The sequence below is a fragment of the Xiphias gladius genome, chromosome 5 (assembly GCF_016859285.1).
Source record: "Xiphias gladius isolate SHS-SW01 ecotype Sanya breed wild chromosome 5, ASM1685928v1, whole genome shotgun sequence".
Lineage (NCBI taxonomy): Eukaryota > Metazoa > Chordata > Actinopteri > Istiophoriformes > Xiphiidae > Xiphias > Xiphias gladius.
In genome coordinates, this window is record NC_053404.1 from 23387353 (window position 1) to 23496287 (window position 108935).

The 108935-nt window shown below is 42.5% G+C and overlaps 8 protein-coding genes across 15 annotated transcripts; 5 read left to right on the top strand and 3 right to left on the bottom strand.

Annotated features, from left to right (window-relative positions):
- Positions 1–4656: 4656 nt before the first annotated feature.
- Positions 4657–12631, bottom strand: gcm2 (glial cells missing transcription factor 2). The gene is made up of 8 exons (XM_040126280.1): positions 12539–12631; positions 7387–7450; positions 7058–7246; positions 6867–6979; positions 6461–6586; positions 6116–6372; positions 5495–5732; positions 4657–4971 (listed from the first exon to the last, which is right to left on the bottom strand). The coding sequence occupies exons 1-8, from the start codon at positions 12629–12631 to the stop codon at positions 4657–4659; spliced, it is 1395 nt and encodes a 464-aa protein (XP_039982214.1).
- A 3908-nt stretch (positions 12632–16539) lies between these two features.
- Positions 16540–29869, top strand: sycp2l (synaptonemal complex protein 2-like). Of its 8 annotated transcripts, XM_040127555.1 has the most exons (26): positions 16582–16640; positions 16742–16760; positions 17856–17975; positions 18078–18191; positions 18625–18729; positions 20757–20781; positions 20888–20967; positions 21095–21183; positions 21425–21459; positions 21839–21981; positions 22107–22159; positions 22248–22293; positions 22363–22455; positions 22600–22672; positions 22812–22954; positions 23411–23534; positions 24847–24896; positions 25007–25076; positions 25715–25794; positions 25872–25914; positions 27090–27182; positions 27282–27466; positions 27547–27641; positions 28329–28428; positions 29177–29235; positions 29676–29869. In XM_040127555.1, exons 3-26 carry the CDS (start codon positions 17868–17870, stop codon positions 29722–29724), a joined length of 2055 nt encoding a protein of 684 aa, XP_039983489.1. In that variant the 5' UTR covers positions 16582–16640; positions 16742–16760; positions 17856–17867; the 3' UTR covers positions 29725–29869. The 8 variants fall into 8 exon arrangements, with proteins under 8 accessions (XP_039983491.1, XP_039983485.1, XP_039983492.1 ...); XM_040127557.1 differs by lacking the exon at positions 16742–16760 and having other exon boundaries at positions 16540–16640; positions 29654–29869; XM_040127551.1 differs by lacking the exon at positions 16742–16760 and having other exon boundaries at positions 16540–16640.
- Positions 29870–34588: 4719 nt separating this feature from the next.
- On the top strand, positions 34589–45389 carry LOC120790220 (guanine nucleotide-binding protein G(olf) subunit alpha-like). Its single transcript, XM_040127579.1, has 12 exons — positions 34589–34833; positions 35953–36093; positions 36169–36241; positions 38395–38488; positions 40340–40437; positions 40932–40986; positions 41079–41152; positions 42430–42488; positions 42579–42699; positions 42802–42932; positions 43837–43904; positions 44551–45389. The coding sequence occupies exons 2-12, from the start codon at positions 35958–35960 to the stop codon at positions 44695–44697; spliced, it is 1056 nt and encodes a 351-aa protein (XP_039983513.1). The 5' UTR covers positions 34589–34833; positions 35953–35957; the 3' UTR covers positions 44698–45389.
- A 1607-nt stretch (positions 45390–46996) lies between these two features.
- zbtb14 (zinc finger and BTB domain containing 14) lies at positions 46997–53840 on the top strand. Its single transcript, XM_040126950.1, has 10 exons — positions 46997–47227; positions 49710–49898; positions 50175–50345; positions 50611–50706; positions 51427–51570; positions 51773–52017; positions 52148–52233; positions 52405–52544; positions 52629–52724; positions 52824–53840. The coding sequence occupies exons 2-10, from the start codon at positions 49710–49712 to the stop codon at positions 52962–52964; spliced, it is 1308 nt and encodes a 435-aa protein (XP_039982884.1). The 5' UTR covers positions 46997–47227; the 3' UTR covers positions 52965–53840.
- A 520-nt stretch (positions 53841–54360) lies between these two features.
- arhgap28 (Rho GTPase activating protein 28) lies at positions 54361–63074 on the bottom strand. The gene is made up of 14 exons (XM_040127343.1): positions 62888–63074; positions 62598–62815; positions 61912–62023; positions 60456–60724; positions 59670–59832; positions 58903–58994; positions 58093–58170; positions 57820–57973; positions 57280–57362; positions 56469–56684; positions 56256–56384; positions 55247–55374; positions 54945–54982; positions 54361–54852 (listed from the first exon to the last, which is right to left on the bottom strand). The coding sequence occupies exons 1-14, from the start codon at positions 63072–63074 to the stop codon at positions 54770–54772; spliced, it is 1950 nt and encodes a 649-aa protein (XP_039983277.1). The 3' UTR covers positions 54361–54769.
- A 3659-nt stretch (positions 63075–66733) lies between these two features.
- On the top strand, positions 66734–94850 carry LOC120789935 (lethal(3)malignant brain tumor-like protein 4). Its single transcript, XM_040127149.1, has 18 exons — positions 66734–66814; positions 70012–70055; positions 75392–75477; positions 77145–77249; positions 77375–77510; positions 77593–77684; positions 77779–77921; positions 78874–78950; positions 79036–79121; positions 79312–79422; positions 79504–79618; positions 81439–81538; positions 81740–81856; positions 82322–82402; positions 85243–85316; positions 90510–90679; positions 91683–91773; positions 91973–94850. Exons 2-18 carry the CDS (start codon positions 70028–70030, stop codon positions 92404–92406), a joined length of 2046 nt encoding a protein of 681 aa, XP_039983083.1. The 5' UTR covers positions 66734–66814; positions 70012–70027; the 3' UTR covers positions 92407–94850.
- Positions 94851–99203: 4353 nt separating this feature from the next.
- On the top strand, positions 99204–103544 carry tmem200ca (transmembrane protein 200C, genome duplicate a). The gene is made up of 5 exons (XM_040127580.1): positions 99204–99310; positions 99678–99897; positions 100493–100701; positions 101836–102637; positions 102725–103544. Exons 1-5 carry the CDS (start codon positions 99204–99206, stop codon positions 102926–102928), a joined length of 1542 nt encoding a protein of 513 aa, XP_039983514.1. The 3' UTR covers positions 102929–103544.
- Positions 103545–105499: 1955 nt separating this feature from the next.
- Positions 105500–108117, bottom strand: LOC120789841 (piezo-type mechanosensitive ion channel component 1-like). Its single transcript, XM_040126907.1, has 3 exons — positions 108094–108117; positions 107609–107750; positions 105500–107526 (listed from the first exon to the last, which is right to left on the bottom strand). The coding sequence occupies exons 2-3, from the start codon at positions 107744–107746 to the stop codon at positions 107425–107427; spliced, it is 240 nt and encodes a 79-aa protein (XP_039982841.1). The 5' UTR covers positions 107747–107750; positions 108094–108117; the 3' UTR covers positions 105500–107424.
- Positions 108118–108935: the final 818 nt, after the last annotated feature.

The following is a 108935-nucleotide window of genomic DNA, read 5'->3' on the forward strand; positions in this document are numbered from 1 at the left end:
TTCACCAATTTGAATTTTTGCTCGATATACTTTTGACTCCATATCTTACATCTTTCAAACTCGGAACATACAATGTTTAGACGACCCCGAAAACCGCCCACATGCTTGATTCGAAATATATCAGGTATACATTTTTGGTGACTGGCTAACAAACTTTTGTGGGTGTGGTCAAATCAATTCAACCTGCTATTAGACTTGAGTGCTGCATCCATATGCAACAAAATGTGGCTCAAAGGTACAGACGGAGACCACAAATAAGACTAGTGAGTTTCATGCAGTTTTGCCACAGGGGGTGCTATAGTAAGAAAATTAAAGTTGCTCAATACAAATTGATACTACTTCCAGAGAGTGATGGCTAGAAACATGGTTCCACTTTTAAAACGTCAAGCATAACTAGGCCATATTATTTTGTATACGGCTCGTTGATATCTCTTATAATTAATGAGTTATTAATTGTTTAATGAATGCTTCACATACTGAAAAATTGTTGTGATAACGCCACCGTGTGGCCAGTTATTGATGTTTTATTTGAATAATAGTTTCACACCTATATTTTTCTGTTCACGTCCCTCGCTTTGACTACGTTAACATCCTCTTTTACTCGTCACTCGCTGGAAGCAACGGCAGTGGATGCAGCAATCGCACATCATCTAGTTATACATAAGATCAAATACCCTACACTTCAACTCAAGAATAATACAGTTATTGTAAGACGGTACAGTTTAGAATCATTTAACATTTTAGTAATACTATCCAGGGGTGTGCTCAGTTTTTTTTGTATGGGAAATAAACCAGGTTGAAATACACCAAAATATTCCTTCCATGACATTATTCTTTATTAAGTCTGGTCAGATTTAACCATGTTGCACAGCAGTTGTAATCCATTATTGTACCTTTATTCTGTACAATTTTGTAAAAGTACGATACCATAAAGTTATTATTCTTGTTAATGTCTTTAACTCTTTTTTCATCCTGTCTGTCTCTCAGTCTTTCCGTGTCTCTGTTGTAAATCACAACCATGTAGCATCAAATTGAAAACATCCATTAGCGTGGAGCCACATCAGAGCAGAGGGGATGGATGGATGGAGGGATGGGGGGCAGATGGAGCGGTGGGGGGGGGGCAGATGTGCCGTTGTTTGGAAAGGTATCTCATGTCAGCAGATGGGATGATTTATTTAGCGCAGAAGAAGACGAAGAGGCCGAAGGATGAAATGATTTGGGTGTGAAAAAGCAGCGATGGAGATCAGCAGAGATGAAGAAGAAGAGAAGATAAGAAGATAAGAAGACAGGATGAGGTGATTGTTGGTGAAAGGCTAGAATTACACAGCTCAGGATTATCTGCACTCAGCTCACCTGGTTTACAGGTGAGAGACAGGTGAGGCGTTGGCTGATGGGCTGAGAGCTGCTTCAGCTTCAAAACATCTTTTACCTACAAGTCTGATCTACAAAAACATGGGCCATTCAGAGGGGAGCATTTCTCCTGTAGGCATTTATCACACTGACACTCATTTAAGCTCAGATTTACTCCAACAAGTTGTATAATGTCAACTCATTGACTGATTTCTTGCAGCAGGACACTCACCTGAAATTTCCCCCCGTGCTTTCACCTGCAGCTGGATTCACCTGGTCCTGGACATTCACCTAGTCCTCTCATCTGTCTCTCATCTGCCTGCAGCTTGACACTCACCTATAGTTGGACACTCACCTGCCATCTGACGATCCTCTCAGCTGGTATTCCACACTCACCTGTTCCACCATTTGAGGCTGGACACTCAACTGAGCGCTCACCTGTAGCTGGAAACTTACACGAGGCTGGACACTCACCTGGTACTACCATCTGATGATTGACATTGACCAGGTTCTGTCACTTGTTATGTGACACTCACGTGCAGCTCTCACCTGATGTTGGACTTTTACCTGTTGCTCCATCTTTACCCAGTCCATCAGCTTGTACTCTCACCTACACTCTCTGGTAGTCTCACCTGTGCAGCTGGACACTCACCTGGACAGTCACCCGTCTCTCTCAGCTGTGGATTAGGGTAGAGAAGATGCCTCATCCTCAGTTAGAATTTGACGCTCACCTGTAGCTAGACAGGAACCTGACACTCTCACCTGTTGGTAGTCACTCTCTGGTGATCTCTAAACTACAGCCGGACACTCACCTGGACACTCACCTGTCGCTCTCACTCTTAGCTGGGCAGATGTAACCCGTCATTCCATCTGTAGCTGGTACAACCACCTGGTGATGGTCATTCACCATGTTCTCTCACCTGGTATTTTACACTCACCTGATGGTCTCACCTGTACTCAGACACTCGCCTTGACTTTAACCTGCAGATGGTCCTCTCACCTGCAGATATACTCTCACCTGAAACCTACAGTTTGTCGCCTACCTGATGCACTGACCTGCAGCTGAACTGTGACCTGGCACTCACCTGTATGGTGACCCGGTGCTCTCACCTGTCTGGAGCAAACCACATTGAAACATGATGAAAAATGCAGAAAATATTCTGTTAAAATAGAAACTTGGTTGTGTTTTATCTGTTACTTCCTGTCGCAGACATTTCACGTGACTTTTATTCTTTAACTTCGAGTAAGGTTCAGGGAGAATCATAGAATGAAAACCAGCAGGTCATATACGTGTGATGCTGTGAAATAACTTGTGTTTGTGTGTTACAGTGTGTTGTGTTGGATCGGACTGGGTGGTTCGGTCTGCCTCTGAACGTAATTATCTATTGAAGGATGGTAATGTAAACTGAAGGGAAGGTAACGATTGAGGCGAGGAAAAGAGCAGAGAAATGAGTGATTTTAATGGAAGGTAGTGAAAGAGAGGAGGAGGAGAGAAGGAAGGAAGGAGGAGGAGAAGGGGGAGGCGGTTTGAGGGTTTTAAAGGTTCACAGTGAGGACAGCAGAGTGATTCCTGTCCTGACGCGTCCTTGTCAAAACAACATTTATTACTCATACAGACTGAAACCAGCCGAAATCCAAACACCAGCTCTTTGATCCTCTGCTGCAGAGCTCTCACTCAGAGGCTCCGGACCCTGGAGGGGACGCCGGTCCACCTGTGGACCGTCCTGACACCACATTGAGGTGGTACCTGTGAGATTTCATGTCGATATCAACATTGAGTTAAATCTTCCTGATCTCTGTGCCCAGTGGTGAGGTTACATTTCCCACAGAAACTCTGTATCAAGGCTTTTACCATTTTAAACCCTTAATACACTTTGATACATGATGTTTCTACAAACCCTATGAAAATGTGACGTTTCACAAAACTGTCTTAAGATTCAATCCTCATGTATTTAAACTTGATTCTACAAAATCTTGCCCTGTATTCATCAAACTGCTAAAGGGGAAAATTTGGACCTCAGTGAAAGATACATGTAAAAATCTTTCATGTTTAGTCACAGACTGCAGAAGTAAAGATACCATTTTGGTTCAGAGTAGACCAATGGTTCTCAAACATTTTATTTAATGCCAGCTGAGGAAGCCAGAACAAACACCCAGTGACATTTTTATCATTTTACAGTAACGTTGAAAGTAGGATCCACAAAGACTCCAAATAAACTTTTAAAGGGCTGTTACAACAGTTTTTTTAATTCATCGAGGGAGAAAGTGAGATTGTTTAAATTGGTTTTAAACTGGTTTGTCAAAACGTCTGTGTGGTTCTAGATTCTCCTTTAAGATCTGGCTACTCTGAATAAAACAGAAAACCAGTGTCTGTACAGTAGTTCGTCTCTTCAGTCAAAATAACTGTTTTATTCAGTTTCTTTGTTCTCTCATTCAGGAACATAGGCAGTCCAGATCAGTCTAGTTCAGTGCGACTCATACTTTAGGTATAACTGACTGGTTCAATAAATAACCCAAACAATATTTATTATTTTTAATTCATCAGATCAGACACAAAGGATTCAAACCTGTTTTTTAAAATGAAGACCTGGTTCTCTCTGAGGTAATTTATTGTTTAACTTTATCTCAAAATAACAGAATCCTGAACTCAAAAGTTCATACTTGACTTTTGAAACAACAGTTTCCCCAAATATTCCCAAAACAAAGTCCATTTACTCAGTGTTGTTGAAGCCTTCAGCCACATCTCATGGCCTCCTCGGCAGATGGCATTGCTCAGTCGAAGTGACACATCTCATTCCTGGGGACCCCATAAGAAGTGACACACCTCACCTTTAAATGACCACTGAGCAACTCCATTATCAAGATGTGGCTGAAAGCCTCAGAAAACACTAAGTAAGTTGGGCCTTGTGTTGAAGCTGTTTTTTGGCAAACTGAATCCTGGTTTTTGAGACCCCCGTTTGACTGTTCAAAGATTTCATTCCAATCTTGCCTTTAAATTTACAAAATCCATATGTAAAAGGTTTCACTTTTTGTCCTGAAGGGGGCGCTATAGGTAAGATGGAGTATCCGAGATGAAAAAGGACGTTCCTCTGTGAACAAGAAAGACTCCATGAATGTTCAGAACACTTCTCATGGACCAAAGTTTTGTCCTGATGATCCTCATCAGTAGTTCAGTAGGTCACTAAGTAGTTATTTTTGGATAGATGAAGCATCTGTTTTGACAGTAGGAGTAGTAGGAGTACTTGTACTCATAGCAGTACTCATGGTAACAGTAGTCGTGGTAATGTTGTTGGAGGTAGTGCTGCATCAGTACTCATCATAGCGGTACGTGTTGGGGTAGGTGTAGCGGTAGTCGTAACCATCGGCCCGCTCTGTTTTGGTCTGCAGAGGTTCGGGCTGAAACGACAGAGACTTGATGACTCCACCCGACTCCTCCGTCACCTTCACCTCAGTGGAGTACGAGGAGGGGGAGGTGTCATCCAGCAGGGAGGAGCAGCCGGGGAGGCCCGGAGGTTTTGGGGGATTACACGGCTGGTAGGACGGGAGGCCGGCCGGAGGTTTGGGACACGACTGGTAGGGAGGAAGTGCTGCAGGAGGCTTCGGACAGGGCTGATAGGATACCTGAGGAGGATCAGGACTCATATTAATATGACAGTAAAGTTTAATCCACACCACTTAATTTACTTCATTCACACCTGTCAACCTTTCCATTTTCAGTTTACTGTGATAACAAGCAAACGTCCAACTGCAGGTCTCACAGCTTGGCACCGAAGGTCTGCCAGCCAATGAGAAGAAAGTAAGGTCCCCAGGCGTGAGGTGTGTCATTTTTTTTAAGGTTCCCAAAGTTTCGTCACACCTTATTTCTGGGGACCCTAAAGGAAGTAGTGCACCTGAAGTTTTGGGACTTTGAATGTTCCTTACTCCTGGGGACAATAAAATACATAAGGCAACAACATTTGGAGGATCCTAATAGACGAGACACACCTAACTCCTAGAATTACGGGGACCCCAAATTCTTTTCACTTTTAGGGACCCTCAAAGAAGTGACCCACTTCTAGACCCTGCTGTCTTCTCATTAGCTCACAGGCCTTGGGTTTCCAGATCTAAGGTCTACCGTTGAACCCTGTTGAGGAACCCAACTCACTTTGGTTGTTGTGGTGATGATGGTCTGCAGCGCTGCGGGGGACCCTGGGGTATTGCCAGGGTAACGGCAGGGGTACTCGGCACTGTAGTAATGGTGGTTGTCGCCATAGGGGGCAGAGCTCTTCAGCAACTCCTTCCAGCCTGGAGGAGGTTTCGTCTGGGGGTCAAAGGAGGAGGAGGAGGAGGAGAGAGGAGCCGACGATGAAGACGAGGAGGAGGAGCCCAAGACCGGGGCCACCCTGCACACAAACCAGAATCTGATGTAGGTCTGTTTAGATTGTCAATATGTGGTTTACACTGTCAGAATTTCGTTTAGAACTTCGTCTACCAAGATTTGTCTTTGACCTGCTATCAGAAGCTGGTTTGATCAGATCCTGTTCAAACTGTCAGAATATTGTTTTAAGTTGTTTATGCTTTCAGGATCACTCGGTTACTTTGTTTAAGTTCGAGAATCTGGTTTAAACCTGTTCAGAATGTCAAGATCTCATTTAAACGGTTTAGACTATTAGGATTAAGTTTAAACATTTAAAAATCCAAGATGTGGTTTAGAATTGTCAGGTTAAATCTGGTTTGGACCTGTTTACATTACCAGGATCCGGTTTGGATTGTATGTGAGGCTGACCTGGGGTCACAGAGGTCAGAGGTCACAGGATACGAAGGTGAGGTCAGGTATCCTTGGAACTCGTAGCCGGGCCGGCCCATGTAAAGCCTGGGATTGGCTGGTTTCTGCAGTGTGGGTGGGGCCTCTCCCAGTGGATTGTGGGGGTTGTAGTAGGGCTCTGGACTCTGGAATGCTGGGTAATGCTGCGGGAAGTTTGGTTCGATGAAGGAGATTCTGTCTGCCGGTTCAACGCAGGAGAGAAGGGCGGGGCCCAGAGCCTGAAGCAGTAAACAAATAGAACATAAACGATAAACAAACAACACCAATATTAACAAACAGCTGTTGTTGTTTGTTGTTGTTGTCGACCTGTGTTTCAATCAGTCGTCTTTTGGGTGTGAACGGAGGTGAACTGACTCGTCTCTTCACTGAACTTCTTCTGGCTTCAGTCTCGGACTTGGACTCTGGTCTGGGATGATCGTGGACCCCTTTAGCCTGGAGGATCACAAAAACAACAACAACAATAAATATAATAACAGTAAAAACAAGATAAATAAGAAAAAAAACAACTGGTTTAGACCATCAGGACTTTGTTCTAGGTTAGACCAAATCCTGTTTAAACTATCAGGATCTGTTTTAGACTCTTTTTATTCCTTCAAAATCTGATTTTAACCTGTCCTGAATGTCAGAACCATATTTAAATCTGTCTATTCTTTCAGGATCTGGTTTAGAACTGTTTACACTGTCAGGATCTGGTTCAAATTTGTTTGGAGACCTGGAAGAAGATGGCCTTTCCGTCGACTCTCCAGAAGTTAGTGACGGGGTAACCACTGTGACCGCGACACGGCAGCAGCTCCAGAGCAGCGTTACAGCTTGGACACAGCTTCTCTGAAAAACACAGAGTCTGGTCAGGTAAGCACCAGCACAGGTGGAGGTTTAACAGGTCCTGGTTCAGGATTTTCTTACTTTGCTGTTTCTGCCGGGCCTTGTCGCAAATGGCTGGGCGGAGCTGCAGTCTGGATCCGTCGGGCAACGTGCAGCCTCGAGAGCAGACCACCACTCCCAGGCATGACTTCTTCAGGATCTGACAGTTGTGGTTGTTGGTGTTTCTCATCGCCCAGCCGGACAGATGCCGCTGAGCATTTTTGTCTTCAGCTGTAAAATAAAGAACAACACTTAGCTGGAACTGTTAGCTGGTTTAACCGGAGTAAACTGAAGCCGGCCAATCCGGATCAGGATTTTTCGTTCTTGCATATTAAAATGACTAAAGTTGTTTGTTAATAAATGTTTCTCACCGCTGTAGATGTAACGAACATATCCGTCTGTCCACTCCTGGAACAGGTCGAACTGCTTCGTGTCCTGCAGACAGACAGGCAGACAAAAACAGGTGGTTAGTTTAACGGTGAACCTTCTGGCTGGTTCTTGGTCTCTCTGTGGATCATGTGAGAAGTGAGAAGTAAAAAAACCAACTGAACGAGGAGCTGAGCTGCAGAGACGTAACGTCCAAAGACCGGGACTGAATACACAAAACATACACCTGGTGACAACCGGGGTAGGAAACAGAAACCGAGCACCTGTTGTAGTTGAACAGCGGAGACTGAACGGGGTGAGACGTATCACTCTGCTGGTGTTAGTGTTCGGTTCGGGTCCGAGACTGGATCACCAACCAGGCAAAGTGGGAACCTGCCTTCCATGGTGTGGCCCTGGTCTTGTACAGTGACTACAAGAATCTAGAAAAATCTGGTTTTCAGACCTGAACTGTTTTAGTTTATATTAGTTGCTCATTTGTTTCAAAGTTAGTTTAATCAGACGACCTAAATATTTTCTGTGTGTCAGTGATGAACAAACAGGAAACTTCAGTAAGGTCGTGGTATTCCATCACAGAGAGCTGTCAGGCCTCATTATCAATACGTCTGACAGCTATTTTCCCTGAAAATCGTTTGGTTGATCAGTGAATAGAATGACAAAATATAGTAAAAAAAAATCCTTAGTGAACTTATTGTCAAGTTCTGTCTGAGCAGCCGTTAGAACATGATGAGTTTACTGTCGTAGAAAACTGAGAAACCAACAAATCTTCAACCGTGAGAAACTGGAACTAGAGAATTTTTGACAGTTTTGCTCAAAACATGACTGGCTAAGATAGTTTAGATAATATTTAGTGCACACAGGTGATAAATCCTTTTAGTGAGAAACTCAGCAGTGCGTGTGTGTGTGTGTGTGTGCAGGCTTTTATTCTGTAATAATGGATCATATCTTTTCAGATGATCATGTGTTTTTTCTTTGTAAAATCAAAGTCACTATATCTGTTGAATAATGTGGCTCAGTAAGACATACAGTATTCCTCTGTACTGCAGTAGAAGTATAAAGTGGCAGAAAGTAGAAATACTCGCGTAAACTACACAAACTGTAAAATCTGAGTCATTTGTAAACTCCGGACTGGTTCACAGTTTGTCAGCCACTGGCTCGGGACCCGACAACAGGTTGACTGATACATAAACAGGGTCGTCTGTTGCACAAACTACTTTGGTTTATTTGTGGAAATCAGCGTTAACTTTTTCATTTATTTTCTTTTAATGAACATAAAAGATGTTTGACTAAACCCTGCCAGCTTCATCTTTCTCTTGAGCATGTTTCATGTTAAATTAGTTTCATGTGAAGGTAATTTTTTGCAGACAGAGTTAGTTATAGTCTGGATTTTAGAACCACTGAGGTCATGAATTCAGCAGAAGTCCACCTGAGAATAGATTGTAGTCTCCAACCAAACTCCGTACAATTTATGGCTGTTTAAGAAAATCAGAAAATGAAAAAATTCTAATATATTTAGTCCAAAAAAAATGTCTATCCGCCTACGTGTGAATTCAAACTCATGTCATTAAACCCAACTGGAACCCATTAGTGTGAGAGCTGACTCAGGATCAGCTGTGCGACCTGAGAAACTCTCAGTTTGATGTTTTAGTTTCACTGAAAACAAAAATATAAAAACCAGTTTTTACTGTTTGAGCAACAACAGAGTGAAGAGCCGAGTCAGCCGAGTCACACAACACACACACAACCTTCCTGCAACCTTCAAATAACCTCAAAAACCTTCACAAAACCTTTAGACTGACACACAATCTTCGTTGTCTTTATTTTTAAGATTAAACTGAGTCCTCAAGATTTAATTATCTGATTTCATTTGGCTCATTAATATTGAACACGGATTTGTTTTAAAACTGAATATGTAATCATTTTATCAACAAACTGTTTGTCTTATCAAAAATTTTTCATTCATTTTAATGTGATTTACACTCTCACAAATGGATTTAACTGAAATATTTCTAATTCAAATGATAAAATAGATCGATTATATAGATTACTGATAAATCATCAGTAACAGCTGATATTTCAGTTTTCAGATTAGATTAGTTTACCCAAAAATATAAAATTACCATCTTTATCATCTGATGTCAGATAAAATGGAGATAAAAACATGAAACAACTAAAACATCAATTATTAAAATTCTCCAAATAATCCCAGATTATAATCCTATAATATAATTTATAACTGTGTGTCCTGTAATATTTCTGGAAATTCTTGGGTATTTTTTAGGATTTTGTTCCAGGATTTTTTTGTTTTTTTTTGTTTAGGATTTTTGTTAGCAGGATTTTCATGAGTCTGGATTCAAGATACACAACAATATTTAGAGGAAATATAACAGTTAAATGAATAAATAATATATGACATTTTGTCATTTTCTTAATTACTCTAAAAATTGCAGGGAATCTGGTTGGAGGCTCTTATTCATCTTTTCTTTGGGAGTTTGAGGTTTTGATACCACGAAGACAAGTTTACATGAAGACTTGTTTTTTAGACTAAATATCTTAGAATTGACTGATTTTAGTAAACAACTAAATAAATTAATATAAAACAGATTTATTATCTTTATAACTTCAAAACAACATTTAGACCATGGTGTGGGGAAATAACAGAAAATATTTACAGGAAAAATACCTGAACGGTCAAATCAATAAATAATATGTGAAATTTTGTGATTTTTTTAAAAACACTATAAAATTGTACAAAGTTTGGTTTGGAGGCTACATTCAATCTGCTCCAGGAGTCTGGGCTCATGACATCAATTTTTCTAAAAATCTAGAATGTATGGTTTTTAGCCAAAAAATGGTAAAGAAAATAAAATAAATGGGATTTTTAATCTAAAAGAATGAAACACCCAACAGTTTGGAGAAAGACTTCACACATAAATTACGACATAAAGGTTACAGGGATTAAGATGCATGGCTATTATTAATAATAAATAAATGAAACATAACATTTTGAGATTTCTTCAAAATAGTCAAAAATATGTACAGAGTTTGGTTTAAGGCTGTAGCCCATAATTTCCCAGCTGATGTTCTGCTGCAGGAGTTTGGATTTATGATTCTATTTTGTCTCAATATTTTCTGTTTTATTGCTTTTGCTCATGGGCACCATGTTTAGGAGAAACATCTTATTCCAGTCAGAGCAGGATTTTATAAACACTGATCTTCTGAGTCCAGCTTCAAGATATAAAAACATAACCAGAGAAAATACAAGTTAACAGTTAAATGAATAACTAAAATGTGAAATTTTGTGATTTCTTAAAAAAAATACTCATAAACTAAACATAGTTTGTTTGGAGGCTATAGTCCATCATTTTTCACTTAGTTTTGTTCAGGATTTTAGAAACACCTAACTCCAAAAATCATTTTCTTAGGAAGAGAAACTTAATAACAGACAGAATGTTTTTAATCAACATAATCAGACGTGTTTATTGAATGCATCTGCGAGGTGACACAAATGTCGATAACTGATCAATAATCTAACATATTTCCGTTGAACAGACTCAGTGTTCAAACTAAAAAGAAGCTGAGTCCAGAATCTTCTGGCAGAACTACATCCTCCGGACTCCAGACTATAGCCTCCAACCAAACTGCACATTTTCTGAGTATTAAAACAAATGAATAAAGAAACACGTTCATTCGTTTAGCTATTTAAAGATGTTTCCTGACATCATGATCTAAATAAAGATTTAAACCTTGTCTTCGCTGACACGTGCATCATTGTGTTGGATAATGAATCTCTTTAATTTAATTTATTTTTATGTTACTTTTTACAAGCCTACTTTTTCTATTGGTATCAATAGAAAGTAGCAATATTATCATATTTTCAGTTGTATTGTTATAATCCTGGTCCTTGTTCAACTGAAACATGTTCAGTTTAGAATTACATTGGATTATTGCTAAATTATCAGCATGTTGTCACTGGTTTTGCATTATGCTGATAAAAAATGATCCATCTGATGGTAGTTTCATTTAAGGGTCATTTTTTTAGCAGTTCAGGATTTTACAGTCCAGAGGGTCGACTCCTCCGGCAGAACTCCACCTGAGAAATGATGGATTTTTGCCTCAAACTAAACTGTGCATTTTCGTTTTCTTTTTGTATATAACATTGTTCAACTGTTATATTTTTTGTATATTTTATCTCCCTATGTAATGGTCTAAATGTTATTTCAAAGCTTCTCCACACGCTCAGGTCTGTCAGTGTTTTGGATACTAAATTCATTTTAATTTATTTTGTTTTTGCCTTAATTTGGTCAAAAAATAAAACACGTGGAAACAATATTGTGATCGTCCTGCGTGTGAACTCCTCTTTTCCCTCGAGAGATGTCGGAATATGGCCTCCAACCAAACTCTGTGCTTTTTTTTGGACTATTTAAGAAAACCATTCATTCAACTCTTCAGGTACGTTTACTGTAAACAGTTTCTGTTGGGATCAAAATCTTAGTCTAAAGCTTCTCCTCGCTGTCTAGTATGTAACTCTTTTAGATAACAAATGCATATTAATTTATTTTAATTTAATTGGCATTTTTTCTAATATCGGTCAACTCAAAAATATTTATTCTGTATATAAACGCGTCTTCATTGTTTTAACCCCACAAATTCCCAAAGAAATGGTGTACTACAGCCTCCAGCCAAACTCTGTACAATTTTTAGAGTATTTAAGAAAATCCCATCTGATTTAACTGTTCATTTCTATGTTCTGTATAATCATGTCCTCACGTTAGGACTGAATGTGGTTTTCAAGCTTCACTGTCAACAGTGTCGACAACTCTGTATTTTTCCTGTTTCTTTCTGTTTAGCGACGTTTAGTCTGAAACGTGTGAGCGTCAGTTTGTGTTTTTCTGTGAAGAATCGATCTTCAACTAAATAAAGACGAGATTTCAACTGAATCTGCCAAAAGATCTGACGAATTTAAATTCGGGTGAGAACGGACCTGAGATCAGTTTGTGGTTGATTCGCATAAGCTCAAAGATATTTCGAGTTAAAGAAAGTTCAGCTAAACTCCACGTATTGATCAGTAGATTCACCCGGTCTCTGGCTTTCTGTATCGATCAGTTATCGACCAGTTATCCATCCGTTTGTTGTTACCTGCGGCAGTTTCGGGTCGTTGATGTCCCACGTTAACTTCATCCCGACTGAACACACACAGTCCGTCTCTTCCCGCTCCTCAGCCCGTGACATGCTCCTGGTCCTGGTCCTGGTCCTGGTCTTGGTCTTGGTCCTGACCCTAATCCTGGTCCGGGTCCTGGTCCTCCTCAGTCCTCCTGATGGTTCTGATCCGGATCCTTCAGCTTCCGTTTAACCTCCAGATTCAGTTAAGACAGAAAAAGATTTAAGGTAGAAACTGGATCAGACCTGAACCTGGAGTCCTCGAAATAACGAGTGTAGAAATAAAAAAATAAAAAAAAACTTTTAATCTGGAATTTTTCGAACGAGAAGCTGCTCAGAGTTTATTTCTACACATTAAACGTTAAAATCCCCGCGCGGCTCCTCCCGTCCCGACAGCGCGTGCAGCTCCGATGAGTCCCAGGTAGAAGTGAATGGACAGGTGAGACGGTCGCGATCCTCCGGAGAGGAGGGGGGAGGAGGAGGGTGCGTGGAGGGCGGTTGGTTGGATTTTAACCTGAATCAGAAAGAAAGATAGAAAGAAAAAAAGAAAGAAAGAGAAAGAAAGAAAGACAGGCAAAGAGAAAGGAAGGAAGGAAGGAAGAAGGGAAAATGAAACGAAGGAAGAAATGAAGGAAGAAAGGAATGAAGGAAGGAAGGGAGGGAGAACGAAAGGCAGGGAGAAAGAAAGGAAGGAAGGGAGGAAGGAAAAGTCTAAAAAAGGCAGAAGAAAGGGGAAGGAAAGAAAGAAAGAAAGGCAGAGAGAAAGGAAGGAAGGAAGGGAGAAAGGAAGGAAGGAAGAAGGAAGGAAGAAGGGAAAATGAAACGAAGGAAGAAATGAAGGAAGAAAGGAATGAAGGAAGGAAGGGAGGGAGAACGAAAGGCAGGGAGAAAGAAAGGAAGGAAGGGAGGAAGGAAAAGTCTAAAAAAGGCAGAAGAAAGGGGAAGGAAAGAAAGAAAGAAAGGCAGAGAGAAAGGAAGGAAGGAAGGGAGGAAGAAGGAAGGAAGGAAGAAATGAAGGAAGAAATGAAGGAAGAAAGGAATGAAGGAAGGAAGGAAGGAAGGAAAGAAAGAAAGAAAGGAAGGAGGAGAGAAAGGTCTAAAAAAGGCAGAAGAAAGGGGAAGGAAAGAAAGAAAGAAAGGCAGAGAGAAAGGAAGGAAGGAAGAAGGGAAAATGAAAGGAAGGAAGAAATGAAGGAAGAAAGGAATGAAGGGAGGAAGGAAGGAAGGAAGGAAGGAAGGGAGAAAGGAAGGAAGAAAGGAAGGAAGAAGGGAAAATGAAAGGAAGGAAGAAATGAAGGAAGAAAGGAATGAAGGGAGAAAGGAAGGAAGGAAGGAAGGAAAGAAAGAAAGAAAGACAGGCGGAGAGAAAGGAAGGAAGGAAGGAAGGGAGAAAGGAAGGAAGGAAGAAAGGAAGGAAGGAAGGAAGAAGGGAAAATGAAACGAAGGAAGAAATGAAGGAACAAAGGAATGAAGGAAGGAAGGGAGGGAGAACGAAAGGCAGGGAGAAAGAAAGGAAGGAAGGGAGGAAGGAAAAGTCTAAAAAAGGCAGAAGAAAGGGGAAGGAAAGAAAGAAAGAAAGACAGGCAGAGAAAGGAAGGAAGGAAGAAGGGAAAATGAAAGGAAGGAAGAAATGAAGGAAGAAAGGAATGAAGGAAGGAAGGGAGGGAGAACGAAAGGCAGGGAGAAAGAAAAGGAAGGAAGGAAAGAAAGAAAGACAGGCAGAAGAAAGGGGAAGGAAAGAAAGAAAGAAAGACAGGCAGAGAAAGGAAGGAAGGAAGAAGGGAAAATGAAAGGAAGGAAGAAATGAAGGAAGAAAGGAATGAAGGGAGGAAGGAAGGAAGGGGAAGGAAAGAAAGAAAGAAAGACAGGCGGAGAGAAAGGAAGGAAGGAAGGAAGGAAGGAAGGAAGGGAGAAAGGGAGGAAGAAACAACAACAATAACAATAATCATAATAATAATTTATTATTGATCAGTTGATCAGAAACATCATGACGACAGTTTGGGGATACAAGATTTCTGTCAGATCGATTCATTTGTTGTTTGTACGTGAACTGTATATGTTGTGTATTAGTTGTGTATATGTTGTGTATATGTTGTGTATATGTTGTGTATAAGTTGTGTATATGTTGTGTAAATGTTGTGTATTAGTTGTGTCTATGTTGTGTATTAGTTGTGTATATGTTGTGTATTAGTTGTGTATTAGTTGTGTATATGTTGTGTATTAGTTGTGTATATGTTGTGTATTAGTTGTGTATATGTCGGTGAGTGTGTTCCTGATGTTTCTGCAGTTTCTTCACGTTTTTAATGTTTCAGGTTTTAAAGCTGCTGATTCAGAGAAACACACACACCTGTTCACCTGTGTTTGTGTGTGTGTGTGTGTGTGTGTGTGTGTGTGTGTGTGTGTGTGTTGTGTAAACACTTCCGTGTTTCTCCCAAAACAAACAAACTCATTAGTCATCAATTAGAGGACGAGAGGCGGCTTCTACCTGACGACCTGTTCACCTGTCTGTTCCTTAACACTCACCTCTACTGGGGCATCACAGTAACTCGGGGCCTGAACTACGAGGCCAGTTCAACAAACCCGGGATCTTGGTCTTATCTGGCTCCACTGAGCCCGAGAACCGGAACATGTCGGCGGTTATCGGCTCGGTGAGTCAACCGAGGTTGTCGCGCGCTCACGTGAAAGGGGCGGTGCTTACAGCGGTTGACCAATCACAGACACGGACAGGTCCACGGGCGGCGGAGCGGCAAATTTCACGAACAAAGAGAAAAGTAGAATATGAGACAAATACGAAGAAGTTAAACACACGACTCAGGCCGAAAGCAGCAGCTGGGAAGCGGAATAAAAATAAATATAAAAGAGCAATTCAGAGCAGTAGGTAGACTGACTTCCGTGTCTTATAAGTACAACAGGTACAAGGCTTCAGAGCTTCGGTCAGTCTCTGTCGTGGCATGAGATCTGTAGCCGAAACCACGATGACAGGGAAAAAATGAGATGAAGAAGACGTGGGGGGGGACCAGGCTCCTACACAGGGGTCCAGTCCTGCTGAGGAGCTGGTCCCTCTGCACCGATCAGGGTCGCTCATATAAGAATCCTCAGGGACAGACAAAGGGGTTTGCTGTTCTCATGAGTTACCATGGCGATGTGCCCCGGTAGGAAGGGAACCACCGGGGGTTGAACCTGAAGTTACCTCGCAAACCCCAGATCCCGCTTCGTAGTACAGGTCTCTGGTCTATCCCCTATGGATGACGGCCTCCGACCAAACTCTATACAATTTTCTGAGTATTTAAAGAAATTACAAACAGTCACACTTTATTTATCACCCCTTCACAACCACACATTATTTTAAATGGATATTTGGAGTCGGATGTTTATTAAGAAGTCACCACATTCATTTCCAGACCAGCGGGCTGACAGGGTGTATGATGTAAGGTGTGTTTAACCATCCAACCTGCACAGGCTCATTGGATCTTCTATTTAGTGTGAGAGAGTCGGATTATTTACACCAAATAACCTCAAATATTTAGCTGAATAGACCAGAAAAGTAGATAAAAGGCATGTAGTCTCGTCCTCATACCTGACGGTGGAGAAGGCAGTTTGAAACAACATTTGAACTAACATGGACAAAACAAAAGAAGTGTAATTTGTAAAACTGTCAGAAAATTCAACTGAGTTTGCTTGGTGGCTGGTTAAAAAATGAATGAAATGAATGAAGACACTATTTCTTTATGTCCTCCGACTGTTTTAATGATATACAGACAGTTCATGTGTCAGATTCAACTGTTTCTTATTGATACTTTATCGGTTATTGTGAATTATATGATGCATTAAAGTCAGCTGGGAAAACTGAGGCTATGTTGTCAGAACAAACTGCATTTATATGTCATCTTAAAAACCCTCAGTAAAACGGAGAACGAGATGTTGTTTGACCGATTAAAGTTATTTCCTGCGGTTTGATGAAGTTAAATAACGCTGATAACCCTCCGCTGCTGTTGGCACTATTTTCTCTCCGCTCTGATGAGTTAATTGGCGGCATCTGTGCGAGCTCCAGACTCATCGACATAAGAGAAGAGACACGATGGTAAATATTAAACTCGGTTTATCCGGCTCAGAGGAAACATTTACTGATTTATTTTAATTTTGTATCAGAAAACGGAAAACAACCCTTTTTTTCTGCTGAAGTTATTCCTCAGAAAATAACGTGAGTGAATTAAATGTGAGGTCAGTTCACATCATTTAAGGATGTTTTTTTTTTTTTTTTTTTTTAAATGTGTTTAACATTATCTCAGTCTGTACCGTTAAAGTTCCCAACACAGTAGGTGTAAATCATCTGCATTAAATCCGACATGTGTTTATTATGTTATAAAAATTAAATAAATGGCATCGTTTGGATTTAATCTGTTGGTCTGAACAGTTTCTAAAATGTGTTAAACAGCTGGGTCCTCTCGGCCTCCGCAGCTGTTTCTGTGATTTTTGTCCACCACACCCCTCTGTCACGCAATGCAGACTGCAGCGCCCCCTGGCGTCTATCTGCAGGAAGTCACTCACCAAAATGAAATGCCTCCTGCTGTTAAGGTCCAGATAAAAACATAATTTAACGTGTTTATAATGAGAATTTTTTAATCCAACAGAGAAAAACAGCTTCTTCATTAAACGTCTTCAGTTCAAACAGTGAATACTGTAATTATGTTTATCTAAATGCAGCAAAGGAAATGAAAGTGCAGGAGATTAAGTTTGTTAATTGACAGTGTGCTAATCAGTTTATTATATCCAACAGATTAAACATTTGAAGATTTATTTTCATAACTTATATTATTTTTTAAATTTTTATTCTGGGTTTTGGGCTACGCATTTTTGTATTGTATTTATATGATGTGTTTATGTGCTGAGAGAGAGAGGAAGGAAGGAAATCCAAGTAGAGCAGTCGCCCTCTGAGGCCTCTGTGTCTTATTCTGACATTTTCCAGTCAAAACAAACTGAGTCTTAAATCGCTCTAAAGTTGAATGAAGTTTGGTGCACTGGGGTTTAAGGATAAGAGGACATTTGGTACAAATTACTCATCAGGATTCATGATGTTGTCATAAGAGTTATTTTGAAGACAATGATGACATGCAATGTCATGATAGTTTCAAAATAAAAGTTCAGACATAATTAATGATCAGTTTATTAAACAAAAAAGAGGAAAAAATGTGACGGCTTTTTGTTTACGTGTGTGTGTTTGTTTCTGTGTGAACATACTCTGTGTGTGTGTGTGTGTGTGTGTGTGTGTGTGTGTGTGTGTGTGTGTGTGTGTCAGTTTCAGGTCCAGATGGAGGACTGTTTGCTCCGTGGAGACTCGTCTCATCTGGTTTCTCTGCTTCACTATGAAGGACTGACCAGCACCACCCTCACCAGACTGGACCAGCTGGTCACCAAGGTAACAGGGTAGGGCGGTCACCATGGAAATGGGTGTGGGCCTGTTTTACCATCTGTGAATGAGAACCCTGTGTGGTTGTTGTTTTTGTTTCCCTCTCTACAGGATCTGTGTGGATCTGCTTTCAGCAGAGTCCTGGTTGTGTTGAAGTCTTTAGAGATTCTGTCAGAGAACAGAGACGACCTTCAGACGCTCATAAACCACGGACTGCCTGCAAAAGTAATCTGTAATCTTTTCATTTTTAATATGTAATAATCTAGTAAAGTAATCTGTAATCTAGTTGTACTATACTAGTGATAATCTATTCTATGTCCTTTGTAATCAGTAAAACACTGTCTAGTAACAAACAACAATACACAATGTTTGTTCATTGTTGGTTGTTTATTGGTTACTGTGTAGGTGTTGTTTATTGTCTGTTATCTATTTGATATTGTTTACTCTTTGTTTACCATGTAGGAGTTTTTAATTCTTTATTTGTTGTTTAGGTTTTGTTGTTTATTCTTTGTTTAATGTGTAGGTGTTGTTGCTCATTGTTTTGTTTTTTTTATTATTTGCTTCTTCACTGTGTAGATGTTGTTGTTTATTGTTGTTTATTCTTTGTTTAATGTGTAGGTGTTGTTTGTTTTGTTGTTGTTGTTGTTTGTTCTTGTAGTTGGTGTTGTGGTTTGAAGCTGTCCGTGACCTGCTGACCTCTGACTTCCACAAAAGCTCTGCCCCCTTGCTGAGCCTGACTGAGGAGTTCTATGACTACTTCCTGGTGAGGAACATGCTGGGAATTAAGTCTCCAGCTGTTTTAGTCACATGTTCCTTGTTCATGTCACCTGACCACCGTACAGGTCAGCTCAGTCTTTCAGCCCATCAGGACTCACCGTCCAGCCCATCTAGGTAAGGTTCGGTCACATGACTGTACTGTGAATTACAACGGCCCCACAGGGACCTGATGTGGATCAGACAGCAGGGTTTGTGGTCAACAGGTATCCCTCCACATCTCAGTGAGCTCTGCACAGGGACGGACAGGTGAAGTCTCAGCAGCCCATCTTATGGGCAGACATTGCTCACGTCATCCTTGGCTCCGCCTGGACGAACACTACAGACCAGTCTAAGGTATCTTGGGGAAACCGGTCCATGTCCAGCTTGGCGTTCATGGACCTGCAGAGGGTTTATTACGTGGGCTGGTACTTGCCTGCCCTTTCAGCCGATACGTGTGACGGTGTCCTGGGTGGCGGACGATGTGGTGGACACAGAATAAAAGGAAAAAGAGGCATCTGTTTCAAAGCTTTTACCCTGTCTCCTCCTGGTTTAAGACTTGGTTTGTGTTTGTAGGACCTGTGACTGTGACGTGGGAACCAAACGTATCGTCACTCTCTGACCAAACCTTGGTTCCGGAGAGGTGCTGCTAATGTCTAAACCACGACATATCAGACCTGAAACTGGATCAGTTCTGTTTGATAAACACACATGTTGTTAATCTTATTTCACAAAATAAAACCACATACATCATAGTACGAAACAATATGAAAATAACATTTGGCTAAATGAGTAAATAATTAGGTTACCCACTCACTCGGAACTGTGTGAATGCTTCCTGCTCTGAATCAGACTTTAACATCTATACAGTCATAAATAAAACACATTTAAAAATGATCTTTTGTACATAGCTTGTGATGCTACAGTTACTTTCTGTTTACATAGCTGCTTGCGCTTGATTGGAAGGCGCTACAGATGTTTCCTAGCAACAGAAGTTTCCACTGAAGCTTTTACTCGCAGAGCAGTTTCTCAACTTTTAATGGTAAAACGGGTTTTAGTAAATGACTGGTTTGAAAGCCACCGGTGGTCATTCAGAACTAAGGAAGGACCTTACGCTCAAACTGGCAAACTTTCTCTTGAAGTCCTCATAATGTGGCCATTGGGTTCTGGTAAACCAGCATTGGCCACAAGAGATGCTACAGGAATCCATGTTTACAGATCAGGTCTTGGATTTCCTCGGCAGCCCTGACCTGTTCCCCCCTCTGCCAGCCACACCTCCTGCTCCTCACTGGTCACGTGGAGTACTCAAGACCATAGACTTGGACTTCATGGGTCCTGTGCCCTGGTAATGAGTCTCAAGACCCTGGAGGGGCGCTGAAGTTGTTGTCACCATCAGGTCATCCATAAAAGCCCCGATGGGGGCTGCTGAAGACCAGGTTTGGTCAGAGAGTCTCTATACACCAGTTTTTCTGTCTGGACAAGTGTCCTTATCTCTGAGGTGAACAGGATCACCGAGATGATGAATCCAGGGACGATACTCTTCTCCAGCCAACGTTGTGCTGATGTTGCTGTTGTTTCAGACGAGACTGAACCATTCAGGCCTTTATCAAGTGTCTCGGAGCAGGAAATCAGTCCAATCAAACCCACATTTATTAGAGCTGCAGAAAGGTCCTGACCTGCGAGGAGATGCAGGGGTTTGGAGGTCAGGCAGAGATACTCTTACTTATTAAAAAGTCATTTAGACAGAAAGCGAATAGACCTTGTTTTTGACGCAGCAGATAAGACACGAACCCGTCCTCACAACGTTACTCTATTCTGATGAGATCCTCAATCACAAGCGCAACCGTGTCCCCTGGTTAGGAGACTGTATGTGCGTGAGTTACTGCAAAGTTCTACTTTTGTAGATTTCTCTCTTGATTTTTGATAATATGCAGATTTTGCTTTTATTTTGTTCTGCAACTTTGTTGAATCTGAAACTGTCCGTCTCCCTGTCTCTGTCTCTTTCTCTGCCTGTCTGTCTGCCTGTATGCCTGTCAGCTGCTGGTTCAGGCTTCTCTCCCAGGTCTGTTCCTACATTTTATGTTTTTCATGTCCAGTCAGAATTTATTCAGTTTGTATTACATGTTGGTCTTTACACTCACCTATCTGTCTACCGGTCTCTCTCTCAGTCAGCCAGCTGTCTGTGGTTCTTCTTCAGTTGGCTCAGTTTGCTTTGGAACCAGCGATCCACTTTCCACTGAGACTGGAGGTAACAATGGAAACGACCAAAAACACCTCATTTACTTAATGCTCTCTGCTGGTCTGTCCTGGTCTGTGATGTGTCCTAGCATCAAGAACTTTTCTGCTGTTAGTTGAATGTTGTCTTTTTTTTTCAGGCCATCAGAACCTTTAACAGCATCCTGGAGTCTCTGAGCCGAGAGCAGCGGAGACTGATCCAGAACGACCAGAACCAGAACCAAATACTGTAGTACACAACAGAAACATTCTGATTCCAGACACAGACTTCAGCATAAATGTGTTTTTAATGTGAAAGTTTACAAACTGTGGATATTTGAATATTTTTGTCAGAATCTCGTTTCTGGTCTCATCTTGTCGTCTATAAAAACCACATTTCTTAACTCAGTGCTGACTGTACCATCAAACTGTCTCTCCAACTGTCTACCAATCGGTCTGACTGGTTACCTGTCTGTCTACCTGTCTGACAGATTGCAGGTGGCAGCAGCAGTTCTGACAGTTGGAGGTGAGTTTCTGTGTTAACAGCATGTGCCCCCATCTTTCCATGTCACATTCACAGACTCAGTCCTGTTAAAATATATTGTATAAAAATATATAACAACTATATATATTACAACTGTTATCAGTGGGGTTAAATGAAGATATAACTGTGATCTGCATAGAAATTTAAAAAAATGAACGGTTAATGCTAATGTGACCAAGAGGAGGTATGTAAAGCGAGAAAACACCAGGGCCCGGAATAAGGCCCTGAGGAACGCCATGAGTTAGATTAAAGGAGGAAATGAAGCGGAAAATACCCGTCAGGCAGACAAACAGAAACCAGAAGCTGCTGTCTCATCCAGGTGTCCATGTTTGTAGTTCTGACCGTTGTCGTTGTTGTTGAGACTACGAGCTGCAGGTCAGCCTATCAGAGGCTCTGTGTCGTCTGACGCCCAGGAAGGACCGACGGCAGAGAGCCAATCACTGGTTCTCCAGCTTTGACATCAGCAATGCCTTCTGCAACATCAAGGACGGAGACTTTGAGGTGGTGAGTGACTCACCTGTCTATCCGTACACCTGTCTGTCTGTCTGGAGACTTGTCACTACCCCGGTTTGTCTGAAGGCCTGTCTGTCTCTACACCTGTCTGTGTCTGCACTTGTCTCTCTCTCCAGGACTGCAGACGTTTCCTGAACTTTGTTAACTGTAACCATGGTGACCAGAGAAGGTGATAAACTTCATTAAACTTTAATAAAAACAGAACTGGTCTGAGAACTGTTTAATCGGGTTATTTTTCCCCGCATTCTCTCTATCAGGGTCTACACCTTCCCCTGTGTAAAAGCATTTCTGGACTCCACTCAGGTAAAACATTTTACCCCGTGGATACAAACCAGATGTCACATGTTCACTTCATGTTTTCTTCTTCTGCAGCTGTTTCGACCAAAAGATGACAAATTGGACGAGTTCTGGATTGATTTTAACGTCGGCTCAGGATGTGTGAGCTTCTTCATTGATGAACCTCAGGTACCTAACTGTAGCGCACTGCACCGCACAGTATCAAAATGTACAACACTGTACTACACTATACTACAGTTGGCCGAACAGTTTTCCGTATGCTGTGTGTTGTGTGTTTTTAGCATTGTGTGTGTGTCTGTGTGTTCATTCAAGGGTTTCCTGTGGGGGTCCATCCACCTGCTGAAAGAGGACGTGGATCACTACAGTCTCCAGGTCAAAGACGACGGTCAGTCACTTTCATCAAGAATAAACCTGTTGTTCTATTTGACTCTTAATCCTCATCAACACCTGGACAGGTTTTTTTTTTTTTAATGGCTGACTCTGGATCAGTTTGTCAGTGACAGCCACTGTGTGTGTGTTCTCAGGTTGCACTGGGGCAGAGACTGTCCTCAGCGTCCAGCTGAATACTCCCATCATGCACCACAACAGCAGAGGTCAGACAGTGGAGCTGAGCTTCAACTGTGAACATCAGAGAGAGCTGGAGGAGGCTGCTGGGAGAGTCTTCATGGTACCTGTCTGTCTGCACACCTGTCTGTAGATCTGTTGTTGTGGTGATGATGATATATTTATTTATTCATTCAAAAGCAGAAACTTGACAGGATAAAATAGGATAGAAAACAGGAATTCTTGTTGAAAACATAAAATAAATGTTCACATTAAACAGTAAATTCTCCATAAAATAAATAAAACCCACATAAATACAGGAATCTGGTGTCATCTCACGATAAAAGAAGAAAGTATCAGTTGTTAAGAAGATGTTTGACATCAGCCAACAATCCCTATTGATATGGAGCCAATATCTCAGTATCGATTGGATATTGATAACCACTTGTTATCGTCTTTGGTGGAAGAAGAAGCAGAAGAAACATGAGACAAACACGACCTTTGACTCAGAAACACTAACTTCAGAGTCACGTTCAGAAAATGTACGTAACGACCAATAACTTCGTTTTTTTCCTTTCAGAAAGTGAATAGCTCCCCTGGTGTTAAAGACACAGGTGGTACCGTCCAGGCCCCCCCCTCTGCTAACAGACACGATGGTAGGTCCTACAGCAGGAAGAAACCGCAGAGCAAGAGTCAGCTGAAGAGTGAGTCTGTCTCTCATCTTTAAATCTTCTCTCACTTTTAGATGTTGTAATAACATCAGACTATCTTTAATTTAAATGAAAAAACATCTTTTTTTCTCTTTCATTTACCCATACTTCATATTTCATCCTCCACATGCCAACAAATATAAAACCAAAAGAAAATTTCACAAATCCCACAGTTATGCCCGAGTAGAGTTAATTTGTCTGGTGGTAAAAACTGTGATCGATGAATCGGATTAGTGGAGATTTTTTTTTCCAAGAAACTAATATCACCAGGATCAATAGCCCCAAAATGGCTTTTCAAAGAAAGTCACTATAATCCTACATTATAAAGGAAGACAGAGGGAATAAAATTCTGGTACTTTAAAAAAATGAATAAAATTAACAGTATATAAATGATCATTATTCCTGTAGGAGAGATTGAAATATGCAGTGTTTTTGTGTAAAATTCAGTTTAAAAAGTTTAAATGAGATGCACATTTACAGATCTACAGACTGATCCAGAGTCTGAGGGATGTTTGAATAAAATGCACTAAAATGTATGAATAAGTTTAGTGTGTGTGAGAGAGAAACAGAACACATTTTACATTTACAAGACTGACAAAAGAAGAAATCCAACATTTAGACAAAAATAACATCAGATTCTTTGATTTCATGTTTCATGTTTAATTTAGCTGATTCTTCAGTTTATTCATTAATTTTGTACATTTAAAATGTCATTTCTTCTCTTGTAGCAGATTAAAGTGCAGCTGTAGATGTTTAAATAAACCTGTACTGTAGCTGGTGTTTTCTTTCCAATTAAAATGTACATGAAGTGGATCTGAAAAGCTCCACCTGCTGGACTCTTTGGATCATTACAGTCACTGTGGACTCAGTATTTAATGGCTTTAAACATTGGTAAACCAGAATGGCACTCAGAGAGCACAGACCAAAGTGTTTGACAGTGTCAAGCAACATACACCAGACTTTGGAGAAAAAAAGTTCAAATTCATAGTAAATGATCCGGATCTGTCCCAGAATGTAACAGGTTCTTCCCTGGTCCCAGGTCCATCCCTCCACCAAGTTCAGTGCAAATTGGTTCAGTAGTTTTTGCGTAATCCTGCCGACAGACAAACGGACACGGGCGAAAACATAACTTCCTCAGCGGCGGTAATGAAGATGATTTATTTGATCATTTCAGCCTAAATGAGAATAAATTAATTGTTTACATTCTACATTTAAATCTAATTTCAGAATCGAAGTTTGTTGGAACAAAAACAATAATATCCAAACGTTATCTTGATGTTTGTTTCTGTGTGTGTTTGTTGTCTAGTTTTGCCTCTGTCGTCTCCGAGCAGTGAGGATGACTCCTCTGTAACAAAGGTGATTACACTGAAAACAGCAGCTGAGATAAATAAAGACAACGGGGTGTTTAGAAATATTAACGATGAGCAGCTAAAGAATCATTTTCACCCGTCTTTTTTTTCCCCCAGACTCCAGGAAAAAGCAGATCAGAGTATCTGTTTGATCAGATCAGACACTCGACTCCGACTTACGACTCAGGTAGGACAATTTGCTGGTTTGTCAACACAAATTTCTACTTTCGGCGTCCATGTAGACATCTCTGCAGACTGTAACCAGTCTGTAAACGGCAGACCTGCATGGACTCGGGTACAGAGCAGCCAAACTCAGGGTGTTTATATTGTAAAACCTCCAATAATAATGGACTATAACAATAACAACCTCCATCTGATTTAAAGACTCAAAACCACCACACAGAGACTCGTTTGTTGCCTTTTTTCATCTCTTTCAGTCTGGGGGTCTTGCTTCTTGTCAATCGTCTGTTTCCTATGACTGTTTCACAATAAAAGCCAGGTGAAGTGTTTTAATGTGGTGAAGCACCATTAGGACATGTTGCGGTAGCATTAGCAGTAAGTGAATCCAGCTGTGATCCAGCTGTAGGACAGTGAACGGTGAGTCTGGCTTCAGACACATCAAACAAACAGTTTGATGACAGTCACATTGGAGTACAAGCTGCAGCGTTTGAAGGTTTTCTGGATCCAGTGAACTCTGCCACTAACCATGAACCATGCAGAGGACGGGTTGACCATGAATATAATTCCAAACAAGGTCTGGTTTGACTCTGATGTTCTGTCTGCAGGTGAAGTCTGGACTTGTTGTTTTGAACCTGTCTCTCACAGGTGTTCCTGTGGGGGCGGAGCTAGAGATCTCACAGGAACACACAGTGGAGTTTGGAGGAAGCGGCCCTCCTTTACGACAGGTACATTTCTTCTTTTATTCCCCCATGAAAATATCACCTGTTCCCTGTTTCTCACCTGATTTCTTCTGTTGTTTCAGGAAGTCTTCGGCAGTGACAGGAAGAGAGCCGCTGCAGAATCGGGTCTTTAACTTTTCTTTGATTTCTCATTGATCTCTTTATTTACATTTATTATTTATATTTGTAAGAAATCCATCTTTTATCACTCTGGCGATCTTCCTTGTTGGACTAATCAAACTCTCTATGGCATCGTCATTCCCCTATTTCTGTCAAAAGCGGCACTCGTTTACTTTTCGTCAGTTTCTTCCATTTTGGATGACGATTGTTTCTTTGCTCCATGATTTTTAACTGTGACCACAGTCATAACACCCCTCACACAGAACTGTAGGAAACACTTGCCGTGGAAAAGTTTGAAATGATAAAAACACAATTACTCATCAGACAAAATTTATAAAATGCTCACAACTGACAAGGACAATTTTAACTTAACGCATAAATTTAAGTCAGAATTATGAGGCTAAATCAATGACTTTAGTTTTCTGCCTTGAATTACACGTTTGATTTTAAAGAATATAATTCTGACTAAAAATATCATCATCTCAGCTTTTAGAGAAGGATTTATCAGAGCATGACTTGCTTTTTAAAAAGCCAGATTTGACTTGAATAGATGCCGTGTTTATATAAAAGATGTCATTCTGACAGTATATCGGAAAGACAGACTTTTTGAAAACATTGGCTCGCAGTCATGGATGCGGAGACTCAGAAATGGGAAAATCCATTCCTGCCAGAGCAAGAAAAAAATCACTAGGAATGGCAAAACTTAAGTGAGCCATTTAAGTTAAAAAGTTGAGATATCATTTCAAAATTTGCCTAAAAGGACCATTTTAAAAGATGTATTTTTAATTAATTTGTATATAAAGGATGTAATTCTGAGTTAATGTGTTATTTTACAGAAAAGACTTATTATGACAGACGCTTTTCCTAAATTGGTGTTTGTGTTTCGGTTGTATGAACTCGTTTTGTATTCTATGCAGTCTTGTTTGTGTTTTCTTTGTTTTGTGTATTTTGAAGGCAGACATCAGACCATTCTACACATACAATATGTCCCAAGAAAAAGAAACATTAAATAAATCAAATAAATTGTTAATAAGTAAAAACTCTGACGGAAATGATTTTCCATTAACAACGACGTCACAAAGGCAGGGCTTCCTCAGTTTATCTGTGGTCAAACTATTGTTTGTTTGTTTTCAAAACTGATGCTGGTCTTATCTCAAACTGTTTTGTCTGTCTGTGTGAAGGCTACCTGTCAGACCAAACTGAGGGCGCCCCAGCCCAGAAGAGGAGGGTGGAGCCTCAGCCAGAAGGGGAGGAGTCTAACTTACCAGTAAGAGGTAATTTATCTTTGAATCTTTTGTTTTTATTTCCTTTCAGTGTTAACGTTCATGTGAATGTGCTTCAGTGAACTGAATCTGCTGCTCACCTGGTCTCAGAGTGCTCACCTGAGGGGGCGGGACCATCGGTGGAAGAGGAGGGGCTATTTGACAAAGACGCGGGGCCATGTGTCAAGGGGGAGGGGCCTGTGAATAAGTCAGGAGAGGAGCCAGAGTCAGATCTGACTTCATGCATCACAGCTGCCTTCAAAACCTTCAAAACACAACTAGAACAGCACTTCACTGTAAGTAACCACACAGTTAAACAGTTATTGATTAGTGGTTCTGATTATTGGCATCATTTAATAAAGTACGCTGTTTTCAGGGCTGCTGGCAGAAGGTTGAAAATGAAGTTCTTCTGTCTCTAAAAGAGTGTCAGCAACACGTCTCATCACTGCTCACAGCTGTCCATCAACACAGGTACCGTCCACCCCAACACACCTGTCCATCAACACAGGTACCATCCACCCCAACACACCTGTCCATCAACACAGGTACCATCCACCCCAACACACCTGTCCATCAACACAGGTACCATAACATAGATACAGGTAATATACAAAATTGCAAAGTCAATGTAATGTACGAAGTCGCAACATTACATACAAAGACACATAAACGTACTGACTCATTTGTTTGATGTACAAAGAAATATAGAGTCGAGAAGTAACGTACAGACTCACAGAACTGCTATGGAGTCATAATATGAAATGCAGAGTCACGAAGTAACGTACGAAGTCACAGAGTAACTGTGACGTTATGGGGTAATGTACGAACTCTAACTTTTGACCAGACAACAGCAATGCAGACGATGCCAGCACTGCAAAAAGATGTATTTTAAATGTCCGCTTTTCGGTACGAACAAACATGACCACAAAGTCACAACAAATATTAAACAGATACACATTCATCTCGATACAAAAATGGATTTTACTTTCAGTTCTACTTTAAGAACAGGAAGTCCTCCTAATGAACAGCTGATAAATCTCAGGCGTAAACTGGGAGACCCTTGGTTTTTATGAGTTCAGATGTTCCATGGAACAACGCGAGACTGTCTGCGTGTCCGCTACACAACAACATTTGTGATTCTGTGTTTTGTAATTGTAGGTTATTGCTGCTGCAGAGGTTTGAAAACAGCGTCACTGATCAGCTGAGCCAACTGGAAGAAAACTCAACAAACCTGAACAACATAAACACACAGATCCTGGTACTGAGAGATGCTACAATAATGCTACTGTTTTACTGCTGTCGCACTTTAAATTGTGTAAAAAGTCGTAGAAATGAAAGAACAGACAGATGTTTGGGTTCTGTAGCGGTCGTCAGTTTGTTCATGAACTACTATTGGTCAGCATCACCCGACACATCGACAAGTTGGCAAACTAAAAAATTCTGACACGTTGTTTAGACATCTTAACATTTCGAGAAAAGAAGTTTTGTTATTTCAAGGAATATGTCTTAATAGCTCAGGAGAAAAAAAGCTGCGATATTCTGAAATAAAAAAATTAAAATTCCAGAATAATCTTAAGATTTTGATTAAAAAGTTGTAATAGAGTCCTTCTGCCAAATGGAGTCGAAAGCTTTTTTGAAATGAATAAAACATGCAAATATCTTACCATTTTATGTTTGGTGAGCACGTTTGTTACTTAAAGCGTGAAGGGTATATACATGGTCGGTGGTGCGGTGTTTCGGGAGGAGGTCAATTTGATTTTTACTGAAGATGGAGAGTTCATCCGGGAAATGTAGTATTCTTTTATTTAGAACACTACAGATTAATTTACCCGGACAACTGCTGACAGAGATGCCACAGATGCATACTCAGGTCTGATTTGTCCCCACTACTATTGTAAATGGGGGAAATGAGCCCTTTGCAGCAGATGTCAGGAAAATATCCTGACGGTAAAAGGATATTTAACCCTAACTCTCTCTCTCTGGTTCTGTCCCTCTTTATCTTCCAGAGTTTTTTCCAGTGTGAGATCCAGCAACTGGGCTCCTTCTGTGATGAACACTTGCAGAGGTCAGTCTGACATTTGACCCTCCTGTTTTGTTAGGATCTGTGTTAGACCTGTTCAGACTGTCACATTTTAGTTTAAAAGCTGTTTTAGACTGTCACGACTTAGCTTAGTTTGTGTTCAGACATTCAGGTTATGGTTTAGACCTGTTTACACAAACTTAATCCAGATTCTGACAGTATGGACTGTAGTGATGTAGTTAAAGCCTGTTCAGACTGTCAGGATCTGGTTTAAGTCTGTTTAGACAGAATCTGGTCTGAGATGGCTTAAACCTGTTTAAGCCTTCAGGATCTTGTTTAGGCCTGTTCAGATTGTCAGGATCTGGTTTAGACCTGTTTGGATTGTTTGAAGCTTGTTTATATCCTTCTAGACTGTATATATCTGTTTAGACCATTAGAATCTGGACTGAATCTAAACCTGCAGGACCTGGTTTTTGTTGCCATAGGTTGAAATGTTTGGAGAAGGGAGAGTTGGAGAATCCGTTGAGCCAGTGAAGAAGGAGAGAAGAGCCCATCCAATCAGGAAGAGACTTACAGATGTTAAAACTTTTACCGGTATCGGTCAGACCGAGTCCTCGTCTGTTTATAACAGAAAATACTGATCATGTTCAGAACGAGAAAAATAATAAACACAGCTGTCAACATGAACACTGTGTATTTGTTTAAAAGATCACTGTCACTCTCCAAACTTCATTCATATTTTAGCAATTTTTGTGTTTCATGTCTCCACTTGAGCTAAAGGATCATATTCTCCTAAGAGGACAGAAAAAAAAGGAAGGACAAAGTCAGTGAATTCACTTAGCTTTGTTGCAGCGCCAGCAGGTTACCATGGTGACAGTGAGATGACTGTGACAGGATGCGGTGTCTTTTTAATGGACCACAAGTTGTGGACAAACCATCACCAGTCAGATTCAAGAGTTACTTATAACATAGCCACTGTACAGGGTGATTAGATCTCCATAGTATCGCTCAGTACAGAAAGTATATTAACATAATGAGAAGAATAAGTTTAGGGAAAACGAAAGTATGTAAAATTAGTCTTGTAACAGAAGAAAATGGTGGATCTGTCTATGTTCAATCTATGTTCAAATTGCTCAAATTCAGCAGGTCAATTTGAATCTAAAAGTTCAAGTGTGATCAAATGCAGATCTGAGCTAAAGATAATCAGTCCATCCTGAATGGACTTGATGGGAATTCTGTCCTCTCAGGCAGTGATGGGCAGTAGCGTCACTACAAGTAGTGGCGTTACTTGTTCAACTACATTTCTCAGTAGCTTGGTGGTAACGTCGCTGTTTTCTCTATCAAATAGCTTTTATTGATCAAGTAGTTTGGTAGCAGCCACACAAGCTACATTTTCCCAAGCATTTCTGAAGCTCAGGCACAGCACATCTTTCTGCTGTGGTCTGAAATAAAACTAAGGATCAGTACATGATTACAGCACATAGTAGATATTCGTAGCCACAGAAGCATTTCCATATGACACTGACATCACGTATCAATCCTTGGGCTATGACAGGGCAGTAAGGGAATACAGACACACCAGCTGGACTTTACTTCAGGGGAACATGGCAGAGGGATCATGCAACGCCGAGGACGGAGAGGAATTGATCCAGAAGGTGTCGCCATGGCCATACCTTGACCAAACACATGACTTTAACTGAAACACCGGCGAAACATTACGTGTTCAGGCACTAACTGTGCAAACCCAAGAAAAAGCCGCTCTCAACTTCCAAGACATCCAACACTAATTTAAGAATACATGTTCAGGTATTTCCTGAATAAGCAAACACGACCATCTCCAACCAAGCTAATCAGTAGCAACTTGTCAACTGCCAACTATTAGCTAGCTACATTTTTTTCCTTAAATATAAAAAATTAAGAGAATAACTAAAAGTAGAATAGAGACTAGAGATATACCCATTACCACAATATACTGTCGGCTGAGTGGTATACACTGTTAAAAAATGTAAATACACTACAGTATAGTGCACTGTACAGTAGTGCACATCAGGTGGATATTGATATGGCAGTAGAGTGCATGAGTATCCATGGATGTTAGACTTAAATGTATATTGATACTTGAATAGTACGATATTCAAAATTGTAGAATTTTATTTCTTTTTCCCCAATTCCCCATTCCACCCAATTAAAATGGCCTACATGGAAAAGGAACGTGAGCATGCCAAAAAGAAGAGCACAGCCCAGAATGAGGAGGAACACCCTGTTCCCCTCACACAAGGCAGTGTAGCACAGTATTTCAGGCATGGTACTCCCACCGTAATCCAAGACCAATTCGACAAGTTGATCCTTAACTTCTTCATTCAAGGGTTGCATCCACTTCATACTTTGGAGAAACCAGAGTCCAGGGATTTATTGAGAGATATTTTGCCCTGCAGACTTTGATGTCAAGGAGAACATTGGGAAGAATGCTGAGGATGAGTATTTATCAATGAAAGACACACTAAGACTTTGTCCAAACAGAACCACGTATGTATCAGAACTGATGTATGGTCATCAAACAACAGAAGCTTCCTTGGAGTGACTATCCACTGGATAAATCAATAAACCTTAAGCATCTGCCTTGGGACATCAGCCTGTTGCAGGATCATAGGAAGCCACACGTACGATGTTTTGGGTGAGACATTGGAAGACGTACACAGAAAATTCAACATTAAAGACAAGGTGACCGTTACAACCACAGATAATGGTTCAAAATTTGTGAAGGCTATCGGTGTCTTTGCAGAAGTTCAAAGAACTGTCAAGACAGAGAAGATTTTTAGGAGGAAGAGGGACACCCTGTCTTCATAACTGTCACAGAAATGAAACCGAAGAAGACTACAGTTCTCCACCTCATCAGCAATGTGCCTGCCACACCCTCAACCCGGTTGCCACAACAGACATTGAGCTTTAACCCAGTCGGAGCCCTTTAAAAAATATCAAGATCAAGGATTGGCAATGCCAGGCACTGTGGAAGAAGCAATACAGGAGCACACAAGCTTCAGATATCAAAAAAGACCAGCTAGGGTGCCAGCTGATAGTTCCAAGTCCAACAAGGTTGAACTCCACTTACCATGGAGGGCTTGAATACCTGTATCCTGACTGAAGAACAAGACCTCCAGGAAACCTGTGTTCAAAGTGGCAGAACTCACCTTTATACAGGAGAATGTTCAGCTAAATGTTTCCTTTATTTTCATATGTACTCAAGTTAACTGGTGTTCATTTGCTGTAAACCATGTATCTGTCTGAATATCAATGCAACTACATAGTGTAGTAGTGTCCCAGGTTATTATCTGAACGTTAAACTACTAATACTATCAGAAGGATTATTAAAATCATAATAATAATGATTACTTTTACTTTTCAATAATAATTTTTCCTTTTCTTTTTTCTGTCCATCTTTTTGGATAGGGCGCCCCTGGCCAAGGCCCTTGGCTTATGACAGTCTGATATAATGGGCTACGCAGGAGTGTTGGTGCCAACAATCTCGATTCTCCTTGAGAAGATGGAGCAGATGAAGCGTGAGACCAGCCTACATCCCTGTAACCCACTGGCAGATGCCCTCATCAATGGGTTAGATCAGAGGTTTGGATACATTTTTCAAGATGGCAGGTTTCTCATTTCCTCTGCAGCTCACCCTGTGTTCAGATTGGCCTACATCCTCAGCGGAAAGATGTTTTGTCAAACCTGAAACCAGAAGTTAACCTGCTACAAACACAATCTCCAGATGATCACATGCAGACAGGTGGCGAGGACCCAAGTGATGACAGTGGTGAAGTAACTGGATACTTCCATCGCTGAGAACAACAGTTCTGAATGCAGGGGACAGCGCCTTGCAATCGACGGAAAGCAACCTTGCCAGTGCATTCCCAAACCTCCCGATGAACAAGATCTTCCTGGAGTACGACACAGGAGTCCCTGCTCGTGCAGCTGCTCAATGAGTTTTTGATGTAGGAAAGGATATTTTCTGACCAAAGAGAAACCGTCATCCCGATCCAAATTTCGAAAAGCTCCCCTTGTGTTGTCAGGGTCCAGCCTGGCCACTTCGTCCTCAAGTGATATATGCAGTGGGTGAAACGTGATTCCATAGAAATAGATCGATATCTGTCTCACACAGACTCATGCACACATAAACAAACACAAAGGAACATCCACACACTCTTGATACCTCCATTTTGTTACAATGTGGAGCACATGTTTTTTTTTTGTTTTGTTTTGTTTTGTTTTTTATTGTTGCCTAACTGGTATTGGAGCGGTGAGAGTAACAATCGCGGGTTATTGTTTGATAAACAGTTGAACTGAACATTTCGTATCTTTTTGACTGACTGATATTGATCACTGAGTAGCACTGACTTAAAAAAAAAAGTAGCTTCTGATGTAGTAAACTCCTTTTGGCATGTTGGTGTAGCTTAGCTTGCTATAGTTTTCTGTGGGTAGCTTCAGTGTGGCGAAGCTTCATTTAATGTAGAGTAACTGGCAGCTTAGCTCGCTACACTTTCCAAGTAACTCATCCAACACTGCTCTCAGGTTACATTCTGTCAGTCACGTCAGGTATCCTGAACAGAACCAGTTATAGAAAATTAATGGAGCAGAAATAACATATCGTATATCTTCACTGTGAATCGTCCAAAACCAACTAAAAAGTGGTCTGTATTTAAAAAGGGGCTCAGTGTCCTGTAGTGAGAGTGAGGCCACAGGTCGTCTGAACATCTACAGGTGTAGTTACACAGAATTTCTTCTGGCTTTTACTTTTCACCTGTAAATCCACTGTTTTCTTCTTTTTTTAAATGGAGACAGTAACTGAGTCAGAAACAGCCTGTGGAGGTGATGAGATAAACACAAATGTAAGCATTAGTAACATGTTGAAGGAAACACCACACAGCAATGCGGACATCGGCCCGGACAAGTTATACCCGGAGGTTAAAGATTTCTTTTCTCAGTAGCAGCTTGTTGCAGCTTTAAATTTCCATCACCTGGATCAGGTTCTTTATCAGATCTAGCTACAGAAAATGTGACCCTGCAAATGTCATTGGACGTCGGGAAATTAATCTTCATCCTGACTACGACGATGAGTACGATCAGAGTGTCAGTGTCAGCCTCACCTGACCTCTAACCTCCCGTCAGCTGGTCAAGAGTCAGTTCTGGTCCTGCAGAGTCCAGAGTCAAACCAGGAGTTTGTGCTTGTGGATCCAGCTGCTGGTTGTCAGGCAGCAAACTGACACTAGAGCAAAAAAAAGCAAAATCCCCCAAAGAAAAGACAGAGACGTCTAATGAGGCGCTATTAGAGACTGGGAGGGGAGAGGAGGGGGGAGCAGGGGGAGAGAGGGGGAGGGGGGTTGGAGACAGATGGGGGAGAGAGAGAGCAGCTCAGGTGTTTCTCTCCTCGCTGTTTAACAGAAGAAAGAAAACCACCGGGAGAACTGGTTCTGTTTCTGGACTGGACCTGAGCTGGACTGCTCGAGGACAGACAGGCGATGCTGATTAATTGAGGAGCTGCTGTTACTGTTTTTCTTTTTTTCTTGTTGGACTTTGATGGAGGGGCAGAAAGACGGACTGATCAGGACCTGCTGAGACGTGACGGGTCGGTGATCACCAACAGCTCAACAGGTCAGTACGACCAGGCTGCACTGGGACCAGCCGGTTGCATACTGGGTTTACTGGTGTCAGCAGTAGTGGTAGGATTAGCAGTACTGGGATGTCAAAATACACTGTTATGAGTAAAATTCCAAGTTCTGTTCAAGTAAAACTGAAACAGTGTCGTCAACAAAATGTTTTACAGTTTGAAAAACTGATTGATTTTCTGATTTAATCCAGATTCAACAGTAAACGTTGCTGTTTCTGGTTCAGATGTAACGTGTGAATTTCTTTTCTGTGGATTGATCGAGTCGTGTTGTCTTTCTTTGTTCTTTTCGCTTAATCTACTCATTTATTTTCCTTATTTTGTCTTTTCTTTTTGTCTCATCCCTTCTTTTTATACTCTTTCTTTTTCATTATTTCCTTTGTTTTTTCTCGTTTCTTTTATTTTTCTTTCTTGTCCTTTTCTTTTCCAGTGCGGATATTGTTGCACGATGTCAGTTATTACAATGTTCAGAAAAAGGTTATTTTAGGGGACTAAGTAACTTAAGATGATATAGCTGGGAGCGTTTGAAAAGCAAAAATAAATGTAGTTTCCTGGAATAAATTTTGCTTTCATAATTATACAGCATTCAAATGCATCTGGTGTTGTTCAATTTTCAATAATTAAGTTCAGTAGAATCAGGAGATTATTGTTAATATAGGCGACTTAAAGAGAAAGTTCTCGTTATGCAGATTTGCTCCTTTCCGACTGTTGTCATTGGGTTAGCTATGTATATTTGTGTATATATGCATACTGTATGTATATAGGCTTCATGTGTCTGTATGTGACTGTATGTGTATTTTAGAAAGTCGTACTACTGTTTTTATAGGCTAAACCACATAGTTTAAGTCTGACTGTAAACATCTTTTCTTATTTTAAAGGCTCTTCTCGGGACGGGCATTGGAAATCAGCAGTAGCTCTAAGTGCTGTGATCCACTGCATCGGATAATTGTCGTGCAATTCTCTGTTTACCGCCTCTTTCTCCATCAAATGAGCCTGAAATGAAATGGTTTCAGTTGGTTTTATGCTGGTTTCGGTTGGTTGATTACTGGTTTCAATATGTTATCAACTGGTTTCAGTTGGTTATTTACTGGTTTTTGTGGTTCCAGTTGAGATGGGCTGTCTGGGAGGGAAGACGGAGGAAGAACGACTGGATGAAAAAGCAAAGAGAGAAGCCAACAAGAAGATCGAGAAACAGCTGCAGAAAGAGAGACAGGCTTATAAAGCTACACACAGACTGTTACTGCTGGGTGAGACACCTGTCTGTCTGCACGTCCGTCTGTCTGTCCACCTGTCTGCCTGTCTAACTGCCTGTCTGTCTGTAGGTGCAGGAGAATCAGGTAAAAGCACCATAGTGAAACAGATGAGGATTCTTCATGTAGATGGCTTCAACGCTGAGTGAGTCAAACTTGAAATGTTTGGTTTGAATGCGCCAGCCGTGTTTAATGTTAGATACACTCCTCTGTACCTGTGGGGTTACAGGTGAGACAGGTGAGAGGTCTATCAGTCTGAGAATCCTGACCCCGCCCAACACTGAATAATATCAGCAACACTGATCCACAGTCTTGCTGGATCTCAGAGACTGTTTCCATCCCTTCACTTTCTCCTGGTCCAGAGGAAAAAGTTTATCCTTTGAGTCCAGTATTTTCCTGACTGCTGTGTCATCTTCACCGCTGATGGGGGATCTTCTCCTGGACCATGAAGTCCACCAGTGCTCAAGTCTTACTTAAAGGGCTGCATATAGACCCATAGTGCCTAGAACATGTTCAGCTCCTGCTGCATTAATGAAGGCAGGGTTCTCTCTCTCTCCCGTAGAAACAGGATGAATCCCATAGATGAGACACACACACACACACACACACACACACACACACACACACACACACACACACACACACACACACACACACACACACACACACACACACACACACACACACACACACACACACACACACACACACACACACACACACTCACACACACACACACACACACACACACACACACACACACACACACACACACACACACACACACACACACACACACACACACACACACACACACACACACACACACACACACACACACACACACACACACACACACACACACACACACACACACACACACACACACACACACACACACACACACACACACACACACACACACACACACACACACACACACACACACACACACACACACACACACACACACACACACACACACACACACACACACACACACACACACACACACACACACACACACACACACACACACACACACACACACACACACACACACACACACACACACACACACACACACACACACACACACACACACACACACACACACACACACACACACACACACACACACACACACACACACACACACACACACACACACACACACACACACACACACACACACACACACACACACACACACACACACACACACACACACACACACACACACACACACACACACACACACACACACACACACACACACACACACACACACACACACACACACACACACACACACACACACACACACACACACACACACACACACACACACACACACACACACACACACACACACACACACACACACACACACACACACACACACACACACACACACACACACACACACACACACACACACACACACACACACACACACACACACACACACACACACACACACACACACACACACACACACACACACACACACACACACACACACACACACACACACACACACACACACACACACACACACACACACACACACACACACACACACACACACACACACACACACACACACACACACACACACACACACACACACACACACACACACACACACACACACACACACACACACACACACACACACACACACACACACACACACACACACACACACACACACACACACACACACACACACACACACACACACACACACACACACACACACACACACACACACACACACACACACACACACACACACACACACACACACACACACACACACACACACACACACACACACACACACACACACACACACACACACACACACACACACACACACACACACACACACACACACACACACACACACACACACACACACACACACACACACACACACACACACACACACACACACACACACACACACACACACACACACACACACACACACACACACACACACACACACACACACACACACACACACACACTCACACACACACACACACACACACACACACACACACACACACACACACACACACACACACACACACACACACACACACACACACACACACACACACACACACACACACACACACACACACACACGCCACACGCTGTAACACACACACACAGACAGGACCACGCAGGTAAAGCGTGTCAGGACTGATGTGCGTCAGGTGTTCGACTGTTTGTGTTGGTGGATCTACCGCTGCCGAAGCTACAAATGAATCTTGGTTGTAGGCAGAAGGAAACAAACCTCCATCACTATGGCGGCCGTGCAGGGTTTCACCTTTTCTATGGCTTTACCAAGAAACCTGTCCGTCAGAGTCCTGAGGTACGAAGCAAGTTCAACATCCTCAGGCTATCTTTGGTTATCTCTGGCTTCACTGAGCCTGACAACGGTCATCACACTAAGCGGTCACATGACAGTGGTTATCAACTCGGTTAGTTTTCCCTCTGAAATGTGGTGGAGTCTAAAGTAGCAGGAAAAGAAAAGACCTAAGTAAAGTTCAAGTACCTCAAAATTGTACTTAGTTACATTCCAGCACTGTGAAGTGGAGACTGAGTGTAGGTGTTAGACGGAAGCAACGTTACACACATTGTTTAGAGGATGATGGTTAGATTCACAAATCTAGACAAGAAACACAAAATGAATGTAGAGACTTCAGAGAAGTGAGGTGAACAAAGGTTTACCTGCTGTTAACAGCTGGCTCACGGGCTTATCCAAACTAAAGTAAATCAAAACATGTCTGACGAATCTCACCTGTAGAAACTAAAACCCGAGGAGCTGCCTGTACACCTGGTACCGTGCTGACAGCTCCTCTGTAGTACAGTGTGTACTGTGTGGTTGTGCTCTACACACCGTGTAACAATAAATAATGTGCAAATCCTGATTCGGCTGCTGCAGGTGGAACATTTAACAACGCGTCTCACCTGTTGTCAGCCATTAACAGGTGAAGTGGTGTGAGAACTCCCCCGTCTGATCGTGTGACTGCAGGTACCTAAATAAAACAGGTGAACTGTTCCTTTAAAGCAGCACCAGGAGAGTTGGCTAAGAGCTTGTTTGTTTTAATGATGTTAATGACATGATGTAACGAGTTAACCTGGGACTGAAACCACACAGGACACACACACCTGAGTGTGTGTGTGTGTCTGTGTGTTTCTCACCTGAGGCCTCATTATCCAAACATCTCCAGTCTCTGAGGATGACAAAGAGACAAAACAAGCGTCTTCCTGTGTCTCCTCTAAACTCTTTCACTTTTTTTCTATTGTCCCTGACGCTGCTGCCGATTGGTTGACTGGATACACACACTGTGCACACGAGTGCTGTCACTGCTGTCCAATCAGATGATGTCACACTGAAGCATTTACCTGGAGAAATACATGTGACTGCAGACATGGGTGCAGGCTTTAATGGAGCATGTGACTCATGATAAGTCATAAAGATGAACTGTAAATACAATGGGCCTCCAGAGACTTTGATGTGTTATAATGAGATTATTCGCAGTTTATCAAGGTACAAACATTCTCTTCATACACAATATTCAGACTGTAAAATCCTCTAGCGCCACCCTCAGGACAACCTTCACATGTTTAGCTCCTCTGCGGTTCAGATTCTACGAACAGATCAATCAGGATGTGATGAGCTCTGCACAGGATGCCAACAGGACCCGGAAAGAAAGTGCCGTTTTAATTGTCTTTTCTACATTTCAAAATAAGAGCTGAAGCCACTGAACCTCACGAAAATACCGCATCATCATAAAGAGGTTCCCTCACCCACATTTCGGATGTTTTAATAACCTTTTCGTGTCTGCTCCCAAATGTTTAAGTCAGGGCTCACGGGAATTTTCTTTTTTGCGTCAGATCTTAGTTTTTATGTCAGGTCTTACCTGAAATCTTGTGTCATCATTGAATTTTTATTTCTTTTACCTGAATTTTGTGGTTTTCACCAGAATTTTGGGGCCTCACATTTTTGGAGTTTTGACCCAACTCTTGGGGTTGGGTTTATTTTAATTAGTGTTTTTTCTTCAGGCGTTAAGGTTTAAGGCAGACTTATGCTCCATCTCCTGGTCAGATTTAGCTGAAATTGTGGCTGTAGTAAGGTCTGCAGCCTGTAGGGGACACTAACAGGACCTTATACTCGCTGTCTAGTTAAAATTAAACTGTCTGTCCTTCTGTCTGTCAGGAGTTCTTTGAGCATGCTCAGAAGCTGTGGGAGGACGATGGTGTGAAGGCGTGTTTCGAACGCGCCAACGAATATCAGCTGATCGACTGTGCTCAGTAGTAAGATGACGCATGATATTACGTTGACTTACATGCCTGACCTGGAGGCTTAACCTAACCTTTGCCTAAAGTTAACACTACATTAACCAGCCATAACCTAATCTCACTTTAAACCAGGTCTTCACCCTACAATGATTCATGTCATAGGGACCTGCCAAAAAGAATGAGGGGCCCACATAACATTTGTAACACAAGTACACACACACACACACACACACACGCACACACACACGCGCACACACAACCACATTTGCACCACTTCATCACTCAGTACAACTGTAACATTTTTAATCCCAGCAGACCAATCAGAATGCTCCACCTATCCTGACGGACCTATCACAGCTCACAGTGGGCTGGAGGTATTGGCAGAGGCAGATGATTGGCTGAAAAGGCCTGTGATGTCACAGTAAAATGCTACATGAACACCTTTTTTGTGTGTGTGTGTGTGTGTGTGTGTGTGTGTGTCTGTGTGTGTGTGTGTGTGTGTTTTACAGCTTCCTGGACAAGTTGGACTCAGTCAGGAGGACGGACTACACACCTACTGACCAGGTAACAAATTGACCAATCAACTTGCAGCCTCCATGACGACTCAACTGTTACCGGGCTTACAGTCAAAACATTGTCTTCTTCCTCTCCTGCAGGATTTGTTGCGTTGCAGAGTTTTGACTTCAGGGATTTTTGAAACCAGGTTTCAGGTGGACAAGGTCAACTTCCAGTGAGTGTCTTTAGCCCCACCCCCTCTGTCCACCTGCACCAATCACCTGTCTCCTCTACCTGGACTGCTGCTTTTCTAATTTGTGTCACAATTAAATAAATGTTTTTAATGAAAAAAAGTCAATAGTAACAGACTGTGCCCAGAACTACAAACTACACCTCCCAGACGTCACTGCTGTAAGAATCATCCAGTCAGAGAGCTTCAGACTCTGTTGTTGGGTAAAGTTAGAAATGGATCGTTGTAGAACTCATTGATTGGATCGGTTTGGGATCAGATCAGCAGCTGTGTATTGAGAAAAACAAAAAAAACATGGGATCACAAACCAGACAACATAAACTGCAAATCAAAACTACTACCAATAAAAACAGGACAAAGAGCTACAGTGTTAAGTGTTAAGAAATGTGACTCTCATCTAAAATCAGACGTTGTATTGTCTGACTATTTGCAGAGTCCTTCCCGTGAGCATCTCAGTATGTCGGAGTTCGGTGGTACTGTTAAATGGACAGATTTTCTGCTGCTCTTCTATTAAAGTCTGATTGGCTCTCGTCTGGTCACGTCATTTAAATCTCTGTAAATTAGCACGCAGCAGCAGTCTGCAACACCAGCTCCCATAGAGCTGTGAGGAGTTATTTCAGACACTCCACGTTCCTGCAGTAACAGTCCAGTTTATTTTTCCCACAGGCGACGACAACATGAAACTCTCCTGCCTCCAGTGTCAGAACAAAACGTCAGAAAATATCGGATTCTTTATCAAAAGTCAAAGCTAATGAAGCTGTGGACGTAGACACCGAAGGAGACAAGTCAACTGCAACTCCCAGGGTGCATTTCAGCAAGAAACGTCCAATCACAGAGCTTCGCAGTTCTCTGATGAATCCTCGATCAGATCCGACAGAGTTCAGCAGATGTTGAGATTTGTCAATTGCTGTAACAATGAAGAGCTTTGACCGGCTGTGTCTCCTTGGCAACGGCAGGCAAGGCTCATGGGTAGTGTAGTATTTAGACCGAAGTGTGAAGGGTTGAAGCGGGAGGTCAGATCATGAACCTGCAGGGTGGGTCCATTATCCAGGAGAGTCCTGAGGTTCTGTTCAGGAACCCTGAAGAGACGCTTCAGAGGAGCACAGACTTGGGGAACTCTTCACAGCTGCATTCACAGTGAACAGTAGCCCGTCTCTGTCCCAGTGTTTGAGTCTGTATGTGTGAATGGCCTGTTAGACAGATACAGATTGTTACTGCGCCACGTACTGAAAGTTTACACACATTTGTTTTCTGCCTGTCAGTATGTTTGATGTAGGAGGTCAGAGGGATGAACGGAGGAAGTGGATTCAGTGTTTCAACGGTGAGAAAAAAAACACACTTATTAAAAAATGTGTAACAAGAACTGACCACAGATGTGAGGGAACAGTCTGTGTTTCTTCTCTGCGTTCAGATGTGACGGCCATCATCTTCGTAGCAGCCAGCAGCAGCTACAACATGGTGATCAGAGAAGACAACTCCACCAATCGGCTACGAGAATCTCTGGACCTGTTCAGATCCATCTGGACCAACAGGTTCATCACTTAACCCTCTCTTCTCTGTGACTGGCTGGAGTTAACCCACCCTGTTCTGTGATTGGCTGTAGTTAACGCTCTCTGCTCTGTGATTGGCTGCAGGTTTCTGAAGACCATCTCGGTGATCTTGTTCCTGAACAAACAGGACATGCTGGCTGAAAAGATTCTTGCTGGAAAATCTAAACTGGAGGATTATTTCCCTGAATACAAAAACTACCAAGTAGCTGTTGATGGTATAAATACAGACATACAATATTTATACACACATGTATAAACAGTGGTATTGTACTTAAGTACAGTTCTGAGGTATTTGTACTGCAGTAGAATAGTTGTATTTTTCTGCTTTATACTTCTACTCTGCTTTATTTCAGAGGGAAGTATTGTTCTTTCACTGCACTACATTTATTTAACAGCTGTAGTTACTGGTGTGGTGAGCTTATGAATTACAATGCACTGTTAAAGATCAAATCAGTTGTTGTTCAAAATGTTCAAATATCTGTGTTGTTAGTTTTTATTTCTCCTCTAAACTTCTCATGTGGTTTTATTTCGCTAACTGTTCAAATGATCCAATATTTCACTAAAAAGACCAGTGAATCAGAACTGTTTTTTTCCCCTTCCCTCTCCCATGAATCATCTGACGACCCCTCAGATTTACCCGGTGACCCTCTGGAGGGGCCCGACCCCTAGGTTGGGAACCAGTGGACTAAACTCTTTCCCTGTATATGACGTAGCTAAAAGCAGCTCCACCTGGAGCAGCTCCAGCAGTAAAACGCTGCTGAAGCCAACGTGACTCAGGATCAATGATCTGAGAATCAGAGACCAGTCACAGGAGACAGTTCCCTGCACAATGAAGTACTTTTACTGTGATACTGGAACTACAGGAAGTACTTTTACTGTGATACTGGAACTACATGAAGCACATTTACTACATGAAGCTGATAATATTTGTGTACTTTTACTTAAGTAGGATATTGGGTGCAGTAATCTTAATTTTAACGGGCTATACTGAATATTTATACATTGTTGTATTTATACTTTTACTTTGGTGAAGGATGTGAATACTTCTTACTTAAGTGTATAACAGCAGATATAAGACATAAACAGCACCTCCTGACATCCATGTGTTTTTGTTTCCAGCTGTTCCAGATGCTGATGAAGACCCCAGAGTGACCCGAGCCAAGTTCTTCATCAGAGACGAGTTTCTGGTAAAGACAAGCTTCCAGTTCTGCGCTCTTTCATGCAGTAATCATAGTCCTCGAGTGAAGCACAAGCATTATCATTATTTAATATTATTATTATTATTTAATATCGTTATTATTTCTGTCGTTGTTGTTATATATGACTGACGGGTGCCATTCTGCATAATGAGTAGCTTTACTTCATTAATTTTCTACTTTTGATGCTTAAAGTACATTTTGCTGCAGGTCTTTCACTTTTAATGGAGTATTTAGTGTTTTTATCCTGTGGTATTGGTATTTTTACTACATGGATGAATGGAATGGAATGGAATGAATGAATGAATGAATGAATGAATGAAAGAGGCTGGATAGCTACAGCGTGGAAAGCACAATAGACAGTCTGGCAGAGAATGCGCGGAAATGGGCCGGTATATATACCAGGAGCTGATTGGGTAATTAGGAACAGGTGAGTAGGTGGGCGGGGAAGAGTCAGGTGGCTTAGAGAAGAGGGAGGGGTGGGGTTGCCGCACGGCGGGAGGGGGCGTGGCAGGGTCTGAAGGGACAAGAGTGTTAGTAAGATGACAAAGGTAGGCAGAGAATGAATGAATGAACGGTAACGGACACGTTGGAACTGACATGTTGACACTAACACGTTAACTCCCATGTTTCTCAGAGGATCAGCACGGCAAGCGGCGATGGGAAACATTACTGTTATCCTCACTTCACCTGCGCCATTGACACAGAGAACATCCGCCGCGTCTTCAACGACTGTCGTGACATCATCCAGCGCATGCACCTGCGGCAGTATGAGCTGCTCTGATTGGCAACTGGGAGCTCACCTGGCTCTGCCGCCCTCTTGGACAGAGACAAGCAGCTGATCTAGAGTCTAATCCGATATCTAATCAATGCGGATAGCTGATCAATACTTATAGATCGTGACATATTTATACCTTTTATGATCCGTTATATCACAGACATTTATCAAACGCTATCATCAGTTCAAATGGACTGTGATGGATTATTGATTAGGACAGATTGAAAGTACCTGTACCTTTTTTTTTTTTTTTTTTTGTACCTCTGCCTGATGCAAGGGATTGTGGGTAGTGTAGTTCTGATGTTGCAAGGGAGCACAGTATGTGGTTTAACTGCCGTTGCCACAGCAACAGTCTGATATGGGAGGAGACGGAGTTTGGAAAAGTAGTTTAGGCTTTTAGAAAACCTAAAAAAAAAAAGGAATCGAAATATATTTTTTCATGTCTCTGAACTTAGAGTATATTATTATTCTTTTCCCTGAATGTTTCAGACTCTCATGTCAGTTCCTGTCCTTTCAAGAGTTAGCAGCTAGACTTGATCTAGGAAGATTTTTTAAATTTCTTCAAAATCAAACATCTAAGAAACTGAACACCTCCTTTCCTCATTGTAAAACAGTGATATTAAAGAGTTTTAATGTCAAAGTTTTGATTTGCTGTTACTCAGTTGAATGGACAATAGATCACTTACCCTAACAACAATCTTATACATATTTTTACAAACTTAGAATAATGAAGGTCCTTTAAGGTACAGTTTGTGATGAGCAGACGATAATGAAGCTCTGAAGCTGGTTTCTCTTCTGTGAATCCGTTTGTCACTGAAGGAAACCACATCTGACACTTCAAACTGCTGCTCTACTTAAATGAATGTAAAAAGATTTAAACATTTTCAACTGGTTAATCCATCCATTTTATGGCAGGTCGCATTAATTTAAATGATTATATCAAATAATTAATTTTCTATACTGCTAGGAAACTGAAAGGATGGTGTTCATTTGCCAGTTTAAAGCACTTTTACCTTTTAAATCCTTTAAAATAGTCCAACCAGATTTAAGTTAATTAAGGCCCTTTAAGTTTTTGAGCTGGCTTTAATGTTGGCCAGTTTTAAAGGGCTTTTCTTTCTTAAAGAACCTGCATATAATCTGTTGGCGGTGTCTTCAAAGTTTTGCTGATGATTGATTTATCCAACAATGATTTACTCAAGACTCGGTTAAAATACCTGTTTAAATAACCTTTCATTGGTAAATGAATGCGATTTTAAGGTAAAAACATCACATTCACAGGGGTGTCCACACACTTTCGGACATTTATCATCAGACTGAGCAAAGTGTAAAGCTTTTAGAGAACGAGAATCAGGTCTTGGGTTTTCACAGACAAGGACTCGGTATTTAACAGTCAAGGGTCATAATATAAAGTGGAACTTGGCGATAAAAGATGTAAAACATACTGTATATTTGAAGGAAAAACAAAAAGAGGCAGTTTTCAGAGCAGGTAATTCTTTTGAACCAAGCGTCTGTGTTAATTCATGATGTTGATTTTTCTTCATCTTTTTGAAGAACAGCAGCAACCGAACGGATACACGTGCACCTCCAGCAAAGAGAGAAAACTAAGGTCATCACAGTGAATTTAAAAGATGTCTTTTGTCACAGGCGGTAGAGAGCTGAAGCCCTTCAGTGAGCTAAAGGGTTCACGACCAGGACTCTGGAGCCGATTGATCAGCTGAATAACCGATAAGTTAACTGTTTGAAAAGTTACTGGCAGCAATTTTGATAACTGATTAGTCATTTTTAAGAAAAAAGCCAAAAATTGGCTGGTTTCACCTTTTTCTCTGGCTGTGAACTCAACATGTTTGAGCTTCTGTTACTCAGTCAGAACACAACATTAGAAAATATTGTTTTTAGCTTCAGGGAATAAGTCAGACATGTTCACTGTTTTCTCGCAATTTATTTGTCGAACAAACACTCGGTTTTCTGTGTTAATTATTTGACAGAAAAATGACAAATATACACTAACACTTGTCACGTCTTAAATCCAGACTTTGACAGAGTCCCTCTATTAAGACCAGGACCACAGGTAGGAGGCCCTGCTGTAGCTCCAGCGGGGCATATTTCTGACTAATCGGTGATTAATCACATTACGTAACAAAGCTGATGTGGAGGTAACGGGGGTCCGGGGCCCCTGGGGGAGTCCGGGGCCCCTGGGGGCCCCTGGGGGAGTCCGGGGGTAGCTGCCCAACTCGCCCGGTTGATGATCCAGCCCCGCAGGTGACCATGACGCAGACAGGTGAGTATCCGAACAATCCGAGAGAGGGCCCGGTCCCCGGAGGAGGGCGCATGCGTGAGAGGTGTTGCGCCGTCGCGCTCAGAGGATGTTTGGCGCGCTGCCTGCGTGCTCCTGCAGTGTGTGCGTGCTGGCGCAAAGCGCGGCCTTCCGCTCGGTGCTCGTCCTCATCAACAACAACAACAACCGGACAAAGTGTTTCCCGGCTCCCGGTGCGCTGACACACCCAGAGGGACACACTCACCCCGGGCCTCTGTGACGGTAAGAGCCCGCTCCCCCGGCCCCGCGCTCTCCCCGTCCCCCCGCTACGGCTCCGTTTCCGCGGGGATGTCTGCGCGCTCTCGAGCCGTTCATGGCCGCTCGAGCTCCGTCTCGTTCGTGTCGCCGAGGCCGCGGCGCCGCCGCTGCTCGCGTGCCTGTGTGTCGGTCCCGGGGACGGCGGAGCACGCGGCCCGCTCCCCGTCCGGCCGGAGATGGTGCCGATCAGCAGGTTTAACGGAGACAGTCTGTGTGGCGGACACTTACCGGATAAACGCCATTTTGTGTGAGACCGGAGCCGCGGGCCAGACCGTCCGCCATTTAACAAAAACACGAAATTTCACCACAAACACCCAAATCCCGTTAAACACCGACAATTTTTGTGAACGTGAAGGTTATCAAACACCGCCGGTTATCGCCCAGTAAACACCGGCCGGCTGTAATTGTGTCCGGGAGGCCGGTTTATCCGCCGGTAACGTTTACGTTGTTTAACGTTAAATTAGCATGTTAGCTCCCTTACGTGACAGGCTAATGTTAGCCTCACCAGTGAACACAGCTACCGTTACGCCGTCTGAAAAACAGTTTACACCGTTGTTCTCTCACTCACACGCTTTCTGGCTTACAGTTAAAACGGTTTGATCCGGATATGATCGCCGTTAAATGAACGTTAGCCTCGTAGTTGTTAGAGCATGAGCCTAGCCCGCTTCAGTCCGGTGTAAATTGGACTGTGGTCTGAGCAGAAACAGGACTTGGCGTCCGTTAACGGTCCGGGTCCAGGTTTATACCCGGTCTGTGGGGGTTGACAGATAAAACGCGGTCGGTTCAGGTAAACAAAGTAACAAAATAATATTAATAAAATGACATCTGTAAGCTCGATGCTAACAGGTAGCCTTTCTGTTCCATCCGTTCAGCTAAAGGCATCATTAAGCGTGCACACGCTCCAGTGCGCGTGTCCGCGGTAGTAGAGGTACATGAACTATTCGAAGAGGACTGGATACCAGGGAGGGGGGGGGGGGTAATAGTCCGCCGTAGACTCTGAGCAATGCACCGACACCCTGCAGCTCACCTGCACGGATCCCAGGTTAACTCCCATATTTAAGAAGCATGAAACCAGTGACACCCAGGCTGATCCTCAGGTAACACGTGTTGATATGATCCAGTGTGACTTCCACTTCCTGAGGACATCATGATCTCTGATGTCCCTCCAGAATAAACTTCCAGAGGAAAAAGAGGCTGCAGAACTTCATTCAGAATCTTCATGTTTTTAAGTTTCCCTCAGTGTCACAGTGACCCAGTGACAGTTGTCTGTTCATCCACGGCTACACTGCAACAGGAGCTGATCACAGCGGATTCAGCAGCTTCTAATGGGACAGTTTGACTGAATGGAAACACATATAGGATTTAAAAAAAAACAAAAAACGAGGCTTGAGTTGTGGTTCACAGTGTAACTAACTGACTCCATGCTAACACTGTGTCCAGTTTACTAGGTCCAACTGTCTCAAACTAAATCCAATCCAACAATCCTGAAATAACTCCTCCTCCATGAAGGTCATGATGTTCACTTTGGGTTGATTCCACTGGAGGATCATTTTGGTGGACTGAGTTGAAGGGTGTTCTGTCATACTGACAGGTGTTTCTGTTACTTTGTCCAGTCCATTTATGGAGGGTGGAGTAAATAACTGAAACACCTCTTTGATTTCTTTTTTCTGATTAATCAAGGACACCCTGATTGTTAAAGTGAAGTATTGTCTGATATTTGAAATATACAAGGGCAGAACAAGGATTGTTATGATGCATTCACTTGAAATTGGAATGACAGCTGGCAGCATTTGATTGGCTGTAACAGAAACCCGTCAGGTGACTGCAGCAGTATTTTTACATTAAGATGAATGCTGATTAATAATAACAGTAGTTTTGTGAGTTGCAGTGTCTTTCACATTGATAAAACATCAGAACACAAAGTTCAGCCCAAGACAGAAAGTTAAAATATCTTTGAATCATGAAGTACTGTGGTGTTAGCTCTAACCCTGTCATATGTTAACTAGTTCACACAACATTTTATTGTTTTATCAGTTAGTTTTGACTTTCCACTCAGAGTTACAGTCAGATGCTACAATAGACTGCTGTACTCTTCTGCGTGAAACCAATTAAAATGATGGGTAAATAAGAACAATGGAGTAGTGAGGGATTGATTCTGAGAAACATGCTGCTTTTTACAGCTGATGTGTCTGTTTCTACTTGTTATTAATGTGTTGTGATTGTTGGGAACTGATGTGCAGCTGTTTATTGACGCAGTAACTACTAGAGTACTTTGTGTTTAGGTGATGACAGTAGTCTCCAAACATTGACACAATAAACCCAAACTGTCCGCAGGTTTTACACCACTGAGACTGGGAGGATGTTTGGGGTCGGTTTGGTGGAACTGAGCCTTTAATTGGCTTGTAAACACCTGATGTTGCGTTACCTGAGTGTTTTCTGTGCACAGATGGCGGAGACAGTGAAGTACGTGGACGACGAACATAAGAGCATCTTCCTGAAGCTGCTGAATGAGCAGCGACTGGAGGGCGAACACTGCGACATCGCTGTGGTGGTTGAAGATGTGAAGTTTCGCGCTCACCGCTGCGTACTCGCCGCCTGCTCTAACTACTTCAAAAAACTGTTTAAAAAACACGAGGTACACTCAAATATTTCAAAAAAACACAACATTCTATCTAAATTTACACATGTGCAATCCAACTACTTCAATAAACTCTTTAAAAACACAGGGTACCTTCTAAATATACACACGTACTGTCCAAGTACTTCAAAATCTGAGGTAACACATGAGGTAACACATGAACACATGAACTTTCTGAATACTTAAAACTGCCTTTCCTGTACCCTTCCAATATTCTAAAATGTACTCTCTAAGTACTTTAAAAACAAGGTGCGTGTCTGTGTGTCTGGTCAGGTGGACAACTCGTCTGTGATTGAGATCGACTTTATCCGCTCTGATATCTTTGAGGAGGTGTTGAACTACATGTACACCGCAAAGATCTCCGTCAAGAAGAGAGACGTTAACCTCATGATGTCATCAGGACAGATCCTCGGCATCCGCTTCCTCGACAAACTCTGCTCTCAGGTAACACTCGTACAGACAGGCAACTCCAAAGCCGACTTCATACCCCATCAGAGCTGCTTTTCACAACCTGTATTTATGTTGATTTTATCAGCAGTTTGGTGATGAGTGCTTGTCAGCCTATGTTGAATTCAGCATTAAAACACAGTGAGGGGGATCAGAGAGAGCGGGAAGGAGGAGACGCCTCCCTCCCTCCCCCCTATCCTCCACCTGTCACCTCCTACTCGTCAGTAACTACAAACATGATGATGCATTCATGAATCCTCAGAAACGAGACGTGTCATCAGAGGACAAAGAGAAGTTTCCCTACGACATCGTAAAAATGGCGCTGCCGCCTGAAGCTCAGTTGGCTGCTGAGTCTGAGGTACGGTTATACTAATCAGTGATGATCAATGGTTAAAGATCTGTCGCACCACTATTAAAATTCTATAATTTATTACCTCTGCCGAGGATGCTTTGTTTTCACCTGTGTCTGTTTTGTTGGTTTATTTGTCAGCACAATTACACTTAAAAAGTACTGAGCTGATTTGCACCAACTTGGTGGAGGGACGAGGCCTGGCCCAGGGAGGAACACACACAATTTTGGGGCAGATCCTGGAATTTTTTATCATTTTCCTCAACGTGGCGAGAGAGGGCGTTTTCCCACATTTTTGTCAATTTCTCAGGAAATACTGTATGGACTTTTATGTGGGGGGGAAAAAAAAAAAGTCACACATTTATGGTGTTGAGGTCCATGAGGTTTTACAATTTGGTGCAGATCCAAATAATAATCCGGATCTGGTGGAAGAAAATGCTGAATCTACATTGCACGCACAGTTTTACTTATTATTGTTATTATTACTAAGTAACCGTGCATATGACACCAGCAGCATTTAGCAGTGCTTACATCTGTTTCCTTTCATGTCGTATATTTATGACTTACTATGTTTTAAGACAAATAAATCATTTATATTATCAGACCACTTCCTTTTTCCTTTTATTTTTCTATTAGAAGAGAGACAGACGTGTGTAGGGTTCTTTGGCCTTGGCAGGGGTTTGAGCTCTACCAGGTGCCAGTTGTTACGATGATTGTGTTCGTGTTCAGGTGCTCGGGGAGCACGATGACACGCCCACCACCGATGACCTCGTCGAGGCGTCAGCCAATCAGGAGCTAGATAAGTCTCCCAGTGCAGCACTGCGTGTCCAGGAAGCAATCCTGAAAGAACTGACCAATGAAGACGTGCACAAGGTACACGCATGCAGGCACTCACACATTTGATCTACTACGCTGCTTCTGTCCTCGTTTTTAAAAATGTCTCCCCTTTGGAATAATAATGAGGGGAGTTATAATAATAATAATTTCACTCCCAAGTGCTAAAACTGGTTCTTACGACGATAGAAGTACAAGCAGGTAAACAGCCCCTGTGTCCACACCTGTGTGACCTCTACAGGTGACCTGCTATGACCAGGATGTGGTAACGGAGATGGAGGCAGAGCCCAAGGAGCTGGGGGCCGAGCATCACGCCACCCAGACGCTGACGTTTGCCGACAGTATGGGGGAGGTGAAGGACGAGCAAACGCCTGGTTGGTCAACAGCGACAACTGACATGAAGTTTGAATACCTGCTTTACGGACACCGAGAACAACTCGCCTGTCAGGTGTGTGGGAAGACCTTCCTGGATGAGAGCAGACTCAGGTTCGTACCATACACCTGGTCATTACACCTGTTTCGCACGTCTGTCAACACACTTGACTGGTGCACCTGGCCAGTACATCTGATCATCGCACCCAGTCGACACACCTGGTTAACATCTCTCCGTTTTTAGGAAACACGAAAAGCTTCATTCAGCAGAGCGTCCGTTTGCCTGTGAGATCTGCACCAAAGCTTTCACCACACACGCTCACCTGAAAGGTACAAACACACCTGCGCTCAGGTGCGATCACCTGATCGTGTAATCAGATACACGATTAGATTACTGTTCATTCTGTAGAAACAGCAGTATGATGCTGTGGATGGTTTAATGTGCTTTTATTCTTTAGCTGAGGTAAAGTGTTTGGCTCCGTCCTCACCTGTATGTTCCAGAACACCTGAAGATCCACACGGGCTTTAAACCTTACAGGTGTGATGTTTGTGGGAAATCGTTCATTCGAGCTCCTGACCTGAAAAAACACGAACGAGTTCACAGCAACGAGAGACCGTTTGCCTGCCAGATGTGTGACAAGGTGAGCTCACCTGTCTGCCTCTTACCTGTCTGTGACTCACCTGTCTGTGACTCACCTGTCTTTGTCTCACCTGTCTGTCTGCAGGCGTTTAAACACAAGTCTCACCTGAAGGATCACGAGAGGAGACACAGGGGAGAGAAACCGTTCGTCTGTCCATCCTGCACCAAGGCCTTTGCCAAGGTACGACTGATACTACCGATACTGCGAATACTCACAGTACTGCTGCTGACAGTGTGTATGTGTACCCGTGGTATGTTCAGTGTCACTCTGTGCTTTCAGGCGTCAGATCTGAAGCGTCATGAAAACAACATGCACAGTGAGAGGAAACAGCTGAATCCACTGCAGAGCGACACGGAAACACTGCAGGCCGCTGCCATGGCTGCAGAAGAGCAACATCTTGACAACATCAGCTGCTCTTAACATCTGGACATCGTCAGCTGCTCCTAACAGGAGGAGCGACATCAGCTGCTTCTAACATCTGGACAAAATCACCTGCTCTTAACGGGAGCAACATCTGTACAACATCAGCTGCTTTTAACATCTGGGCAACATCAGATGTTCTTAACAGGTGGAGCAACGTCAGTTCCTTCTAACATCTGGGCAACATCAGCAGCTTCTAACATCTGGGCAACACCAGATGTTCCTAACAGGCGGAGCAACATCAGCTCCTTCTAACATCTGGACAACATCAGCTGCTTCTAACATCTGGGCAACACCAGTTGTTCCTAACAGGTGGAGCAACGTCAGTTCCTTCTAACATCTGGACAAATTCAGCTGCTCCTAATCATTATCACTGTATTAATGAGAATATTTTCACTGTATCTATTGATTTATTTTTAATGCAGACTAATGAAGATCTGTTTGTGTAGAAGTAGTTTTTCCTCCTCTGCATCAGTGACCATGAACTGATGACCTCAACGATCATGTGATGAACATGTTAAACATGGCAGATGGTCTGTGACCTCCTCCTGCTCCTCTGGTTTCATGTATGATCTGAAATTTTTTTGTCTCTTTGTAAATGTACGGGAATTGTTTTTCAGTTTGAACCAAACTCTGTACAGAAAACAGTGGATTTTGAAGGTGTTGGTTTGTGTTGCTGTATATAAACCCGTTGCTCTGTTCAGTTTAATGAGCAGAGCTGCTGTGTTTTAAACCACGGCTGTTTTCATTATATTTCATCACTGTCACTAAACTACAGGAGCCCCCAGTGGACACATTAACTCTCAGGGCTCAGTTTACATGGTGCCGCTTTGACAGTAAAATGAACCATTTTAATTAAAATCTCTTCAACCGGGACACACATTGAAATCAGTCATTACGTTCTCGACAAGTTCTCTGTATTTATCAACACGTTCTCTGAGTTTATTATTTTTTGTTCAGTGTTTATCCATATATTCTGTGTTTATCTATGTTCTGTGGTTTTCTTTACACATTCTCTGGGTTTGTAGACTTGCTCTCTTGGTCTCAGGTCTGACCTGCTGTAAGGAGTTCTCTCAGTAATTTTGGTAAGAACCATCACACGTGCAGCACTGGTGTGAATCTGCAAATACAACCTTTGGCCAGCAGGAGGAGACAAAAGACCCTCAGCAGATCCTTGTTTTTAAGATGAGCAAGCTTCCTTTTATATTTTTTGAAGAATAAACTAAAGTTTATTAAAAACAACAAAACACAACAGGAAAAGATTCAGATAACAATCAGATGTTACATACAAAATACAGAATAATATAAATAAAAAGTTTTCTATTTTAAGGGTTTTCACAAGTGCCAATTTTATCAAACTGAAAACTTATGTTTAAATGAGCCGTTTGTTTTCTCCTGATGAATGAGAGGATGTGATTTCACTGATGTGATGTCGTGTCGGCCGCTGTTTGATTTTTACAGGTGTGGGACAGTTACCACGTCACAGGAGGTGACGGTAAGGCAGGTTGTTTTTAAACCGGTGGTGAGACGGGAGGAAGTCGCTGAGGGACAGTTGGTGTGGTAGGTTGTCGAGAGAGTTGTGAGACAGGTCGTGAGGTGAGATTGCATGTCAGGCTGGTAGTGAGACAGCTGGAGACTTGTGGGAGAGGAGGTGAGAAGTCAGGTGTTGAGACGGGGTGGTACGTCGGAAAGGTTGAGTGTTGAGCCAGGTCGTCAGATCGGTAATGACACAAGTAGAACAGGTTTTGCGACAGTTGGGACAGGAAGTGAGACAGGTCCTAAGTGGTCAGACAGGTATTCGTCTGTCAGGGTTTGATCAGCCAATCACAGTGAGGATTCACTCTGTAAACATCCAACAGAACGCAGTCAGGATGGAGACGACGCTCACCTAAGAGACAGACAGACAGGTTTTAATATTCTTAATATCTTTTAATACCTGTGCAGCAGGTGTTTATATGATGATGTAATAATCAGACTCACAGATGTTTCCTCCGACTTCATACAGACACTGAACAGGACTGATGGTAGAGAGACAGACAGACAGAAAACGAGAGAGAGAGAGAGAGACGGGGATAAATGGCAGGTCTTTCTATTTTTTGTTGAATTAAAGTGTGTGTGGTCTTGAATTGCTATTTTTGTGACTTGTAAACCAGCAGAGTGAGGACATTTCTTCCTGAGTAGGACATTTCTGCACAGGGAGGACACATGCTGGCTGGCCCTCACTACTTCAAAGGACTGCTTGAAGGTTCAGACCTGGTTTTATGGTTCAGGCTTAGAGTTACCTGTTCTCACTCTCGAAGCGGGCGGTGATATCTTTTGCTCTCATTTGACCGTCAAGTTGTATCGCCATGGAAACCTTGGTGTGTAGTGGGGCGTGGACCCTGATCACACCTTCACACAGCTCCGTGATCTGGACACACACATGAGTGATGTCACACAGATGGCATCAGAGGACAACATGGCCTGGTTCCTGTCTCTGTTCCACCTGGTTCTCTGGGGCCCGTACTACGAAGCAGGATCAGGTTGAACCCCCGGTGGTTCACTTCCTGCACATCGCCATGGTAACTCATGACCTGAGCTGCTCTGGAGCGGCTTCTGTTCGAGACAACAGATCGACGTCTATAAAAGCTCCACCTACTGACCAATCAGATCTCCTGGAAAATGGCGTCACCGTTCACAGAGTATCCCGTGGGGCTCGACACTTGTTGTACTTATAAGATGTGACAGTCGGCCTACTGACTGCTTTGAATTCTGTTTTATTTGACACCATCGGGGCTGCAGCCGAAAGAATGAGGCTAAAACTGTCACACAGGCCATAAGAAGACAACACATTCATTTAACGGAATACACACATGTAATTATAGTCAGATCTTCTTGTGTCCTAATGATGGGCAGTGATTTCCTGAGCCTGTTAACTTACACATTCACACAGTGGGTGATTTTTGTTCCAGCTGTTCTTCCTGCATTTGGCATCAGCTGCTTTCGGCCTGAGTCGTGTGTTTAACTTCTTCGTATTTGTCTCATATTCTACTTTTCTCTTTGTTCGTGAAATTTGCCGCTCCGCCGCCCGTGGACCTGTCCGTGTCTGTGATTGGTCAACCGCTGTAAGCACCGCCCCTTTCACGTGAGCGCGGGACAACCTCGGTTGACTCACCGAGTCGATAACCGCCGTCATGTTCCGGTTCTCGGGCTCAGTGGAGCCAGATAAGACCAAGATCCTGGGTTTGTTGAACTGGCTTCGTAGTACAGGCCTCGGATCTCTGTCTCACTTGGTTCTGGTCTCTATCTCACCTGGTTTCTGTCATTCTTGTCGTTCCTCCTCCTCCTCAGGAATCGCTTCGTTGTCCTGGTCAGGCAGAACTGTTTCTGATCGGATGCCTGGTTTATCTGTCTCACCTGAGACAACAGGAAGCTTGGGACCTACCATAGAAAACAGGAAGTGATTGTACAGACAGGTGAGACAGTGATGTCACTGAGACTATACAGATGTGTCCCGAGACTCACGGTCCAAAGCAGGTCCTGGTGTGTGATCATCAACTGGACCACTTGAGCCCCGCCCACCGCCTCCTCCATCTCCTCCCGTTGCTTAGCGATGGACCGCCTGTTGTCACGGGGACGGCATGAGAACAGGTTGGGTGCCATTACCATTGAGACGTTCCACAGAGACATCCGGTTCTGGTCTTGATGAGAGACCACCTTTCGCAGGAAGACTAGCAGGGCCTGTAACCGTGGAAACAGAGCCGGATTTATCTGTAACCATGTAAACAGATCCATGTTTACCTGTAACCATGGAAACAGGCCAGGATCTATCTGTAAAGATGGAAACAGATCCATCGTTACAGATAACCACGGAAACAGATCTGCGTTTATCTGCGCCATGGAGTTCAGATTCCAGATTTATCTGTAACCATGTAAACAGATCCATGTTTACCTGTAGCCATGGAAACATGTTTGGGATTAAAAGTTAAAGTAGAAGAAAGGATGCAAATATTTAATCTGGAAGGAAGAGTCACAAAAAGTTAAGGTGGACGTAATAGACAAATTTAAGGTGGAAGATGGAGATGTGAAAATTTAGGGCAGAAGATATAGACAAAAAGATTTAAGGTGGGAGGAAGATCTCTGTCTCACCTTTCAGTCTGTTTAATAATCTGTGAACGCTTGCTGAAAGAATCAAAACCAGTCAACGGACAGTACCTACACCTGTAACCTTTGTGCTGAGGACGACACCTGCTGGTCTGAGTATTTGACTGACTCAAACATCTTGATGAACTGATTGTGCTCTGAGTTGTTAGTCGGTGTAAATGTTGTGATTTACTCTGAGTGTGTCTCTGTTGGCTTCAGGAAGCAACAACGACAGCAGCTGCAGAGCCTGAACCCGATGGACCACAGACGAGAGACCTGCAGAGACAAACAACAACATTTCAGCTTGAACCAGAGGTTTAGTAAAGTTTTTATTCAGTACGAATCAGGATTTGTACGAAACTTATATTGATGGCGCTGACCTGAGAGGGGCTTACATTACAAACAGGCTTTATTAGGGACTGCACGAAAATGATCGGGGTGGGAGCGGGGGTTAAATCTGCGCCTGCTTTAACTTGATGTGGGGGAGAGGATTTTTATATTTTTCACTTGATACTTATTGATACATTTCATTATTATTTACTTCATTGTCAGTCGATTCATTTATTGATTGATTTGCCCATCTAATTTAAAAATAGAATTTGGATAAAAATATATTAAACTATGGAATCATAGTTAGGTTGAATCCTGGGCGTGTGTGTGTGTGTGTGTGTGTGTGTGTGTGTGTGTGTGTGTGTGTGTGTGTGTGTGTGTGTGTGTGTGTGTGTGTGCGTACCCAGCACAGAGCGGTAGGTGGACAGGTGTGTGTGTGTCAGCAGAGGTGTTGGCAGCTCTCTAATGAAAAGCTTCAGCAGACCTGCAGCATCCACCTGTCTGACTGCAGACCACTCGAAGCCTCCACCACACCTGTCTAACTCTTTACGCAGGTACTTCAGACAGACAGACAGAGAGATGTTCACTCATGTCCTTCAAAATAAAACCTCTAGATTATTCTAATCCAATGTAGGCAAATACTAAAAGTGGTGTGACAGGTTGAAGTGTGTGTTACCTTCAGTCTAGCAGCTGATCCTGGTACTCTGAGAATCCCTTCAGTCTGCAGGCCGGTCTGCTCTAAGATACACAACAACTACACACACACATACACCTGTTTGTCTTTCAACACTTTTCAGGACCCTCACTGACATAGTACAGTTCTAGACCTTAAGAGTACAGCCACTCTAAACTGATTAAATTTGTAAATTTGTTTCAGCCCTCTGCTCAGACTAAAACTGAGTTTTTTTATCTGCACAATGCAGAGGTGCCCTCACTATGATGGTTTAAAACAGATACTGTTCCTCACAAAAATAGTAGTAAAAGTGTAACTGGTTGTTTATTATTGTACGACAGCTCTAATTGAAATCTGCTTACAAAGACAGCATGAACTGAATGGAGTTGAAAGTTGTGGGTCTCATTTAAACTGGAGAAAAAACAAGATAAACCAGAGCTGCAGCAACAGATTTAGTGTCAAGTTCCAACAGATCATCCAAAAAACAGCTGATGTGATCGTGTCTCTCTCTCAGCTGATTTGAGGTCAGATTCACGTTCCTCTGTAGGAAGATTAGAACCGCAGTTCTGTCAGAGAACAGCTGCAGCTGCTCTGAGTTCAGTCAGTGGAGTTTTCTTACAGCAGCTGATCCGATCTAAATTAAACTTTAATAAATTTAACTTTCCTCTTTGTCCTAACCACATACACTGCATCACAGGAATGTTCAGCTGTTAGCACGTTAGCTCAGAGGAAAGCTAACCTCAGATGTCAGCTGATACAACCCTGACCTGCAGACAGACAGACAGACAGACAGAGGACAGACAGGTTCTTCACCTTCTGGAAGACGACGGGAACTTTGACTCCAGGAAACTTCTTCCTGTCGTTCTCCAACAGGGAATTCAGAGGAACACCGAACACACCGCTGTCTGATCGACAGACAGAGACAGACGGAGAGACAGAGAGACAGGTATCATGTCATTGTGAAGTGGCTAGTTTTGCTGTTTGCACATAAAGACAAAGTCAGCAACTAATTAAATGTATTCTATAATAATTAATATTGCTAAAACATGCCATCCTTAATTTGTTTATTTATCACCATTTATCTATATTTACAGTGAACTTCAGGTTTTGCAGATTCACTCTGTTGCAGAGACAATAAAATAAACCATGTTTTGTAACATTAGTTATTAGTTGTAAAGTTGTGACCTCAGATTTTGGGAAAGAAAGTAAGAAAAATTAAGTCTTTTTTATATAGGTCATAAATTCGATGATTATGAACCAGAATCTTTAGTTACAATATATAGGTTATGAGGAGCTTTTTACACTTTGATTTTAAAGCAGATTTACGGACGCTTTAACAGATTGTGGAGAAATGTCCATCTTTAGTTTGAGAGTTATTAATTTAGAGAATATGAGGTTAAAATTTGGAGACATAATGTGTCAATAGGTGGCAAAGGGTTAACGATGACCTCATGACTTCTAACAGCTGGAAACTAAAACTTCAATCAATAAACCACCTCGGAGTGTTCCCCCTCAGCTGTGTGTTGTCTCTGGCTGGACTCAAACCTGCCATCAAACTGTGATGTGAAAATCAAGCGCACCCTGAATCCTGCAGCGTGGTGGGCGGGTGCGTTTGGTTTGGACACCCAGCGCGAGCAGGAAGGTGGAGAGCTCAATGTGAGAGATGTATCCAAGCCGGGTGAGGTCACGTGATGACAGGTCGTCTGCCCCGGTGAGACCCTGAGAGGGAGAGACAGGTGCGAACTGCAAACAGACACACAGACACAGACACACACAGAATTATATCAGGGGGATATTAGGTTCCTTTAAAACACTTAGAACCCCATTAGTGCAATTTGTGTCAAAATTCACTCTTCTTCTTTGTGTCCTGAGTCAGTCAGACCTGAAACACGTGTTGATATGATCCAGTGTGACCTCCACTTCCTGAGGACATCATGATCTCTGATGTCCCTCCAGAATAAAGCTCAGAGGAAAAAGAGGCTGCAAAACTTCATTCAGAATCTTCATGTTTTTAAGTTTCCTTCAGTATCACAGTGACCCAGTGACAGTTGTCTGTTCATCCATGGCTACACTGCAAACAGGAGCTGGTTCGGAAGCTTTTAATGGGACAGTTTCACTAAATTTGAATTAATATAGGATAAAAAATGGGGCTTAAATGTAGCTCACAGCTGAATCCATGGCGACGTTATATGTACTGTTTACATTCCCCAAAGCATTATCGGAGCTGTAGTTCCAAAACTTAGAGCAGGATTATCTCTCAAATAGAAGTAAAACAAAGAAAAATACGACAAATAAAAAAAAATAAATAGGAGCGAGGTGTTGGTCTCTGAGTTAACAGTTTTATTAGTTTCAGAGGTTGGACCTACCGGCAAATCACTGTCATCATCTCCATGGAGGTGCACGCAGTCCCAACAAGTCCCACCCTGTTTGTGCTCAGCTACACCCTCTGAATATGGAGAGTCCCGCAGCAGCCAATCAGCTCGTCTCGACCGACTGACGGGTGGCGAGTGAGTGTGAGGAGGGGAGGGGGGGAGTGTCGGAGAATCAATGTGTGTCGGAGAGTGCGTGTTTGTGGGGGATGATGGATGTTCAGGTAGCTGGTCCTCGAAAAGAAACGTGGGAAGAGTTGTTCGACCTGTCAACACAAACATAGACAGTAAACAATCTAACCTCTAGAACCACCTATAGAAAAACTACAGCCTCCTTCGAAACACTTCCAATAACCACAAGAACCAAGAAGAACCCAGCACCTCCCAGAGGACCACTACAACCTCCTTGGTGGCCTCTATAACCACCCAAAGAACCACTATAAACACCCATAGGATCCCTAGAACCTCTAAATGACCTCTAGAACAACCCAAAAGATCACTAGAACCACCTTGGTGGCCTCTAGAACCACATAAAGGACCACTAGAACTACCTAAAGTACCTATGGAACCTCCAAAAATGACCACTTGAACCTTCCCAGTGACCCCTACAACCTCCCACAGAACACTTTAGATTGACATACAGCCAAGAGGACCTCTAGAACTACCTGAAGAACCACTAGGAGGCAGACACCCTCCCCACATTTAAGAGTCGGCTTAAAACCTTCCCTTTTGATCAAGCTTACAGTTAAGGCTGGCTCAGGCTGGTCTTGAACCATCCCCCAGTTATGCTGCTATAGGCCCAGACTGGTGGGGGACTTCCCATGATGCACCGAACTCCTCCTCTTCGTCTCCATCTGTATGCATTCATATCCCATCAACGCTCGTTAATAACTCGGCTTCTTCTCTCTCCCGTAGTTTTGTGCTTCCTCGTCTCTCTCCTCTCTTGTCCTGTCGCTTTCTGCAGGTATTTCTGCCCCTGGAGCTGCAGAGTCTGGATCTGTGACTGCAAACCACCTACTGCCCCCATGATCCTGCTCAACACCCACTGCTACAATTATTATCAGTCTCATTATTATTAATTGAATCAAATTCAATTCAAATGAAAACAAGAGTCAAATTCAAGTCACTAATTCTCACCTACAGAGTGACTTCCTGTTAAAGGGGAGCTTTTCCTTGCCGCTGTTGCCAAGTGCTCGATCATGGTGGAATGTTGGGTCTCTGTAAATATAACTAGAAAGAGTCTGGTCTAGACCTGCTCTATATGAAGAGTGCCTTGAGGTAACCTCTGTTATGATTTGGTGCTATATAAATAGAATAGAATTGAATTGAATGGAACCACCTACAGGATCTAACTGGCCTGTGATTGGGTAGGTCTGTTCCTCCGTGAGCAGACAGACAGGTGATCAGACAGGCAGACAGGATCACATAGGCAGGCGAGCAGACAGACAGGTACCTCTGTGAGTGTTTCGGCGGATGGTTTTGGTGGAGGTGTGGTATCGACTTGGTGGTGACTTGGCGCGGCGAGAGGGAGGGGAGGGGCATCTGTCTGCTGAGTCATCATCAGGCTGAAACAGAAACACTGAGTCCTGACTCTACTTCTACTGCACTACGACTCCCAGAATTCACTGCAAGGTCCGGTTTCAGATACATACACGCATGAAATCTGTTCTTTAGAATGACAAATATCTTCAAATATAACGACTCATTTTAGTTAATTACAGCTTTATCTATATTTTCTTGTAACATTATCTTGGATTATAAAATTACTTTATAATAATAACTTTACTCATGCAATATAACTACTTTTCCCTCTGAAATTACACCTTTATTTCAAAATACTACAACTTTTTACATAAAAATACTTTTTGCAAAGTTTCCAATATCATGCCATTCTATACAATTATTTTATCTCAAAATATAACACAATTTTTCATACAGTTATGACTCTATTATTGGAATGTCCCCTTTTAGTAAAATTACAACTTCATATTGAAAGTGTTTCCTTCTAAAATTTCGACTTTATCTCGAAATATTACAATTTATTGCATAAAACTACAAAATTTTCTTGTAATATTACACCCTTTTAGTAAAATCACAGCGTTGTCTTGAAATGCTCTATAAGTATAACTCGTGTGTCACCTGGGTGAAGACGTCCCGGACGTCTCTGATTGGCTGCCTGTTTCTCTTCTTCAGCGTCTCGTTGTAGTTGTCCAGCCTTCTCCTCACCGTGGCGGCTTGTTGCCGCGTCAACGTGGACAGCAGTGCCTCGGCCGGTGGCGGCGTCTCCTCCTCAGATGAGCCCGTCACCAGAGAAGATAACCCCGCTTCCATCAGCCACGCCTCCTCCAGCTCTACCTCTGCAGGTAAACAGAGACAGGTAGAGGTCAGACGGAAAGAGGACATCTCACTCTGCTGCAGGTTTGACTTACCATCGATACTCTTTCTCTCCTCCTCTTCTTCATCTTCATCTTCTCCCTCCTTCTCTTCCTTGATGCTCTGCACCTCCCTCCAGTAAGTTTCCATGGCAACATGGCGGGAGTCAGAGGTCACTGTATGGGAGGGTGGAGGGGGGGAGGAGGATGGGGGGTGGGAGGCAATAGGTGAAGACGACGACATCCTGCAAAGACAGAGATAAATGATCTTGTCAGCCAATCCGAGCGTCGGACAGACAACGCAGATCCTTTCAGCCAATCGGAGATGTGTAATCTGTGATCTCAGTGTGAAGTGTTAAATCCTCTGCAGGTTTAGTTTATTTAAGTTGGAGTTGTTCAAACCAACACGTTACGCTGTGAGTCCAAACCTTGTTAAGTGATGACTTTTTGTTTCAGGTTGGCGCAGTGATACCTGCGTTCAAGTCTAGGAGCTAAAAGAGGCTGAAATATTCCACATAGGGACGAGATCCAGCATCATATTCTGATCTCACTTATTAAAAAATATCTTTAAACTGTGTCTCCTTCAGGTTAAACAGTCAGACACTGAGAAGAATCAAAACAGAGTCTTTTAACCGTTTATTAAAGGTGTGAAACTGAACTTTACATCTGTTATTTTATGTCAGAGTCTGTTTAGACTTTGTTGTTGTTGGAGATGAAGCTGAGCTCAGATTAAATATTGATAGTTTGTGTGAGAGGAAGCCTCTTCCAGTCTATTGATCAGTGTGTGTGTGTGTCCGTGTTACAGTGTGTGTGGTGGGACTACCTTAGTCTAATGGTTTTGGTTCCCAGGGGAGGACAGAGTGGGGTGCGCAGGCTAATGCTAGCTGCTGCTGTGTGTCCATTAGGCGGAAATGGACACTGTCGTCCAATCAGAGCGTCACAGATAAATGTTTTCACTCAGGTCCTCAGACAGTAATATGACCTGGTTATTCCCCCTGCAGAGCATGATGTTAAATCATCCGAAAAACATTTGGACTTCTTCAGGTTCTGCTCAACTTTTAATTCAGTTTGGATACATTTTTATTTGACTTGTTTTTATTTAAAGTTTTTATTTTCTAGTTTAGTTTTTCATAGTATATCATTGATCAGTTTGATTTAAAAACAAAGAATCTGACTTAAAAACTTGAATTGTCAGCTGCTTTCAGTTAAAAAGCAGCTGAAGTCTATGGATCCAGATCAGAGGATCACCAGACCTGGTTCAGATCTGTAACGGTTTTTCTTTCCAGAGTCTCTGAACCGAGATGTGTTGGAGATCTGAGTCAGTCTGAAATCTGTTGGACCATGTAAAAGTTAATGATTGACTCATTCAAAGAATAAAGATGTTTAATGTTGCGGTTTTATTTTCTTCATCAAGTGTCCCACATCTTGTCCTTGGTGCCTTATTGGATGTAAATCTGGTCTGGATCTTTCGCTGAAACTGGTTAATCCACATTTGGTCAGGGGCTGTAAATCACAAGAGTTTCTTGGAATACTGGATCCAGACCAGATTTGAGTCTTATAAACCGCACTGAGTGTCAGCTCATGTTACCCTGTCACTCCAGTACAAGAGTCCAGTCTAGTAGTTCAAACTAGCCTGAGTCCAGAGACCAGGTTACCAATGAAAAATATGCTGATGTGGTGGAGGTTGATCCAGATTCTAAGTCCTCCTCACTGTCACCATTATCACCTTTCTCGGCCTGGTTTAAAGAAACTCTATGGAAAACCTTATTTAAACTGCACTTTTGCTGCAAGGGAAAAATTCATTTCAAAATCTAGACCAACCCACAGGAGCTTTAACCTCTGAACCAGACCTGGTCACGCCATCGGTACTGGTTCTTTAAACCTCCTCAGGTTTCAAAGAACAAGTTCTGAGACGTTGGGTGGTCTCATGTTTCTCTCTCAGCCTGTCATGCTTTATCCAGATCACTTCAGATTGGTTTAGTCCACTGACATAGTCAGCCAGATCCAGAACAGAAAACCATTATGGATCCAGACCAGATCTAATGCTCTGACTGGATCTGGTCTGGATCCATGATGGTTTTCTGTTCTGGATCCATCTCACTGTGCCAGTGGACTCTGGACCAGACTAATTTTACAGACCCTTTAGAGAACGTATGGTACTTCTGAAACATGTTGATCCTTCAGAAGTTTGTGAACAAATAGTTGATAACGAATTTATCAATCGACAGAAAATTAATCAGTGGCTATTTTGTTGATCAAATAATAATTTTAGTCATTTTTTAAGTAAAAAAAGCCAAAACTGTGCCGGTTTCATCTTCTTAAAAGTGTCAGGTTTTAAGTTTTTCTGTGTTTCTGAGTTAGAACCTAAATCTTTGGGTGATCACAGCCTTTTTTCTGTTCTCTGATGCTTTTTCAACAAAAACACTCATTGAGTAATTAAAAAAAGAAAGATAAGGGTATTGAAAGGTTCCTTCCGTCCTTTTCACAGGTCTAGTTTGTTAACAAAGTGGCTCAGTTCTGGTCCAGATCTAGCACTCTAAGTGATGTATCTGTCTAGAGTCCAGACTCTATCTGTGATTCACAGTATCTGGTTTAAATACACGATAAAAACCCAGTATTCAGAGTGGTTTTATTGGAATCAAATCCAGTCTGGATCCACTGCTCAGAGTGATTTTCCTGGTCTGGCTCTGGATCTGGATCTGTTTTCAAAAGTGTTCGATGTGGTTCAAATCGGGTCTTTGTCAGGCTGTTTCTCTGTTATTCAGTCCAGATCTGTGATTTGAATCAGGTCCAGATCTGATCCAGATCCATTTAACACCACAGATTATCAAACTGAACTCTGACCAGACTCTGACTCTGTTCGGTCCTGGTCTGAGTCCTGGTCTAGTCATATAAACATGTTTTTGTTGAAAAATCTCATTTCACCTCATTTCTTTCATTTCTTTCTTCATTTACTGACCGATCTAGTGCCTGTTTCTGCCTCTCTCTTCCACTCTCTCTCTCCTCAGTAGCATCAGTACAGTCAGTATCAATATGTTATCAATATGTTATCAGTATGTTATCTATCAATATGTGATCAGTGATCAATAAAGACTTAAAGAGAAGAAACAAACTCACTTGTGTTCAGTCCGGCTGCTGATCCTCTCTGTGGGGTGGGAGGGGGAGATGTAGCGAGGAGGGGGAAGACATGGGAGGCGCCACAGAGAGAGGGAGGAGGGGGGAGTGAATATTCTCCCAGTTTAGACCAGCAGCTGGACACCAGCTCAGACTGGGAATGTTGGAGAAGTCAAGACAGAGACCACTGTCTTCTCTTGTTAGACTAGCCTAGCTTAGCACAAAGACTTTGTTAAAGAGGCGATTGCTGAGAAGTGATTGAATAGATGTCAGGGATTCTGCAGACGAGGTGACCAGAGAATTAGAGGATTTTATTCTTTTGGTTTTTATTGCGCCCCCCTGGGTGACCTGACATTTACAGACGTGTTGCAGAGATCAGACCCTGATCGGGCCACGTCACAGGCGTCAAAACACAAACGGAGCATGAAGCATTTAAGCGGCAAACAGCATTGTGTTGGGAACATTTAAAAAAAACAAACAGTAACTTCCAACATCAACACAGAATTTCTACTTTTGACACTGCATCAGAAAATAAAGTCACTTTAATGAACGTTACAACAACCAGGTTTACACAGAACAGGATCATTTATTGATTCAGTTGATTTAAATGTGTGTAAATGCACACCTGGTTTCACCTGCTGACTGCTGTGAGGCTCCACGCTGATTGATTCTCATTATAAACTCAGCTCTATTCCTACAAAGTCTTCAAAGCTTTATTTAAAACAATGACAATTTATTCATTTCACATATTTATTTATTTAGGTGTTTATATCCGCCCCCCGACGCGCTCCTAGAGGCGCATGCGCAGTGGCCTCTCCGTATTTCCGTGTAGTGGCGCTGACAGCGGTCTGAGGCGGATCTCCACACACGGTAAGTTTCCGTCTAAACCCTCGGTACCGGTACCGGCTCCTCCCGGTTCTCCCTCGACGGGCCTCCGGCTCCTCTCAGGGGCTCTCCCCTGCAGCTACAGCCGCTCTGAGGAGCTCGGAGGCCGGCGGAGAGAGCCGCGGATCACCGGCGGGTCTAAGCTGTTTGTTGTTTCCTTATTGAACCTGCGTCAATCCACACAGGTGGGGGCAGGGCACTTCCGCTCACACCTTCACAATAAGCGTCTGGACCGTAAATCACCTAGTTTATTGGGTCATGTGCAGTTTTAGTCTGAAGAGATTACACAGTCTTGACACACACACACACACACACAGCTTCAGTCCATGTGTCTGTAGACATTATCCCTTACCAGTGATCTGAGTCTGAAATGTCCAGGTTTCATCTCAACCAGCAAAACACTTTTTTTCTCTTTGTTATAAAATCTGTCGATCACAGGTGTTTTTAAAACTCTCAGCAATCAAACTCAGTATCAGCTTCAGAAACTGATCAGGCTGTAATCATTTCTTTACAGAGGTTCAGCTGTGATCAGGATCTGACTTAGCCCAGAGGCGGAGCAAGTACTCAGATACTGTACTGTAGTAAAAGTACTAATACACCGTAAAAAATATTCTGTTACAAGTAAAAGTCCTGCGCTGAGAGTGAAATGTTCCCCGTTATGACCGTTTTCATTATAGATTTATCTGCTGATCATTTTCTCCATGAACCGACTGATTGTTTGGTTTAAAAACTCCAGATCGAACCTATGTCAACTGCGTTTTGAGGTTTGATAAACTGCAGCGAAGACATTTGTTTTCTGATTTTTTTTACAAACCAAACAATTAATTAATCAAGAAATGATCAACAGATCATTACAATTAAAATAATCATAAGCTGCAGTTCTACACACAACAGTAATAGTAATCTAATGATGTCAGACTTGCTACTGCAACAGTCGCAGGGACATTTTACTGCATTAAGTACTTTTACTTTCAAATCTTCGAGTACATTTTCCTGATAATTCTTTTACTGAAGTAACATTTTCGGTGCAGGACTTTTAATTGTACCACAGTATTAGTACTTTTACTGCAGTGCAGCAGTGTCATGATGTTTTATATCATCTTCACGTCTGAGATAAAATTCTGACACGGACAGTTTTTCCAGCCGCAAAGTGTTTTAGTGTGAAAAAGTTCAGCGACTGACCCGATCCCAGACCTGCCGGTGTGACGGTACATCCGGAGTCTGTGGGCACAGGGAGACTTTTATTTTGAAGGTGGTCGTGTCTGGATTTCCTGTGTGTATGTGTGTGTGTTTTAATGGAGTCGTTTCCTGCCGTAATGAAGATGATAAAGAGTGTTTGTTAGTGTTTAACAGTCAGTCTGATGGTTATTGATGTATTTATTGGTTATTTGACATCAGATGATTGTTACTGATTTTATCAATCACTTACTGTATTGATCCAGTTTGGAAGATCATGTTGTTTTTGTGATTATACATCAGAAGATGGATCACCACAGCCCAGACAGAAATAAAACATAAGAATTTGTGTTTATCTCCTGTTACACCAACGTTAGTGGGTTTGTTTCTGTGAAATTTTCCTTAAAGGAATGGGTCTGTGCTTTGCCCCCCTCCATTAAAAACATGTCTGTGTACATCAGACTTCATGAAGCCTAATGTGACAGGGTCACTGTGCTGGAGACCTTGATTCATTCTGCTCTAACTGACATGTTACATAAATATGAAGGTGTTCCCTGAACTCTGTGCTGTACTACTGCTACACTTTCGTAGTTCCCATCACTGCAGCTAAATAAATTCAGCTGAAGTTTAGAGAAGTGACCGTAGATAAACTGGCTGTTAATGTAAAACACACAAAGTCTTGATATTTGGTTCTGAGCAGGTGTTAAAAGTCCCTTCCTGTTTGGTTTTCTCCTTGTTTGAGATGAATCTATTTATGTATTTTCACCATTTCCAAATTACCCCAAGCATCTTTCTCTGCATCACGTTCTGTAGTTATTGATCAGGTAACAGAAGCCAAGCTGTTAGGGATCACTGCTGATCACAGTTGATAGTAAAATGTATTGATCAGACAAAGTGAACAGACTGGTGAAAATAGTAAAATGCCGTGGAAAGGATTAGTACAAGCATCAGTATCATCGGTTTGATTATTGATCTGTCTGTTTGTCTCGGTTCGTTGGGGAAATAGGCCGCACTAACCTTTAATGCGTTTTATATGAGTAATACATTTAATATAAAGTTCATGCAGCACAGCAGCTAATGGGGATCGGAAGGAACCAACTCATGTAAACCAACAACCACCCAGAGTAAATACGTCAGATATTTTTGAGTTCACTCACCGCATTAGCTCTTAATTAGAATAATGAAATCTTGACGGTTCTCCATAAAACCAACTAAAACAGTGTAAATTTCAAATTAACCTTTCACATGTTGCAGATAAAATCAAATGTCTTCACAGTAACTTCACCACTGATTAATCTGCTGATTATTTTATCTGTTAATCAATCCAACTTTTAATATTAGAAACGTCAAAAAGTTTTCAAAAAATGCAGATAACTCTGCAGAGCCAAATGCGACGTCCTTACACATCTCGTTTTGTTCGACCTGAACTCAAAAATATTGAGTTTATGATGATTTGATACACAGAAAGGCCGGAAATCCTCTCATCTGAGAGGCTGAAATCAGGGAACTTTCACTATTTTTACTTTTAAAAAATGACTGGAACAATGAATCGATCAGTAAAATAATGCTGATTAATTTACTGTCGATCAACTATTGATCGGAGGTCTAGTGTGTTGAAGTGTAAGAAGACTGTGTTTTCATTGTTGTGCCTGTTGTCAGCTCTGCTCTCTGTTGGATATATGTGGTTTTCAGTGGCCTGTTCCACTGGTCTGAGGTCAGAGGTCTTAAAGACTGAAGACTGACTTTAGTTGCTGCTAATAACGATTATTTCCATTGTTGATCATATGATATCTGATTAATAGGACTCTTACTTTTGTAAAATGTTGACATTGCGTACGTAAATTAAAACCTGTGTCTGCAGTTCATTCTGAACCGTCTTTAATGTGTCAGCCTTTCAGAACCACAGCTGTCGCGATGCCCTGCCAGCAGCACTGTGTGAGCGTGTTTGGTTTGATTTATCCAGGCTGCCGTAACTTCATCTTTGTGTTTATTTCCTATCTGAACAGAGGAGAACCAAAGAAGATGAAGAACAAAGTCAGCAGCACTCAAGGTAACACACACGCGCATACTTGTCTTACGTTGGTTGTGAGGAAACTCATTGACATAATGCATCCCCTAGCCCCTTACCCTAAGCCTAACCTAAACCTGATCCTAACCTGAACCCTAAAACCAGGTCTGAACCCTCAAACAGCCCTGTCAAGGTGTGAGAACTGGACAAAACGTCTTCACTTTCCCAAAATGTCCTCAGAACGAAGATTTCAAACCAAACTTAGTCTACACAACAACCAAATGTGCGCTTGCGCGCACACACACACACACACACACACACACACACACACACACACACACACACACACACACACACACACACACACACACACACACACACACACACACACACACACCTGCTGGTTCACCTGGGGTGACTTCCTGCTCTCTGTTTGGCTGTAAGATGATTAGAGCTCAGGGTTTATTAACCTGCAGGTAACCATAGCAACAGGGCTGTGTGAGTCGAAGTAAACTCACCTGGGAAGTGTCTGAGGTTAGTCAGACGGACAGTTTGCAACAGGAAGTCAGAGAAACACATCCTATTGTTTGATGAGACTGATCTCAGCGCGTTCCCAGTCTGTTGGTCTAATGATGTTCTTCATTCTCCAAACTACAGAATAAATACATGAATCAACAGTCAGAGTTGTCAAGAAATAAAAGAATGTGATAAAAAAATAAAATTTTCAAAGAAATTAAGACGATCGTTTTAATTATCGATCATCAAATATTCAGACCGTCACTGAAGCATCTCCACAGATGTTACTGTAAGAACCTTCACATCCCACTAACCAAAGGCTTTTCTCTTGTTTCTATACGTCATGAATTAAATCAGTAGTATTCGTGTTGTAGTTTTGCACTGTGACTGTCTGTCTGCAGTCTATAAGAACTGTCTGTGATATAATGTGAATGTTTTAAGCCTCTGCCTGAGAAGTCCTTACATTTATTCTGTGAACAGATCAAACCTTCACACAGCAACAGCAGAACAATAACACCAGAACCTCCGATTAAACTGAAAAGGTTTCTATAAAACCTCATGTCAGTGATCCAACTTCTAAACCCGTCAACTTTTAGAGCAGGTGAGAGAGCCAGGTGTTTCCCATTATGCCCTGTGGTGCGCTGAAGTCATCAGGTTACCGTTGTTTGTTGTTGACGTCAGAGCGAGTTGGGATCAAGTCAGGCAGCGATCTAACCAGCTGCATGTGCTGCGATACGATCAGATGATCCTGAATTAGTCGCACTGCAGGGAAATTTGCCGCGTTACAGCAGCAAAGGGGGTAGCGCAATAGCAAAAAAAAAAGCAAGATATAATAAATAAGTAAACAGACTCAACAGTTGAGTTCACATTATTTCACATAAGAAATATTGATATTACACAGTTTCGTATACACTGAAATTGCACACAAGTGCATTTGTCAGTTTGGGCGAGAGTGGTCCGGGAGCAGTGTTGATTGTCTGACAGCAGCAGGAAGGAAGGAGCTGCGGTTTCTCTCCTTCACACACCGCGGGTGAAGCAGCCTGTCACTGAGGGAGTGTCTTGCATGGGGTGGGACACGTTCCCCATCAGGGATGAGAGCTTACCCTTCGTTCTCCTTTCTCCCACCACCTCTGCTGGGTCGGGGGCATCCCAGATAAGAACCGGCCTTCTTAACCAGTCTGCTAAGTCTCTTCCTGTCAGCAGTCCAGATGCTGCTGCCCCGGCAGAGCACTCCATAGAAGATGGCCGATGCCACCAGAGTCAAGGTCCTCAGGAGTGCCCCCTCCTGGTCAAATGACCTGAGTCTCCTCAGCAGATGTAGACTGCTATGGCCTTTCTTATATAGTGTGTTATCTCTTATATCAGTGTCCATTCCCTGGATGTTCGCCGGTATGGTGAAGTGTCCGCACCTGCTGAAGTCCACCACCGGTACTTTGGTTTTCCCTTCATTGATCTGGAGGCGGTTCCGCTGGCACCAGTCCACAAACCCCCGGGTCAGTTCTCTGTACTCCCTGTCATCCCCATCTGTGGTGGGTCAGACGGCTGCGGAGTTGTCAGAAAACTTTTGCAGGTTGTAGTTGAAATCTGCAGTGTAGTTGGTGAAGAGGAAGGGAGCCAGGACTGTTCCCTGCGGGGCCCCCGTGCTGCAGACAACCACGTCCGACTCACAGTCCCGTATCCTCACATACTGCGCTAGTTTGGCGAGGTAGTCCAGGATCCAAGCTGTGAGGAGGTGGTCTATCCCTGTGCACTCCAACTTGCCCCTCAGAAGTGTAGGCTGCATGGTATTGAAAGCACTGGAGAAATCAAAAACATGATTCTCACAGTGCTCCCAGCCTTTTCCAGGTGAGAGAGGGATCTATGTAGGAGGTAGATGACGGCATCATCCACCCCAAATGGGGGTGGGGCAGATGACTGATCAAATCAAGTGAAGAAGAAGTTAAGATCATTTGCCCGCTTTCAATTCCCAACAGGCCGGTAGTTGGGTTCATTGTGTGAGGCTGTCGATGTCCTCCCCATGAGCATCACAAGGTACTTCCCCCACAGTTGTATCAAAACGGCTCTTCAAAACCTCACCGGCTTCATCGGACCGTCTCTTCACTGGGCGAGTGACAGCCGGCTGCTTGTGTACGAGAGGTTTGTACATGGACAGGATGTGCACCGGGCTGTGATCAGATTTTCCCAGGGGAGGGACAGGAGATAAGCTATATGCCTCCGTGGTGTTAGGAAAAAAATGAATTCAGTATGTGGCGTGTAAAATATAGAGTGACCGTGGACAGAGTGGAGGTCGGTTTGTAGCTCCACCTTCTAGCGTGGCGCTCAGCCCCAGCACAGCTTCCCCGTCTCTTCCGTCCTCCTTCCTCGCTCGCTGGGAAAATCGGGACTCTCCCTAGGTAACACCGCCATGTCACAGACTGCTACCAGCTGATCCCTGGTGTAGACAATACTGCCATGGCTATCCACGGAATCCTTGGATGCAGTTGTAAACAGTGCAGAAAGCAGCAGAGTGACCAGTCCAGAGTGTACAGATAAGTTTAAAAGTAGTCACACGTAAAGAAAAGTACTAAAAACAAATTAAAATAAAGAAACTAGAGGAGGAAGCTCAGAGGAGAACGAGAGCTCAGCTGCTCGGCAGGCAGCTGCTCGTGCGGCACCATCTTGGAATGGCTGAAACCAAGACTGACTCCTCCTTCACCGACAAATCAGAAGGTCTCAGCAAGTCATCCACTGATCACAGGGTCGATGCTTCGATCCCCAGCTCCCCCTTTCACATGCCTGGACCTGGACCTGGACCTGGTCCTGATGACCAGACAGCAGCTCGTAGGCAGCTCTCTGCTGTCCGAGTAAGAATGAGTGAATGAGAGCAACAGTGTGAAGGGCTAAAAGAGATTAAAGTTCTGTACAACAATAACCATATATGTATATTTTTTTTACAATCTCAGCGACGCTTTACTTAGTTTAAACAGTCGTTTACCAAATGATCCCGACAGACCACAAAACATCCACAACATTTCCTCAGCTGAATGTGTTTGCTGGTTGTCTGGTCACTACAGTCGCTCTCCAACCAGCCCTGTGAGACTGAATGAAAGAAGCTGATTTAATGGAAGTGTCACGCCATCACCCTCGCCCACTCATTTCTGATACAAACTTCTCTTCCTGATATGTCCATGAAGTAAGATGCTACTGTTAAAGACTCTTTTTAGTCGTGAATCATTCACATGCATCGTCTCAGTCACATCCTGTTCGTCATTAAACAAAAAAGACGTTTCCCTAAAATCACAGACTGGACTTTGTTGTTCCAAAGCAGCAGACTGACCTGGTGCGATAAGAAGAGGCTGAACAGCAGCTCTCACCTGGGCACCAATAAGTCTGTTTTCTTTGACCAATTAAAAAGTTTATCATTTTCAGTCAAATCATTAGATTTAATTTTACAGTAAATACTTTGCTTCACTGCAGATCTTGTCTGTGTGGTCATATTTACTGTTATTAAATACCTTCCCCGTCAGAGATACATCTGTGTCTAATTCCACAGCTGCTTCTCACTGGATGAAAAGTTTCTCCCTCACTTCATTAAATCTCTTTGATTTGAATCTTTGCAGTTTTATCTTCTTTTTCATGTTTTTTTTTTTTTTTTTTTAAATGCATTAGATAACATATTTTAAGATTTGATGTGAATATTTACACCATGAGCAGTGTTGTCAGATTTAAAAAGAAATAGGAAGAAAAAGAAAGTCGCAGAATCCTCGCAGAAGTAGCCTAATTTTTTTTGAAATCCTATATCTGTTTACATTTAGTCAGATTGTCCCATTTAAAAGCTGCCGAATCGGCTGTGATCAGCTCCTGTTTGCAGTGTAGCCATGGACGTACAGACAACTGTCACTGGGTCACTGTGATACTGAAGGAAATTTAAAAATATGAAGATTCTGAATGAAGTTCTGCAGCCTCTTTTTCCACTGGTATCTAAGAGGATTTCTGGAGCTTTATTCTGGAGGGACATCAGAGATCATGATGTCCTCAGGAAGTGGACATCACACTGAATCATATCAACTTGTGTTTCATGTCTCTGTTCAGATCTGACACAGTTAAGACTCTGAGTTATGATTCTGATTGTGACAATCTGCCTCTAAGAGTTTTGAAGTGTCCTACCTTAATGTCCTCCATGAACTGTGTCACTGCAGCAGATGTTGATCGTGTTTATCAGCGGCCAAAAAAAGAAAACTGACTTCCTGTAGTGTTTAGAACACCTGCATACACCTGTCCCTTTCAGCTCACACAGTGCCTCTGCCTCACCCGTCTCCATCTGCTCCATCTGCTGTATTCCAGAGGTTTAAACTGTGAGGACACATTTTAAACCTCTGGAATACAGATTAACTTTTGGGGTGTGTAGTTCACCGTAACAGTACAAAAAGTGTCCAGGTGACCTGCCCAAATAATTTTTTTATTCGTCCAGTTAAAGAAAAAGCAGGAAAACCACAACAACATGAACATGAGCTGCAGTAAAACTGAAGTGACATTACATTCATCATAGAAACTGCTTTTATCATCACTGTATTGTGTCCCCATGCTGCGCTGTGATTGGCTCAGCTTTTGTCAGAGTGATGAGACCAGCGCTGTGATTGGATGAGAGTGTATTTATGAATCACCAACCCCTCTTATCTGTATTCACCTTCACCAAGGAATTTAACGCAGAAACACGAACCAGACTAGCAGGTGGATTCACCAACACAGTCTGAGACCAGGACCTGCAGCTCTACGATGGTCTTAGTGTGAACGAATGTTCAGAACAGTGTTGTAACCATGGTAACAACGTGTGTAACAACGTGTGTGTGTGTGTGTGTGTGTGTGTGCGTGTGTGTGTTCAGTCAGTGTAAAGAGACGGTCCTGGTCCTGGCAGCAGTACCTGAATGAACAGAAAGCTGAAGCCGCTCCTCTGACACTGTTTACACAGGTAACACACACACACACACACACACACACACACACACACCAGTTTTTTTCCCACAGGTTGAGAATTAACTTGTGATGGTGGGTGACGCAGCGTGTGACAGATGTGCATGCACTGCATTTGTTTTCTGTAGCTAGAATTTAGCTATATCCTTTAAACGCCTCACATGCAGGCTGTCGGTAGACACTAGCTAGGCAGCTGCACACTGAGAAGCCAAAAAAAACCCAAATCAGATCAGTGTTTGCTGGAACCCTCTTTTGCCTTTAAACCAGCACCAGTTCTCCTTGGTGAACTGCGCATAGTTTTTCAGGTACTTGGCAGGTAGGTTGTTCCAGCATCTTGGAGAATCTGCCACGGTTCTTCTGTGGATTTAGTCTGTTTCAGTGTCTCCTGTCTCTTCATGTGATCCCAGACTGATGCTGATATCAGGGCTCATTCGGGGCCAGACCATCTGATGCAGGACTCCTTGTTCTCCTGGTCTCTGAAGATAGTTCTTCATGACTCTGGCTGTGTGTTTGGACTCGTTGTCCTGCTGCAGGACGAATCTGGGACCATCAGATGCCTCCTGATGGGACTGATGGTGGAGAAGAATCTGAACATCTAAAGTGCTGAAAGCATCTGCACAGTTTTGTACATATACGAGCCAGAGATATTGATTATTAAATGCGTGAACCACAGTGAAGTCATCCTCTGATCATACTGGGAGAACTGGGCAGAGCCAAGTTTTAACTGGGAGATAAACTGTCTGTCCCTATATCAAACTGTCTCATTGGTTCCTCACACTACTGAGGCAGGTTGGTCTGTAGTCCAGTTCTGATCGGTTGGTCTGTAGTTGTGTTCTGATTGAAGTGAACCAGATTATCAGTCTGAATGGACATTTGATGTCAGCTCTCAATGTCAGAATGTTTACGATCCAGGAATAACTCTCTAACCTGTCTCACTCTCTCTCTCGGACCTCTCTCTCTCTCTGACCTGTCTCACTCTCTCTCTCTGACCTCTCTCTCTGACCTGTCTAACTCTCTCTCTCGGACCTCTCTCTCTCTGACCTGTCTAACTCTCTCTCTCGGACCTCTCTCTCTCTCTCTCTCTCTCTCTAACCTGTCTCACTCTCTCTCTCGGACCTCTCTCTCTCTCTGACCTGTCTCACTCTCTCTCTCGGACCTCTCTCTCTCTCTCTCTGACCTGTCTAACTCTCTCTCTCGGACCTCTCTCTCTCTCTGACCTGTCTAACTCTCTCTCTGACCTCTCTCTCTCTCTCTGACCTGTCTAACTCTCTCTCTCGGACCTCTCTCTCTCTCTCTCTCTAACCTGTCTCACTCTCTCTCTCGGACCTCTCTCTCTCTCTCTGATCTGTCTCACTCTCTCTCTCTGACCTCTCTCTCTCTCTGACCTGTCTAACTCTCTCTCTGACCTGTCTCACTCTCTCTCTCGGACCTCTCTCTCTCTCTGACCTGTCTAACTCTCTCTCTCGGACCTCTCTCTCTCTCTCTAACCTGTCTAACTCTCTCTCTCGGACCTCTCTCTCTCTCTCTAACCTGTCTAACTCTCTCTCTCGGACCTCTCTCTCTCTCTGACCTGTCTAACTCTCTCTCTCTGACCTCTCTCTCTCTCTGACCTGTCTAACTCTCTCTCTCGGACCTCTCTCTCTCTCGGACCTGTCTGTCTCTCAGTCCCAGTCTTTGCCCAGTAGGAGAACAGGTTTTAAAGTTGGGATGAAACTGGAGGGCGTCGACCCGCTGCACCCCTCCATGTTCTGTGTGCTTACAGTTGCTGAGGTAACTCTCTCTCTCTCACACACACACACACACACACACACACACACACACACACACACACACACACACACACACACACACACCTGTCTGGGGTCTGTGAGGTGACTCACCTGTCTCTTTGTCAGGTGATTGGCTGTCGGCTGCGTCTCCATATTGATGGGTACTCAGAATGCTATGACTTCTGGGTCAACGCTGACTCAACAGACATCAGACCGGTAGGCTGGTGTAAAGAAAACAACCACAAGCTCCACCTACCTAAAGGTGAGCACTGTTAGCACCGCCCCTACAGGTAACCACCTGACACAGATGACATCATTCCACCCGTCTTTCTCTCTCTCTACAGGTCACAGTGAAACAGAGTTTGACTGGCAGATCTATCTTCAGTCCACAGGCTCTCATGCTGCGCCTCCAACCCTGTTCACTCGTCGCAATGCAGTCAGTATACACCTGTCTTTCTGCTCACCTGTCTGTTCAACCTGCACTGCAGTCGGTATACACCTGTATGTCTCTCTGCCTGTCTGTCTCTCAGGGCTGTGGGTTCAGGGTGGGGATGAAGTTGGAGGCGGTCGACAGGAAGAACCCCGGACTCGTCTGCGTCGCCTCCGTCACCGACGTCATTGAAGATCGATTCCTGGTTCACTTTGACAATTGGGACGACACGTACGACTACTGGTGAGACAGACAGGTGACAGGCAGACAGGTGATTGACAAGTTACAGACAGGTGAACAGACAGACAGGTTGCAGACAGACAATTGACTGACAGCTTGTGCGTAACAAGTACTAGTAGTAGTTGCATAAAGGGTAGTAGTCATTGTAGTAGCAGCAGTAGCAGTATTTTTACTAGTAGCTGTAGTATTAGTAGTTGCTGTATCAATGCTAGCAATAGTAGTAAACGCAGTAGCAATAGCAGTTTTCCTATCATTCATTGTATCATTAGTAGTAGCAGCCGTTGTTTCTCTGTTTCAGTCAGGAGTAGTAGTAATAGTAGCTGTAGTAGTAGCAGTACCATTACTAACAGTATTGGTTAACGTGGCAGTGGCAGTATCAGTAGCAGTAGTAGCAGTAGTAGCAGTAGCAGTAGTAGTAGTAGCAGCAGTAGTAGCAGTAGCAGTAGTAGCAGTAGCAGCAGTAGTAGTAGTAGCAGTAGTAGCAATAGCAGTAGTAGTAGCAGTAGCAGCAGTAGTAGTAGTGGCAGTAGTAGCAGTAGTAGCAATAGCAGTAGTAGTAGCAATAGCAGTAGTAGTAGCAGTAGCAGCAGTAGTATTAATAGCAGTAACAGTAGTAGTAGCAGTAGCAGCAGTAGTAGTACTAGCAGTAACAGTAGTAGTAGTAATAGCAGTAACAGTAGTAGTAGTAGTGCTAGTAGTAGTAGTAGTAGTACTCGTAGTTGTAGTAGTACTATCAGTAATATTATTAATACTACAGTTCAGTGTAGTATTTGTAGTAAATCATGCAGTTGTCATGTTAAGCATCAGATTGAGCTGCAGCTGTTTTTATTATTCACTGTATTGATATCTAACTGATTGATCCACGGGATGAGATATTTATTGATTAACATGTAGATGAACTCCTGCATGCCAGTATTGATGTAGTGATGAATTGATGTTTGTATTGATTGATCAGGTGTGACAGCAGCAGTCCGTACATCCATCCTGTCGGCTGGTGTGAACAACAGGGACGACCTCTGACCGCCCCTCAGGGTACACACAGTATTTATACACACTGTCTTTAATCTTTAGAACTCTGAATACTGAGTATTTTGGTAAGCAGTACTTCGTTTTGCAGGTCATCCGAACCCAGAGAACTTCCTGTGGGAGGAGTACCTGCAGGAAACTGGTTCCACTGCTGCTCCCAGTTCAGCCTTCACACTGGTGAGGAAACAAGGAGGTAGAGAAGGAGAGGTGGAGGTGAAGAAGGAGAGGAGGAGGTAGATAAGGAAAGAAGGAGGTAGAGAAGGAGAGTAAGAGGTAGAGAAGGAGAGGAGCAATTCACAGCTCTCAGGTCCGATCAGAAAGCTTTATATAATGATTGACAGGTATCTTTTTGCCTCTCTCCAATCAGAGAGCCCCACATGGTTTCCAGGTGAACCACAGGCTAGAGGCCGTCGACAGGAGAAACCCCATGTTGATCCGCGTCGCCACGGTAACAGATACAGAAGACTACAGGGTGAAGGTACCGTCTACCTGCATGTCTACCTGTGTGTCTATCTGTCTGTGTACCTGTGTGATGTCATAAAGGTGTGTGTACCTGCAGGTTCATTATGATGGCTGGTCGCTGCAGTTTGACGTCTGGTTAGACAGCGACCTCTGTGACCTTCATCCTGTTGGCTGGTGTCAACGCACAGGACACCCACTGGAACCCCCCCCAGGTGAAACAGACAGGCCAGAGAGACAGACAGGTCAGAGAGACAGGTCAGACAAACAGGTCAGAGAGAGAGACGGATAAGAGAGAGAGACATGTCAGAGAGACAGGTGGGAAAGAGACAGACGGGTCGGAGAGAGAGGTCGGACAGACGATTCAGATAGACAGACAGACAGGTCAGAAAGAGACAGACAGGTCAGAGAGACAGGTGGGAAAGAGACAGACGGGTCGGAGACAGAGGTCGGACAGACGATTCAGATAGACAGACAGACAGGTCAGAGTGAGGCGAGTCAGACAAACAGGTCAGAGAGAGAGACGGATAAGAGAGAGAGACAGGTCAGAGAGACAGGTTATAGACAGACAGACAGATCAGAGAGACAGGTCGGAAAGAGACAGGTCAGACAAACAGGTCCGAGAGAGAGACGGATAAGAGAGAGGGACAGGTCAGAGAGACAGGTGGGAAAGAGACAGACAGGTCGGAGAGAGAGGTCGGACAGACGATTCAGATAGACAGACAGACAGGTCAGAAAGAGACAGGTTATAGACAGACAGACAGGTCAGAAAGAGACAGGTCAGACAAACAGGTCAGAGAGAGAGAAGGATAAGAGAGAGAGACAGGTCAGAGGGACAGGTTATAGACAGACAGACAGGTCAGAGTGAAACGAGTCAGACAAACAGGTCAGAGAGAGAGACAGGTCAGAGAGACAGGTCAGACAAACAGGTCAGAGAGAGAGACGGATAAGAGAGAGAGACAGGTCAGAGAGACAGGTTATAGACAGACAGACAGGTCAGAAAGAGACAGGTCAGAAAAACAGGTCAGAGAGAGAGACGGATAAGAGAGAGAGACATGTCAGAGAGACAGGTCGGAAAGAGACAGACGGGTCGGATAGAGAGGTCGGACAGACAATTCAGATAGACAGACAGACAGGTCAGAGTGAGACGAGTCAGACAAACAGGTCAGAGGGACAGGTTATAGACAGACAGACAGGTCAGAGTGAGACGAGTCAGACAAACAGGTCAGGCAGAGAGACAGGTCAGAGAGACAGGTTATAGACAGACAGACAGGTCAGAGAGACAGGTCGGAAAGAGACAGACGGGTCGGATAGAGAGGTCGGACAGACAATTCAGATAGACAGACAGACAGGTCAGAGTGAGACGAGTCAGACAAACAGGTCAGAGAGAGAGACAGGTCAGAGGGACAGGTTATAGACAGACAGACAGGTCAGAGAGACAGGTCAGACAAACAGGTCAGAGAGAGAGACGGATAAGAGAGAGAGACAGGTCAGAGAGACAGGTTATAGACAGACAGGTCAGAGTGAGACGAGTCAGACAAACAGGTCAGAGAGAGAGACAGGTCAGAGAGACAGGTCAGACAAACAGGTCAGAGAGAGAGATGGATAAGAGAGAGAGACAGGTCAGAGAGACAGGTTATAGACAGACAGACAGGTCAGAGTGAGACGAGTCAGACAAACAGGTCAGAGAGAGAGACAGGTCATAGAGACAGGTTATAGACAGATAGGTCAGAGAGACAGGTTGGAAAGAGACAGGTCAGACAAACAGGTCCGAGAGAGAGACGGATAAGAGAGAGAGACAGGTCAGAGAGACAGGTGGGAAAGAGACAGACAGGTCGGAGAGAGAGGTCGGACAGACGATTCAGATAGACAGACAGACAGGTCAGAAAGAGAGACGGATAAGAGAGAGACAGGTCAGAGAGACAGGTTAAAGACAGAGAGGCAGGGCAGAGAGAGAGAGACAGATACACTGTAGTTGTATCATGAAATATCTTAACATTGTTTATTATTTTCTGTGTGTGTGTGTGTGAGACAGGTTCCTCCCCTCTCTCCTCCCCCTCTCAGGGTGTGTGTCCCACTCCAGGCTGCAGAGGAGTTGGACACATCAAAGGAGCCAAATACACTGGACACCACAGGTACACACACCTGTCCCACGCACACAGCTGTGATACTTCTACCTGTTGTCATGTTTCCTTCTGCTGAGTCATGTTTCTTTATACTGACTCATTTCTCTGTCTGCTGAGTCATGTTTCTGTCAGGTTTTGTTATCGTCTTCACTGGTGTTTTGTGTTTTTAAAATCTCTCTCTCCCCGTCTCCCTCTATGTCTCTCGCTCAGTGCCTTCGGCTGTCCATACTCCGATATTAATATGCGTAAGGAGGTGGTGCTTCCTGATAGGCTGGGAGGAGAGAGAGTTGTCACCCTTGTACCTGTTGCCATGCATCATTCAGACAGGTAACCGTGGACAGGTGTTTATTCACTGTAAAAAATGTTTGGTTGAAACAAATCCAGTTGTTTTTCAGGAGCTCGTAGTGTGAAATCTGAAATACAGAAGAATTACAAACATGTAAAACGAATATAACAGAAAAATCAAATATGAATATGAGAGTTGTTGAATAATTCATATGTTATAATAACTTCATGTCATCTCACAATATCATTGTTGTTGTTTTATTGAGTTATTTCCACACTAACCAACAGCAGACAGCAGAGGGAGCTCTGATTATTAACATTTATCACAGAGTTTATTCATTCAAAATCTTGATTCACTATATTTTATATTACTGGAAATTATTTTATGTTTCTGACTGTCTTCATTGTCATCTGTCTGTCTGTCTGTCTGTCTTTTAACTTGTCCTCTACCCATCCCTCTGTTTGTCTAACACTGTCTCTCTCTCTACCTGTCTGTGTATTGAACAGGAGAGGCGTTCAGGTGGAGATGGAGCACAGAGACGATACTCTGCTGCTTCCACTGGGGAAGAAAAGAAGACAGACAGACAGGTAAGACAGACAGGTGAGACCAATTACTGCATATAAAGATGGACAATGCATCTCCACTTCCTCCCACTGATAAAAAATGAAGCCAGAACAGCCCGGATACGGGCACTGCCATCTTGTGCCGGTGACCTCATTTGGAGCCAGAATCTGCCGGGTTGAGCCGCGGTATCGAGGTCCCGCCCGTACACCCGCCCCACTCAATCGCGAGCACACACACACAGCTGTCAATCATGACATCCCACCCCATTTCTATAGCATAAAATTGCTAATTAAAACCAAACTTATCAGAAAAATGAAGACCGGAACAAACATCAGCATGATAAGAAGTACCTGAAATGACAGAAACCATCTTTGGGAAAAATGTATTTGAGGTGTACGACATTTTACGACACAAAGGCTTATGACCTACATGGCGTGCAGCCATCGGGGCGATCGAGATGTTTTGGCTTCACTTTTGGGGAGCTGTCATGTCCTCCATCTTTATATACAGTCATTGGGTGAGACAGACATATGGTTTTTAAATACCTGCTGAGTGCCTGTGGGAGAAGCAGCTCTGTGATTGGCTCGTTGACCTTCAGCTCTGATCAGGTGTCAGACTGTGTTTGTTCTGAAGGTTAAAAGTCTCGACAATCAAACACTATCTTCCTCACTATTAACTCTACAGGCTTTAATCAATAATTGCAGTCAGACCTGTCTCTCTCTCAGCTGACAGATTTTCAGAATAAAGTACATGATGATGTGAAGTGTGTGTGGGTGTTGTAAGTAGATTATCTCTGGATGTTATATAAAACTGTATTATATAACACACACACACACACACACACACACACACACACACAGGCTGATGTTTAATTCAGATCTCCAGAAAAACCCAAACACTTTTGATTAAAGCAGAAGTGAACATTTGACTAAAATCACAGTTCTGTTGTTGAACTCTCCGCAAGAAGTTATGATCTGAAGAAAAACATTTAAAAGTCAAACATCAGATCGACCGGCAGCTTTCACACACATTTCGAAACAGATTTACAGCCAGACGGTTAAATCCAGAGTAAAACATCTCGTTCAGAGCAGGAGGAAGCAGATGAGAACCGTCTGAGAGACGAGACCATGTATGAGTCAGAGATGAGAAGAGGATAAACTCAGGATATGCTTCTTTTCAGGAGCACAACAGTCAAACAGTGTTTTTCTCATTTATTGAGGATCTACGTGAAGGTTCATGCGTGTTTGACCTCATACAGCTGTATGTTAGGAGAGAATGGAAATGTATAAAACATCTTTATCACCGCAGACTGAATAGGTTGAACTATGTTATCAGACATAAATGAAAAGATGCAGTCATCTTCATCTTTCACATTTGTACTATCACAGAGGAAACTTTTTTGTATAATCACAGAGGTTTGCAAGCAGGTGTTAACAGACAGATCACAGCAACACAAACACTGTCAAAGATCACAATGAACAGCAACAATCGCTGTCAAAGACACAGCAACAATGAAAATGTTAAAATAATATGCCAATAAAAACAATCTAGAAACACTACACTCCTGTCCACAAAAAGTGGGCAACATCAGACATACAGATCTGAATAAAGCTCAGGTGTGAGCGTCTCCGTTACCTGAAGAGATTGAGTCTGGCAGCAGCTGGAGGTCAGACTGTTTATGAAGGGATCAGGAAACTTCAGAACCATTGAGTCTTACTGAAAACCCTTTTTCTAGCCTGTTAGCTGAAGCACAGCACAGGTGAGAACAGGTTCAATTAGACGGAGCGTCACACAACTGAACACAACTCATCTTTCTCAGAAAATACATTTTAAGCTAATTTGGCTGAGCTCTCCACTCAACATCACCACTCAAGTCTGTTCTAACTCACTTTATGACTTGATCTTTCTCTTCCTGCTTATTTTTCCTACAGGTTACTACAGGTTAATACATGTCATTACAGGTTACTACAGGTTATTACTGTTTATTACAGGTCGCTACAGGTTATTAATGGGCGCTACAGGTCATTACAGGTCGCTACAGGTCACTACAGGTCAGTACAAGTCATTACGGGTTATTACAGGTCGCTACAGGTCATTACAGGTCACTACAGGTTATTACAGGTTATTAGAGGTTACTACAGGTCATTACATGTCATTACAGGCTACTACAGGTTATTACAGGTTGCTACATGTCATTACAGGTCAATACAGGTCATTACAGGTCACTACAGGTCACCACAGGTTAATACAGGTTACTACAGGTCATTACAGGATCTACTGGGGGATTTCAGAGAGGGATGATGTGTAAGAGGTCAGTTTAGTTTTATTCGTACAGCACAGTATTACAGATCACAAATCTACCTCAGGCGGTTATAATCTGAGGACACCCTCTGTCCTCAATCAATACTAGGCAATTAAAAACTCCCCCAAAAAACCCTTAACAGGGAAAAATGGAAGAAAGCTCAGGAAAAGCAACAGAGGAGAGAGAGATCCCTTTAAAGGGTGCACGGACAGGAAATAGATGTTGCATTTACAGAATAAAGCAAACAGTAGATTTTCAGTCTGGACAAACTCAATGACAGAATTATAGATTATAAACACATATGAAGAAAATTATCTGAAATCAGTACAAGATTTAATCTGGAAATCTTTTTCCAGTGGAGGAAACATGATCAGACTGTCTTACGTGATCTGATTTTCAAAATAAAGCCCCTAATAAAAGAAGAATAACCCAGATTGTGAACAGTGGGATTTTGACTCCAGCGTTTATCAGACAAACATCTAAAATAGACTTTTCCATGTATTTGTGCAAGAGGACAGAAATTAAAAATTTGACTTCACTCTCCTCTGGCTCTGCCCCCAGACTGTCTCAGCCAACCAAATTCCTCCGTGTGAAACAGGAAGAGGAGGAGCTTCACCTCAGAGCCCTGGGACCAGGTACAGTGTGCGTTACTTCACAGTTTCCATAGAAAGCAAGTTTATGATGTCAGAGACCGGCAGCAGCCACTAGTATTTATCATCATTATCACATACATCGGTCCCCAGTAGTGGAATGCAGATTTAGATTGAAAGTGTAAATATATAAAAAGTAGAAAACCTCCATTTAAGTTCTAAATTTAAAAATGTCCTGAAGCAAAACACGATTTTCCTATGGCATAGCGTTATGGCGTTATGTTATGATTGTTTGCGTTACGTTATGGCGGCTTTGGGGCCAGACACAAGGCAGAAGTCTCTCCGATTTCACAACTAACATAACTACTTTTTCACATCAATATATCCTCTCAGTTATAGTAAGTCTGTACTTGAGACAAGGGCTAGCTCCTTCAGAGGCAGCTAGGCGCAATGTTGGGTGGTAACAACAATGCCAAACCGGAGTTGGCCGGTGATAACAGAGGTGACCTCTTCACGGCAAAGCTGGTCGCAGAGCTGGCTAAACACCGCACTATTGTCAAGGGAGATATGTCAACCTTAATTTAGAGCTCTGTCACATCTCTGCAGGCATCAGTAGACGCACTCCATGAGATGGTCAGTTCATTCAAGAGACACTTCGCCTGAGTTGAAAGCACTGTGGGAGAAAACTTTGAACAACTCACGAGTTGACAATTTAGTAACCGTTCAAGGCGAAATAACTTAGGAATAATAAATGTGTCCTAAGGTAGTGAGACCAGACAAGACCCTGTTCAAATTGTTTCTAAAATGCTGATGGAAATCATATGTCCAGAAGTGTTTGACAAGCCCCCAGAATTTGAGAGGGCCCATTGCTAGCCCAAAGGTGGAGCTGCTCCCAAAACCATTGTGGTATGTTTTCATCGGTACCAAAACAAAGAACGTGCCCTGCACTAGGCCAAAAACACGAACTCCACTACCACGACAACAGACTTTACCCTGACTTCAGTGCAGCCTTGTCCAAAAAGGGCACCGCATTTAATAAGGTTAAAGCTCTGCTGCACAGCAAAGGCATCTGCTTGAGACAACTGCACCCTGCCTGTCTCCGAGTCACACTTGAGAGGGGAGAAAACCTAACTTTCAACACACCTGAAGAAGCCAAGGCATTCTACACTGAAGAGTTTATATAGACTGCTGCTGAAGTAGTACTACTGTTGTTTGATGGGGATTATTTTCCATGTAGCGTGTTAATGAGGATTCCCTGCTACACTTGTGATTTCTACGGACTGTTTTTTTTCCGGCATTGTGAGCTGCTGAAACGGACACTATCGCCTACACTCTTCTCCAGCTTCAGTCTCCTGTGCCCCAGCCGCCCCTGAGCCACACTTGAGGAGGTAAACACACAAGAAACCAAGACATCCTACAGTTAAAGTCACTTGAGATATTTCAATTCTTTGTAAAGAAAGAGTGAGGTCAAGCATTGACTTTTCTAATCATTACAGTGTATGCACCATTTCAATAAATGCGCACTCAAAGTTCCACCATTTGTCCCCCTTCATCGGATGAGTGAAACTCGGTGTGTATATGCAAGAGATAGTGCAGGATGCCTCCAGCAACTTCAAACAGGATTGCTCAAAGGCATCTTGAGTTATGAGTTATATGTAGGGGCCATGGCAAAACCTTCAGCTTGTGCCTCTTGAGGTAGTCCATTGTGGATTTTGAGGTGTGTGTTGGATTATTATCCAGTTATAGAAGCCATCCACTTTTGATTGTCAGCTTTTTTACAGATGATGTGATGTTGGCTCCCAGAATTTACTGGTATTTAATTGAATCCATTCTTCCCTCTACCAGTGAAATGTTCCCTGTGCCACTAGCGGCAACACAAGCCCAAAGCAATGATCGATCCAACCCCCTGATTAACAGTTGGAAAGGTGCTCTTTCATGGAATTTGAACCCTTTCTTCTCCAAACATACCTTTGCTCATTGGGGCCAAAACTTCATCAACATCTTGAGACTTCAACTTCATCTGTCCACAGGACTTGTTTCCAAAATGCATCAGGCTTGTTTAGATGTTCCTTTGCAAACTTCTGATGCTGAATTTTGTGCTAAGGATGCAGGGAAGGTTTTTTTTCTGATGACTCTTCCATGAGGGTCACATTAGTGCAGGTGTCGCTGCTCAGTAGAACAGTGCACCACCGCTCCAGAGTCTGATGAATCTTCCTGAAGGACTTTTGCAGTCAGTCGGAGGTTTTGATTTGCCTTTCAAGCAATCCTACAAGCAGTTCTCTTTGAAAGTTTACTTGGTCTTCCAGACCTCCACCGTTCCTGTTTACTGCAATTTCCTATTTAACATTACGAACTGAGGAAACGGCTACCTGAAAACACTTTGCCATCTTCTTGCAGAATTCTCCTGCTTTGTGGGTACAGTTATTTTCATTTTTACGAGTTCTAGGTGGCTGGTTAGAGGAGCCGATGGCTGATTGTTGGGACAAAGTTTTAGGAGTAATTATAAAGCTTTGAAATTTGCATCAGCTGGCCTTTCCTAACAATGACTGTGAACAAGCCACAGCCCTAACAAGCTAATTAAGGTCTGAGACCTCAAATCTCTTGGGGTGCTCAAACTTTTGTACGTGCTTCTTTCCTTTTTTCACTCTAGAATTGTACAAAACAAAAATAATACACTCATCTTGCTTAAAATGTTAAAAAGAATGTTTCATCTTTAACTTTATGCCTTTTGGAGATCCGTTCATCTTCTGCTCACTTAATTATTAGTAACAGTAACAGAGATTTTGACCAGGGGTCCTCAAACTTTTTCATGCCACTGTATCCTTATCTTCTACCAGAAGAAAAACTTTGAGTCTTGGCCTAAAAAGGGTATCAGTTGCTTGGAACATTGTTGTATGAATTGAATTTTTATGTCCTTACAGCAACTAAATATAATTTTTAAAAAATACTTACAGTTAAGAAATTTTATGAGGGTTAACCTTTGAGTACAGTGGAAACTAGCCAAGATGTGACCCACTAGTAGAGGGCACTTTCCTTCACTCCACCTGGCAGTGTAGTGAACTACAAGGTTTTTGGCAGGGGATCTGTGATGCTTTATCCAAAATTCTTGGAGTTACTTTCCCTATGGATTCTGAGAGGTGGCGACCCCTCAAAATCTAACCTTACACTCAGACATTCCATCAAGCTTGCAGAAATCAGATCTCCCATCAGCAGTTGGATTGTGGCTCTCAGAAGTGAACAATTGCAAACCTCTGGAAAAGATAACTTACTCACTGAGGATTAAGATATTTTTTTCTATAAAATATGGCAACCTTTTACCAAGTACATCTCACATGACTGAATGATCATTGGCGTGGTCACTATAATTTCACCACACCATTCTACTGCGTGTTTTTTAATGTCTTAATTTATTTTGTTGTCTGTTAACTTATTTTTGAGATTTTCTCTAATGTACAGTGAGTGTTTCTGTATGGTCAATGTGTAGCTGTGTGGTTGGTATTCTATATGAAAAACCAAAATAAAACATTTTTTAATGGACTTTTTAATGGACTTTGATTGTTTGTGGTATTGACTAAAGTACTGCTCGGTGATTTGTGGGTTGTTACACTGTAAATACAAGTTTAATCTGTAGAAGGAAGCTTTTTAAAAGCATATCTGTGATAATATTTTCTTAAATCAAGCATCAGTTTCTAGCGTTTACCAGAGATTTTGACCGTAGCTCACATATGAGTATGTGTATGTTTTGTATGTAAGCCTGTGAACAGCAGGGAGAGCTGATAGCAATAGACAAAACGAGCTGTAGATGGTGTTTCAACATGTCACCATGGCAACCACAGAAACCACAGCGAGGAAAGTGATAGAAAATCTGGTTATACTGGTTTCTGGGTTCACTAAATGATTCAGATCTTCAGCTGCAGAGAACAAACTGATCAGTGAAGATGAACATCACGTTGATTGGATCAAGAAACGGTGATTGTGATGTTTTTTTCATACATTTATACATGTGGACACTTCAGTCACAGGTCAGGTCACCAGTTTAACCTAAATGGGTTTTAACTTGCAGGCAACCATAGCAACACAAGCAACTTTACCTAAACATGGCTTAAATGCAGCCTATTATGTGTTAATGATTTAAATGGTCACTTACTTAAAAACAACCTGTATAAATTCTGTTACACAATTTTCTCCCACAGTGAGAACACTCAGCATCCTCCCTCAGTGTGTTTCCATGGAAACAGTGGACAGATGAAGTGGCTGTTTCCATGGAAACAGCTCACCAGTGTGTTTCCATGGAAACAGTGGACAGATGAAGTGGCTGTTTCCATGGAAACAGCTCACCATGGTAACAGCCCTGTTGGTTGTGCTCTGTGTGTTTTATCCTCTGAAGGACTGCAGACTCTCATCTCCTCCTGTCTGTGCTCACTGATCAGGTGATTGATCAGCACACAGGGGTCATATGATGCCTGTCTCGCTGCCTGTCTGACTGTGAGACAGGTCAGTCCACAAGCAGGTTTCTCTGGTTTCCAGCTCGGTCCTGCCTTCTGCTGATTCTTAAAATATTTTAACGAGCACTTGTTAATCTGATTCAGATTTTGTGCTCCTGCGGGGTTTCTGTGGGTCCTGGTTTTCACTCGATGTGTTGCACTCACTCGATGTTGGACTCCGATTTAATCTGAAGTTCATTTCAGGACATTTTCAAACTGCACTTTAGTCTGGAAACAGATGATTGGACTTCTCAATGTCGTCCTCTGCACACGTTTCTTAACCAGGACTTCCATTTGACTACATCACATAATAATCATTATTTGCAAATAATGATTATTTTCATTGTTAATTGTTTTTTCGTATGATCAATAAATTGTCAGAAAGTAGTAAAAATTGATGTCTCCCAAATGTCTTGTTTTGTCCGACCAAAAGTCCACAACCAAAAGAGACTGGAGACGCTGACACCAGAGGACGGAAGGAGAAGGTGCTTGAAAAATGACATGAATTCATCAGTTGTCAAAATATATCGTCACTGGATGCAAGATGACAAAGACATCTAACTAACCAACCTAGAATTTGATGCCAGTTTTTTTTAGTTTTTCGTGTTATTTGACCACGACATTCAGTTTATCATCACGTAAGAAAAGCAGCAGATCCTTTGGATCTTTACTGAAGTATGTGTTCACGAAGACGCCGTGAGGTCGCTAAGGTGTTGTTAGATGACTCCTGTCTCTGACCTGTCTGTCTCTCCAGCAGCAGCAGAGACCAGTCTGCAGGCTGCCCTCCACCAGTCTGTCTTCCTGTCGGCCATGTCAGCGCAGCCCGGCCGCGACCTGTCGCTCTGCTGGGAGCAACACCGCAAACTGCTGCCGGGGGTCGTCGGAGTCAACGCTGAGACTGTCCAACACTGGAGCGTCCAACAGGTCAGTACGACAGGCCAGAGAGAGACAGTCAGGTCAGTACAACAGGTCCGAGAGAGAGACGGATAGATCGATACAACAAATCAGAGAGACAGGTAAGAGAGAGAGACGGGTCATTGCTATGATCTGAACTCGTTTTTGATAACACAAACCCAGAGTATCAAGACAAAAGAAAACCCTACACAATCAAAAGGAAACCTTATACAACAGCCCTGCAATAAATCCCACCCTCATTACGTTCAGTTTAGTCAGGACTGTTCCAGCCCTTAGTGGTAGTGTTGTAGTAGATTGTGTTATACACTCAGTGTTTGTAATAGGTTGTTCACTACCATTTGAATACATTTGTAAAGAAAAATATATGGAATCTCTTTGTACACAAAGCAAGAGAAGCAATAGACAGCTAACTACTGCCCAACCGACTTTATTCATACCCAAAATCAATGTCTTACATAAAATGCTGTGCATTTTAATACCCAGTAGATGTCACAATAAACTACAGGTAGCTATCAAGGATCCATTCAAAAGCGTCAAGACCTGATTTTTAAAAGTGTTTGTAAGTTTCAGTGAGGCTAACCCCATCTGCAAGTAATGTACCAATGTCCCGTTGTTGTTAGATGCTAATACATAGTGTTACAACACTGCCTTTAGTAGCTGGTGTAATGTGGCCTACCAGTGATTTTTTAGCCACAGGACTTCACCCCCACAAATCTAATCACTTTTTCCCTCAGCAGCATTATATTTGAAGTGGGTCCAAATGTCAACCTGTTATGTTGCAAAATGTCAAATCCTTTTCCAATAAGAGAGGTTTCACCTCAGTCACCGGTTTGTTTGTCAACCACATTGTCCAGACTTTTAGTCACAGTTACTGTTTAAAGACATCCTTTTTCGTCTCGTCAGTATCTTGTCTTCGTCATGGGAAAAAAGGTAATTGGCTAATCATTTTTAGATATTACATTCTCTCTCTCAACTTGGTCTCGCACTTTCTGACCTGTCTGTCTCTTTGCAGGTGTCAGATTTCATTGAGTCTCTGCCCGGCTGTGAGGAACAGGCAAAACAGTATTCATTTCATTACATTTCTCCTCTCCTCACTGGGACTTGTCTCCACTTTTCTGACTGTCTGTGTCTTTTGCAGGTTCCAGATTTCATTGGAGTCTCTGTTGGAACAGGCAAAACAAAACAGTTCACGAGTGAGAGAGAGAGGTGCTCAACTGCTGCTGTAGGATTTTAATGACATGCTGTTGAACCTGTGATCTGATCTGATTGGTTCTACTCTTCTCTGTCTTCTTTTTTTTTCAGGCGGGCGGGCCTTCCCTCCTCCTGCTCACACGGACATTGTTTGTGAGATCATCAATCATCAAACGTCCGCCCTCAAGATTTACAACTCCATCCTGATGTTCAAGCACGCCGAGGACAGTAGCCAATCACATGCTGAGAACAGGAACCAATCACACACTGAGAACAAGAATCAATCACACGATGACGACAGGAAACAAACGCACACTGATGACAGAAGCCAATCGCACGGAGAGGACAGACGCCAGTCACAAACAGAGGACAGGAGCCAATCACACACTCAGGAGAGGAACCAGTCACACGCCGAGGACAGGCAACAATCACACACCAATGACAGGAACCAATCACACCTCGTGGACAGGAGCCAATCACACGCTGAGGATGGGAACCAGTCACACGCTGAGGACAGGAATCGGTCACACACCACTAACACCTGACACCTGCAGCTCGTGACCGAGCCACTTTGGAAACACCTGATTGTAGACTCCTCCCCCCAAGTCAAAAGCCCCTGACCCCCAAAACAATGGGAGGGACTTCATTTTCCATCCAATCATCAGTCAGATTTAACTTTCTGACTCACAACAATGATCTCAGGTGTGTTTCTGTCAGCATGTAGAAGTCAATCATGACGTCATGTTGGACGTTCATCGTGGATCCATTTCAGGCTCCGCCTCCTTTGAGGGGCAGAGCTTAACGCAGGTGTCCTTTATAAGACTAAAGACTGAACTCACCAAAACCAGAACTAGTGGCAAAGGATTCTGGGATGTTGAGGCCTAAAGGAGACACCTGCTGTGATGAAGTGTTCAGACTGGACAGGTGGGCTAGGTGGAAGGAGGCGGAGCCTGAAATGGGACTCAGCCGTACATCGCACTGTTTCCTTAGTGACATTAGTACTTAAACTCATAGTCAACAAAATGAAAAAATACCTGCACCTGAAAGCAAAAAGTCTTTTACAATCTTAATAAAAATTTTATTGAATTTTTTCCTCAAGAATATTCAATAGTTTTTAAAATCTTTTGGATCGAAAAGTTAAAAAACACAGTCCATTTAAGTCATATCCAAAGTTTTAAGATCAAATTTCTCAGTTCTACACTTTCTGAATTCCAACATCAGTCCGCGATCCTCAGTGATAAACAATTTATTAATAATTCAGAGAGATGGTGTTTCTGTGTTTCTTGCCTGTCTTTCTTAAGATATATTTTTGTAAACAACTTCATATTTACAAGTGACTCTTAACTTCTGTCAATGAAACTACACAACTGGGTGAAAAAGAAAGAGAAACAAAATGAAACATGAACAAAGAGTAAGTTAATAAAATGTTTATAAAAGCAAATTAAAAATGTTTTGTGCAGTACATATTGTACAGATCCACTTTGCATTCACCAAAGAAAAACAAATTTCTCATTTTCTTCTGCTGCTGCTTATAAAAATGAAAAAAAAAAACACCGCAAAACACCAAAATACATCGCAATTGCAAGAAAAGTTTTTATTAGTGTAACAAAAGTAATCAGAAAATCAAATTGTAAGAATAATGAGAAAGGTCCCATAAAACACAAAACATAATTGTAAGAAAAGATCTTATAATTGTGAGAAGAAAATTAATCATTACACAGAAGATCTTGTAATTACAAGACAAGATTTTGTTATTACAACAAACGTCTCATAATCACAAGAAATATCTAAATTGCGATTAAAAGGTAAGAAGTCTCATAATTATGAGGAACATTCTTATAACTGATGATAAGTCTTAAAATTGTGCAGTCTACAAATTGCCTCAAAATTTCCCAACTCTGATGATAAAGGACAAGAAAAACTACATGAAAAAGTCTCATAATTACACAAAAATGTCTCTTCATTGCCGATGAAAAATCTTTTAATTACCAAAGAGTCATAATTGTGAAAAACGTCCATAATTATGAAAAAAGTGTCATGTTTACAAAAATATTGTGAGAGAGTAATTTTGATGAAAAGTCTTGAATTTATGAGGATTTATGTCTATTTGTGAGAAAGTCTCATAAGTATGTGCTTATGAATATGAGAATGTTTTCTCGTCATAATGAGCTGCTGCGTCATAAGTACAAGAATAGATCTCCTCTTATATCATAATTATGAGATGTATTTTTTTCTCTTTGGTGAATATTGTGTATCTTCTATTAAATAAAAGTTGGATTTTGTTTTTATGATTGTCTGGGGCTCATAAATAACTGCAGCAAACAGTGAATGACATCACACTGTGGCTCCACCCCCACTGTAATGATGTCATTTCCTCCCGAAATGCAGTCTCTGAGGATTTAATATTTCAGACTTTAGTTGTTTTGTTCGATGGCTTGTCGCACCTGTCGGGGGGATTTTATCAATTTCACAACTTGTCTGTTTTTTTAAAGACTCCCCTCCAGCTTTTATTGTTAAACATCATCCAAAAGTCCCGCCTCCTCTGCTGCGATTGGTCAGTTTGTTACAGATGAGCTTGGCAACACCAGAGAAGTTGATGCCGTGAAAAATAAAAGAAGACGGCATCAGCCATGGAGGGTGGACAGGCGTTAGTTTTAATTCAAGAGTTTATATTTATAATTTTATTCTCTATGGTGTTATAAAGAGTATCTATTGTTATCTACTGTATCTCTATAGAGTTCTCTTTTAAAGTTTATATATAAATATATATTTGTATTTCAGTCTGTCCTGCTGGGATTCAAACCAACTACCTGACAGGAAGTTCACTCAGACTCTTCCCCATCTGTGACGTCACAGCCTGGGGCGGGGCCTATGTTTCCCTCAGGTGTCCACGGTAACAGCTGATGAAATGAAGCGTTTTAATGTTTCCAACAATCTGCTGATATTTATATTAATTTTCGCTTTGCTGTTTCTGTCAGTGTTTGATGAGATCAATAAAGTTTCTGATCTGAGTGCTGATCATTTATTTGTTCATTAGTTCTCATTAAACAGGTAAGTTACTTTAACGTCCCACAGGTGTCGTCTATTGTTTCACTCTTAGTGTATTCTATATGCAAAAACATTTTGGTATTGATCTTTGTGATGTCGACCATTTTAATCTCAATTTATAAATAATAGAGATATAAAAAAACTGAACTTAAATTTGTTAGATGATTTTTTTTAAACTAAACTCAAGTTTTGGACTCCTCTCACCTGTCCTCACATCTGTTTTCAGACATCACAGGGCATCTCCGAGCAGCTTCTGGTCGGTAAGTTGTTTTTTAATTTTGTTTTTTATTTTTATTAAATAATTTTTTTGATCAAACATAATAAAAAACTGTGGATGTTGACGTACGTGAAGCGTGAAGAGAGGAAACCATCAGATCTGTGTCTGTGTGGAGCCGTGAGGAGGCTGGAACCTTCTTCACATCGACACATGAAACCAACAGAAACGTCAGGTTCCATCACGTTCTCCGCACGGTTCTCCATCGTCTGAGCTCTGACTGCATCTTCTTAGTGACCTCGTCTCGCCGCGTCCTCTTCTTCTGTGGTGGTTTGACGGCGTCGACTGGAGAATCGGCTCCACCAGCTGTTGATCAGCTCATATTCACACAGCAGCAGTGGAGGGAAACCAGACTTCACTCAGGTTTTACTTTAATTTCTGTAAATTCAGTTAAAATCTCCATTTAGCTCCATTTGTACGGATGTTTTATTGTTGTGCACAGCCTGACAACTGGTGTTTATACAGGACTTACAGAATACAACCTCAGACGAAAAAAGCTGCACGGACTATTTGAAGCTCTGTAATTGGTTGCTTGGTATTGTAATGCATCCTGGGAGTTGTAGTTGACTTCTCTCCTTCACTTCTTATGTCCACAGGCTTCTTCAGTTTTTATCAAAGTTTCAGATATTTTCTGACAGTTTCTTTTGTTCTGATGATTGAAACAGGATATTTTGAACCATAAATGACTTGATAAGATGTCTTTTTTTTTACAGTGCAGTCTCCCTATAATTTACCCATGATTCACAGCAGGTAAGTATGAGTGAGGAGGAGGAAGCATTTTGGATGATGAGGAGTCCCTGATGTTGGACATACGGGGTCTCAGCAGGGACAAACTTCCTCAGTTTGTACAGAAACTAATTATTTAGATGCTGCAGAGCAGCTTAGTCTCCTAGCAACTGCAAGATCCCAGAATCAGCATCACCCACTGCTGGTCCAGGATCAGAGACGCAGAGAGGGGAATCCAGAGCAGATTCGAGATCAGAGGAAAGAGGAGGTCTAAAGCAGATCTGAGAGTCTGAACTGGATCAATAAAACTGTCAGACAGACAGGTAGATAGACAGCTGGACAGACAGGTTTAAGAGGCAGAGACAGACGTGACTGAGAGACAGGTTTAGAAGGAGAGACAGACAGATCAGGGAGAAAGGTTTCAGATAGAAACAGGCAGGTGTAGACAGAGAGAGAGACAGTTACGGCGGAGACAGGTTAATGAGACAGTGAGATCTAGACAGACAGACAGGTAGTGTGGGGTGTTCTCAGCAGAGTCAGTGGGAGGAACCTGTCTCTCTCTCTCTCTCTCTCTTTGTTGAAGGAGGCGAATCATTTACTCTACATCACTGCAGAAACACAGAGGAGGCGAGAGAGGTTTCAACAGACAGAGAGAGCGGGGGGAGAGAGGAGAAGGGGGGAGACCACAAAGAGAGGAAGGGATGAGAGGAGGAGAGATTTAAACATTGGAGCAGCAGCAGCAGGAGGAGGAGGAGGGGGAGGAGGATGAAGATGAGGAGAAAAGAGGAGAAACATGAACCGACAGGAGCTCCAACTGTGAGAACAGACAATACCTTCTATTATAATTTACTGTCTTTTAATGTGCTCTAATATGTTGTGGTGTTCTCTTCTGTTCCATTGTGTGTTGTGTTGTTCTCTCTGTAGGTGTTTGTTGTTATTGATCGGTATTGGTCCATATTCTGCAGTAGCGGTCGATTTGCTCTGAACAGAATGTTCAGCTGATCGATATCGACAGATACTGATCAATACTGACGGATAATGATTAATACTGACAGATACTCTGAAATCCAATCAGTACCGTGATCACTCGTCTTACTAACACTAATCCGTACAGTCTGGTATCCAGCTAAGTACTGATCATCAATACTGTTCAGGGCAAATCAACCAAAACTGCAGAATACTGACCAACACTGATCAATGCTATTCACTAAGATACTACTTTTCTAATCTGTCATGTCTTCGTTGTGCTTTCTATGTATGTGTGTTTTCACTATTGATCAGTATTGATTGAGTGTTTGTCAGTACTCTGCAGGGGTGGTTGATTAGCCCTTAACAATATACATATATGCTGGCAGTACTGATGGTGATCAATACTGAACAGGATGGATTGGCTTTTAAAGGCAGTGATTAGTATTTAAGTGTATTGATTGGTATGGAGCAGCAGTGATTGATTGAGTCTGAGCAGTTTGATTAGTATAGATCAGGTGATCCTTGCACCGAATGTATTGCATGTAAGGATCGATATGTCCCAGTATTGATAAGTATTGACTGAGAATTGCTCAGTATTCTGCATTTGGTGATTGATTGGAAGGATTGGCTTTTCCCAGCAGCAGTATTGAACAGAACTGATCAGTAACAAACTGTATTGATGAGTATTGGACAGAGAAGGGATCATTGCAGATTGCAGAGCATTGATCGGTATGTAACAGTATTGATTGGCACTGATCAGTATCTGTTAGTATAAATCAAGATGTGCCAGTATTGATCAGTGTCTGTACGTCAATATGTGTCAATCCTAATCAGTATTTGTCTGTACTGATCAGTTTTGATCATTATCTGTTTGCCAGTGTCGGTCAGCATTGATCAGTATCTGTCAGTATGTGCATGTAGTGGTCAATGTTGATTAGAATTGATGGGTGTGGGTTTGAAGAAGCAGAGATATGAGTCTGGACAGACATAATAGAATCAAAGTAGAATCAGTAAATTCCAGTCAGCCTCTCCTGGGGAGGAGCTGCAGAGCAGGGTGGGAGATGTAGTTCCTGCAGTTCTGACTGGAAACACTGAGCCAAGACAGAGGTCGCTTAAATAACCACGGTTGGAGGGTGAGCAGTGCATTGTGGTAGTTTTAGTTTAGTCAGCACACACATACTTTCCTTCCCGTTTGACCTGAACTGAGACAGTTTCATTATTCATTCAGCGAAGATTCAGACCTCATCAACTGATCCACTGCCAGAAATAAACAACTTAACAGTTTCATCAAGCAGGAACAGCAACAGTTTCTAATAATTAAAACATTTCAGTTTTTCTTCCCTGTCCCATTTCGCCTGGTGTGTGCACAGTTTCATCTTTCTTACACTGCTATTTCTCCCAATAGAGAACTTAGATCGGAAACCTGCTGTTTAAACCCTGAGTGGGGAGACATCCACACTGTTCTGAGAAAATACAACGACGCTGAAATTTTCTGTTGGAGTCGAAATTTAGGCAAATTTTAATGCATTAGATTTCGGGCAGTGAGACTGTCTTAATATGGAAAGAGCTGAACTGTGCGTGAAACCTCAAAATCAAACATCCAACAGGAGTTTTTGTATTTTTGTTACTTTATAGGAAGAAACATTGATGCAGATCAGTTCAGTCACAGCAGTTTGTTAACAGTAAAGTGAAACTAAATTCATGAAAAAATGTTTAATTTTTTATTGATTTATTTTTATTATATTTTTATGAAAAATGTGTCAGATTTTGCAGGACTTGATGTCACAGTTTGTTGTGTTTGAATGATTGTTCATGTGGCTCCAAATCTGACTTAAGATCAACCAAACTGTATCCACCCCCCACTTACTCGCCTATTTCGGGGCTTTTGAATGTATCATAGAGTCTTCATCAGCAGTAGTTTTGCTGATATTCACACTCAGTTTTTCTGAGCTTTCTAAGATCTTTTCGTCCATGTTGACCTGAAAGTTGAGATGGAAAGTTTATTCCAGACACAACAATCTCAATCTAAGGTCCACTTACTGTCTTGTTCAAGAGCTTTCTACTGTATCACAAAGTCTTCATCAGCACATCAGAAGGTCAAGAATCTCAACCTTCAATCCAACATGTACGAGTAATAGAAAGTTACTTTCCACCACTGGTAAGGACATACAGTACCCACGATGCAGTTTGGGTTCAGATCCACAGTTTGAGAAAAACTGCTGTATAGACTAAAAACCTGTCTGTCCCTCTTACAGACTGAGTCCAGGTGAGGTGGCATTGGGCGGGGCTTAGCCTGCTGAGCCACCATCTGATTGGTTGGTGGTGATGATCGCGACCGGAGGGCTCCTGCGGATCAACGCCCGGCGACAGGACTCGTTGAGGTCCAAACCACACAAACCACACACAAACAAGAGGAAGAACAAGAAAAAGAGGTAACACACACATACAAATAGGTCTTTCTATAATTGTGAGGACTTTCATTGACATAATACATTTCCTGACCCTATCCTAACCCTAATTCCTTTCCCATTTTCTTGTTAATTTTAAAATAAACACAGAACATGTCTGGACAGCAATATATTCAAACAGTATAATTAAGTTAAATACACACACTTCTACTGACTGCTGACCATTCCAAACATCACTCTGTAAAAATGTCCTCACTTTGCAAAAATTTCTTCAATTTTAGGATCTGAAATTCACTTTGGTCCTCACAAAGATAGACGTACAAATACACACACCCGATGTAATGATATAACATGTCAGTAGGTAATGATGTCACTTCCGGCGCCCCCTCAGGAGGAGTGAGGTAGTGGTGGTCAAGGGGAAGTTGAAGCTGTGCTCAGTCTCGGGTCTCATGGCGGCACTCGGTGTCCTTGTTCTGCTGGTTGGCGTGGTCATGGCAGCTCTGGGCTACTGGCCCCGAGACGGACTGTTCTTCAGCGCTCAGCCACATGAGGGCGCTGCAATGGCCTCAGTGTCATCCATCAGCTCCACACCTGAACCTGCTGATGCTCAGGTGAGATCCAGATACAAGTACCTTACAGAACAGGACCCAGAGTCTGTACAGGGGACTCAGAACTGTCATACCCAGTCCATCTTTTATCACCTTTTACACCACAGGAAATTAACAACTTAAAATCTTAAATCTGATGCTGCACTTTTGAACCAGATTTGTTGAACGTCTTGTGAAAGAAAGGCTGGTGTATCCTTTATTCACTTTTGGTGATGCTCCTATAGAAGTTTCAAGGTCTTTTCCAGGGGCCTTTGACAGAGGTTTTTGAGTTAGGGGGGGTGGGGGTACATATGGAGCAGCCTGCAGCTTTACCATAGATAAGCCAAGCTATGCTTATCTCAATTTTGGTTTATGGCTGGTGCATGGACAGCACGTGAACATAATATTGTTTGGGTAGAAGTAAAGTTAACCAATTGGGACTAAGTTCTTTGTCTTAAGAAACCATATAAAAGATGATTATAAGACTTTTTCTATTGAGACTCTCCTTTGACTTCTTGTGATAAGGTTTGGTTGTCTCCTATATTGTAACTTACAATATATTGCCCCTTAACCCTATCAGTGTCTTGGTGTGTTTAATCATGTTCAGATTCTTTTGTAGAAAGTCTTCCACAACAGTCTATTGGACTATTTCCAGGGAGGAGAGAGGGGGAAGGAACTCCAAGGAGATGAAAGGGACGACAGAGGAGGAGGAGACGAAGGAGATGATGGAGGAGATGAAGGACGCGATGATAGTGTTAATCGAACAGAAACTGTCAATGGGTCGACCCAACAACTTCCACGAGGCTTTCTGGAGGATTTTCTGGACAGGTAAACAAACTCTCCTGTCATTCTGCAGTTGCTACAATCTTATTTAAGAGTGACAGTAAATTAAACGTGGTTCCTTCAGGAGGTTCTAGTGGTTCTTTAGGTTCTTGATGTAACTGAGGGGTTTTAAGTGTCCTGTAGGAGGTTGTAGTGGTCATTGAGGAGGTTCTAGAGGTCCTTTAGGTTGTTCTATGGGTCCTTTAGGTGGCTCTATTGGTCCTGTGGGTTTTTCTTGTAACTGAAGTGGTTTGAAGTGTCCTGTAGGAAATTATCGTGGTCATTGTGAGGTTCTACTAGCCCCTTAGAGGGATATAGTGGTCCCCTTAGTAGATTTTTCAGTCATAGTGTCAAGTCAAGTCAAATCGTATTTATATAGCCCAATATCACAATTAACAAATTTGATCCAAGAGTGGTCCTTTAGGTGGTTCTTGTAGTCAGGGCGGTGGTCTTTTGGAGATTGTAGTGGTCCTTTAGGAGGTTGTAGTGGTACTTTAGGGGGTTCTAGTGTGGGTTCCTTTGGGTTGTTGTACTAATTTAAGTCATTCTAGGTATCCTTTAGGAAGTTGTAGTGGTCACTGGAAAGGTTCTACTAGTACATATTGAGGTTCTACTGGTAATTTTGGTAGCGCTAGTGTTTTTTAGAAGTTCTAGTAGTTTTATATGAGCTATCCTTAAGGGGGCAGTAGTGGCCCTTAAAGAAGCTGTAGTGAACCTGGCTCTGCTGATTTATAAGGAGTTTTAGTGGTCCTTTAGGTGGTTTTAGTGTTACTTCAGGTGGTTGTAGTGGTACTTCAGATGGTTTTAGTCGTCCTTTAAGAACTTGTATTGGATCTATCGTAGGTTCTAGCAGTCCTTTAAGTTCTTGTAGTAATGTAAATGGTCTGCAGGAGTTTCTAGTGGCTCTGATGACCTTCTAGTTGTTGTGTTGAGGTTCTAATGGTTCTTTAAGAGGTTGTAGCATTCATTTTGGAGGGTGTAGCGGTTCTTTAAGAGGATTTAGTTGTCCTACAGGAAGTTCTTCTGGTCCTTTTTTAGGTCTTTCTGGCAGTAGTTACTTTTTGTTGTTTTTGAGTGTGCTGATAAACTGACTGTACAGAGCATCTATTCTCTGATAGGCTGTATCAAATGTCTCTGCAGGTATCTGTACTCTGATAGGCTGAAGGTCTTCGGTCCTCTCATCATGGGCATTGGTATTTTCCTCTTCATCTGTGCGAACGCTGTCCTGCACGAGAACCGGGACAAGAAGACGAAGGTCATCAACCTGAGGGATATTTACTCAACCGTCATCGACCTCCACAGCCTCCGCAGACCCAACACCTCCTCATCCTGCTCTGACCGCCACTCCTCGGCCAATCCCCTCAATGGCCTTGTTAACTATGTCCAATCAAAGAGCCTGGAGTCCAAACCCAGGGCTTACCCTGCCTCCCTGTTGACCAGAAGGGAAGGAGGGGGAGGAGAGGGAGGAGATGGGGTAGATGGGGTGTTGTCAAGGCAACAGTTGCATGGCACCGACAGAGGAGGAGGTGGGGGCGGTAATGGAAGAGGAGACACAGTCTTCAGTATCTACCAGGAGAACCCAGATGTTTCTCCTCCCCCCTCTTCCTCCGACAGACTCTCCCTCCCCCGGAGCTTCAGCCCACCTCCCGTCCCCACCGGCTGGAACTCCCTGCAGAAGGAGGAGCTCAGCTCCTTCACCCTACCCCTGCGCCGCCCACGCCCGCCCACCCCCCGCAGGAGGCACTCGGCTCGGGCCAGGACGGGCTGGCACTGGCGGGAGGGTGGAGGAGGAGAGGAGGCGCACGGGAGGGAGGGGAGCGGCAACAGACCGGAGGATGCATGTCCACCACCTTCTCTGTGCTCCTCCACTTCGTCCGCACCTAGAGCTTTCCAGGAGGTGCCGTCGGCAGCTTCCTGCAGCTCCTCCAGCCTCCATAGGGAGGTGCCAGGAGGCTCCCGGGCTCTGCTCCTCCTCTCCTCCTCCTCTCTCATCCCCTCCCACCTGTCTTTCTCCTCCCTTTCTCACCTCCTCTCCTCCTCCTCGTCCACACCGGCCCCCCCCTACAGGAGGCGGAGCCTGCCAACTGGCAGCGTCATAATAGGTTACAGCAAACTGATGCACGGAGAGGACGAATTATTTGAGTCGACTGAGATTACATCATTACATCATGTGACTTCATACAGGGGGGGGTCTAAGGTCAGAGGAAGTGACATCACAGAGGATGTACTCTAATAGGGAGAAGCTGAGGATGATCTCACAGGTGGATTCTGGTCTGAGGAAGGAGGAGGAGGAGGGCTGAGAAGATGTGACAACCAATCAGGGGCTGACTCAGTGAATGACAGCACAACTCTGAAGTCATGTGACTTTTTAATGACAGCAGTGTTATATCACAAAGATTCTCTGTAAACATGAAGGATGTTCCTGTTGATTCTGGATCTAAAATCAAAACAGTTACTGAGAGTAAACAGCTTCTTTATTTAAACTCCTCCGATGATGATGAAGAAGATGAAGATGGTGATGATGATCAAGATGATGATGATGATGATGAAGGCGTCTCTGCTGCAGGACCATGATGATTAAAGGAACCCATCAAACGCCTGAAAATGTTGTAGCAATAAAGAGTCTTCCAGATGAATGATTGACAGCACAACATTAATGAACCGATTAACTTAGTTTAATTTGCATCAATCAGCTTGTCTGCTGCTGACCACAGAGACGTTGGAATGTTTTATACTGAATCACGATGTGTCCAACAACTTACATCCATCTGCACGTCAAGTAACGACGAGACCACCTGGAGGACAAGTGGAGCCATGGCAGGAAAGGAGTTCAAGTCCAAGGAGCAAAACGTGGGTTGAAAGTTATCATTGGAGGGGGGGGGGCACACAGCATTTGGGACCCAGTGTTTTAAAACAAAAAAACAAAAAAATCTGGACAACATTACGGTGGAAAAGTTTTAACTCATTCTTCTTCTCCAATTTAGTCATCTGTACCTGTAAAGGGTCTTACCTGTGGTTCTGCATGTTGAAGCCAAATACTTTGCTTACACCTTCAGTTAGTGCTAGTCATAGCTTTCTTGACCCTGAAGGGCCCCAAAAGCCACAGGTTCATCCATCTCCACTGATTTTGGCAGTTTGATTAGTTAGAATTGTGTTAAAATATTTGCACTGCTGAAGTACAATATCACTGAGGTGACTGCTGAATCATTAGCTCATTATCAGGTGCTATCTTGTGGAGGGGCCCTAAGACTCCGGTTTTAACACTTTTACTGTTTTAGTTCATATCGTCCTCACATGGAGCATATTCCAAAATAACTCTTCCAAGACTCTGTTTTGCACCTGATTGCACCACCAGACGGATTCACAGATCATTCCTCAATTTTAACTAAATCAAAACTCTTAAATTGAGTAACTTTCCAGAAAACCAGTGCTGACGTGTTTTTCGTTGAGATGAATCAGCTTCGTTGAGTAAGTTTGAAGTCTCTGAGAGTTGATTTTGAAAGCACATAAAATGAATTGAAACCAACAGGACACTGGAAGGTAAGACAACTACATTTAAAAATTACAGCTCCACCTGCATGACTTGGGAAATGGTTGTTAGTGATGTAAGGTATAAGCACAAAAGACTTACTGTGCTGATAAAACCAATGGTCCTTTAACTTTTAAACACCCATTCTTCCACTCACACAATGTAAAACCTTCAGACTGCTAGAAAGGTTACATGAATATCAGCATGTGATAATTGTATAAATAGGTCAGATTTTTGTCTTTTCAGTTGCTGTGGTCATTTTCAAAAAGAACAACCTGTGATAAAAATAAACCAAGTACAACACAGCAGATTATACAGCTGAGACTTTAAATATCAGGAGTTTCTCTGCCTTCAAACCGATCTGACAAAAAGACGTAGAAATCCTTCAAAACTTTATGCTCAAATTCATTGTAAAAGTCTAACAATCGCAGTCAAATTGTTTTGATTTAGATGGAACAACCGCCAAAACAAAGTGGGTGTTGAAGGGTTAAAGCACTGAATTTATTTCCATGAGTTTATCATTTGTAAACTAGGAGTAAACTGTGTACATGAAATGCTTAACATCATTAAATCAGTTCAGTATAAATGTTTCAGAATCAGAGTGTAACTGTTAATGCTAAATACAAATATTATCTGAGGCAGGTTCAGTCTCTTCACAGGCAGCAAACAGATGTCTTTGCAGCCAACGAAAAAAGAACTGACTGGTTTGTTGTTGAGCTTGTGTGGCTCACAGTGATGAAATGTGAGAAGTTTTTGCTGCACTTTGACTGACTTTAAAGTCTTCTGAAGTGATAGCTGTAGCTACATGATGTCTTCCACTGAAAGCTGAATCTGCTTAATCTAAAACAGCACAAAAAATTATTAGAAAATGACTTTTAAACCCTGAATGTTCAACAGTCAGATGCAGTTTTCACTCTGATTGTATCTGCTTTGTTTGAATGGTTTGAACTGAAACATTTTCATCAGTGAATCACAATAAAGCACATTAGGTTCGGCTTTGTTGTCAAATCTTTGTCTAATCACTCAGTGGTCAGTCCCAGTTTTCTCTGGTGTTTTAATTACAGTTTTGTCCAGTATTGTCTGTTTTTATTAATCCTGGTTCGGTCCTGTTTTCTCTGGTGTTTTAGTTTGGGTTGGATCCAATATTTTTTTGGTGTTTACCTCTCACTTTGTTGCTCAGAACTGACCTGTGATTGTGAACAGGAGACAGGTGTTGGGGACCGTCTCAAGTTGATCCAACAAACAGTTGACTCTCAGTTCGGTAAACAAAAGTCTTTTATTTTCATATATTCACTGTCTGTTTCAAATATTCAAAGGAAACACTGAGCTTACGGTTAATATCAATCAGATAAAGTGACGTAAACAGAAAGACCTTCACTGTAATGCCTTGAAACAACAACACAATCTAACAGAGATAGATTTACTTCCAGTTTTCTGTCATTAGGAGGCGATGTGGACGAAATATTCTCTGTGTTTATGATTCCAGTGTCATGTTGTGACTATTTGAACAGCCAGGGGTCATGTCCACAATGGGCTGATTTTAAGGGGGGGCATCTTACACCTGAGCACAGGTCTAATGAATGACTCACATAACATAGAGCTAACAGTGACAATGTGGAGCTAATGTAGACCTTACATAGAAGTGATGTCGAGCTAAATCAGTGATGTTGATACTTTTGGTCAATGTACTATCATTTACATTTTATCTGTGAGGTTAGGGTTGCCCAAGGCCACCACAACACAGGAGGAGCTGGGGATTGAACCACCAACTCTGCGATGAGTTGACGACCCCCAACTGTGCCACAGTCGCCAATCAGGTAGGGCAGGGCAGTGAGTTGTGATTTATGATGGCAATGCATCATTGTTTGGCTGCTTTTAGTACATGTTCACGTTCCTTCGAATGAGGCATTTTTTTTACTCTTCTGGTAATTTTTATTTGATTAGGTGGGTAAAAATTGTAGTTTGGGGCTCTGCTTTGGATAAAAGCGTCTGCCAAATGAATGAGATGGATCTGCTGTTTTGATAATGACCCTTTTGGTGCTATTATCAATACTCAAAACAAGACTTAGTATTGGTATAAAGAGTCTATATTTTGGTATCAGTGTTTTTGAATATTTATCGATATTTTAGGTATCAAAATGCCCACCCCTATCAACAAGTTCTTGGTCCGCTGGAAAAGTTCCTGCTGTGGAAATGCAGATATAACATAAATACCAGAGCTGTTGTTGAGCTGATGTAGGGCTAAAAGCTACTTTACTGGCTTTGCCAGTTTAGCTAAAGCTAAAGTAAAGCTACTTTAAACTACAGTTGATGTACAGTTTATATCGAGCTAAGACAGAGCTAATTACAGTTAAAATAATGCTCACGACGCACTAAGATAAATACTGAGGTTTGTCCTGTAAACATTAAAGTAAAATAAGTAAAAAATAAGTGAAAGCAGCTGTGTGACTGTGCGGGGACTTCGATTGCTGATTCACACATCAGTTTTTATAGCTGTCACTTCCTCTGTGTAGCAGAGTTCCCTTACATGAAGTCATTGAAAAGGTCCTGGAAAAATATGAATTTGTTTTAGTTGTTGTCTAGTTTCAGTTCCTTGTTGTTTTCCAGGACATTTTGTTCAGATGTGGCATCTTCCAGGACTTTTCCATGACTTGAAAGCTGCATTAAATAATTCCAGGTTTTCCAGGATCTGACATATCCCTGCAGTTACTGATAATCATTAATCAATACTTAATATTATAATATGCCCATGACAGTGTCCGCTGTGTGACACTGTCCTGAGGTCAGTTTGGATTTCATTAGAAGTTTGCTCTCAGCCTTAGCTCCGCCTCCCAGCTGCTCCCATTGGTCACCTAGCAGGTGATGTTCCAGTAAAATTACAGTAACATTACACTAACGTTCAAGAAATGTTTCAGTAATGTTCTCTCAAATTCCAGTTTCTTGAAATCTTTAAATAACGTTCTGTAAACAGTCCTGTTTAAGTTCCAGTCTGGTTCTTTAACTACCATCACTGACAGTTCCTTCGTTCTTTACAGTAATGTCTGGAGAACGTCTGCAAAGCAATCCCTTGAGGTTCCCTGTGTAACACTTTAAGAACGCTTGAGGAACCAAATGTTCAACTCACTGTCGGCTGACGATGTCCAGGTCTGTGATGACCTAATAACCAATATTTATAAAAAGAATGGGAATGATCAATGAGGTCAGCGTCGTGTCCATTTGATCAGAGTCTCTGGTGATCGATACAGGAAGATCAGTTTGGCGTAAAGCTCCTCCTCCAACTCCAGCTCACCTGTCTCTCTCACCTGAAACAGAAAAATAGCCAATTAGAAAAGTAAAACTAATCAGATAATAAAATTCATCCTATTAAGATTAATAAAGCTTTACCAGGAAGATGTCGGTGCAGAGTTTGAGGATGCGGTCCACACAGGGCAGCTCCTCGAACATGATGGAGTGACTGATCCCACTGAAGAACTCTCTGACAAACTTCCCAATCACCAACACCACCGAGGCATACAACCCCATGATGCTGCAGAGAAGGAGGAGGGGGAGCAGGAAAAGGATTAGGAGGAGGAGAGCATCGGTGGCGTCCGTATACCAAAACAATACTTTATTTGTTGCCATACTTTTTATTGATACAACTGACCCCACTACCACGACTACTGCCCTCATTACCACTTTCCCCACTACCACTGCTACTTCTACTTTTAGTGCAAGTGCTACTAATATCACAACTTCTGCTTCTGCTGTTACTACAACAACAAGTGATTGTAATCTACTATAGTAATGATTACTGCAGTGAGTAAAATGTAATAGTACTCCTGTTACTGCAGTACTCAAAGTAATCACAGTACTTGGAGGTTAATGATTACCCATATCCAGCCAGGAAGCCCAGACTCGAGTTTAACATGCTGGAGACACAAACAGCTGAGCCTGTACCTCCTCTAGCACTCAAGCCCCGTGGCACCCCATCCAGCAGTGGTTGATGCGACGATCCACCACTCCTGGGTCTCTCCTTCAGTTAGTTGTGGCAGCTCTCAGGCTTGTGGGATATTTCATATAGTCATCTGGTGGACAGAGAAAGCTAAATGCCAATTGGGAGGAAGTTTAGCCTATCGACAAATAAATAGCCGAAATAAACCATTTTTAAATACTTCAATGACTTGAAATAAATCAATAACTCCTGTAAAAACAAACGGCAATATGGACAGACCATATCTTCATTTACTCCTGAAAAGAGTTAATATGAGAAAGCATATTCACTGCCTTTCAGTTGACCTACATGGGCATTCATAGCAGCTTTCAGAGCATCAGCTTCTAAATCTGATACCTGCTATGGAAATACCGACATGCTGGGGTATGAATGGTATGGGAAACACTTCTTGCCATAAAACTTGAATACCAAACTTTTCTAGTGATAGGTATTTAACTTCTGTCTGCAACAAACTGCTGCAACAACACCTTTCTCAGTTGACTATTATTGCACTATGATTCTATAGAATGGCCAGCTTTCAGTAAGTATAAACAACAATGCTGCTGTACATGTAATGTGGCATTTATTTTCAAGTGTGCAAATATTTGACATATATGAAATTTATATAGATGTTAAATGCTCTGCATTTTATTGCAGCTATACCACACTGTATACTCTTATCTATACTGTACTTAGAATTCATACTTATATACATATAAATACAATACAAAACATGATTCT

Coding starts and splice junctions, on each gene's coding strand:
- arhgap28 (XM_040127343.1), bottom strand. CDS start 63,074: ATGTCGTCGTCTTCACCTATTGCCTCCCACCCCCCATCCTCCTCCCCC. Junction 60,725..61,911: donor CCGCCGAAACACTCACAGAG/GTACCTGTCTGT, acceptor TTGTGTTGACAG/GTCGAACAACTCTTCCCACG. Junction 58,995..59,669: donor ACCACGCTGCAGGATTCAGG/GTGCGCTTGATT, acceptor TCTGTCGATCAG/ACAGCGGTGTGTTCGGTGTT.
- sycp2l (XM_040127551.1), top strand. Junction 22,955..23,410: donor CTGCTGGGAGAGTCTTCATG/GTACCTGTCTGT, acceptor TTTTCCTTTCAG/AAAGTGAATAGCTCCCCTGG. Junction 23,535..24,846: donor GAGCAAGAGTCAGCTGAAGA/GTGAGTCTGTCT, acceptor TTTGTTGTCTAG/TTTTGCCTCTGTCGTCTCCG.
- zbtb14 (XM_040126950.1), top strand. CDS start 49,710: ATGGCGGAGACAGTGAAGTACGTGGACGACGAACATAAGAGCATCTTC. Junction 50,346..50,610: donor TCGACAAACTCTGCTCTCAG/GTAACACTCGTA, acceptor ATGAATCCTCAG/AAACGAGACGTGTCATCAGA. Junction 52,725..52,823: donor GCACCAAGGCCTTTGCCAAG/GTACGACTGATA, acceptor CTGTGCTTTCAG/GCGTCAGATCTGAAGCGTCA.
- tmem200ca (XM_040127580.1), top strand. CDS start 99,204: ATGATCGCGACCGGAGGGCTCCTGCGGATCAACGCCCGGCGACAGGAC. Junction 99,311..99,677: donor AGGAAGAACAAGAAAAAGAG/GTAACACACACA, acceptor GCGCCCCCTCAG/GAGGAGTGAGGTAGTGGTGG. Junction 99,898..100,492: donor CTGAACCTGCTGATGCTCAG/GTGAGATCCAGA, acceptor ATTCTTTTGTAG/AAAGTCTTCCACAACAGTCT.
- gcm2 (XM_040126280.1), bottom strand. CDS start 12,631: ATGTCACGGGCTGAGGAGCGGGAAGAGACGGACTGTGTGTGTTCAGTC. Junction 6,587..6,866: donor GAAAGGCCATCTTCTTCCAG/GTCTCCAAACAA, acceptor GTGATCCTCCAG/GCTAAAGGGGTCCACGATCA. Junction 6,373..6,460: donor GACGACTGATTGAAACACAG/GTCGACAACAAC, acceptor TTACTGCTTCAG/GCTCTGGGCCCCGCCCTTCT.
- LOC120789935 (XM_040127149.1), top strand. CDS start 70,028: ATGAAGAACAAAGTCAGCAGCACTCAAG. Junction 77,511..77,592: donor CAAGCTCCACCTACCTAAAG/GTGAGCACTGTT, acceptor CTCTCTCTACAG/GTCACAGTGAAACAGAGTTT. Junction 79,619..81,438: donor CCCACTGGAACCCCCCCCAG/GTGAAACAGACA, acceptor TGTGTGAGACAG/GTTCCTCCCCTCTCTCCTCC.
- LOC120790220 (XM_040127579.1), top strand. CDS start 35,958: ATGGGCTGTCTGGGAGGGAAGACGGAGGAAGAACGACTGGATGAAAAA. Junction 41,153..42,429: donor GTGGACAAGGTCAACTTCCA/GTGAGTGTCTTT, acceptor TCTGCCTGTCAG/TATGTTTGATGTAGGAGGTC. Junction 43,905..44,550: donor TCATCAGAGACGAGTTTCTG/GTAAAGACAAGC, acceptor CATGTTTCTCAG/AGGATCAGCACGGCAAGCGG.
- LOC120789841 (XM_040126907.1), bottom strand. CDS start 107,746: ATGGGGTTGTATGCCTCGGTGGTGTTGGTGATTGGGAAGTTTGTCAGA. Junction 107,527..107,608: donor TCTGCACCGACATCTTCCTG/GTAAAGCTTTAT, acceptor TTTCTGTTTCAG/GTGAGAGAGACAGGTGAGCT.